A 137213-nucleotide genomic window follows, 5' to 3' on the forward strand; every position below is an offset into this window, starting at 1 on the left:
TCTAAACTGGCTGGGGGCTCCTCACTCCCCAGCTCCCAGCCCAATCCTGTGCAAGGGCTAAGAGACAGGTATGGCCTACGGAATGCCAGGCAGTGGGTCACATGACTGGGCAGCAGTACCACCTCTCCCAGAATCCCTGTGGGACTCCTGCATAGAGGGAGCTGGCGCTAAGGACATGGGGGGAGGAGACTAGCCCCCATTCCAACATCTGGATGCCCCACATTCCCTCCAACACCTGGCCCCCACTCACTGCTGCTTCTCCACCTTGTAGGAGGCCGTGAGCTCATCAAAGAGTTTCCCATTCATCTCCATGAAGGTCTTGAGCACGTTGTAGACCAGGGAGACGATTGTCCTGTGGGCATGGGGGAAGGAGGAGAGGTGAGACCCTGACTGGTTTCAGGTGCCAGCCCTATGTTGGATTCCCTGCCCCAGGGAACCCACCAACCTCTTCCCTCAACGCATCCTGGCGCTTGCCACAATGCTCACCCCCCACAGCCCTGCAAAGCATCTTGGGGTTTGCCAAGATGCCCACTTCACAGCCCCCTGCCCAGGCTCCTCACCCCAGTTCCCCAATGCCCCCCCAACCACCCTGTGCTCCTTACACAGCAGGGGAGGGGTTGTGGAGAACAGCAAGACCCTAGGAGGAGAGACTCCCCAGAGGGGAGGGATCCCCAATGCCTGGAGCCCTGCAGGGGCTAGAGGGCAGGCAGCTGAGACACGTCCCTCACACACACTCACTGGTTCCAGTGCTCCTTGGAGACCCGGTAGAGGGTGCCAAAGATGGCAGGCAGCACCGTGTGGCAATTGTCCTCAATCAGACTCAGGATATATTCGTTGTTCCAGAAGTACAGAGCCCGCTCTGCCACCTGGGGACAATGGAGACAGGGTGAGTGCTGGGGCTGCCCAGCCTTGCACCCTCCCAACCCCACTCACCTCCCCTACCACCTAGAATGAGTGCTGGGGGCTGCCCTTTTTGGGAGTCTGATCCCCACCAGCAGGGGCCTTGACTGCACCCCAAGCCTGAGGAAAGGACCTCTCAGCACCAACAACCGTGACCCCCTCAGCCCCCAAACTGGGGTGGGGGACCCAGGATTCAGGACCAGCCCAGACTCAGGGAGCCCTAGCTTGACTAAGTCTGAACCCCCTTGAAGGGAGGGGGAATGGGACCCCCTCCCCAGCCCCTAATTGGGGGCAGTGACCCTTGGTGTCCTAGAACCCTGATGGGGAAAGCCCCAGACCCATGAGGGGTCTAGGCCCCACCCTGAGCTCAGGCCCTGCCCCCCAGCCTGCACACACCTGGAAGTGGGGGCTGGAGATGCAGCGTGCGATTTGTTTGAAGAGCGGTTCCTGCACCTTGACAAACTGCGAGGGCTCAATCACATCCAGGATCTCCTCAATCTCTCCCAGGAACATCACCTGCCGGGTATGGGGAGAGGCAGATCTCCCCCTGTGAGCTACAGGGCTAGGAGAGGCACCCTCGATAACCCACCCAGCTCACACCCCACACTGTGTGCTCCCTGATCCCCACAGACCATGTCTCCCCACACCCAACAAGCGTCCCCCCAACAATGGCCACCCACTGTGCCTGCCCCCAAATCCCCCAATACCCATTCTTTACAGTGCTATCCAGTCTTTCACCCCCCGCCCCACATCCCTCTAGGCCCCTATGCAGTGCACAGATGCTCCTCACCAATGCCCTTCCCCACAACCCTACCCTCCAGGTCCCCATGTCTGCCTGTTTCCCGCTAGCAGGCCCCTAACCCAGCCCCACCTCCTTCTGAGTGCAGGTCTTCGGCCAGTATTTCAGCAGTCCCCGGATCACCTGTGGGGAGGGGGACATGGTAGGGTTAGAGAGGAGAGCCACTGGGCCCTGGATCGCATCCCCCACCATGGGGCTGCACTTACATGCTCCGTCAGGGTGGCATCTTTCTCCAGGAATTGTACCACGCAGTACGCCAGCTGCAAGGGGAAGTGGGGTGGCATCAGAAACGGAGCCCCTGCACTGGTCCCCACCCCCTAGATTCCTCCCTAGCCCATTGAGCTCAGATCCCCACCAGCAGGCAGTGGAAGCATCTGAGACAGGGCTCCCCCCACCACCTAGATACCAGAACCCAGGCGGTCTGTTCCCCATGCCCATCCCACATGCAGCACCTGACCGAGATCCCTCCCAACCTGCAGATTTCGCCCACCCCCTCCCTCGAGAGGTAAGATTCCCATCAGCAGGGTCCATGACTAAGGCCCTTCCAAATTCACAGCCATCAAAAACACATCACAGACCATGATATCTGATCTTTTACCCTGTACTACACAACCTTCCCCTCCCCCCCCCGCAATAATCTTGCAACCCCCCTACCACTCCTTTGTGTCAGGACCCCTACAATTACAACACCATTAAATTTCAGATTTAAATAGCTGAAATCATGAAATTTTTGATTTTTTAAATCGTATGACCATGAAATTGACCAAAACGGACCATGAATTTGGTAGGCCCCTATCCATGACTGACACTACCCCAGCTTTATGCCAACAGACATAAGGCAGCCACAAGGGGGCAGTAATGAGGCAACTTCCAATGCCTGGAACTGCAGGGGGGATGGGGAGGGCAGGGGAAATCAAATCTCAGAGGGGCTAAAGGCAGTGCTGACCTGGACAGAACGGCACAGGGGTCCCCCGCACAGCTGCTGCGCTAGGGCATGATCACTGAGACCACTCTTCAATCTCCCAGATGAGAGCCAGACCCTCTGACAGGGTAGAGGCCCTGTATCCCATTCTCTGCCCCCTTGAACCAGCCCATTCCCTGAGGATCACTTACTCCTTGCACAATTTCAGGAGCAGACTCCTGCAGCTCCCGCCCCTGGAGGTGACCCCTTATCTGACCTGGAGGTGAAAGGTCAGACTGCAGGGCCACTCCCAGAAGGGGGGTGGCACTTACCTGGGCATGGAAGATGGAGAGGGATTTGACCGAGTGCAGCGGGATCAGCACCCGCACCAGGAAGTGCTTGTGCTCAGTCTTCAGGGGCAGGGCGAAGCCATTGATGATGCTGCAGGTTAAAGGGAGGAGGGACAGGTGGTGACACAAACACACACACACAACTTGGGGGATGGAGATCAGGATCCAGCAGCCAACGGGGAGCTGGAGGTGTGCTGGCTCCATCTGGGTGTGGGATGGGATAAACTGTGGGGTGTGGTAGGATGGGGGAGAGGGAGGCCTAGACCCCAGCAGCCTCTGGGGGGAGGGTACAAGGTGCTCTGGTGGCTACTCTATGGTTACTGGTGGGGGATGCCCCCTGGGGAGGGCTGAATCCTTATGGGGCACCCTCTACTGACTTCCAGAAAACAGATCATGGGCCTGTAAGGCTGGGCGTCCCCCACCCCACCAATGTGCACCCCCCACCCCTGCATACCTGTCCCCATGTCCAACCATTACCTGCCCAGGATTTCCAGGAGCTCGGCCACACCATTGAAATGCTCTGTCTCGTAGATAAACCTGGGGGGGGGGGAGAAAGAGGTAAGAGATGAAAATGCCTCCAATGCCTCTTTACTAACCCCCAACTCCCCGCTGGAGCACTCACCCCTTGGACCCCCATATGTGGTAGGGGGAGGGAGCCAGCCCTGCCAGCAGCGTGGTGGGGAGGAAACAGGTGCTGTGAATTCTGGAGGGCATGGGGGTGGGGGTCTAGGGGAGGCTGCTGTGGGCAGGCTAGTGCCCCCCCATGGCTTCAGTACCAGCTTCAGCCCAGAGCAACTGGAGAACGCTCCCAGGGAGACTGTGCTTTGCAGGCAGTACACTGCTCCCTGATGGGCACCCTGAGTCACAGTAACCCTCTACTGGTCATCCCAACCCCATGGTCAAACTTAGGGGGTGATTTCCCCAGCCTCACCACACATACTGGGCATATGGGGCAAAGGGCACATCATCCCCATAGAGCAGGGGGAGACCTGGGTAACTGGTGGAATTCAGGGCCCTGTCCCCTCTGAGACCAGGGGACACAACTCAGGCACCTGCCAACCACGAGAGGATGGGGGGGGCGGGGCTTTATATGCTTTGGGGACATACTTCCAGGAAGTCCCATCCTCCTGCCCCCGAAAGAGTCATGATGCCAGGGAATCCCACCACTGGCCACAAATCACCACCCCCCAGGAAGTCCCCCTTCCCCAGGAGGGACTTCCTGGAGTGCCATGGTAGCCCATGCTCCTTGGTTAGGTCAGAGTGCCTGGCTTGAGACTGGCTGGAAGGGGACCTCTGCCCCCTAGCAGGCTCCATGCTGCCTGGGGGGCTCACCGCAGGAAGATGTTGTTGCACTGCTTGCGGATGTAGGCACGCAGTCCCAGGAACTTGCCATAGACCCGGTGCAGGATGGTCTTGAGGTACTCACGCTCCCGCGGGTCCTCACTGTCAAACAGCTCCAGCAGCTGGGGGGGCAGGGGAGAGGGTCCCACAGATGACCTTGCAACCTGCCCCACCCCCGCCAACCTTCCTCTCAACATCCAGCCTGAATATCCCCGGGGGGAGTTAGCTCTTCCCCCCCAACCCTGGTATCCCACAGATGACCCATCCTCCCCCATCGCAGACAGTAGGTGCAATGATTAGTTTGTCCCCAGCAGGTTCGGAACCGACCCAGATCCGCTCTAAGCATGCCCACCCACTCCTGCCTGCTTCCCCAGCCTAGGATCGGCTGCAATGGGTGAAGCCCCCTCACTCCACGCACCCACCACAGGGGGTACTGCTCCTAATGAACCTGTCCAGTTCTGGGGGGGGTGTCTGCTGCCAGCCAAAGTGCCCCATCATGATGAAGGTTTGGAGCGCAGTCAGGGCAAGAGTCAGCAAACTTGCAGCACCCCAGCTAGGAGCCAGGCTCCCACCACCCAGGCCAAGGGACCCCTTGAATGTAGATCCTTGGAGGGAGGGGACTCAAAGCAGTCATTACCCCCACCCCACTGACTCCTCATGCTGCAACAGACCAACAGCAGCAGCCTCTCATGATCTTCCACTCCCCCAATATTCCTCGGTCCCCCCAATCCAGCTGCTTTCCCAGGCACCACTCACCATCAGCACAAATTTCTGGTCGACGTAGCGTTTGGCCACAGAGGGCTGGAAGTCAGGGCTTTCCAGGAAGCGGAGGAAGAACTCGTAGACCAGCTGAGCAAGAGAATTTAGAACACTTGCACGGTGGCTCCCCACAACAGACAGTATTTTCATCCTTGCACCTTGCCACCTAACTCTGTGGCACAGCCCTGCTCCATTGCCCATAAGTACGCACCCTCCTTAAGAATGGCAGGGAGTCCAGCCTAGATGCAGAGCTAGAAATTGTGCCCCTCCCCCAATCCCCGCCCTGCAGCCAACTGGATGGGAGTGCTGCCAACTCTGGGTAGGAGCCCCAACTGTGACTATATTCTGCTGCCTCTCTGGGCAGCAAGATCGAATCCTGCAGCCCCCAGTGGCACCAGACCCCTGCCCTCCTGCCACACGCTCCCTGAGGGGTGTCTCACCTGGAGATGGGGCCAGGAGGGCTCCAGGTTCGGCTCATCCTCTTCAGGGTCAAACTCGGGGTTCTCAGTGGGTGGGAGTGTCCGGAAGATGTTGACTGAGATCTGGAAAGATTAGAAAGGGGGGGTCAATTGGGTCTGTAGAACCCCCCACACCACTACCCCCAACCAGCCTATTCCAACCCCCATTCTCCACTGGAGTCAGTCCCACCCAGAATGCCACTGACCTGCTCTTTGAGCAATGGAAAAAGGCACAGAACCCAGGAGTCCTGGCTCTTAGCCCCCCGCACCCACCCCCCAAACCCACTAGACCCCACTCCCCTCCCAGAGTTGGGGTTAGAACCCAGGAGTCCTGGCTCCCAGGCCCAACTCTAGCCCATCAGACCCCATTTCCCTCCTGGCACCTTGCCCTGCTCCCTCACCATCTTGATGATCTCGGGGTAAACGGGCTCAATGAGGACGCCACGGTTGGTGGCCACGCACTCCACCAGCTCGTTGAGCGCAGCCCGCTTGATCTCCTTGCCCTTGAGGTCGGCCACGCAGTCCAGGAAGTCGAAGAGCACGCAGCACTGCTGGAGCTTCTTGCACAGCAGCTCGTGCAGCTCCGCCACCGCCACGTCTGCAGAAAGGGGGCATCAGCACCAAGGACACCCCCGCCACAAAGTGATGCAAAGCCACACATGGATTGGAAGCTTAGCCCCGACAACACCCCCTGCCCATGGGAAAGTGGTACAATCCCACATGGACTTCCACTTAGCCCTGACACTGACACCCCCCCCACAAAGTGACACTATCCCATGGGGGGCGGGGCTTAGCCCTGACAACATATGCACATACCCCCACAAAGTGATACAATCCCAAATGGACTGGTGGGTTGGCCCCAACACCACACCTCCTCACCAGACAATGGTACAATCCACTGTGGGCTGGGGTTTCAGAGCCAAGCATGCACCCCTAGTGTAAAGGGCTACAATCCCACATGGACTGCACCCTCCCCAGTATAGAATGGTACATTCCCACATGGCTGGGGTGCAACACTGAGCATGCCATCAGAATGAAGTGGTACGATTCCCATTGGGGAGGGGGGTTCAGCACTCCCACATCTGGGGAAAGGGAAGTCAGCACTGCGCAAACATCAGCCCCCAGCATGAAGTGGTTCAGTCCTAGGTGGATGGGTGAGGGGGCTTAGCCCCAAGCCCTAACCCTGGGAGAACAGCCAAAGGGAAGGTAAACCCCAAGCCAATTCACTGTGCTGGGGGTTTGCTGAGAATCACCAGTCCCTGCTCTAGGGAGCTCTCCCCAGGGGTGTCTCCCTGTCTGCAAGTCCCTTTGGCATGAAAAGTCCATTCACATCAAGCTGTTCCCTTCCCATGTTACGTGACAGCAGGGACAGTCTTTGCTCTGTGTCTGTACAGCACCCAATGCAATGGGGCCACGGTCCATGACTAGGGTTCCTAGGCACTACTACAATGCAAATAATTAACAATCCAAGCCCTGTTTAACACCAATGAAGAAGTTAAACACTGGGTTTTGTGGTGACTCAGGGTCACAGATTTTAAGGTCAGAAGGGATGAACCTGAGTGCCTTGTATTGAAGGAGCATATTGATATAATAGGTATCACAGAAACTTTGTGAACTGGTGATAATCAACAGGACATGGTAGTAACCGGGACATATACAGGAGTGACAGTAGGTTGTGCTGGCGGCGGAGTGGCACTATATGTGATAGACATAGTACAAACCTTAAATTAATTAAACTGTCCCACAGAATCTCTAGGGATAGAAATCCCATGCTTGAGTAATAAGAGTATAGCAGTAGGAATATACTACCGATCCCCTGACCAGGATGGTGACCATGACTGCAAAATTCTCAGGGAGATTAAAGAGGCAACAAAAATATAAACCCCAATAATAATGGGGACGTTTTCAACTATCCCCATACTGACTGGGTACATATCACCTCAGGACAGGACGCAGACACCATTTCTAGACACCATTAATGACCTCCTTGGAGGAGCTGTGACACAGGACATCTACACAGCAGGTGAGAGGGTGCTTCCCCGCTCAGGCAGACAGAGCTTGAGCTAGCAAGATAGCAGTGCGACTGTGGTGGCAGCCTGGACTAGCCAAGAGAGTACAATACTGCCCAACAACCTGAGCATGTACTAGGGTAGCCAGCCCAAGTCGCTGCAGCCACGCTGCTATTTTTAGGCTCTTCCTCAAGCAGAGCTAGCCCATGTATGTCTACCTGAGCTGGGATTTATACCTGTGAACCAGGAATAATTACGGGTATGATGGTAGCACTGCACAGAGCCCCCAACCCCTCCAAGATCAGAGGCCTGTCATGCTGGGCACTGAACAGACACTTTCAAGAGACAGTCCCTGCCTTGAAGACCTCCGTCAAAAAAATACAGGGTGGGAGGGGGAAACTGAGGCACAGAGAGGGGAAGAGACTTGCTTATGGTCAGTGGCAGAGCCAGAAATAGAACCCCGGAGTCCTCGTGCTCTAGCCATTAGACTCCACTCAACCTACCCCTACAGCCACTCAGACCTGGTGTGCAGCAGGGAGCCCCAAGACAACCAGGGACCCTGCAACAAAACTTCCAGGCTGTCTCTGGTTTTCTTAAAGAACCCCATGGATCTCCATTTGAGGCCAACAGGGAAAGTTGCCCCAGTGCACTTCCCTCAACACACAGATTACAGCCCCCCTCAGAATAGAGTCTCCCTAAAAACAGTGGGGCAACGAATCTAGCAGAGCCCCAGTAAATTCTGTGAAGAGATGATCTCGGATTCCACACCCCTTGGTCTCCAAACGTCAGAGCCTCTCCCCAGCCCCATATCTAGGTTCCACTCTGAACTCAAGACGCTACTCAGCCCCAACAGCTCTCTGGGGAGATGGCACTGGCATCAGCTTTGATCAGCAAGAACAGGCAGCCCCCACCCCCACCAGTGGCCACCGGGCTGGGACTGGCACAGCCCCTGCCTGTGATGCCCTCAGTATTCTAGCAACATGTGGAAGCACAGCTAGAGCACATGAGGCTGGGATAACAGTGGGTAGACCCTGTGGCGGGGCGGGGGGTCCTGGTCAGGCAGGTGGGATAGTGGGAGGTTCTGCTGCAAGACTGGCCTTTTGCCTCCATGGACCTGGGTGTGAATATAGGCACTGGCCACTCCTGACAATCGCCGGGCCAGGGGAGGTGCATCTGGGGCAGGAAAGACAAACACGGCATTTGACACAGTAGAAGGTGCTGCAGGTTGAGACTGAGACGCATCAGCAGCAGAGCCAGGGCTGCCGGTGGGTCAGGACTGGAGCAGCAGTGAGTTGGTTCAGCAAGCCCACTCCTGGTTCTCTCCTCAGGGAGGCTAGTGGGTAGGAAGCCCCACAGGACCAGTCTCCACAGCAGCAGAGATTGGAGATGAAGCAGCAGCATCCAGAGCCCTGGGAAGCAGGGAGGAGGGGAGGGAACATAAGGCCAGATGTGGGGGGGGAGGAGGAGGAGGAGATGATGCCCATATTCCTCCCAGAGCTGTCTCCCAAGGCAGACAATTTCCTGCCTCCAGGTGGAGACAGCAGTTCATGAGGCAGCCCCAGCCAGAGACGAAGCTGGGACCAGGTCCCCTGAAGCCAAGAGAGAGAACCTGGCTCCCCAAGCACCATGATCTAGACCCAGCAGAAGCCCCTGCTCCCCCAGACACAAGCAAGGCACTGTCCCTGAAGTCCCCAGGATTCACTTCCCTGCCTGCCTGCCAGGCAGCTCTGGTGCCTCATGTTCCATTCTGGGCAGGGAGAGAAACAGGAGACCCAATAAAACAGACCTACAGAAATTCACCTGCACCTCCAGGCTGGACACAGATGGAGCACATCTCCCCTACCACCTTCCAATCTCCAAATTCTGCCACCAGTGCCTCCTTGCCCTTCAGCTCTGCCCCCATCCCCGGAAGATATCAGGGGCACAGCTGGCACTGGGGGGCAGGGATTGACAGGCGAGATCTTTAAGTCAGGCAGTGGGGGATGTTGAACACTGAAGCTGGGAGGTTTCTAAGGGAAGGGAGGCTGAATTCACCACCAGGGCCTCAACCACTGAAGGTGCAGACTGATGGGTGGCACAAACTCCCCTCCCAGCTTGGAATCAGGCTGAGACTTGACAAATTCACTCCAGGAAGAGGCCACCAAGCAACTCAGAGCAAAGATGGTGGCGCCTGGAGGGGAAAGGCCCCATGTCCCATTCCTCGTCCCTGAGCCAGCCAGTCCTCCCACCCTGGGGCCAGACCTGAGCCCGGGCCTCCTAGAGGAGAAGGCCATTCAGTCCCACTCCCTCCTTGGTTTCACTTAAGCCCCCAGTGACAGCTCCAGGCAGCTAGCAGCACCAGCCTCCAGGCAGCTCTGAACAGAGAAGCCTACAGGGCTGGGATTGCAGCGTGGGGGTAAAGACGTGATCTGTGGAAGGCCCAAGGGATCCCCCGACACGGGTGGCAGACGTGTGGGAAGCCAAATCCCACACTGTGTTTTTAAACCTCTGGAGCTTAAAGAGCTTCTTGCTATTGCAGAGCTGAGCTCACATATGCACAGAGCTCCGCTGGGGCTCCTCTATCCCGACCCACAGCTCCCCTGCTACCCTAGCCCAGGCCTTCTTAGCAGATGTGGAGCTTGCCAAGCCAATCTGCGGCAAAACCCTCAGCTCACCATCCAATCTGGTCGGAGGGCAGTCGCCAGCGAGTTATGACACAGGCTGACTTTGGCCACAGCATGGGGGATCCTCTCGCTAGCCCCAGGTGCGAAGGTCGGCTGCACACTGATCCCGGCCTGCTTGAAGTCGGCTCAGAAGGGCCCACGAGAATCATGGCAAATCAAACCCAGGTACATATGTGGCCAGATCAGTTATACCAGACTGGTGTCTGACATTGACTTGCAGCCCCCTTCTATTACAGCTCTGGGCTCCCACACACATAACCGCCCCCCTTCCCCCCCCCGCAGCCACTGAGAGCGCCAGTGGGTATCTGGAAAGGTTCCCAGGGAGACACTCAGCATCAATTTGGCTGCTGGCTCCAAAAGGCACTTAGAGAAACCAAGCAAACACCCAGCATTGTACTGAGGGGGGAGGAAGGTCTAGCAGGTTCGGGGGTGGGGGTTGGGAGTCAGACTTCTATTCCCAGCTCTGAGAGAGGAGTGGGGTCCAATGGTTACAGCGGGGGGGGGAGAGTGGGTTGGGAGTCAGGGCTCTAGAGTTCTATCCCCAGCTCAGGGAGTGAAGTCTAGATACTAGGCCAGACTAGATGGGCCCATGGGTCTGATGCAACATGGCAGCTTGAACACAACAAGCACTAGATGACCAGGGAACAGTTGCCACTATAAGCGGTGACCCCTATGGGACACCTCCCTGCCCAGGGGGGCCTGCCCCCCACTAAGGACTTCAATGATGGTGCGACACCCCAAAAGATCCTCCCCCCATCCCCAGATCCAGTACCAGAACTCCTCCCAGGTCCTAACCCCCCACGGGATGCTAAGGCGATGGGGACTGTCTAGCAGGCCAGGGGCTAGAGACTCCCAAAGAAGTAAGGAACGGGAAGGTTTGAACGAAGGGCATGGAGGGCTCAAGGAGCTGCCAGTGCTGTTAGGGGAGGCATCAGCAGGGCATCAGCATCACACCCCTGCCATTGCAGACTGGAAACTAACAGGATAGGGCCAGCCTAGCTCTGTGTCCCGAGTGAACTGGCTGTGCAGTGCAGCCACATGTCCTGCTTGGAGCCAGGCTGGGACCTGGCAAATTCATCTCATGCTGTGGGCAACCAAATGGTCATCAGAGGTCAGTGATGTCCTAGTAACTCGGCCTAGATGGGAACTGGTGCCCATATCCCATTCCCCATCCCCTGAGCAGCCAGTCCCCCTTCCTGTGGTTGGTTCTAAGCCAGTCCTCATGGGGCTGCCTCATTTCCCAGGGGCCTGTTGTGCCATGCAGGGTGGCTGAGTCACTGGGCCCAGATGGGCCAAAGGAAGAGGGAGGGGTGTGGTGACTAAGGGGTTCCAGCCACTTCCCTCTTTGCAGGAGCAGGCAGGGAACACACCACAGCAGAGCCAAGCTCAGACCAGCCTGGGGGTAGGGGGGAAGAAGAGAACTGCAACCAGCATTGCCAAGTAACCCCACCACACACAGCCCAACAACAAAAAACCAGGCCCAGAGCTCCCATGTGACCCACTAACAAAACCAGCGCGACCCTCCAACAAACCTGGCCTAGCTCCACTAAGGGACCTACAGCACAGTTAGCAGTAGCCCCCAGGATTCCCAAGAGACCCTGCAATAACAAAGACCAACACTCACCGGCAACCCTACAAAAGCAAAGCCAGGCTTGATGCTCCCAAAAAGACACTGCCATAACAAACCCAGTACAGACAGCACCAGGACTCCTAGAAAACCCTACATTAACAAAGCCCAAGATCACTTAGCCCCAGAGCACTCAGGTGACCCCTGTGCAGGGTGACACTGGGGATGAGGTGCTGTTTGGAATCACAAAGGGCAGGATAACAATAAGGCACTCAAAGCACAGGGCATGGGTGACAAGGGAAAATGGGGCTAAGCAGAGCAGACAGGAAATAAGGGTCTCATGCTCACACTGAGCATTCCCTTATCTGCTGTATGGGACAAGCCCTGTGCAAATATCCGTGTGTCATCCCTTGAGCAGATAGGGTAGAAATCCCCACCTCTCAGAGATGGGGAAACTGAGGCACAGGAGGCACTTGTCCAGAGCTGAAGAGAATCCAGGAAGCCTGACTCCCAACCCCCTGCTCCAACAACTAGACCCCACTCCCCTCCCAGAGCTGGGACAGAATTCAGGAGTCCCACTCCCAGCCCCACCAGCTGTGTGACACTCACCTTTCAGCAAGGGCAGGGGTGTCAGCTCCTGTTGGTTGCTCTGGTACCGGAATTGGGATGAGCTGTGAGAGCGGCGCTGACGGGAGCGGCGCAGGGAGCGCCGGGAGAAACCGTCCACTTTATCAGGCGGGGGGACAGGCGACATCCCTGGGGATGAGGGGCTGGTGGGGGTGCCAGCGGGGGGCAGCTTGGTCTCCATGTTCGCAGGCGGAGGCAGCTATCAGAGCTACTTGGCTCCTCTCCTCCAATAGACAGGGCCACTCTGGCTAAGCCAAGAGGATGCTGGGTAAAGCAGTGCCCGTTAGCACTCTGGAGAGGTGTCCAACATGGCAGGAATATAAGCTACTCGCATCCTCAGCACGCACCCCATGGCAAGAGGGCAGCACGTATCCAACACAGCTCCCCTTCGCGCCCTGGGGCAGGGTGCAGGTGATCATCCAGTTTCCGATTCCCAAGAGGATTCCAGGCCTGGAGCCTTACTTTAGGTCTACAGGTACATTCAAAGTTTCAGACCCAACAAGACACCTGCTTTGGCATGAATCACTGCAGGGGGTATTATCCCCCTCACACAAACACCTGCCCCACACTTGGCTACAATGGTAGGGGTGGGGGATCACCTATTTATTCCACGGGCAGCCCGATGCAGAGGATGAGTTCAGCTGAAATCCAGGCAGTTCCTCAAGCAAGGGTTAAGGTAAGTTCCTCGTGCATTTGGAAAGCAAAGTGTTTTTACTCTGAATCCCAAGTTTCTCTTCCCCACGTGTCTCCAAGGGGGAATGAATCAGGCAGCCCAGTTCAGACACCCCTCCCCCCAGTAGTGATCCTGATGAATCAGAAGCCAACGAGGATTTGAAACCAGCTCCCTCCAAACTTTGGTGACTGTAGGATAAATGTAGGGGGCAATTCTAGCAGCAAAACCCCTATCCCTTTTTGCAAACCCTTAAGTAATAGTGCATTCAATGCCAACCAGATTGTGCTCCCTCTGACTTAAGACTGGACTTTAAAAGACACGTTTGTAAACCATCTCTTCCAAAACTAAAGACACTTCCCTAAGTTCATTTGCTTTCAGCTTCCTCCACCCCCAAGCCAAAAAAATGATGCAACACCAACCCCTGAATTTAGCAGCAATGTAGTAAATTGCACACACCAATAAGACCTGCCACCCCCATCCAAGCAGCAAAAACTTTACAAAGGGGGGAAGTTGCTAAATGACACAGACTGCAGTTCCCCACCCTGCTGTCACTATGGGGAAGATAAATGTAAACGCTTTTTACAGCACTGTGCCCACAGCTACCCAGCTTGTTTTCCGAACTAAATGGAAGACTTTATCCTTAAAAAAAAATCAGACCCATGCACCAAATAAACAACACACACACGCACTATCTTCCATTCACTGGCAAAGCTTATGGCTTAAGGATGCTGTAAGTAGCTCAATCCCCTCTGCCCTCTACCTAGGCAGCTTCTGTCCCTTTGGAGAGAGCCAAGCCACGATATTTAAGCCAAAATGTAACAGATCTAGGATTTCACACACACACAAAAATGTAACTACTATAAAAAATTGGAAGGAGATTCCGGTCTCTCTCTGACGCGGAAAGGATCCAAGGATCGGAAAGGAAGGAGGAAATTTGTGTCCTGGGAGGGGAAAAAGGAGGGTCACCAGTCATATAATCATCTCCAACAGGGTCACCTGCTGTAGGTTTGGGGAGCACAGGGGGGAGATAGCCACTGATGCAGCAGATGGGTCATTCTGCAGAAGTTGCATCCCCCAACCTATGGCCAGATGCACTGAAAGCAAGAGATCTCTGTGCAGGGGGGGAAAGACTGGGGATCACTCTCGCACCTGCTCCCCTCCCTGCTGCCTTCCTCAGGTGGCAGGGTCACGGCTCTGGAGAGACTCTGGACTCATCTTACCATGGCTCCCTCCCCAACACGCTGCCCTGCTAGGAAGCTCGTAAACAGTCAAGCAAACTGAATAAATGACAGCCCCCGTTGCGAAGCCTGCCCTTGTTGCAATGCAGAGACCGAGGCCTCCTCCCTTCTGGTCCCGCTCCCACCCTCCCCAGAGGCAAGTGCAACCGGGGCTTGCAAAAACAACCCGAGGCCCCCTCCTCGCAACGCAGTGTGGAAGCTAAGGTGAGGCGGGCGGCTCGTCTTCTCTTCCTGGGGGCTGCCCCACCGGGGATGCCTGCAGCCTCATGGACCAGCTCCCCCGCCGCTCTGCAGCTCGGCCTGTGCGGATCCAGGGAGCAGCCGATGGCTTGGGGCCGAGGTCAGGGGCTTGGATGCAGCAGCTCCCCAGCTCGGTGCATGGGATCCCGGCCCAGGCAGCGCCAAGCCCCTGGTCCCGCAAGGCCCCCCCCTCCCCAGGCAGCAGCCTCCGCTGCCTCTCTTTGATGCTGCACCGTTCATTAGGCTGACATTAAGTAACCTCTCGGGGCCACGTGACGCCCTTCCGGCCAACCCATTGGTCCCTTAAAAATAGAACCTGCGTCATTGCTGTAGGATGATGTCACCCCCAGCGGCCATTGGCTGGGCTGAGAGCAGGACTCGGCCCCGTTTTAAAGGCACAGGGCGTTCCCGGCTGGGCTGGGAGGTGCTCCGCAGATAGCGCTCAGTTGCACTAGGGGTTGCTCCTACGGTTCACACCTTTTGCACCTTCAAGAGCTGCTCGCACGAGGAATTGCCCATCTTGGTGCACCGGGGTGTTGCTCAAGTGACATGACTGCAGCTGTCACCGGCGCCCATTTGCACAGGAGGCACCAGGAGCTGAGCAGCTGCACTGGGCACTGCTCACGCGTTTGCACTAGGGGTCGCTCAGTTATTCCAGGAGTTGCTTGCCTCGTTGCAGGAGGAATTGTTCACACATGCCGGCAGAGCTCCTCACACAATTGTAGTGTCACTTGCAGCTCTCACACGCTTGCACGGGGACATTCCCAGAACAGAGTGCCTGCAAGGTTTCTGATGGCTTCAAGCCAGGCATGGAAGGAGGTTTCGGCCTTGCAGTCGGAGAGAGCCTGTCTCCAGCCCTGGGAACATTAGCATTAATCATTTGAATCTGACATGATTACAACCTCATTTCCTCTGTATTACTCCAACGGGGCTTTCAAAACCAATGGCAAGGGAGATTGGACACCAGAGCCAGAGATGGAATAAAGGGGTCTCAGTCCTAGCTGGTGAGGCTGGACAACTGCATCTCATGGGGGGTCCACCCACCAACCCCCAGAAATCCTGCACTATCATCTTTAGAACAAACCAGGAATCATCCAGGGCAAAATTGCATCTCAAATGCAGGAAGGAGCAAGTGGGATTTTTTAGTGGGTTAGAGCAGGAGGACCTAGGGGTTCTAGTCCTGGCACTGGGAGGGGAGAGTGGTCTAGTGGGCTGGAGCAGGGAGTGAAAGTTGATTGTTATGGGAGTGGAGCAGTGTCTCAAACAGTAGGATCAGAGGCATTCTATATTCCTGGCTTTGCCACTGCCTCAGTTTCTCCCATCTGTAGAAGGGGGATAATAGCACTTGCAGGAGGCTGGCAAACCTTTACTAATGAATTTTCATTGTGTGCTTTGAGAGCAACTAACTCTGGCAGAGTGCTGTGTACTGTATTCCTTTGTAGTGGTTATGATACACCATGGGTGTTAGAACAGTTATTAGTGGAACCATGGCTAACGATGCCTCCCTTCCCAATGTTTATTTGCATAAATACTGCAACCCCAGCACTTTTGGGTTCAGACCAAATCCCCTCCAAAATAAAACACCTGATTGTCAGGGGCTGTGTTATTACTGCTTGCAGGAGCATGCCACACTACATGGTTAAATCAGCATCCTGACCCTTTGCAGCATGGGAGTTGTAGGCAGAGGGTGCATGACAGGGACGCTAGCCTATCCTGCTGCTTCTCCTTCTTACTCTGTAGCCCAGTCCTAACCTCCTGGATCTGTAATGGCTGCTTCTAGAGATGTAGTGAGTGGGCCAGGCCTGCTCTTAAAGGGGCCTAGAGAGGTTTAGAGATGGGTCCCTCTCTAGTGGGGAATAGAAAATGCAGTTCTGCAGTTCTGTTGCCATGCAGGTGGCTGCTGCCTTGCACTGGGAAGGATTGCCCTGTACTGTATTGCACACAAATGGGAGTCATGAGCTGCACCAAATTTGGAGGATGTGTTACACTGAATTACATTGCACTGATGTGCAACACACCAAAGAGAACTGCATTAAAGTTGGTGTGACAGCACAGAATTGCGTTGCATTCAGCTGAATTGTCTCAATCTGGAGTGCAGTTAATTTCATTGGAATTCACACAGGGCCAAATTCTCCTCTGTATGATCTCAATGATGTCGCTGCATCTGTTCCATGGAAGCTTTTTGTACAATGTACTGGCCTTTAAGGCCAGAGGGGATAGTTTGGGAGGCCATATACCCTGATTCCATGTGTCTGGGGACAGCAAATGAAGGCTGGAAAAATAATGGAAGCGACCATTAGGAAAGAGGAAGTTGGTCCCGGGGAGCAGATAGTTTCTGGGAGTTTGTGACAGGTTCCCCGGATGCAACCTGGATCTGGGGTACTCGGGCATACTAACCTAGGCTCCCTCTCACACTGTGATGCTGTGACAAGCTAAAACCTCCCCAGGTACTTTACTTACACAGCCATCCACAGGCAGGGACACATCCTGCTGAGTTATATGAATGCTTTTCCTAGCCACTCATCAACTAACAATCGAGAGGCTCCAGTCAATTCCCCCAGCTCCCCAGCCTAGGCACCCAGGGCTGTACTGTCTTGCCCTGGTCAGAAGCCTGATAGTGTAAGTTTATTACACAGTCTGCCCCTCTCTCAATGTGGAGAGGACATGCATCAGCTTTTGTTCACTGAGCAGATTTCCCAAGCACTTCAACCAAAACACACTGTTTAAGGTAAAATATAAACAGATTGATTTACTACAAAAAGATAGATTTTACGCGATTATAAGTAGTAAGCGTACAGATGAAAGTTGGTTACCTAAGAAATAAAAGTAAAATCGCAATTTGAGCTCTATAAACTAGACAGGATTTGAATCAAGCAGTGTCTCACCCTGATGATATAGTTCCTTAATACACAAGCTGGGGTTCTCCTTTCCAGCCTGGGACCATCTTCCCAGTTCAGTCTTTGTTCTCTGGACATGTTTCCAGGTGTTGAGTTGTAGGGGAAGTGAGGCCAAGTGATGATGTCACTTCCCCTTTTTTATAGTTTCTTCCAACTTGCTGGAAAGACCCTTTGCTATGAAGTGAGTCAAGTAGTGCCATTGTCTACATGCTCTCTTTGAGAGATCTCCATTGTATACAGTTCCTGGGATAGTCCTTGGTAGTGTGGATTCCCCTGAATAAGTCATCAACACTGTCTGGCTTCTCCACTGTTGTACCTGAAAGGCTGATTGGGGGTGTTTCCAACTTCACAACACATTTCAGTAACACACACATAGCAAAACTTAATAACTTCCCATACAATGATAACACATACAATCCAACAGAATATTAATGTTCAACAGGTCAAGACTTTTAGAATGATACCTTACAAGGCATACTTTGTATAAAACATATAATAATCATATCACCATGGTAAATATGGGGGTGCCAGGGTATTGCTTTGGGATACAGAGTGCCACAAAGGGGAAAGGTATTGGGCCATCCAAAACCCTTACTCCTTGAATGGCCTAGGACCAGGAGCTTTGAAGAGTGGGCACAGCAATGCTCCACTCTCTCCCATCCAGCACAGACATGGTTTGGAGTTTAGACCCACCTGGGAAGGATCAAGAAACTGGACAGTGACTGGCCAGATGACTCAAGAGGAAGCTCCAAGCTCAGTAAAGTGGGGAGCTGCTCAGGTGGAGAGGAAGAGCTCATCTGGGACACAGCCCCAGTGGGGAGAGCTTGTGAAACCCCTAAATCTGAGGGCAGGCCAGGCAGACCAGGACTGAAATCGCCCAGTCCCAAGAAGGAGGGCCGGGAAATCCTGAACTTAAAGAGGGTAGCTGGTTAATTTGAATTAGTTAGCCCTAAGAAAGGGGAAATATGGTTCTTAAAGACTCTGGGTATAACTGGATTATTCTCAGTACATATAGGGAAACTGAGGCAGGGTGCCTGAAGGGCTGTCCTAGGCCACAAGGGGGTGTTATGAGACAGCATCCATGCATAGCTTTGAACCTGCGAGCTACCAGGCACCCTCAACTACTCATCTCCCCAAAGGATCAAGCCCTAAATGAGAAGAGCATTTTGGCTCTGTGTTATGTTGCAATTGCATTGAAGCAGAAAGCACTCTGCTGCATTTCATTTCACTGTCTGCAATTGCATGCAGTGCGCAGCATCTCCTTGAAATGCAAGGGGCTGCACTGCACTAGAGGGACAGGGGAAGTAGTGTAGCCCCTGAATTGAGATGGAGGCTGTCACATTAAATTGCACCATGTTGCAATGCGTTGGAGTAGGTCACATGGAGTAGAATTGCATTAGGAGACTCTTAGAAGTGGGATACCTGACTGGAGGGGCCATGGGTGAAACCAGTGGCGGCAGTGAGAGGGGAATAGCTGACTGGAGGGGCCCATGGGTGTGACCGGGGTGGCAGGGATGGGGGATATCTGACTGAGGGGGCCCATGGGTGTGACCAGGGATGTCAGGGAAGTAGATATGGGGCTGGAGGGGCCCGTGGGCCTGACATAGCGCTGCCTGGGGATACACATTGAATCCCACTTTCTAGGGCTATCAGACCAGCTCCCCCTTGTCTTGGGGCCCCAGCCCTTGGCTGGGCTGTGGAGTTAGGGCAGGCCCCCACACAGAGCCAGCCCTGGCTGCCACCAAGCTGGGTCCACACCATGGCTTCATCTGTGGCTGAACTTGTCTCCAGCAGGGAGGGAGGTGCTGTGGGCTGAGCTGAGCAGGGATTTGGGGCTCCTAAAAGTGTCTTATGGCTAATGGATGAGGGAGGTGAAGGTCAGAGGATAGAGATAGCACAGGGGCTGGTGGGTGGCTGGGCCCCACAGGGCAGGGCCGTGGAGTAGTGCAGGGGGGCTGCAGGGAGGGGGGCAAGTGCTGTGTCCTCCCAAACTCACCGTCCCCTGAGCTAGAGCAGCCCCCTGCTGAGACTCTGACAGCAAGGTCACCTCTGTTCCAGACACCCCCACCTCACGCCATCCTTGCTGTCCCTCCCCCACTGTTGCTGCCGGAGCCCCCACCCCATTCCTCCAATCTCCAGCACCCACGGTGAGAGCATCGCTTTGTGAACCTAGTGACTGCTTCACATGCACACACACATACTCAGACATACATGTATACACATGTGCATATGCATATGCGTGTGCACGCACACGGGAACTCCCACATACATGCTGCTGTGCCTACCAGGGGGCAGCTGGTGCGGGTGGGAATTGTTGCCACAGTGGGGTGGTTAAATGGGCAGAGAGGGTGTCCTCTGGGATACGTGGGGACTACAGGGTGCTGGCAACCCAGCCCAGCTCTGGGCCTAGCTCAGAGGGACAGGGAGAGGGTATTGCAGGGTGCAATGCCAGGGGCAGACAGGTAAGCCCTGGGCACCTGCCATGGAGAGGCTCAGGGTTGAGGCTGGGTATGTTGGTGGAATGAGATATACCAGCCCTTGCCAGAGGATTTGTGGGCCAGTCCCGACCTAGCAGGTGATGAGTCTATGGCCGGTCTCAGCCTCTCTCGCTGGAGCTGGATTCCTGCTGGGGACCACTCCCTTCAGTGTGTGATGAGTCTGCCTGGTCTCAATCCATCTTCCCCATCTCTCTACCCGCTGTGGGGCCAGCCCTTTGGCCCCTTGCTTAGCACCATTAACATTGTGACATTCGGAGGCTGATTTTGAGGGGGACCTCCCCCCGTAGGTGAACCCCTCTCCCTCCCATTGTGAAACAAGGGGGTGTGGCCGGATGAGACGTGAGTGCATGGACCGGGCTGTGGAGGCCAAACTTCAGCAATAGGTGACTGAGTAGTGGAACTGAAGGCATCAAATTGGGGGTCAGGGGGGTGATCTTGATTCCCACAGGAAATGGGTTAGTGTGTGAATCCGGTAGGAGGGTAATGATTAACCCTAAATGTGCTGCTCTGACGTAAGAAGGGGGGATTGGGCCTCACGCCTGGGGGAGGTGGCCAGACCCAATCCCCTTGGATCAAGATGTGGGGCAGGGGATAGGAAGGAAAGTTGTTTGCTGGGTGGATGTGTCTTTAAAAGGATGATGTGAGGTGAAGGGGGTGTGGAGGAGATAGAAGAGGGTTATGGGTTTAGAAGGTTAAAGGGGCAGAGATGTAGAAAGGTAAACGAGGGCAAAGCCAGGACTCCTGGCAGGGGCTGAGACTTGACTCAGCTTGTTGCACATGCGAGGCACATTGGCAAAGGTTCCCCCACCCCACCCAGGAGAGATGGGTGTGGGGAGCAGAGATGGGCAGGTGACCCCAGAATTGTCTCACTCTGCATCATTAGTAACACTCCTGACTGGGTCTGTGACTAGTGCCAGCTTGTTGGGGGATGAGCCAGTGCCTGGGGCAGAACCAGTGCCCGGTCCCCAGTGCCAGGGCAGACGCAGTGCCTGGTCCCCAGCGGCTGTGCCCAGTCTGGCACCAGCCTTCTCTCTTCAATCCCAGCCCTGGATCCCAGTTCCCAATCTCCAGTGCCCACTTCCCCCTGCCTCCATGCCAGCTTCCTCCCTGTTAGCAGCTGCCTCTAATTGTGGGCAGAAGAGAGGAGGGCACTCTGGGTTAGCAGCATAACATGGCAGGAGTCAATCGTTAACCCCCTTCCCCACCTTCCCCTCTGCTCTGTATATAAGGCAGCCAGGAACTGGGAAAAGCTGCTCCTTAAGGGAACCTGTGCCTATCTCTCCCTGCAGGTGCCTGTGTCTGTCTCTCCGTTGAGGCGCCCGTCTCTCCCTGCAGTCACCCCAGGAGGGGCTTGTGCCCATCTCCCCCACCATCTGGTGTCCCCTGCCACCCCCCAACCATGGCCTTTGGAGACCTCCTGGAGAAGGTGGGCAGTGCAGGTCCCTTCCAGCTCCTCTGTGTCCTGCTGCTCACTGCGCCTGCCCTCCTCATTGCCAGCCACAACCTGGTGCAGAACTTCAGTGCCATCTCCCCTGAGCACCAGTGCCGCCCCCCGCCACCAGGCACCAACGCCAGCTGGGTGGGCAACAGCACGGCAGCTCCTGGGGGGCTCTCCCTGGCCCCGAGCCCAGAGCGGTGCTGTCGCTTGGCGGGCACCCATGGGCAGCGTCCAAGACGCAACGGTTCGCTGGGCAGGGAAGGCGAGACAGAGCCCTGCCGGGATGGGTGGTACTACGACTGCAGCACCTTCTCCTCCACCATCGTCACTGAGGTATGGCTCCTAGCCCCTTTTCTTCCCCACTGCCCCGAGGCAGAGCCATGGGGTGGGGGCAGGGATGGGGGGACCCACGTAGGTGGAGGGGATAGAGTGAGGATTGTGGGGAGAGAGGGGAGGGGAGGTGGGGAATGAAGAGGGACAGGAACTGGGAGGACGGTAGGGGAGAGAGAGGATGGGGAGAGCTGGGGAGGGGGCCAGAGAAGGGTGTGGGGGAAGGTTGGGTGCTGGGGGATACATGGCTATGGAGTTCCAGTCCCCCCAGGACAAACCACTGACTGGGAGGGGGCCCCCTGGGGGTGCCGCACCCTGTCCCCGTGGGCACTGACTGTCCGTCTGTCTGCCAGTGGGATCTGGTGTGTGACCTGGGCCCCCTCCCAGCGCTGGCGCAGATGCTGTTCATGGCAGGGGTGCTGCTTGGAGCCCTCCTTTTCGGAGTCTTCTCAGACAGGTGGGTGAGGTGGGGGTGTCCTCCTGAAACTAACATCCCCCACCCTGGATCAGATCCCCCTCTCCCTGCTGCCCTGGCTCAGACCAATGGGCCCATCCAGCCCATTATCCCCTCTACCCACCCACCCCTGGATCAGACCAATGGGCCCATCCAGCCCAGTGCCCCCCTGCCCACGCCGCCCTGGCTCAGATGCATGGTCCAATGCTAGGTCATTCCATGACGTATGGAAACATTCCCTGGGTTGAGAAGCACCCTACACTTGCGAGTGGTTTACCCCTCACTTGTCACTGGCTGGTTATTGATGCTCAGCTCCCCAGCACCGCCTGTTAACCATGGGTTGTGGGTGACAGCCCCGTCTGTCAGCAAAGACACGTCCGTCGCTGATCAGCGCTCAGCACTCAGCCAACAGGTTTTAGCAAAGGCTGGTTATTGACAAGGGGGTCCCACCCTTTGCTGCTTCTGTTGTCCCAGCACTTGTACACACCATGCGTCCCTCCAGCCCCTGCACAGCTCCCTCTGCTGCATCCAGCCCCCTCTAGTTCAGGGACACGCTGCAAGCCCCCTACCGCCCCCTCATGCCAGGATCACCCATTGTCCCCCAGTGCCAGGGGCTGTGGGCACACCCCTTTCCCCGCCCCCCCTCCGTGTTCCCTTACCTACCCTCCTCCATCGTTATTTGTCTGGGAGATGTCATTCCCGCCCCTTACACTCTGTTGGGAGGATGGGCAGAGCTGAGATGGAGTGTTGTCATGCTGCTAGTTCATTAATTGGTGCCCTCAATGAGCTTTTTGGTCTCGGGTGTTTGAGGCTGTGGCTCTGCTAAAGTGCTGCTGGGGCTCCGGATACCCTCCATTTCCCTCTTCCAGTTGTGCCCAAATTCCCCATAGGGTTTTAGCAATTGGTGCCTGGAACGTTCCCTGAAATTCTGGGCTGGATCAGGCGCAGCACTCAAAGGTTATTGTGTTGCAGACAGAGCGAGAAATGCCAGGGAATCGAGTGTACAGCCAAGCTCGGTTAGTTACAAGTTACCGGATATCGATGATCAGGGATCAAGTGCTGGTCACTTGTTTCGATGATCAGTTATTTACCAGTAATGATCAGTGAGCTGGGGCAGTTGCTGTTGATCAGTGATTATCAGCTGTCAGTTACTGACTCCAAACAATCACAGACGCCTGATGGAGCGCTGCAGTTTCCTGTGGCCGTGAGTACCGCAGGTGAACAGTCTGCCATGTGAGAGCTGTGTTGCTCCCTCTGGGGTCTTACCCTGGACGCTCCCCTCTGTGATGCAGGTTTGGGCGGCGGGTCATCCTGCTGTGTTCTCTGCTGTTGGTGGCTGTCATGGGAACTGGGGCTGCCTTATCCTCAGACTTCCTCACCTACTGTGCCTTCCGCCTGCTGAGCGGGGTCGGTCTGTCTGGCTTCCTCCTCAACTACATCTGCCTCAGTGAGTATCCCCAGGGCAGGGGCAATGGGACAGGGCCTTTCTCCTCTAGGGAGCACCAGCTACCATCCAGCCCCAGGGCAGCGGGACCAACAGGCATGTGGGGGACAGGATACAGAGCTTTCTGCTCCACTGGGCACTGTCTCCAATCTGGCCCTAGAGTGGGGGCACTGGCTGGCTTCAGGGGGTGGAATATGAGGGCTTTCTTCTCCAATGGGCACTGGCTCCAATCCGGCCCCAGAGCAGAGGGACTGGCTGGCCTAAGAGGGTGAGGAATGGGATATGGGGCCCTTCCTCATAGGGGGCACAAGTTCCAATCCAGGTTAATGATGCCCAGGGACCTTCCCCATCCAGTGTCCCATTGCATAGCATGCAATGAGTTCGCTGTGTCTCAGCCCAGTTCCTAGCAGGAATATCTCGGCTGGCCCTAATTGTGGGAGGCTCGAGTGGGGAGGCTGAAAGGGCTACAGAATGAGCCCCACCCCCGTCCCCACCGTTCCCAAGGCTGGCCTTGGCTGAGGCCCATGAGTGATGGGTGTGGGGAGGGGCTTGGTCTGAGAAAGGGGCCCAGGAGTCACCCCCAGCTCAGATGTTTCATCCCTCTGCCCCTGCCCAGGTCTGGAATGGGTCCCCACCAAGTCCCGCGCCCTGGTGGTGACATGGCTGAGTTACTGCAGCACGGCAGGTCAGGTGGTGCTGGCTGGCCTGGCCTACAGCATCCGGGACTGGCGCTGGCTGCAGCTGGCCATTTCTACCCCCTTCTTCATCTTCTTCCTCTGTGTCTGGTGAGTCCCCTATCCCTAGAAGGGCCTTGGAGAGGAGTGGGGTCCAGTGGCGAGAGCAGGGGGCTGGGAGCCTGGACTCCTGGGTTCTATCCCCTGCTCTGGATGGGGAGTGGGGTCCAGGTGTGAGAGCAGGGGGCTGGGAGCCAGGACTCCTGGGTCCTACTCTCTGCTTTGGGAACGGAGTGGGGCCTAGTGGTAAGAGCAGGGGAGAGGACTGCGTTCTATTCCCAGTCTTGCCACTGCTGAACTCTGTGACCTTGGTGGGGGCAAATCACATCTCCCCCATGCCTCAGTTTCCCCCTCCATAAAACGGGGCTGAAGAACTGACAGCAAAGCACTTTGAGATTCCTCCAGGGATCAGCCCTGTCTGAGTGGAATCCTGGCTCCTCCCCTCCGCAGGTGGATCCCGGAGTCCGCACGCTGGCTCATTGTCAACCACAGGCCTGCAACGGCGCTGAGCAACCTGCAACGGGTGGCCCGGATCAACCAGAAGCAGCTGGGTGGGGACAGCATCTCCCTGGAAGTGAGCTGATACCCTTTGACCCCTCGGGGTCACAGCATGTCCCAGCCCTGATACCCAGCTGGGGCTGGCCCTGGCGAGGGGGATGGGAGGCCCTTGGGGGGGCCCCAGTTGGGTTGGCACCCGGCCCATTTCTTCACCTGCATGGCACAGGGAGCTGGGAAAGCTGAAAGGGGGCAGGGTCTTGTTCAGAGAGGAACCCCCGCCCCAAACACAGTGGGGGCAGCGAAGGGGGTGGAAGTTCCTTCGTGGGCATGAAGATGGGGGGGGTAAAGGTGAGAGGGCAAGAGGTGCATGTCACACGGGGCGAGGGCCCTGATTCCATCTAGAGTTGAAAGGGCTTCATCTCTCCAACCAGCCAGTCCTGTGCACACTCATGTGTCTGTCCCTCCCTCCCTCACACGCCCGTCCTCTGTCCCTCCCCAAACATATCGTCCATCTCTCCTTACCCACACACACACCCACCCATCCCTCCCTCCCCACACACACCCGTCCTCGGTCCCTCCCCAAACATATCTGTCCATCCCCCCTTACCCACACACACCTGTCCATCCCTCCCTCCCTCACACACCCGTCCATCCCTCCCTCCCCCCTTCACCCATCCATTCCTCCCTCCCCTCACACACACATCCCCCCCTCCCTCCATCCCCACACGCACCTGTCCATCTATCCCTCCCCACACACAGCCGTCTGTCCCTCCATCCCTCAATCTGTTGCTCTGGGGCTGGCCCTCTCCCAACATTCAGGGCTTGGATTTGCCCCCTCCCTCCATTACACTCTCCTAGTGCCCAGGCTACCAGGGCAGATGCCAAGGCCAGAGGCCATGGTCGGGGTCTCGTGCTGAGCTCCTGCCTCCAGCCTCAGCCCTGCGAGGCTCCCAGCTGAGGGCAAGATGGGGGGTGGGGCTCTGGGGCTGGCTAGGTCCTGGGCTGGGTGAGTGGGGCCAAGGGAAGGGGCGATTCCGTGTCCAGCCTCCTCCTCGCCTGGGGCCTTGAATGGCCGGGGCACTGCTGAGCCACCTTCTCTCTCCTAGATGGTGGAGAAGGTTGGGGGCAGCCTCCCTGAGAAAAGCACATGCTCCTGCCTGGGCCTCTTCCACACGCCGGCCATGAGACGCATCTCCTGCTGCCTCATGAGTGTCAGGTAAGGGCCCTCTGCCCGGCCAGCCTGGGGCTCAGAGACTCCAGCACCAGGGAGTGACCCTCCTGCACCCTGGAGGGGACGGACAGAACCATATGTCTACCACGGGATAAGGGTACCTATCAGGGGACAGCTAGATGGTGCAGGGTGGAGGGGTAGTGTTGAACTGGATAGAAGGTCAGCTGTGGTGATAGACAGTTAAGGAAAAGAGGGTCCATGGGGAGAGGGAGGGATGGACGGATAGTCGAACATCTAGGATTTAGTAATGTGGATGGATGGACACAGATACATCTTCCTGGATCTAACGAGGGGATGGAGGGACAGATGGGTGGATGGATGGATGGACACAGCTAAATCTCTGAGGAGAGGTGGAGGGATGGACAGAAGGACACATCTATGAGGATGGACAGTAGAGGGATGGACACAGATGTATCTAGGAGGATGGACGGGGGAAGGGTGGACACAGATGTATCTAGGAAGATGGATGGAGAGGGATGGACACAGATTTATCTAGGAGGATGGACAGGGGAGAGATGGACACAGCTGTATCTAGTGTGGTAAACCCAGGACAAACAGCTACGGGGGGGCCTAGTAATCAGTCCCAGAAGGTTAAAAGGCCCCTGCCTATCCACTGACGAGAGGTAACCACAGGTTAATAAGGTTCAGCTGAAAAGGGATTCTTAGAGAACCAATTAGGTTCAGCTGACTCCAACTGCTTAAGACCTTTTTAAACCCTCACCTGTTAGGAAAGTGAGAGTAGCAGGGAAGCTGCTAATAGGCTGGGTGCAGCAAAACACTGAACCTTTCCAGGAAGGGAGGCTGTATTCCCTCCCCAGAAGGAAAAGGAAAGCAGGCACAAGGGACTGACTGGGGAAAGGTATAGCCTGACCTTGTGCCACCTAGACGGACTGCCTTGCCCAAACCTGTGTCTCCAAAGCTAAAAAGAACTGAGCCTGCTGAGGTGAACAAGGTACTTTGCCACACATGGTGTCAGTGGTGGGATAAGTGAGTGAGGATCTGTGGCAAGCCATCTCAGGGCAGGGTAAATCACCACAAACAAATAAATGGAGGATGTAGTGAAGGCGTTGGTACAGGCCACTGTGGCCCAACAAGAGGCTACCAGCGTACAGATGGCTGCCCAGCAGGAGTCAGTGCGAGTCCAGCAGGAAACAAACCAATTACTGATGAACCAGGCGGCCCAAGATCGAGCCACCCTGAATGAAGTGGTGAACCAGTTAAAAGCCCTGACCATGCTGACGCATGGCCCCCAGGGGGCCTGGCCGCTGCAGGCAAGCAACTATTTACAGAAGATGACCACAGACGATGACATAGAGGCATATCTCCTCGCCTTTGAGAGGATGACCCTGCGGGAGGCCTGGCCCCAAGACCAGTGGGCAGGTATCCTGGCTCTGTTTCTGTGCGGGGAGGCCCAGAAGGTCTATTTTGAAATGACAACAGAAACAGCTATGGATTACCCCCAGCTGAAGGCGGAGATCCTGGCGAGGTCAGGCGTGACACCAGCCATAAGGGCCCAGTGCTTCCACAAGTGGAAATACCGGAACAACAAGGCACCGAGGTCCCAGCTATTTGACTTAATCCACTTCGCCCAGAAGTGGCTCTGCCCCGAGACCCATGGCCCGGAGAAAACTGTGGAAATCCTAGTGTTGGACAGGTACATGAGGGGGTTGCTGCCGGACATACGAGCGTGGGTCTGCCAAAATGATCCCTCCTCCTATGATGAATTAGTTGCCCTCAGAGAGACAGCTAGCAGCCCAAGAACTTTCTTGGACCACTGGGGAAGGAAGGCACCAGAATCGGAGACAAATCTCTGCCCCGAGGCCCCAGTTTGCCCTAGAGCCAGGCCGGACTATGGAGGGGAGGAAGGAGCCTGAAGAGCAGCCAGAGGTCCCGGAGAGACTTGAGGACTGGGGGAGAAAGGCTCGGGGGGTAAAGGCCAACAGTCCTAAAAATTGGGGGCTGCCCCGAGCCGGGTACCGATGTTATGTATGTGGCGAATTGGGGCATATCACTGCCCAATGCCTGAATCTAGAAGAGCCCATGCAATGCGAACTGGGAGATATAGGAGGACCATGTGATCTAATAAATCTAGTCGGGGTTGCGATGGTCTCTCATAGATGAATTGAATTGTATAGAGACCACCACGTTAGTAGACTCGGGAAGTGTGATCACGCTGGTCTCGGGAAATCTGGTCGGGCAAGGCCAACTATCCCGGGACAAGCTCTCAGGAATATCCTGTGTGCATGGGGATGTCAATTATTACCCGACCATCCCCGTAAAAATAGAAGTTCTTGGAAACCCCACTAAGGTGACGGTGGGAGTAGTTCCTTAACTCCCCTACCCAGTCCTCATCGGACGAGACTTCCCAGGATTTGATAGCCTACTCCCTGGAGAGGAGGCGGAATGAAGTAATGAATCCAGGACCCAGGGGATGGCCCCGATAGTTAAATTCCTTCTATGAATTTGCCCAGGATTTGTTCTCTCCACCTGGAAAGCCCAGGAAGACTCGGAGGGAACGGAGGGCAGTTAAAATGAGGGGAACGAGAATCTTGGCCCAGTACCAGAAATCTACGCTTGTAGGGAAAAGAGATGGCCCAACGGACAGCGGGACTGGGCCAGAGATCGACGACTCTGTCACCAGACCTAGTTCCCCGAGGGTTTTCCCTGAGGGGGAGACAGAGGTAGATCCCCCTGAGTTTGGGCAAATGGGGCCCTCACTTGGGAATTTTGGACAGGATCAGGCCAATGATCCAATATACAACAGTAGATATACAATGGATATACAATGATCCAATATACAACAGTGCAGCAAGACACTGAACCTTTCCAGGAAGGGAGGCTGCATTCCCTCCCGAGGAGGGGAAAGGAAAACAGGCACAAGGGACTGACTGAGGAAAGGTGTAGCCTGACCTTGTGCCACCTAGACTGACTGCCTTGCCCAAACCTGTGTCTCCAAGGCGAAAAAGAACTGAGCATGCTGAGGTGAACAAGGTACTTTGCCACACTAGGAGGATCGACAGGGGAGGGGTGGACGCAGCTGTATCTAGGAGGATGGATGGGTTGTTTCTACCCCTGATGTCACAAACTGGCTGAGCTCTCCATGTTACCTATGAGTCCTGCTCAGCCCTCTGACCCATCTCCGCTCTGCTCTGCAGCTTTTCCACCAACCTGGCCTACTTCGGGCTCTCCATGGACCTGCCGGCCTTTGGCCTGGACATCTTCCTGGTGCAGACATTCTTTGGGGCCATTGACATCCTGGCCAAGATGGCCTGTACCCTGGCCCTGAGCTACTTTGGGCGCCGAGCCATCCAGGCCAGCTCCCTCATCCTGGCCGGAGTCTTTCTCCTGGGGAACATCCCTGTACCCAGAGGTAAGGAGCCCCCTGGAGCCCCAGGTTCTTAGCCCATTCAGCTTCCAGCAGCAATGGGAGCCAGGTTGGTCCCACTGAGCTGGGAAGTGGGGGAAGCCCTTGTGACATGGCTCTGCCAAGAGTCTCCTGTCCCATGACCTTCAGGAGAGATGGCTCAGGGGTTAGAGTGGGAGGGTGGGGCTGGGAGTCAGGACTCCTGGGTTCTATCCCCAGTCCTGGAAGGGAACTGGGGTCTGGTGATTGGAACGAAGTGGGCAGCTGGGAGTCAGCACTCCTGGATTCTATTCATGGCTCTGCCTTGGACAAGCCACTTCACCTGTGCAGCCCCATGCCTCAGTTTTCCCACTGTGAAATGCTGCTGTGATACTTTGCATGGCTCATGTGGCAGCTGTGACGTGGGACTGCAGTGACTAAAACCTGCACAGGGCTCTGATCTCCAGGAAGGCCAGTTCCACAACCCCATCTCTCCCCTCTCCAGAGATGCTGATGGTGCGACTGGCTCTGGTGGTGCTGGGAAAAGGATGCCTGGCTGCCTCCTCTGTCTGCTCCTGCCTGTATGGGGGAGAACTCTTCCCAACCGCTGTCAGGTAAAATCAGGACTGGGATTCCCCATCTCTGATTGTTTAAACAGCCCCTGCGCCTCTCCCCAGGGGCAGGTGCATCTCAGCACTGGGTGAGGGATCTCTGTATAAATAGCCCCTGTGACCCACCCCAGAGGTGGCTGCCTCAGTGCCAGGCAAGGGCTCCCTGTAACAACAGCCCCTGTGCTCATCCCAGAGGCACCCTCATCTCTGTGCGGGGCATGCTATTATTGTTACGAGTCTCTAACAGCATACTGTGTCTGGCAGGCAGACAGGCACTGGCTTCACCACTGTGATGGCTCGTCTGGGTGGCATGGTGGCCCCGGCAGTGCTGGTGGCTGGGCAGCAATTTCCCTTCCTGCCACTGGTGATATTCGGGGTGGCTCCCGTCGTGTCCGGCATCGCGGCCTGCTTCCTGCCAGAGATGCACAATGTCCCCCTGCTGGACACCATAGAAGAGGTGGAGGACAGGTGTGACTCACAGGCTGCTGGGGTATATCTCCTGCTGCCCTTTCCCCTGCAAACCTTTTCCTTGCCTGTCAATCCCTTCCCACCTGCCCTTTCCATCCTTTTCACACCCTCCCTCTTTTGTTCCAGAGCCAGGAGGAAAGGCGAGGAGACGCCCGCCAGGGAGACTGTGGCTCACGTTGTCCACTCAACCAGGATCTGAGCAGCCTTCCCTGCCACCCAAAGCCCCCAGTCCTGGCCCCCGCAATGCACAGGTGCAGGCTGCACCAAAAGGCCCACGTGAAGGGAGGAACCACCTGCTGTTCCCTTTGCAACTTAGGAATCAGCCCCCTTAAAGAGACAGGGCAAATGGTGGGTGGGGTATTCTGAGCTGTGTCACTGAGCTGCCCCACAGTGGGGGGCCCTACGCCTCACATGCAGGGAGCCTGTGGGGCATGGACAGAGCAGGGAGACACCTCCCCAAACAACTTTGCCAGGTGTGATGGTACCTGCTCCCCTTGCTGGTGTATATTGGCCTGACACCCACTCCTCCCTGCGGTCCAGCAGGGCTGTCACTGGCCCGGGCTGTCAGTGGCTCCCCCAGGTTTTGTGTATTGGCCTAATACTCGCTCCTTCCTTTGGCCTGGTCGGGCTGTGAACTGGCTCCTCCTGGTGATGTATCTTGGCCTGGCACCCACCCCTCTACAGCATCTGTGGCCCATTCATGAGATGCCGGTTTCTGTCCTGCTGCGAGCTGAGACCCAGCCAACAGATTTCATAGCTGCTGATGAGCCACTACCAAACTGGGCATGGATTGGATCCTGTGGCTGAACTGATGGTCTTGGGGAAAATTGAGCAGAGTGGGGAGAAGCGCCTGGGGGCTCTGAAGGTGTCGATGGCTCCCCATTAGGTGCTGGGGGCACCTAGGTAGCTCAGCTAGGCTGTACAGGAGGCGGGGCAGTTGGATCCAATCTGTAACATTCACCAATGGGGCTGGAGTTTGGAGAGACCCCTCTGGGTGGGGAACGAGCTCCCATGCAGCAGGGACAGGATGTGTGTGTGTGGGGTGCCTAGGTGAGATTTCCTGCACTCGTTCCTGTGGTCTTCTGTACATTTTTGTAAATAAACCAGCCACACTAAAAAATTCCCCTTGCTCCATGTCCCTGATCCCTGCACACCAACCACACCATAGAGTCAGGGCTGGAGCTCCTCTGGAAACAGGGGCAGGGGGCATGTTTCTCTCTCCAGAAAGTGTTGATATTTTTGGCAAAAATCTATGTATTTTGATTCTGAAATGCCACTGCAGTGCCTCGTGGAAGATATAGTTTGACAGCCTCCTGCTCCTGTCTTCTCCGTGAGATGGGTGCCCTGATAACTACATCTCCCATGATGCACCATGGTCTGCCCTCTTGTAGATGGGAAGGGAATGCATCTTGGGAATCCCTGACTGGTGCATCATGGGAAATGTAGTTTGAGTGCCTCATTCTCCTCTAGGCTGGACTCCCTGGGTAGACTGCATTTTCCCATGATTTACCATACTCTCCCCACATGGGGGTGATGGGGGTCAGAGCCAGGCAGGCTCCTGCAGGGATGCTGGGGACCATGTGCATAACAGTTTCCACACCTAAAGAAGCTATGTCACGTGATGGCTACTAGCAGAAGGGGGAGGGGTGTCTGGTGATATGAGCACCCCCATGTTACCCCTGTGCTGTGGTAGGATATCCTAGGGGGAAGACTGGAGGGGACAATCTAGCCCTGGATACCAGGTGAGTCTCCTGTTCTGATCATCCCAGACAGTAATCACCAATCTATGTGGAGTAGCAGGGCTGCCGAGAGGGGCACTCCAGTGGTGGATGGGTGTAGAGCTAGGGAAGAGTAGATTGGGGGCACGCCAGGGATGGGTGGGTGGAAGAGCAGAGAGGGGTGCCCCAGTGGCTGGGGTGGGGCAGAGAAGAGGGATGTGCAGTGATAGATCAACAGACCCACCGTTTAGGCTGCAGGGGAAGATAAGAAGTTCATGTGGGTCTTATCCAGGGTGATTTCAGATGATCTCCCAAGTTTTCTATTGGGCTGGCCCTGAACTGGAAGATCTCCTTGGGCATTCCTGGCCCAGATCCCTCCTGGGGGTATAGGAGGGGCCCCCTGCCCACAGAGATACTGCACTACCCCTCCTCCACATGCACACACACCCAGGGCTGCCATCTGGAGAAATGATGTGGCCAGGTGAGAGCTGTGGATGCAAAGCAGAGCAGAGCCCCGACAGAAGCGAAGCAGTGGTGGCCTGCCACACAGGAACAGCGCTCCAAGCTGCTCAGCAGCATGCGGGCTGGCCGATAGGGCAATGCCTTGAACAAAAGGGGCCACTGATGTGGAGTGCCCACTGTGACACCCTGGCACCCCAATATTCACCACTGTCATGTAATTAGGATATGTTTTGTACAAAGTAAGCCTTGTGAGGCATCGTTCTAAAAGTCTTGATCCATTAGACAGTAATATCTCATCAGATTGTATGTGCTATTGTCGTATGTGAAGTTCTGAAGCTTGGCTATGTATGTGTTACTGAAACATGTCGTGAGGTTGAAAACACCCACAAGCAGCCTTTCAGGTACAACAGTAAAAAGGCCAAACAATGTTAATGGCTTATTGAGGAAATACACACAAGCACAAGGATTACCCCAGGAACTGTGTACAATAGAAACTTCTCAGAGATAGCACTACACGATGGGAACGGTTTGACCCAGGTCACAGCAAAAGAGCTTTCCAGTAAGTGGGAAGAAAGTATAAAAGGGGGGAAATGACATTATGGGGGGACCTCACTCTCCCTACAACACCACACCTGGAAACACCTGAGGAACAAAGACTGAACTGTGGGAAGTGATGGTCACAGGCTAGAAGGATTTTTAGTCTGTGTATGAAATCCTGGAAAAGCCAAAACAACTTGTGCCTGAAGAATCTGCCAGCCCGTTTATCACTCAGGGTAAGAATTTGCTAATTTATATCCTTCCTATCTAGTGTGTTAAGCTCAGTTTGCGTTTTTTGTTTATTTACTAAGGTAATCTGCTTTGTTCTGTTTGTTATCCCTTATTGTCGCTTAAAATTTACCTTTTGTAGTTAAACAAGACATAAATTTATTTCAAAACCCAGTTTGTGCAATTCATATCAGGGTGGGGAAGCTGTGCATATCTCCCTCCACCTTGAGGGAGGGGGCTATTTTTATGAGCTTAAGCTGTACAGATGTCTCTATACAATGAAAGACCATATGATTTTGGGTTTACACCCCAAAGGAAGTGTGCACGTGAGTGCTGGATAAAGTCCTGACATGAATCCTCCCACACAGCTGATTTCAGTTTGTGTCTGCAGCTGGGTGTGGCCTTACCTGTGTGTGTGCTAGAGAAGACTTGAGGGCCTAGCATAGCGAGGACTGGGTGAGGAAGCCCAGGCTGGTGGAATGGGCGGGCTCAGTAGAACCCCAGCCTATCAAGTGGCATCCTGGACGGGGTGTCCAACCCATCACAGGGAAAATAATCCATTCTTTGTCTGTTTGGACTGTGAGTTCTTCCAGACTGGAACTGTCTTTCACTGTGCAGCACCTAGCACAATGGGAGCCCTGATCTCAGTCGGGGTGTGTGCAGCGTGTGGCACCATGGGGCCCTGATCTCAGTCGGGGTTGTGCTGTGCCTGGTACAGGACCTCACTCATTCTCAATCCAGTGTCTAGGCTCCACCCACCCACAAAGTTCAGTGCCAGGCAGGGGGAAGGCTGTGAAGGGGGGTCTGCTCCCATTCTGGCTAAATCCTCTCCCACCAAATGGAACACTCCTGTCTGTTGCCTGCCCAAGGGAGCCCACTGGGTTTCCGTGGCTCATTAATGCCACATGGTCTCAGAAGCGTTCGTGATGTGGGGCAACTGGAGTGGGACTAAGTGGACTCCACAGCTTCCAACCATGTGAGCCATCACCTGGGAATGACTGTTAGTCATGGGTGCGAATAGAAACACGAGCCCTAGAGGGAAATGCCCCAGGATCCCATTCCCCACCATCCCTACCAAGCCAGCACCCCACCCTGGGACTGGATTGTTGCAAGCACCCTCCAGAGGGGAAAGGGTCTGTGTCCCATTTCCCATTTTGTGACCTGGCTACTTGCCCCCCCCCTCCCCCCCGCACCTTAGTAGATGAGTAATGCTTCTGAGAAGTATGTCCTCTGCTGGACCTTGTTCCCTTCCCTACTTCCTCCATGTTCTCAGACTCCCACCTGACTCTGCCCTTGATGCTGGTCAAAGATTTACCAGGGCCAAAGGCTAGATAGATTGACTGCTATACGAACCAGGGGCTCTGGAGAAGAAGAGCAACCAGGCAGTCAGGAAGAGGTTTCCCCACAGCCTCCATGGCCCCTGGAGTCCAGCTGGAGAAGGAGCAATGCATGGGCTTCTTCCAAACCATCCTCATCGCCCTGGTCTTCCTCCCTCTCCTCATGGTAGCCTCCCATAACTTCCTGCAGAACTTCACAGCTGCTGTCCCCAGGCACTGGTGCTACATCCCGGTGGGAGACAATGACACCACAGAGGTGACAGGAGACCTGCTGAAGATCTATGTTCCTATGGATGACAACCAGGAGCCAGACAGATGCCTGCGGTTCAGCACCCCACAGTGGCAGCTCCTGGCCCCCAACGGAACCAGCACCAATACCACTGAGCCTTGCCTGGATGGGTGGGCATACGACAGGAGTGTCTTCAACTCCACCATCATCACTGAGGTACAGAGGGGAGCATGAGGGATCATTTCAGGGGAGTGGGGACCTGGAGCTGTGACAACATCATGGGCTGGTTATCTATCCTTCCACCTACCCACCTGTCCATTCACCTACCCATCTATCTATGTCCCTATCTAACCACCTATCCATCCATCGACCCCACCCCCTCGGTTTTGTGCTCTCACCCATAGTATCTGAGCCTGTCTCATGCATTAGACTGGCATAGTAAGGTGCCTACTGCACGACATGGCATCTCTGGCTCTCCTTCCTCTTGGGAGCATACAGACTGTGCTTGATGTAGGGGCTGTTGGATCAGCTTGGTGGCAAAGCGTTATCTAACAAGCAGCGGGGCTATTGGGCTGTGGCTTAGCTTTAGCGTCATGTCCTCTGGAAGTTCTCCCCTGGGTCTGAACCATGCCTTATCTCTGTGGCAGCTAGCCTGTGCTTTGTGGTCGCCCTGGCCCTTCAGGAGCTCCCTCCCTTGGCTGGCCCTACATGGAGGAGATGTCTTCGCTGTAGCTATGATCTGATCCATGAATGCCTATGTAGACCAGGACCAAGGCTGTGACCTGGCAGGGCCTGGAGCAAAGGGTGGGTGCTCACAGCCTGGTGGTGCAGGGACCCCCGTGCTGCCCTGACTCATTGGAAGGAGCCCTTGCATTGACTGCACAGTCAACACCAGCCAGGAGGTGACGCAGGGCGGGGCTTCTGAGCCAGCTGGAGGTGGGAGGAGCTAGCCTGGAGGCTGCCTGGTCAGCCAAGGTCCATGATGACTCAGTGAGACCCTGAGATGCCCCCTCGGAGGTTTCATCACCTAAGCAAGGCCCAGCTAGTTCAGTAGTTGGGAGACCTTGAAGGAGTGCCCAGCTTCTCTGGGGAGCCAGGTGGGGGGCTCACTAGGGCTGCTTTTCCCATGGAGTCTGGGCTGATTGTGCTGCTGCAGGGAGAAGGGAGGTGGCTCCCTAGGGGGTGCTCTTAGTGCTGACTCCAGCAGTAGGGGATGTCGTGTCACAGGGTGGCTCAGCAGGGGGTACTCTCCCCTCTGAACTGGAACTGTCCCCAGCGTGGCACCGAGAGGCTCTGTGCTTCAGGGAGCCGGGTGAGGGGGGACCTCAGTAGGGGGCACTGCCCCCTCGCAGGCAGTGCTGACTCCAGTACCCCAGTGCAGTGCTAGGGGATGCTGTGCTGAAGGGAATGGGGTGCTGCCCAAAGGCCTGTGTCTCTGTGCCCCTCCTGCCAGCCCACAGGGGCCTGCTGTGGCAGAAATTCAGCCTTAGCCACCCCTCTGAGAGCTGGGATAATGGATGACAGTCCTAGTGTCTTCCTTGGCGTGGATCCTGTGCCAATCCCTTCTCCTGCTCTTAGCTCATCCATGACATGTCGTGCTGCCAGCTGCCCCATGCCCAGCTGGGTTACACAGTAACCCGCTTTGAACAACCCATGATCCCCGGGTGCAGGCCCCACCCATCATTCCAGACTCCAGATTTGGGGGAGGGAGGGGGACATGGACGGGGATGCTGTACTGTCCCCCCAGCTCTTGTGCGGGGCGGTGGAAACTCAGCTCTTCCTGGCTCCATGGACAGTGCCGGGCCAAGGCGGGGATAAGGGCTTTGTTGGCAGCAATGGGTGGCACAAGGGAGTGAGTTGGAATCAGCAGGGCATAAAAGGGACAGAGGGCATTTGAAGGGCATGGGTGCTGGCAGGCTTGGGCACAATATGTGGAGGTCACAGGGCTCAGGTGGGCATGGGAGCTGCAGGTGGGCATGCACAGCAAGGGAGGTTTTGAGTGGCAGAGGTGGGCATAGACAGCAGGGGCAGCTGGGATGGCGCTGGTGGGGATGGACAGGAGGAACAGCTGGGATGGCCCAGCTGGGCTCTGACCAAGTGGGCCCAGGTGGGTGCAGGTGAGCTCAGATGGCACAGTAGCATTGGGGTGTAGGCTCTTCTCAGCCTGTTGCATTCTGGGTCGTCCTCCCCTCGCTCCCCCTAGATATGGAGGTGCTGCTGATTACCCTGACTGCTGCCAAGGTACAGATACTAGCCAGGGCTCAGGTAGCTCAGGTGGGCACTGGAGACATAGGTGTGGTTCCTGGCCCTTTGTGCCAGCTGTGTCCCTGGAGCCCATCTGACTATGCAGTCAGCCCTTTGCCCAGCAGCGCAGGGTGTCATGGGGCATCCTTGGATTCACACCCCTCTCCCCACTCCTCCCCAGTGGCACCTGGTCTGTGGCCAGCGGGCTCTCAAGGATTTTGCCCAGTCCATTTACATGGCGGGGGTGCTGGTGGGAGCACTGGTCTACGGGGGCCTGGCAGATAGGTGAGTAAAACAATATCCCCCTTCCCTGCCCTCCTGGAGCACCCCATGCATCCATCCAGCCTGGTATCCCCATCCCACATCAGCCCCACGGGCTCATCCAGCCTAGCATCCTCCCTCCCATCCCCCGTCGTCCCCCCGCCCCCCGGATCAGCCCAGACTGGTATCCCCCCTGCATCAGCCCCATGGGCCCATCCAGCCTAGTATCCCCTCCGCATTGTCCCCCTCCAGATCAGCCCCATGGGCCCATCCAGCCCATATCCCCCCTTTCTCCAATGGTATTGTCTCCCCTGCTGCAGGCTGGGGCGCCGGGCACTGCTGCTCTGGTCCCTGCTGCTGGTGGGTGTGATGGGCACCGGTGCTGCCTTCGCCCCCAACCTGGCAGCCTACTGTGCCTTCCGCTTCTTCAGCGGCACGGGTACTGCGGGCTTCATCCTCAACAGCATCAGCCTGAGTGAGTGGGGGGAGGGCTGGGGGCAGAGAGCTGGCATGGGGGGGGCTGAGTGTGAGGGTACGGGACCTGGGCGACTGAGGTGTGGGTGTGTGAAGAATGGGGGGACAGTGGGGTGTGTGTGTGCATAAGGGGAGATGTTCGTGGGGGGGCTGGAGGTGTGGCTTGTGGGGGAGTTGTGATGGGGGCTTTGTGTGGGAGTGACTGTGTGGGATTTTTGGGGGGCTGTGTGGGAGGGGGGAATGTGAGGGAGGTTGTTTGGGGAGGGGAGGGAAGTGTTTATGGAAGTCCTGGGGGCGGGTTCTATGTGTGGGTGCATAGGGGGCAGCTCTCCCCACACTGCCCCATCCTGGGCCCACCCAGTGCAGAAGGGTGCAGGGTTGAGCACCACTCCCCAAAGTTGGGCAGGCAGGTTGAGGTTGGAGGGTGCTGCACCTCACCCTACTCCTTGCCCCCAGCCATGGAGTGGATCCCATCCCAGTCCTGGGCCATGGTAGCCACCATCCTTGCCTGCAGCCTGACGCTGGGCCAGCTGGTCCTGGCTGGACTGGCATACGCCATCCGCGACTGGCGCCAGCTGCAGCTTGCATCCTCAGCACCCTTCTTTCTCTTCTTCCTCTACAGCTGGTAGGTGCCCTTGGGGCTGAGGGGCAGGGGGACCACACATTCACCGGGAGCCACGGCTCCAGGCAGGGATGGCATTATGGGCTCAGGAGCCGCAGGGCGCCGTGTCTGGGAGCCCAGAGGGGACCCACACCCTATGGCAGTGGTAGCCTTTTGCCTGGTCCAAATGAAGACCCTCAACCCTGTTTCCCTCTGGCAGGGTCTCCATTTGGCTAAACCAACTGGCAGGGAAGCACAGAATCCCAGCTCTGTTGCCCAGAGCCCAGGGGATGTGAGTGCCCAGTTGTCAGCAGGCACCATGCCCTCCCCTCCCTCTCTCTCTCTCTCTCTCTCTCTCTCTCTCTGAGCCCCAGTCCAACCCCTCCCTTCCCCAGGTGGATCCCAGAGTCCGCGCGCTGGCTCATCGTCAACCACAGGCCTGAGACGGCGCTGAGGAACCTACGACGGGTGGCCTGGATCAACGGCGAGAAGCTGGAGGGGGAGGGCATCTCCCTGGAGGTGAGGGGCACAGGGTACCTTGTGGGGTCTAGTCGCTAGAGAAGGGCGGGGCTAGAAGTCAGAACTCCTGGGTTCTATGCCTGGCTCTGGGAGGGGAGTGGGGTCTAGTGGTTAGAGTTGAGGGGGCTGGGTGTCAAGTCCCAGGGTTCTTCTTCCCTGGCTTTGCCCATCTCCCCCTCTGGAGAGGAGGTATGATTTCTCCACCCTGGTCTCAGCTCCAACCTTCTCTCCCTCCCCAGACACTGAGGCTGGAAATGCAGCAGAAGAAAGAGAGCTTGGGGCCCTCCCGGCACTCTGCCCTGGGGCTGTTCCGGACAGCGCCCATGCGTGGGGTCACCTGCTGCCTTATGCTGGCCTGGTAAGGGGCTCCCCTTGCCCCCATCTGTATCCCCCAGGCTAACAATACTAGTGCGATAAACTGACTGGGGAGGGTAGTTGCACCATTGTCTCTTGTTGAGTGGGATTCCCCTGGGCTTAGATGGCAGGAGGATCTGAGTTCTAGTCCCCACGCTGCTTAGCCCCCCAGAGGATTCCATGCTCAGGATGGAGCAGAGTGTTTATCCCCACAGCACTGATTTAAGCTAAGAGGAGGTATGGGGGAGGCTCAACTTTGCTTTGGTCCCCCAGTGGCTGGGTTTGTCATGGGGCAGAGAGTTTCTTCAGTGGGGAGAACCCCCTAGAAGTAAATGTGGGTGTCACAAAAACCCTGTCAGGATTCCCCCCATGTGAACAGGAAAGTCCCACCCCCACCCCCGAGCAGCTGGAGACAGAGACAGATAGAAATGGGGAGGGAGAACCAGACAGACCAGAGGAGGGGGAGAGACGGAGGGAGAGACAAACAGACGGGAATGGGGCTGGGAGATAGTCACACACTCTCCCCCTTTGAGCCTCCCTCACCCCAGTTCTCCCCACCCCCATCCGGCAGGTTCTCCAACAGCTTCTCTTACTACCACCTGGCCCTGGACCTGCAGCGCTTCGGGGGCATCAGCATCTTCCTGGTGCAGCTGATCTTTGGCGCTGTGGACGTGCCCTTCCGCATGCTGGTGGCCGTGGCCGCCAACCGCCTGGGGCGCCGGCTCACGCAGGCTGCCTGTCTGTTCCTGGGGGGACTTTTCATCCTGGCAAGCATCCCCGTGCCGCAGGGTGAGTCCAGCACGTTCACCCAAGTTGGCACACCGTTCCCCACTGCCCTGGGCTTCACCAGCTCGGAGCCCCGCTCAGATCAGATCCATGGGCCTGGCCAGCCCAGTAGCCCCCACTTCCTGCCGTCTCGGATCAGACCAATGGGTCCATCCAGCCTGGTATCCCGTCCTCCCTGCTGTGCAGGAAACCGAGCCAGTGATGGTGTGGTGGAAGCTGGGGCAGCTTTGGGAGTGGGAAGGAGGTTCGGCCAGTGGCCGAGATTGTAACCCTACAGGTGGCCCAGGGGACTGGCAAGTGACCAGTGCCCCTGCCCAGCTATGGTGCCATGCAGCCCCAGCGCGGCGGGTTTGGTCCTGGGCTGCCCATCACCCAATGCTGGGTCTCTGAGTTAGTGACAGGCACCTCCAGAGCAAAAATCTGCATTCTGGGTCATCCTCCCCTTGCTCCCCCTAGACATGGAGGTGCTGCTGATTGCCCTGACTGTCCTCGGAAAAGGGCTCTTCTCCTCCTCCTCCAGCTGCTCCTACCTGTTCACCACGGAGCTCTACCCTACCGTCATCAGGTGAGTGGGGCGGCGCCCTCTGCTGGACAGCATCAATGGAGGCAGCATTGCCTGAAGCACAGGGAGCAGGGCTGGGAGTCAGGCCTCCCGGGTTCTAATGACTTGGCATGTTCAATCTAATCCCCCCCACATGGTGAGGAATGATGCCATGAGGCCCAGCCTAAGGTACAAGGTACAAGACGTCCCTCCCTGGGGTTCCCCCCTCATTCAGCTAGCCGCTCCAGTCCCTCCTCAGCCGGGACATGGCTGAGCTCTGTGGGTGTCTCCCCTCGTCTGCACCCTCCGGTCCTGCTGGGGTCCTCCTGAATCCTGCTGAACCTCTCCATTTGGCTGGGACACTCCCGATTTCAGCTACCCCCACCTGGGTCTCAAGTGCTGCTTTAGTGTCCCATTGGGGGAGCCTTGGAGCTGTGCCTGGGGCAGATCTTGATGGAGGGAGGGGGCCAGTGATGTATCCAATGGGGAGGTAGAGCTGAGAACTGATGGGTCTGGAGTGGGAATGAATAGATTTGACTGCAAGGGGGTTATGCAAATAAACAGTTGCTTATTCATAAAATATGCAAATTAGACCATCTGCTCATTTGTATAAAGTATCCAGCCTTAATGGGATTGCTCAATTCTCTGTGGCTTCCCCTTCTCCCCAGGCAGACAGGGCTGGGGGTCACCAACATGATGGCTCGTCTGGGAGCGGTGGCAGCCCCCATGGTGCAGATGACCCAGGCCTTTGTCTCCTTCCTGCCCCTGCTCCTGTTCGGGGCAGTGCCCATCACAGCTGGCATCCTGGTCAATTGCTTACCAGAGACCTTGGGGGTCCCACTAGCCGACACGATGATGCAGGTGGAGGACAGGTGTGTACAATGGGCACTGTGTGAGGGCTGGGGGCTGGGCATGGGATGGATTGTGTGTGTCTGAGGATGAGTGTATGTGTGTGAACCTGAGAGTGTGTGTACATGGACACAGGTGTGTGAATGTATGATAGATGGATGCAGTGTGTGTGGATGGATAGAGGGGTGTGTATGGGGATGGCTGGATAGATAGCTGGGGTGTTTGGGATGACTAGGGTGTGTATACATGGCGATAGATGGATAGCTAGCTAGCTAGGAGGTGTGTATGGGGATGGATAGAAGGACAGATCTTAAACACTTTACACAAGCCTTGGATGAAAGGACAAAGAGTCATTAATTATTAATTGTTGTTTTTAATGATCCAGCTGTTTGGTGCTTTTGTTCTTCTCTTCTCCCTTTGTTTTCAGAGCAAGAAAGAAAAGGAGCAAGAAAGAGGAACTGAAAACCAAATTCTAAACACAGGCTCGTGTGTCAGGCACTGGACTGGGATTCTGGAGACCTGAGTTCAAATCCTGGCTCCCTGTGTGACCTAGGGCATGTCACTTCATTGCTTGGTGCTCAATTTCCTCATCTGTAAAGTGTGGCTAATGATGCTTCCCTGCCCAGTGGGGATTATGGGGATAAATCTATTAATATGTGGGAGGCTCAGATACTAGCATGATAGGCCCCACTGCAGAACTAGATAGAGATAGAACCAGACAACCAGCTTTTTATCACAGAAGCAAAATCTTGAAAGGGTCCTTTTTGTCTGGGATTCTCCAGCTTAGATTTTTAGTTTTTTTGGTGCTCATTTGCCACAGGATCAAGAGGGGAGACATTTCTTCCCACTAGGATGACTGTAAACCCTGAGAGAGCTAGCATATTTAAGTCTTTCCGACAGGTATCCAATACTACCATGGAATTGACCCGCTTGCAGTGCTTTTCACAGTTGATTTACACATGGCTCATCAGGGACTAGCAAATGCTGGGGCAGAATTGGTAGATTGGACTCTGAATCAATTTGCTTAGCACATATTAATGTGACGGTGTTTTATTCTGTATACTTAACCTTCCTCCATATCCACTAGCTGCATGGAAAATTTGCTAGGAAGGGTTTTGACATGGAAAGCCTTTTGTGTGACCTCAGTTGAAATGCACCTTTTTAATATTGCTGCCCCTTGGCCATAGCTGGTGTCAGAACCTTGTAAATTGGTTTCCTATCAGAGGAGAAGTAAATGAGACAGAATCAGTGGGTATTTTCTTAATGTAGCTTGTTTATCCCCTGTGCTATATGCACCAGTCCTGGAACAGAGGTGGACAAAAACAGCACGACAGACAATCCGTTCTTTCTGTAAACTCTGCCCAAACACCCATGCCCAGTTCCCAGGGAGCTGCTCTGTCCCCCAGAACGGATGCGATTTAAAAAGATAAAAGGAAAGAGCAGCACATCTGGAAAGAAAAGAACTGCATTACAAAACCAACAATGATACAGTGTGGCTTCAAAGACTGAACACTGGGGAAAATAAATTGTAAGGCTATGTGTGACAGCGCCATCTGGTGATACTCCCCCATAGCAATATTAGCTGACCAGAAGCCATGCTGAGGAATCAATAGGATGATCTTCTTCCTGAAGTTGTACTGACTGCAGTGGTCCAAGACTGGGGTTAGTATAGACCATATGCAGCGTGTGTTTGCTATGTTAAGTAACCAGGTGGGACAGCCACCTGCTAACACCCTGGAGTCACAAACTGGTCCAATTCTGGTTTTCAAACGGGCACTGGTTTGTTGTGATGGGCTCCAATTGCTGGATCCCCCATGCTGCTTAGCCCCCTATGTCTGGGTAGTGACTGATCCCTGTCCCTGTACTGGGTCTCCCAGGGATATACCCCAAGTCTGACACCCTTCTTGAGCAGTGGGACTTCAGCTGCCTAGACCCTGGAAACAGTGCCCCAGTCCTCCCAAGTCCCAAAGTTGCTTATATATTTCTCCCCTGGAGTCTACCTGGCTGTGGGAACCCTGGTTTTCTTAGTTACACCATTCAGGGATAACTCAGCAGTAAAGGAAGGAAGTGCACAGACTTAGCAAAGGAATTTCTTATACACGCTCTCTGAAAGCATTGGAGAATTACAGGTTTATGGAAAACAGCAAACGCCTGCACCCCATCCCCTCTCTCTAATCTCAGCCTCCTTTACAAGGCCCTGGGTTTGGTCCCAGCCCTTCGTGGAGGCAAGCGTTCCTTCTGGGCCTTGTGTCTGTGGCCATGGAAATGCCACCCTCTGACTGGGAGAAGCACAGTCTCTGCCCCTTTGGATCAAGTGCAGCCATGTGTTCAGGCTTCTGGGGAGAGCGATTCCCTTTGGCCCTGCCAGTAGCTACCTGATTGTTTCCCCAAGAGACAGCCATTCAGTGCTGATGGCCTTTGATCACTCTGTCACAGCTCACAAACTCTCACAGCAGGTGTGGGTGTTCAGAAGTTCGCACTGGTATTTGGGATTTGCATTTCAGCTGTGCCGAGGAGCCCCACTCACGGGCCAGGGCTCCGTTGTGCTAGGTGCTGTACATTATTATTTCATAGCTGGTGGAGGCCAAGCTGTACACCTGATGAGAAAGAACAGCATCATATTACTGCCTGTGATTTTCCTAAGCAGCAGTAGGTGGCTCTACAGAGCTTCCTCTGCCTGCTGCACCAAATTGGCCTTACTGAAGTGGAAACTGGGCTCTTCTGGTTTTCCGAATTTCCCCATGATCCAGAGGGTGCTGCCCACTAAGACCTAGAACAGTCCCTGAAATGTTGGAATTCATTGTTCCCTTCTGGGCACTGATTTTGTGATTGCTGAGGAGCCTGCGGAGTTGCCTGTTGGAGACAGGTGGAAAATAAGATTATGGTTAGAAAATAAGATGACTACTGTATTTGTGACATTCCCCTCTGGTGTTATCCGGACCGGTGATCTGCTAGGTCACTCCAATCCTTGACTTTGGGAGCCAGCCTTACCCTGCTCTGCTGTGAGAACCCCCTCTCCTGGGCTGTTCACGCACATCCTCTGGCATGTCAGCTGCTCCTGGGATTGTGCAATCGAATGACACTAGCCAATATCTCCGGTCCCAGACACAACCCTAGGAACCTCCGTCTTGCAGTGTCCAGTTATGCCCGCTGGACACCCCAAGCTTATATGAGTTCATCAATTTAACAAAGAAATTGATATGTACCAGGCTTGTTATCCCAAGGGGAGTCTCTGACACATTTCAAATCAAACACACTGCTTCAGGTAGAACAAACAAATTTATTAACTACAAAGATAGATTTTAAGTGGTATTAAGGCAAAAAGAGTGGTTACCAAAATAAAATAAAATATAAACATGCAGTCTAAACTCTCAACCCTATTAGATTGGGCAACATCTAGATTAAGCAGTTTTTCTCACCCTGGATATTGCAGTCCTTAAAATATAGGTTTGTTCCTTAAACCTGGGCCAATCTCCTCTGTTGGAGTCTTGTCTTCTTCTCAGTGTCTTAGTTGCTTGAAGCGAAGGGGGCGGCAGGAGAAGGGCCCAGTATGTGTCCACTCTGTCTGTTTTATACCCTCAGTCCATGTGCTTGGGGAGCACATGTCCAGGCATGTCAGGGGGACATTGCTGAGTCTCTCCAAGCAAGGTTAAGCAATTCCCCTAGTGTGGCCTCATGCAGGTGAATCAGTGCATTGTAGTTCCCTTGCTGGAGTATGGATGTTGATGGGTTGTTTGACACTCCACCTGTTGCCTCTGGGGAGCTAATATCTGGCTGATTCCCCAATTTACAGCATGTTTTAGTGACCACCGTACAACAAAATTCTCATAACTTCATATGCATTAATGATACGCATATATGGATAGAGAAATGACTTTCAGCAGATCATAACCTTTCCCCTGATACCTTACCAGGCATGCTTTATATGTAAGATCACGATTATATGAAAATGAGGAATATAGGGACTTCAGTACGCTCCCCCAAGGTATAGAATGTCACACTATTGTTATTTGTTCTCTGTACTGAAGTAGCACTAGGAGTTGCAATCACGGACCAGGCCCCAATTGTGCTAGGAGCTGTACAAACACAGAACAAGTATAGGAAAGGAATTGTCTAACCACAGCTGAAGCTGCTGCCCATCGTGGATTCTCCACAATCTTCCTGCTTTCCTTGTGGAAGATTTGGTTTGTGGGGTTTTGGCAGCTGCCAGGAGAATTTGGGGAGACCATAAGATGCCACAGCATCCCCTCCATGTGCCATGCTGCTGACTGGGTTGCCATGATGTTGTTGTGCTCGATGCTGCAGCAGTGTATGGAACCAGCTTGTACTGCTGTGCTACATTGCATGTGCTGCCAGGGTGGCATTTCTGCACCACCACCGGGAGGACATTCTAGTGCAATTGGGTGATGTTCTGACAATGCCTTACTGGCTTTTATCCATGCCAGTTGTTGACATTTTCCTGGGGTGCAATGGCATTGTAACCACACGATGCAGCACCTTGACATCACAACACAGCTAATCAGAATGTGATATCAGAATGTGACACAGTGACATCACAGAACAGCACTGTAACATCATGAGGGAGCACACTAACATCACAATACAGCTAGCATGAAGGTATCACAGTCTTACACAGTGACATAATATAGTACTAGAACATCACAAGGGCAATGCAATGACATCACAATGCTGCACTATGACATCAAAATACAGTGCTATGATATCACAATGTAACACAGTGATGTTACAATGCAGCACTGTTATAGTGGTTGTTCATCAAGTTTAGTATGGTAGTGCCTAAGGACCAGCCAAGAATGGTACCCCATTGTGCTAAGCCCTGCACAAACACAGCGTAGCAGGGAGACTCTGCCTCTGTGATCTTACAATCGCAATAGATCAGACAGACATAGCTTGGGGGAAGGGGTATCCTACACAGGCAGAGCAATCTATATGGTGGCAGCAAATAGCATGTTAGTTTAATGATTTTTGGGGGTGGGGAGGGTTTATCTCGGATCGGAGAGGCTAAATGGGAAGAAAGATGTAGAAAAGGATGATGAGGGGGACAGGGCAGGGGAGGAGAGGGTAAGAGAGACAGGTGTAGAGTTAAGCAAGATGAAGAGAGTGTGAGGGAGGTAGAGAGTTAGAGCAAACAGCCAATCAGCACATGGCAGAGAAAGTCCAACCAAAATTGTGGGCAGTTCTCTGGCTGTCCAAAGGTCCTTGTTTTGGCTGCTTTTGCTCCTTCCAGCTGGAGTTTCTGGTTGGTTTAATAGTTTCACAGTTTAAGGCTAGAAGGGACCATTAGATTATCTAGTCTGACTTCCTCTATGTCACAGGCCAGAGAATTTCACCCAGCTACCCCTATATTAAGCTCAAATATTTTAGTTAACATCACAGCTAAAGCATTTCAGTCCTGGGGAGACTGAACTGTTATGTGCTACAGGCATGGCCCTGGCTGGGCCCCATTTTATTATGGCATCATACAGAGGTGAAATGACACCACAAAGGAGCACAGTGACATCACCACACAGAATGATGGCATCACACCACTGAGAGGACAGCACAACCTTATTGCATCCTGTTAAGTCCCGGCCAATGTTTAATTCAACCTTTCCCATCCCTCACCATGTCCCCTTCCAGGCATGGTATTATCTGGGGCTCTTGGCTGATGAGCCAGTGGCTAGGCTGCATGTTTGGGACTCAAAAGACCCATGCCCAAGTCTAGTCTCTGCTATTTATTTGCATGTGACCTTGGGCAAATCACTTAGCCTCTGCCTTCCTTCCCTGTCTGTAAAATGGGGCCCTAAGGAACGATTTCACTCCACTTCCTGGTATTAGCCACTCCCCGCATGCGCGGCGGGGTCGGTGGGTGGCACCTATCTGGCACTAGGCGAGCCGCTTTCTAGCTCAGCCCACTGCGCCCATGCGTAGTAAGGAGGCTTCGGGACCTATTTAGCGGCCGGAGCGTCCATTTGTTGCTCTGGTCAGTGGGACGCATGCACGGTCCGAGCCCCTTTACAGCGGCAAACACGTGCGCACACGCAGTCCCGGTCTCTGGACTCTATTTCATACCAGCATGGGACGCTTTGTGGCGCTTCCCCGAGGAGCCAATCAGAAGAGAACGAGAGGGGCGGTCCACATTCTCCCAGCCAACCAGCGCGGGGCCTGCCCTGCCAGCGGGCCAGTGCTGGGGGAAAACAAGCCGGCCGCGGAGGCGCGGGCGGGGGGCAGAGTGAAGTTGCGGCGGGGAGGGCGCACCCCGGCCCGGGAAGAGCCGCCCCCAGGCCCCCGTCCCTCACCCAGCCATGTCCCGCTGGTTCTTCCCCTGGTCCAGCTCCATCAAGAAGCGGGCCTGCCGCTACCTGCTGCAGCACTACCTGGGCCACTACCTGGAGGAGCGGCTGAGCCTGGAGCAGCTCAGCCTGGACCTGTACCAGGGCGCCGGGGCGCTGCGGGACATTCACCTCGACATCTGGGTGAGCGGCCGGGTCGGGGGCCGGGGGCGCCGCGGGTCAGCCACCTCGCCATGGCCGGGACTAGGGGCGCCCAGGGGGCTGGATGGGTGTGGCAGGGATTGGTACCAAGGGGCTGGGGAACATCGACCTCGTTGTGTGGGTCAGGGTCTGGGCAGTTCTCTGGCTGTGGGTCCGTAGCTGGGGTCCAGGACGCTGTGGGGCCTTGGAGAAGGACAGGGTGAGCCAAAGGGGAAACAGGATGCGGGGGGGGGGGGGGGGAAGGTTGGCTGGGGTGGGGCTGGAATCTGTGCTGAGGCGCTGGAGGTGGCATGGGCTTAGATCTGTAGCTTGGAGCTGGAGGGGAAGAGGGGAGAACCAGGTGATGTTGGGAGCCCAGATGGGAGCCCTATTCCCTGATGCATAGGGTTGGGGGCCTGGGATGGGGCTCAGGGAGGAGGAGCAAGGACCTTGAGAGGCATCTGCCTGGATATACAGAATCATAGAATATCAGGGTTGGAAGGGACCTCAGGAGATCATCTAGTCCAACCCCCTGCTCAAAGCAGGACCAATCCCCAATTTTTGCCCCAGCTTTCTAAATGGCCCTCTCAAGGATGGAACTCGTAACCCTGGGTTTAGCAGGCCAATACTCAAACACAGGGCAGCATGGCTCTGTGGGTGAGAAGGGGATGGGGTAGGAACCAGGTGTATGCAGGGCCAGAGAACAGAGTGGCGAATGGGAAGAGAGAGTGGGTGCAATTAGTGACAGTGACTGATCCCACCAGGAAGAGCTAGCTTCAGGATGGGATGCTACCCCTTGTGTGTTTCACTGCCTCCCACCTACCCTAACAGTACTCCATGCTCAGGGTCATGTCTATAAAATACCCAGCATATACAGCAGTAACTGCATTGTGTGTTTGGGTGGGAGGGAGGGAGGAGGGTAAACCACTTGGGAAGTGGCCTCATGAAGGAGTTGGGAAATACCTGATTAATCCTTAAACTCCCACCCCATGTGCTAGGACAGGTCCCTAGAGTGCGGATGTCAGTATATTTCCATGACCTATTCCTTGTGGATTTCATTTGCTGGAGGTGAAGTACCATTGAGCCTATCTGGCCAGTCTCCTGGCTGATATGAGACAACCAGGATAGGGCTGGACAGACAGACACCCTCTCCTAGTCCAGTGCTCTGTCTCCTACCCCTGACTAGGCTGGTATGGAGCTAATGCTAGAAGTTTCAGCCCCACTCCTGGGGAGCCCAACTCTATAGTGTTACCCCATGTGGGGTGTGTGCTTGTATCTGAGCCATTCACCCACTTAGCCCACCCCTACATTTCTTCCCCTGGTTTATATTAGCAGGAGTACTGTGCCTCAGTTTCTCCACCTCCCTTGGAGCTGGTCTACCCTTCCTTGCCTTCTGCCTACCTTGGGTTGAGGGAGGGGCCGCTGTAGCTGCTGGGTTAATAACCTTGCTGTCACCCCAGGTGTAGAGTCTTGGGGAAGTGGGGTGTGTCCCTGAGTCATGGGTCATGTCACCAGGTCCCAAATAATAGCCCAGCATTGTGTTGTGGTGAGTGTCAGGGCCTGGCTTCCAGTGCCCCACTGTGAAGGGAATGAGGGGACAAGGAAGCTGCATGGGGCCTGGGTGTGTTGCTCTTCGGGGGGGAGGGGGGCAAAGGGGGTGGAGGGGGTTGGGAGGAAGAATCAAAGTGGAGCCACTCAGTGAGGCTGTGGGTTGGAAATGAGGGACATCAACAGAATAGCGGGGGATGGGGGGAGAGAAGAGCCTAGGGGGCTGAGGGATGAGTTTAGCTCAGCGGTTCTCAAACTTTTGTACTGGTGACCCCTTTCATGTAGCAAGCCTCTGAGTGCGACCCCCCCCATAATAAATTAAAAACACTTGTTTATATATTTAACACCATTATAAATGCTGGAGGCAAAGCGGAGTTTGGGGTGGAGGCTGACAGCTTGTGACCCTGCAGGTAATAACCTTACAGCCCCCTGAGGCGTCCCAACCCCCAGTTTGAGAACCCCTGGTTTAGCCGCTTGCAGGCATGCGGGAAGGACACCAGTGCTGTGACTCACCTTTGAGCTCTTGCAGAGGGGAAAGCACCCCCTGCTGAGTCCCCACCCCACTTGCTGAAGCACAGGAGCCCCCTAACACCACCCTGGGACTATGACATTGGGTTTAGCACTGACTGGGAGGGGCAAGTGCTGCCTCCTGAGCCCCCCACTCGCTGCAAGTGTCCCTGGTACTACGCGGTGGTGCTTTTGTGTGACACATCCCTGCTGGCTGAGGTCTGGTTCTGATCTAAACTTTGGGAATTGGACTCTGGCAGTAGATGGCTCTTGGGTGTCTGTTTCCTCTGTATGTGTGTACCTCTGCCTCTCCCCCGGGCTACTAGGAACTTTCCTGGCTGCTGCCTGTGGGGTCATTGGTCATCTTGAGCCCCCCATTATTGTATCAGGTGCTCTTAATTGAGATGGAGGTGGGACATTTTACAGATGGGTAAACAGAGGCACAGAGCAATGGCAGTGATGGCCCAAGCTTGCACGGGGGCTCTGTGGCAGAGTGAGGAACTGAACCCCACTGCTGTCTGTAGCAATTGGGGGGGAGATATTTCTGATGTCAGTATCAAAATGGGGGAGTGGGGTCTAGAGGGTCAGAGCGGGGCAAAGAGCCAGGACTCCTGGGTTCTCTCTCCAGCTCTAGGAGGGGTGGGGGGGGTGTGTCTAATAGTTTACAACAGGGGAGGGCTGGGAGCCAGAACTCCTGGCTCTGAAGTGGCGCCCTCTGTGACCTTTGCCCTTCCTCTGTGACCTTTGCCCTTCCCCTCTCTGTGCCTTGATTACCCTGCTTGTGCTCGCTGGTGCTGGGAGGCCCTTAGGTGGTGGCGCGATATTGCCGGTGGCTTGGTAATGCCGGTTACTCTCGGTAGTGCCTAGCTGGTTGCTGGGGTTAGCCTAGCGCTGCAGGTGAGGCTGCTCTGCATGTATGTGTTGATGGTATGCCATGGATACAGAAAATGCCAAGGGGGGTAGGAGGGAGTGTGGGTAGGTGAGCGATCAGACCCCAGGGCTGATGAATGCCCTGGGCTCATGCCAGCCTGGGAGCTGCTCATTAATCTGCTCTGTGACTCAGGGTTTCCTGACTGTCATGCCTGGCTTCAAAACAGGCACAGAGCTTCCCTGTGGGAGGAGGAGGAGGCGTGGAGAGGGGAGGCATTGTCTCTGATTGGGAAACTGAGGCACAGGGGCTGTACCTCCTAAGGGCACACACTGAGTTAGCGGGAAAGCTGGGATTGAACCCAGGAGTCCTGGCTCCCAGCCCCAACTGCTAGACCTGACTCCCAGCCCCCCTGCTCTAACCCACTAGATCCCCTCAGGGTTTTCTTGTTCTCTGCACTGGCCCAGCCCTGCCTTAGTTTCCTTGACAGGCCAGGGGGTGGCGGTGTGGGATGTTGACATTTTGGGCCGGCCAGCCCATAATCCTGGTGCCAGTGAGTCCCGCCCCTTGCACCGAGGCGGTTGTTGTCCTACCTGCTGGGGAACAGGGCTGCTGCCCTTCATGAGCGGGTTATAATTAGCAGCCACAGTCACTGTACACCTGTTAGACTGATGTTCCCCTGGCGTGTTGGGACTATCCTTCTGTATGTCCCCACCACCACTACTGTGTCCAACTGTTCCCCCTCTCCTCCCTGCCATGTCTCAATCACCCTCCCTATTCTTGGCTTTCCAGGAAGCTGTTCCAGCCTGGCTGCCTCTGGACTGGTTGCCTCGTTCTGCTCCTATTGAGCTGTGTGTGTGACACATGGTGGCAGTATGGTCTAGTGCAGGAGTGGGCAAACTTTTTGGCCCAAGGGCCACATCGGGGTTGTGAAACGGTATGGAGGGCTGGGTAGGGAAGGCTGTGCCCCCGAAACAGCCTAGCCCCCGGCCCTTATCCACCCCCTTCCACTTCCTGCCCCCTGACTGCACCCCTCCAACCCCCCTGACCCGTGACTACTCCAACCCCTATCCACACCCCCATCCAACCCCTCCACTCCCTGTCCCCTGACTGCCCCGACCCCTATCCACACCCACAACCCTTGACAGGCCCCCTGGGACCCCCGATCCATCCAACCCCCCTCCCACTCCTTGTCCCCTGACCGCTCCTCCCGGGACCCCCATCCCTAACTGCCCCCCCCAGGACCCCACCCCCATCCAACCCCCCCTGCTCCCTGTCTCCTGACCGCCGAACCTCCACCCCCGACTAACCCCCGGAACCGACTACCCCTTAACCCACCTCCCCCTCCCCCTGCTGCTCTGAGCGGCAGGACAGGCTTATTTGAAAGCCTGGGAGGTGGGCAGGTGCAAGCTGTGCTGCCCGCACGGCGGCATGGCTGCGGGGAAGGGGGGACAGCGAGGGGGGGGCCAGGGGCGAGCCTCCCCAGCCGGGAGCCCAGGGGCCAGGCAGGATGGTCCTATGCGCCGGCTGTGGCTCACCTCTGGTCTAGTGTCTGGGGCACTGGGCTGGGAGGCAGGACATTTGGGTTCTATTCCTAGCTCTGCCACTGATCCGTGGCAAGTCTTGTCTCTCTGTGGCTCAGTTGCGACTCCCATCCTTTGTCTGTTTTGACTGGAAGCACATCAGGTCAGGGACTGGCCATCACTGTCAGCGTGGGGACTGGTGCGATTGGGGGACCCTGGTCTTGGTCTTGGTCTGTGTGGCTTCCAGCCCAATGGGGGGGCCTCTGATTTGGGTTGGAGGGGCTGTGCAGTGCTGGGGGACCCTGATCTTGGTCTGTGTGGTGCCTGGTACGATGGGGGACCCTGATCTTGTTTTGTGCAATGTCTAGCCCCATAGGGGCCCTGATCTTAGTGGGGGGCGGGGCTGTGTAGCCTCTGGCCTGATGAGGAGGGCCTCTGATCTGAGTTGGGATTCCAAGTGTTATTGTTAGAATAATCCAATAGCCTTAATACTTAGCATTTCTATGAGGCCTACAATTAACTAGCTGGAAACCCTGTCCGGACAGCCTGCTACTTCCTCTGCTGAAATGGTTTTGCAACCAAGTCACCTGACCTCCCCAGCCCTTGTCACCAGAGTAGATTTTAGAACAACAATCCATGTCATCTGCCATCAGAGGGAGGATTCCCAGATAAGAGTGCAGCATGCAAGAATCGGCTGGTGACATGCAGCCAGTTCTGGAGTGGGGCATTACAAGGCATGTTAGCCTAGGACAGGAAGTGCAGCCTGAAGTGCCCAGGGTATTTGTAACCAGCCCTGCTGGAATGTGGACAGGCCAGTTGGATTCACACACTTAACCGCCCATCACTGAAGTTAACAATGGGTCCTGAAATGGAATCTGGCTGTTCCAGACACTGGGAAGCTGTGAGCTGCCTCTGCCTGGAAGAGTGGGGAATGCAGTGCTGAGTCGGCTCCCTGTTCCCGAAAAGTAGCAAACTGCAAGCCAGGACTCCTGGGCCCTATCCTTGGCTCTGAGAGGAGAGTCTAGTGGCTGCTGGTAGTCAGGACTCCTGGGTTTTATTCCTATCTCTGCCCTGGCTTGCTGTGTGACCCCAGGCTCCCTACCTCAGTTTACCTCTCCAGAGAATAGTAGGTAGTAAAGTTGCCTAATACTTGGTGCCATGCGTAACCCCTCAGTCCTTCACTGGGGAAGGTTTGAAGGGGCAGGAAGGGGATGGCTTAGTGTTCTTAGCAACAAGCTGGAAATCCCTTGGCTCAGAGATGCTGCCAGTTTGAATCCTGACACAATCAGTTTAGGACCTGGAGGTTAAATAGATTTGAGCTCCATGAAGCTCTCAGCTGAAAGCAGCTCTGAAAACTGACATCCACTTTCTCTGCTGTCTTTGGTCAAATAACCCTGTGTGACAGTGCAGGGAATATCTGCTGGCTTCCACACCCCACCCCAGAGGTAGCTGCGTTCCAGTGCTGGGTGAGGTATCCTGGTATAAACAGCCCCCTTGCCCCACCCCAGAGGTGGCTGCATCTCTGTCCCAGGTGAGTGGTCTCTGTCTGAATGTTCCTCTGTTCTCCCTGCAGTCGGTGAACGAGCTCCTGGAGTCAGTGAGCGCCCCACTGGAGATTGTGGATGGCTTCATCAACAGCATCGCAGTTACCATCCCCTGGTCGGCACTGGTGACGGAGAACTGCACCGTGGAGGTGACAGGGCTGCAGATCACGTGCCGGCCCAAGTACCGCAGTGGTGAGTGTGGGGCCGAGGGGTGGAGCTGCTCCCAGCCTCTCCCTAGCGTAGGGACATGGCCACAACAGCCTGCACTCTGGCTAGTCCCTGCTCCCCAAGCCCATTAGTGGTGTTGTTCCTTTAGCTCCAGCTGCGGAGCCTGAGTTCTCAGGGTGTGTGGTCCCAGGGGCAGGCCTGGCCCAGGGAGTGCTGGTAGCCGGCACTGATGGCTGGTGTCTTAATTTGCTGCTCTTCCTCCCTGCAATGAAGAGGTGCTCGGCATCTCTCATCCTGCTTCCACATTTCCCATAAGCCCTGGTGATGGTCAAAGATCTCAGCCAGCCAATCATGTGAAGTGGGGTCCCTATTAGCTAATTACTGTTTCTCCCTCCCTCCCCCCCAACATGTGTGTTTTGCCCTGCTACCTGCAGGAGAGGTGGTTTTAACAAAGTCTTGAGGATCCTGCCCCCATCCCAGCCAGGCCTCGATGGGGATCTCTGCTAGGCTCCAGGGTGGGGACTGACCTCACCAGCTGGGATTCCAGGAGCCGGTGGCTGCTTCTGGAGGGTCGTTTGGATGCTAGCAGAAAATGCTCCAGTAGGAATAAATAATTAATAGGGGCTCTTAAAATTGCTCTTACAGACATTTCTCCCCTCCCCCTGCCCAGGGTGAGAGTATGAGCCCCTCCCTCATCACTGCCAGGTGCTGTACAGACCCCTCCAGGCCTGAGACCAGGCCCACTGGTGCTGGGTACTGCACAGACCTAGTGAGAGACCGTCCTTGCTCAAGACAGAGGAAGGATTATTCCCAATATTAAGTGTGGAAACCAAGGCCTAGTGGCTAGGGTGGCCTGGGGCTTGGGTCCTGCCTCTGCCCAAGTCCCTTTCCTGTTCTGTGCCTCTGTTTTGTTCTCTGAAGTGGGTGGTGAGTGTGTGCCTGCCCTGCCTTTGGTGGATGGGGCTGGCAGTGCCTTCAGGGTTCATTGCCTCTCAGTAATGAAGTGCCCCTCCATTCCAGCAGCCGCCCCAGGAACAGAATCTCAGAGCTGGTCATCATGCATGACCACGAGCATGCAGCTGGCCCAGGAGTGTCTGAAGGACCAGCCTGAGGAGCCCCCACAGCCTCTTGAGGGCCTTGAGATGTTCGCCCAGACCATTGAGACCGGTGAGTCTCCCCTGGGATCTTGTAGGATGGGGGGCAGGGGGAATCGGATTGCAGCTGGGGAACCAAGGGCCAGGTGGAGACCCAGGAATGGAACCGAGGAGTCCTGACTCCTAGTTCTACCCCTGCTCTAACCTGCTAGAACCCAGTCCACTCCCAGAGTTGGAGATTGGGCTCTTGGGTTCTGTTTCCAAGCCTCCCTTGCTCTAACCCACACAGACCCCACTTCTGTCCAAGGGCAGGGAATAGAACCCAGGAGTCCTGGTTCCCAGTCTAACCACTAATCTCAGTGGTAAACAACTTCTCTTGTCTGGTATAAACTCAGGGTAGCATGTACATAGGGGTGGAAGATAAACAAAATGCTCCCAAAACATACCACTCCACTGCACCCCCAAGCTCCCCAAGGGGAGTGGTTGGAGAGAGATTGTGGCAGGTGTCAGTTGTGTGGCTGAAAGCCCAGATAACCCGCACTTCATAAGAACCAATATGGGACAGAGGAGAGAGGCTTAGTGCAGGGATTCCTGGGGTGGGAGATAGTGTGAGCTAGTGGATAGACCACTGGAGTAGGAATTTGGGAGACTTGGATTTTATTCCCAGGTCCGCCACTGTGCCTCCATTTCCCCATCTGTAAAATGGGGATAACAATACTGCCCTCCTCTAAAGCATATTGAGAGCTACAGATGGAAACAGAGGTAATCACTGTGAGATGGTCCCTTAACATCTCTGGTTCTCTCTGGCATCCCCTGCCCAGTGCTGCGGAGGATCAAGGTGACGTTCCTGGACACCATTGTTCGGGTAGAGCACATACCCAGCAGCTCTCAGACTGGGGTGGCCTTGGAGGTGCATATTAAAAGGTAATGGGGGTTCTGCTCCCTGCATTCCTGAGTGTGAAGGGGGGTATCCAATGAAGCATGGAGAAGGAGACTGTCCCCCTGGGGATCCTGTCAGAATTTGAGCTAAGCTGGGTCAAGCCAGGCTGGTACCTGGATGGGAGACATCCCAGCAGGAATGGGGTGGTACAGGGAGATGTGTGAGGGCTTCAGTGAGGGGTGCTCTTCCCTCTTTCCGTGCTGTCCACCACCAGGCCCCTTTACTCTCCCAGAGCTGGGGATTGAACCCAGGTGTCCAGACTCCCAGCCCCCCTGCAGTAATACGATAGACCACACTCTCCTCCCCCCACGGTCCTGGCTCCCAGGCCTTGCTCTAACCACCAGGTCCCACACTCTTCCCCCCCCCGACCCCCCCCACAGAACTGGGGATAGAACTAGAAGTCCTGACTCCCAGCCCCCCTCGCTGCTCTAAGTGCTAAGTACCCAGCTGTCTGAGGCCACCTTTGGCCCAGCTCTGGTACCCATGGGGCTGTGTCTAACCCTGTCACCTGTGACTTGCTCCCCCAGGCTGGATTACTGCGACGAGGCAGTGAAGGACCCCAGCCAGGTACTCCCAGTCGACATCCACCAACCCCCGGCCTTCGTGCACAAGATCCTGCAGCTGAGTGGCGTGCAACTGTACTATGAGGAGTTCCCCGAAAGTGCAGCTTCGCCTGTGCCTGGCCCCCAGGTACCTCTAGGCACAGCCATGGGAGGGGAGAGATGGGCCTGCTTGTGAGAGAGGAGTGGGTCTAATGTGTAGGAGTCATGGCTCCCAGCCCCCTGCTCAAACCATTCGACCCCACTCCCCTTCCAGGGCTTGGGAAGGAACCCAGGAATCCTGTTCTGAACACAAGGCATAGGATTGTAAATCAGAGCTCCTGGGTTCTCTCCCCAGCTGTGTGCGTTGGCAGCATGGTATTCCCTGGCTACCATGCGGGGAGAACCCACTGAATCCTTTTGGGATGAGAGGGGCTGCTGGTCCCAAACCAGCCGCATCCATTTGTAGCAACCAAACTCGTCTCCTTTCCATCTTCCCAGCCCCAATCCCAGATGAGCGAGTCATTGTCCTCAGTCAGTGGAGCGGTGCCCGAGTGTCCTGACCCACCCCTGCAGATTGGCAGCTGTTCCGGCTACATGGAGATGAGGATCAAACTCAAGCAGAACGAGGCCTTTCCCGGGCCCAAGGTGAGAAACATTGGCGGGGCAGGGATCCCATCCACCTCACTTCCTGAGCTGAAAGGGGGTCTCCTAGAGATGTGGCACAGTGTACCACCTACTGGTATTCACCTGTGGAACTCCCTGCCTCAAGAACATGCTGTGGCTGGGAGGGGAGCCGGCCTGGATGGGCCCATTGGTTTGATCTGGGACGGGGAGCCAGGCTGCACTTCTTCGGCCCATTAGTCTGTTCTAAGTTGAGGGGGGCATTGGGGGAAAGAAGGAGGAACCTGCCTAGTGAGTTCTGCTTGTCTTCTCTCCCCAGCTGGAGCTGGATGGGAAGCTGGGATCCCTGCACCTCTTGGTTTCCCCCCAGCAAATTTTCTACCTGCATGACCTGCTGACAGCACTGAGTGTCTCAGGTGAGCCACCGCTGGGAGGTTGTTCCACCCTGGCGAAACACAGCTCTTGGTAACATCTAAAGAGGCTCCTGGGTTTTGTCCCCAGCTCTGGAAGCAGAAGGGGGTCCAGTGGGTTAGAGCTGGAGGAGGCTGGGAGTCAGGACGTCTGGGGAGAGGAATCTGGGGATCACCACCTGGTTTGCTGTCTTGATGCTCCTTCCATTGTGGGAATCTCTGAGGAGCTGCTGCTGTGATCTGGGCTCAGCTATCCATGCCTCGTATCCCTGTGCCCCTGCTTTCGGAGCTCGGCTGTCTGTCCTGGCCCCACATGCCCCTTGCCAGCTCTCTGGATGCTCGGCCAGTGACAGGTGCTGGCTGGGCTGCAGGCCTGCCAGGGGCAGGCGCCAGAAGCTTCAGCCCTTTTACCTGAGTTTGACCCCTACGGGGGGTGGGGTTGGGAGAAGCTTCATCTGATTGGCTGCCTGACCCACTTGCCCACCTCCTGGGGCAGAGCAACCAATCAGAGCTGCTGAAGGGAGAGTTCTCTCCCCCTTGGTCAGCAACCTGAACCATTCCCTCAGTAGGGGAGGTGGAGTGGAGAAGAGCCATCCTGAGGGCCTGCGCTCGCTGTTTTCTCCCCCCACCCCCCCGCCCCAGTGAGAAAAGCTTGGGGGGAGGAGGAAGCAGCGAGAGCTCAGGATAGCTCCTCTCCCTCCTTGCAATGCCCAGCCTGGGAAAAAGGGGCGGTGGGGGGGAGAACTTCCGGAGGAGCTGAAGTGAGGCCACAGCAGATGGGGAAACAGGTTTGATTTGGACATTGGGGAGGCAGAAGTAAGTACTGGGCAAGGGAGGAGCAGGAGCTCTCACCCCCCACCCTACATCACCTTACCTAATCAAGGGGCGTAGGCAACACTCCCCCTCATGCATGGAATGGGCAGGGCAAGTCCAGAGACAGACCAAAGCTGTCGACTTTTCAAACGTCTCAGGGGACTGACTTGTGCTAACTTCCCGAGATCAGTACCGCCCTTGGGGCGGGGAGGGGAGCTCCTCACTTAGCGGGGCTCAGCTGTCTCTGCCTGGCAACCCATGTGCCGGTGGGACCCTGCCCAAGCCCCTCTTTCCCCACCAGTACCCCAGCTGGTCCCCAGGGGCTATCTCCTCTCTGCACCTCCCTAACCCCCACGGCTCCTCCTCTCCCCAACCCAAGAAGCCAATGGCCTACAGGAGAAGCTAAGCAAGAGCCGCCCACTGGACTCTGAGGACCTGAAGCTGATAGAGCAGGATCTGAGCCAACAGCTGCACGGGGGCCAGGGCTTGGGGCCGGGCCGGCTGGAGGAGGAGTTGGAGAGCTTCGTGGGCCTGGAGAACAGAGGTGACGTCTGGGCAAGGTGCGCTGCGGGAGGAGGGGTGTCAGCACTAGACTGTGCACAACATCATGGCCTGTGTGCTGCAGACAAAGCTCAGCCGTTGAACAAATACACACACACGCACACACCCTGCCTAGGGAGCCAGGATGAGGAGCCTTGGGCCCTTTGGCTCTAGAAGCAGCATTGGCCACTCCCACTTGAGCTCAGGGAGGATTTTCCTCAGTTGGCAGCAACAGCAGGTCTATTATCCTTTGTGTGGCCTTGTCGCTGCAGGGAGATTACGCACGGGTGCGCTACAAAACCGGAGCATGTACTTGTGCGGCCCGCGAGTCACCGTGAGCTCTTCTGGTGCCCCTCAGTCCCAACCCACCACCTGTGTGTTATCCCAGCCCTGCTCCCCTTTCACCCCAGCTCTGCTGGTGCCCCTTAGCCCCCTTACTGTGTGAAACCTTATGTGAGGGCAGCACTTTCTGGTGTGCCTGCCCACCTGCTGCATGGTCTCCCAGTACAACAGGCTGCCTGTCCCTCTGCTGGGGCTCCGCCTCCCTCCCGTGACCCTGCTTCTCCCCCTTTACCTTCCAGAGATGTTCTTCTCCATGGCTGCCATGACAAGTAGTGTGACCTCTGTGCGCTCAGTCAGCGATCTCTCTGACATCGAGCTCGACTCCTCTGTGCACAGCGACTACAGCACCTGCCCCCTGCAGCCGCCTTCCTTCGCACCGGGGGTGAGAACTCACTGGGGGGGTGGGGCTGAGTGGGAGGGCATAGTTGGCAGCATCTGACACTGTTACCCCTCAGCTCCCCCCTTCCCCGTGTCTAGAACCAGGCAGAGCCCTCTGGGGCTGTCTGTGCCTACTCTGCTCCCAAAGCCACGTGGTCCTGGGAGCACCTTGGTGCCGCCAAACCTCGAGTGTGTCACCCTGGTCTGGCTCCACATCCCTAATCTCCGCTTCTCTCTACAGCTGATCCTGAGCAGCCCCAGGCGCTACGGCCGCTCCCCCTTTGCTGCTACCCTCCCAGGCCTGCAGGGCCTGAGCAAACTGCCAGGTGAGTGGGGCTTGTCCCGCTGGGTTCGTGCTGCGCTTTGGTGAGGAGAGTGGGGTTCCGCTCAGTGCTGGGAGGGCAGCGGGGTTTGGTTGGGTAGAGCAGCAGGGGCTGGTAGCCCAGACTTCTGCGTTCTATCCCAGGTCTGGGATGGTAAGGGGCTCTAGTGGATTAGAGCGGGTGGGGGCCTGGGAGTCACCGCTTCTGGGTTCTGTTCCCTGCTTGGGGGGCTGCAGGCTTAGAGTCCATCCCCGAAGCTTGCTGACTGTAGAAGGCTTCCTTCACTCATGGCTGAAATCTGACTCAGCCATCTAGGGGTAAGTGTACACACCTCTGGGGTGGAGCACGGGTGCTGTTTATACAGGGATCCCTCACCTGGCTCTGACATGCAGCTGCCTTTGGGTTGGGGCATGGGGGCTTGCCACATCCAGGTGAGTTTGAGAGAGGTAGAAGGCAATAACCCCCAACTCAAATTTGACTGGGGCAGCTAGGTTAGTGCCTTATCCCTGCGGGGAAGCAAGAAGGGCCTTGGTTTCCCCCTCCACCGTGGTCCTTCCCCTTTGGAAGACTACACCTCCTATAGCCTAACCCCTCTTTCTCCCTGCGAAGTAGTGGGGCCCAGGGCTCCTGGGTTCTATTCCCAGCACTGGGCTCCCACCAGCCCCTCCCTGCACCCCACCACAGCTCTGTCATTGCCTGGTAATCCCAACCTGCAGCCCCTTCTGCTGTGGGGCATGCCCTGCTTGGAGGGAAGTGTGTTCTAGCAGGTTTCCCAGTGTCTTCTGTGGGGGTTGGTTGTAATGCATCAGCTTCACCTAGTGTGGGAGACCTGATGTGAGCCCCGCAGTTGGGAGGGCGGCCAGTTGTAGTCCTGTTGCTAGCCAGACTAGCCTAGGAGTGTTGGGACTAGCTTGGGGGGTGGGGAGCTCTCAGTGCTGGGCTGTCTGATCCGAGGTGCCTGATCTGTTTCAGGCAAGGCCCTCCAGTTGCCCTCCTTGGAGAACCTGCGGCCGGAGACGCTGCTCAGAGTTACGGTGGGCGGCCTCACCCTGACAGTCCCGCATCAGTGCCCCAGCCCGCCTGCCCCTCCCCAGCTGGCCCAGCGTTTCTTTGCCGAGTTGGCCTTCTTCAAAGACTCTGCCTTTGGTGGGCGGGACTTTGGGCATCTGCGCAAGTGCTTTGAGAAGGCCTGTCCTTGCAGTAACCTCAGGTAGGCTGGGTTCAGCTCCCTGCCCCTCGTGGGGCACACATGATACACCCTGGCTGCTCCCTACCCCAGTCTGGGCAGTGGTGCAGAGGCAGGTACCAGGGGATGTTCTAGATGTATGATCTCCAGGGACTGGAGCGTTGGGAGGTGGGGCCAGCATGGATTGGGAGGGGAGGGCACAGCACCTCTAGCGCTGTGCTGGGGTATTGGGGCCAGCACTGATCGTGAGGGGTAAGTGCCCCTCCATTCCACTTTCTGCAGCACCGTGCCCCCTAGCACACACTGGGGTTGGCACTGAGTGAAAAAGGAGAGCACCCCCTCCTTGTGGCACAGTGCCCTCTAGTGCTGTGCTGGGGCAAAAGGAGAGCACCCCGTTCCACTCTTTGCAGCACAGCGCCCCCTAGTATTGCTCCTGAGGCACTGGGGTAAGCACGGACTGTGAGGGGACAGCATCCTCCACACTTCACTCCTTGAAGTCTCCCATCCATGTGCTGACTGTCCCTGTGCCTGCTTAGCTTGTGAGGTCTGCCTGGGCCCCAGCACCGGGGCTGTCAAACCCCCCCCCCTCCACCCCCTACTGCAGGCTCTGACTCCGCCTTCCTGCCCCAGGCTGACTGGAGCAGCCCTACAGGTCACCTGCCAACAGAGAGCAGCTGGCTCCCTGCACGTGCTCAGTTCGGAGGTGAGCTTCGGCATGCTGGAGATCCTGGAGTGCCTGTGGGCCAGCGCCAGCCCGGAGCACAGGCAGCAGAAGCCGGAGTACACCGAGGTAAGGAGTGGTGAGCGGACGGCAGAGCCACACCCAGGGCTGGGCGCTGGGATCATGGCTCTCCGGCCCTCCTCGCTTCTGACCTGACCATGGCTGTTGCTTCGGGGTGTCGAGGGGGATGAGACCTCAGCCTGCAGTCATGGTGTGCTGAGCCCCAGGGTAAGAGCTGACTGTGGTGGGGAAGATCTGCTTTGCCTAAGAGTGTGGGGGAGTGCTCCTGCTATCGGTGCTCCATCGGCTCTGCCTGAGAGGGGTGGGAGAGCATGTGCAAGGATCAGAAGGGTGTGAACCCCAAGGAGGGTGGGGAATTACTGTTGGGGGGTGGGAGGAAAGCTGGACCAGCTGATGCCCAGGCAGGGCAAAGCCTGTGGGATCCTATCCAGAAGCTAAAGGGCAGAGGTGGGGTGTTAAAGCCCTGGTGGAGTCACCCCTGTGAACACCCAAGCATCAGGCTGGTGCATGGACCCAACCTTTGGATCCCACATGTTTTCAAGCTTACTGGACCTGAGCAGCGTCCAGTTGGTGCCTCGGTCCTGGCCTTGCTGACACGCTTCGGAGGTGCAGACTCCCTTTCTGGCCCTCCTCCTTGAGGGGTGGGGTGCTGCAGCCCAGCTGCCATGGGCCCCCAAACCAGTGCTGACGCTCATCCCACATTTGCCCAGTAGCTTATGCATGCTGCTCCCAGAGCTCTACCTTCGTGAGCTCTCTGGTTTATAGATAGATTAACCCTTTGGGACCATGTTGCAGTTAAAGCAAGGAACCAGGCTTCGCAAAGGAACTCCTTAAACCCCCTCTGGCCCCCCAATGCACACTCTGCTCTTGGAAAGCACAGGAGACTTCGGCTCTGTGGACGAACACACAACACCTGAATACTATCCCTCCCTCGGAGCCCTGCCCACTCCTGAAAGTCTTTTGGGTTCTGGTCAGTGTCGTTCAGGGAAGCCAGGGCCCTCCTGCTCAGCCTCCTGGTTCTGCAACGGCCTAGCCCCTTGGCTAAAGCATTTCTCTTTGGAAAGCTACTTCTGACACCTCTTCCTGCCTCTCTTCTCATGCTGGGCTTTTCCATGCTCTGGCCCCTCTCTGTGCTGCTGGGCACAGGGGCTGTTAAACATCCATGACAAAGAATGCCCCAGTGGTGAGGAAACTGAGGCAGGGAATGGTGTGTAGGCGTTGGGTCTACCAGGATCTGTAGATCTCTTGTGCTGTCTGAACAGTGATGGTTGCAAAAATCCTTCTGCAAGTCTGTGTCTGCTGCCTTCCACTGTCATGTGTCCCAAAGGGTTAAACTATAAACCAGAGTGTCCTGCCCACAGGTGGAGTTCTGGGAAAGGGCCAGTGTAAGCTATTGGGGTGTCTTGTGGGGGACACGACGACACTGGGCCTAAGGCAGCTGGGCTGCAAGGTCCCACTTCAGTGGAGGGGTATCTGACAGTCTGTGCCCCGTAAATGCACCAGAGAAGCCAAGGACAGGGGTGGTGACTGAAGCCCCTGTGCGGACAAAGGGGAACTTAAAGCCCATGGGTCTAAACACAGCAGCCTGGTGAGTGTCCAGCAGGGGGCGCACTGCCTCGCCAGGAGAGGTCTAATCAAAGAGGACCAGGCCACCTGAGCCTTCTGTCCCTGGCAGCTACTGTGCCAGCACCCAATGGGATGAAACATCTCCCCAGAGAAGGGTGGTGGGTGAGTGTGGGGCAGCTTGAATCTGTTCTTGGGGAAACTGACTGAGCATCTCCTGTTTGGACCTGCTGCACAAACCTTCATCGCACCCCTTCTCTTTTCAGCTAATGACCTTCAAGAACCCCAGTGCCTTCACCTATAACTCCTCGGCCCGGCCCTGCGCCCAGATCCACTACAAGCAGTCCGAGAAGCTGCCATCCAAGGTGAGCAGCAGCCTGAGGCTGGAGGGTGTCTTGAGAGTTAGTGCGATTGGCGTGTTGTTTTTTTTTTTTTTCCCCTCCTGCCCCACACACAGGCTTCTCCTCTGGGGAGCCACTGGGCAAAACGGAGCAGAGCCATCGCAGGCTGCCACTTGATGGCATTGCACTGGGCCCTCGCAGCAGGGAGGTGAGGGGATGCTGGCTGTCCTGGGTTATCGGTCTTGCTGTGATGGGAGCACTCTTGGGAGCACTGGTCCTGTCCCTTTGTCTGGGAGTGGAAGTGCTCCTGAGGTCAGGGCTTTGTTGGTTCTGTCTGGCTACTATTAAATTGTATTCCAGTAGCACTTGGAGTCCCCAGCTGAGATGTGGAGGCTGGGGCGGGGAATGCCCCATTGTGCCGAGCACTGCACAGTCTCAGTGAGATGGTTCCTACCCCGAAGAGCTCAGTCTGTTTAGACAAAGGAAGGGTTTATTCTCATGGGGAAACTGAGGCAGGAATCGGGGAAGTGACTGGTTCAAGGTCACACAGTGGAATAATACCAAAGTGTCCAGAGTCCAATCCAGTCCCTTAACCACATGACCACACTTCAATAATGTGCCTGAACGGGTTGGGGGAGGGGAGCTCTTCTGTGGTTGGTGCTCCGTTGGCCTGGCCTGACTGTGGCAGGAGCTCTCCTGCAGTCGGCTTGACCTGACATGTGGCTAAGTGCCAGCAGATCTCAGTTCCATGTGCTGGGACCTGCAGGGACACATGATCTTACACAGCCAGAGTGGGTGGGGCTGCATCAGCAGCAGGGGAAGCCAAGCAGGCGGAGACAGAAGGAAGCCCCAGCCTTCCTGAGTGACCCTAGAATAAGACACTGGCAATCGCAAGAGACCCTACAATAATACAACAGTCTGTATAGTCCCAGATGACCGGAGGCAGCACCTGAGCTTCCCCCTCACTCTCCAGTGTTCTGTAGAACGAACTCCCTCACCCCCACCCCCATGTAGAGCAGCCTCTCCCCTGGCTGGGGAGGCATTCCCAGGGCTCTGATGGCTCTCCTTCTCCCTGCAGAGCAATCTCAAGAAGACTGGGGCTAAGCGAAGCTCGGAGCTGTTGGTGGAGCTGGCAGAGTTCCACTCGGATGTGGACCTGGGTGTCCTAGACCGGCTTGGGTCCCTCCTCCATCTGGCAGCGTCAGCGTCCATGCAAGATCAAGCCCCCGGCCTCCATGTGGACATGCATGTGGTGAGTGTGGGGGATGGAACATCTGCCAGGAGGGGGCAGGGGAGTTGTTCCCAGTTGGCTGCAGAGGAGGAGGTGCTTACGCCTGCAATGGGCGGGGGACCCGGAGGGAGACGAGGCCCCTGTTAATTCTTTCCTCTCTCCCCCTCTTGTGGCTGGGCGCCAGGCAGAGTCTCCCCATGCCCCCGAGAGGCACACAACCGTGCGGCTGGCAGCACCCAAGGCCACCCTGCACTTGCAGTTCCCAGTGCCAGACCTGCGGCCTGAGCCAGAGCGGCGACCCTGGATGGAGAAAGCCGTGCGCAAAGAGAGCCTGCGACTGGAGCTGACTGATGTGGTGTTCCAGACGGAGCTGCAGGCAGGGCTGGGGGGTCACGGGGAGCCCACCCGGTTGGAGGTGACCTTCAGTGACCTGCATGGTGAGCATGGGAAGGGCTGAGCTGCAAGGCCTCCTGGGAAGTCTGTCCCTGCCCTGAGTGGGGCTCATGGCTCCTTATGGAGGTGAGGAGGCTGCTGTAGCCTCTGGGCTAGTAGACTTGGACAGTGTCTGCTCTGGCTCTAGGATCCATCGGTCCAGGATTGGGTCCCTGCTGCCAACGACCCTCCCAGGGGTGTCTTGTTCCCCTAAGGGGCTGGAGGGTAAACCCAGGCTGCAGGGACAAGGCATGAGGCCCACAGGGACCCACTCTGTTCAAGTTGAATTGTGGGGGGGGAACATGTGGCCCCACATCTCCTGCTGTAAAATATGAAGGGGATGTTTCTAAATGGATCCCTCTTGGTTTTGTAGATGCTACAGAAACCTGCATGCTCTTACCAGAGCCATCCTGACACTGTTCTTTATTCTAACCAGTAGGCTGTCCTCCCTCTCTGCCAGATCCAGGAGTCCTGGTTTCCACCTCCACCTCCATCTGCTCTAACCATTAGACCCCAGAACAGAATCCAGGAATCTTGATTCCTGTGCTCGTCCCCGCTCTGTTCCCAGAGCTGGGGATAGGATAGCCAGGAGCCTTGCATCTTTAATTCTCCCCCCAGCCCCCTTACAAACTCCTCCCAGGTGTAGGGTAGAAAGGCAGTATTTGGGAGGGTATGGGCGTGTGTCCGGGCACTGAGTCCAGCCACTCTCCTTGCAGGTCTGTATGAAGACGGTGAGAGGCTCTCCGTACCCTGCATCCGGGTGAGCAAAGCCCTTGATCCTGCAGCCAAAGGACTTGGCAAGAAATACTTCTTCCCAAAGTGAGTTTCCTTTGGGGGGGCTGATCTCCCTGCCCCATGTGCACCCTGGTAGGAGCAGCTCCCGCTGCCAGAGCCCCTTCCATCCCACCAGCTCCCTCCCTCATCTACATCTCAGCTGACTGTCATCCAATCATACATCCTCTGGTTGCATGGAGTGTCTCCTGCTGTGGTGCACAGGGTGGGGTGTGTGTGGGGGGATGCTCACATGTGTTGGGGGCAAAATTTCACTGCAGCATCTGAGAAGGGGGCAGGTAGCCCCGTAGGGGCCTACATTGCTCCCCCTCTGCCCTCTGACTTTCCCTCCTCCCGGCCCTGCACAGGATCACAGTGACCCTGACCCCCCAGCACAGCCTGTCCCAGTGGGACTTGGCGATGGACAAGGTGGAGGAGATGGATCTGTCAATGGTGGAGAGTCCCTGTGAATTGCGGCGGCCTGAGCCCTCCCCATTCACTTCCAAAAGGACCATGTATGAAACTGAGGAGGTAAGGGGGCGGCCCTCCTGGTACTCAGTGGGGAGGAGATAGTGGTATGGGTGGGAGCATGGAATACTGTCCTGCCTTCCAGGGGGTCTGATCCTGCCAGGAAAGGCATGAGTGGTGTCGTTGGGGCAGGTGGCTCAGTTAGCCCACCAGGATACAAGGGAAGCAGCAGGGAGAGGACCTAGGGTATGGGCTGAATGATCCTGAGGGAGGAGCCTTGGAGATGTGAGAACAGCCCAGTTGGGCTGTTCTCAACCCCCTTCCATATCAGGTCCCCTTTTTATCTAGCTTTGGCTCTCCCCTCCCATTAACCAGTAAGGAAAGGACAGGGGGAGGTTGTGACCCCTGACATGGGCGTCACAGCCTCCATCTTGATAACCCTCTGGTTTAGTAGTTGGTCAGCTAAAGTGGGTGCCTGTCCCTGTAAGTCTTTAACCCATCTATGCTGGCCTCTCCCCTAGATGGTGATCCCTGGAGACCCTGAGGAGATGGCAGATTTCCAGGCCAAGACAGTGGCTGCCTCGCAATACACCCTTGAAGTGACCCTGCCCAGTGTCCACATCTTCCTGCCTAGCAAGGAGGTCTACGAGAGCATCTATAACAGGTATCGGGGGAGCGGGGGCATCTAGCCGGGTATCCTGGCTGGCAAGGAGCAGCCACAGGGCCTGGCAGCCTCTAGGGATTAGGCCCTGAATCCTCCCTGCTTGCCCCCTGGACTCTTGACTTTCCGTCCGCAGAGCGGGGCACCGGCAGTGCCCAGCTCATGTGGACCCCGGCCCTGGCTGTGTGTGGGGTTGGAAGAGCTGTCGGTGGGGCGGGCCAGGCCTGAGCAGATGGATCCCAGGTGGCCCAAGACTACTGGGTTCTCTTCCCAGCTCGGGAAGGGCCGTGGCTTCTCGTGGTTGGAGCAGGGTGGGGCTGGCAGTCAAGGCTCTTGGGTTCCATCCCCACCTCTGCTGCCAACTTTCCGGGCGATCTTGAGCAAATCGCTTCCTGTGCAAAATCGGAGGTGGCGCCTATTGAGTGGCCCATCTTGTTCCCTGCAGCACCCTGTGAGAGTACTCTGTGGTAAGCTCTCTAAGGCCGGGGCCATCTCCTTCTGTGTCAGTACCCTGCTCAGAACCGGGCGGGCCAGGTCAATAACAAACACCGCTGGGCCTGGGGAAGGTTTGAGGGGCTCCTGGCCTAGGGGAGGCAAAGGCAGTTGTGAGCGTGAAGCATCTTTCCTTTCCTTCCCCAGGATAAATAACGACTTGCTGATGTGGGAGCCGGCCAGCCCACTTCTTTGCTCCTCCGGGTCTGCGGGAGGTGCTGCACCTGGGGCCTTCTTCCCCAGCCACCCGCCCCCTCCCAAGTATTGGCAGGACAACTTCAAGATGTGCAAGTCTGCCTTTAAACTGGGTAAGGAGCCAAGCCCCGCCCCCAAACCCAGAGAGAGGCTCCTGCCATCCGCACTGACCTGTGAAGCGTTAATGCAGGGGTTCTCTAACTTTTGTACTGGTGACCCCTTTCACACAGCAAGCCTCTGAGTGCAACCCCCCGCCCCTTATAAATTAAAAACACCTTTTAATATATTGAACACCATTATAAATGCTGGAGGCAAAGCGGGGCTTGGGGTGGAGGCTGACAGCTCGCGATGCCCCATGTAATAACCTCATGACCCCCTGAGGGGTCCCGACCCCCAGTTTGAGAACCCCTGCCTTAATGGAAATGGGGAGTGAAAGATTCTGGGAATAGCATCATGGTTGCTTGCTTTGTGATGGATGCAGGATAAGGAAAGGGGCTTGTGGGTCCAGTCCCCGGCTCTGAAGGTAGCAGAGGTCTAGTGGTTAGAGCAGGGGGGCTGGGAGTCAGGACTCCTGGGTTCTGTACCCAGCCCTGACGTGACCTTTGGCAAGATCTTCCCCTCTGTGCCTCAGTTTCCCCATGCAGCGGGAGCTGCCACTAACCCTCCTCTTCCCTGTCCCCATCAGACTCGGACTCTGAAGATGAGGCCTCTCACTTCTATTCAATGGACGAGGCGGTGGCTCAGCGGAGGAAGGGGGACCAGCTGAGCCAACACCAGCAGAGCCATTTCTCCGCCGTGGTCACTATCCTGAAGGGCAGGGTGGCGGCTCTGTGCGAGGCCAAGGTGAGGGCAACCCCCAGGGACCCACTGCCAGGCCATCTCCTCTGAGCTCCAGCTAGCCTGGCCTGGGCGCTGCCTGGATGGGAGATCTCTGGGTGCTGCAGGGAGCAAGGTAGCGGAGCCCTCCCCACTGAGCCAGTGTGCAGGGCACTAGATGGTGCTGTGCTGCAGGGCCCAGGATGGGGGGCTACTACTTTTCCGTAGAACTGAGCTGCTCCTTCTTGTGTCCAGGCCAAATGCAAACCTGGGTCATTCTCCAAATGCCCACCCGCCACCCTTCAACTCCCTCTGGAATTAGGTACTGGATCCTTCCCTTCTGTACTATGCTGCTGTATGCTGTTTAAATAAGCCTCGCACCCCTCCTCAGAGGTGGCTGCATCTGAGCCACAGGTGAGGGATCCCCATATAAATAGCCTCGCATCCAACCCCAGAGGCTGCTGCTCCTCAGTGCTGGGTGACTGTTGCCATCTGACCCTTCAGGATGGAAGGGCAATGGTCTGCACTGGGGTGTTCGACCCTCATCCTCCTTCCCCTCTGCCCCCAGGGTGAGGCGGGGAAGAAGCTGGATGACTCCCATGGAGAGATTGTGCTGGATGTGGACAACTGTACCATCTTCAGTGTGTCCCAGTACAAGGGTCAGGAGGAGCTCGGCTACCTCTGCATAGAGTCAGAGAGAGTGACCCTTTATCATAAAGGTATGGTTCAAACTGCGGGGGGGCAGGGAGTCAGGACTCCTGGATTCTGTCCTGAAGAGGATCTCATCTGTCAGAGTGGGGGTTCTGGTCCTGTGTCTGATGGGCTGAAGCAGTGGGGGCTGGGAGCCAGGACTCTCCCACTGAGCCATGGATTCAAACCTATCCCCATGTACTGGCTGGGCAGCTGGCAAGGGCCCATGGTTACAGAATAGATCCTAGGGCTGCCAAGTCACAGCCCTGCTCCCTGGCACACAGGACCCGTCTGTTTTCTTCAGAGCCCTCCAGAGATCTCATGAAGTGCTGCGGAATTGGGGTTTCACTTGGCCCATCCAGGCCAAAGGGCAGCAGGTCAGGCCTGCGCTGCCCTCTGTGCCCAACCTCGTAGTGACCTCCGGTGGGAGCAGCCAAGGGGCCAAAGAGGCATCTGGGCTGAGGTCTGCCAGGAGGCAGTTCCCTGCAGTGGGGATTGCAAAGGAGGAGGCTCTTGCACCCTGCAGTAGTTCAAAGTGGCGGGGGGACATCTAGGGTGGCGGTGGGTCTTACAGAGACAGAGCAATGCTGGAGGGGGTGGGGATGCAGCTGCAAGAGTTGTTAATACCGAGTTCATATCAGTAGCTGTCTGAGTGGGTTATGAAGGAGGTCAGGATCGTTTCCCCGTTTTACTGAGGGAGAGCGGGGCAGTGACTCTACCTGGCGTCACCCAGCAGGCCAGTGGCAGAGCTGGGAACAGAGCTCAGCTCTCCTGAGTCCCAGGCCAGTGCTCTGCCGCACAGGGCACTGGGAGGGGGTTAGTGGGAGGGATGGCTAGCTAGCCAGCCAGCCAGCCAACCAAACTCTGTGTCCCCTCAGCTGTGGTAGAGGACTACTTCCTGGCCAGTCGTTTGGAGATCCCCAGCTTCAGCCCCCCTGACAGGCTGCACCCCACAATCTACTCCTCAGAGGAGGGGGTGCTGAGTGGGCTGGCGGGGGGCAGGAAGGACAGGCCCCTCAAGATGCTCTCAGCTGCCATCCGCATCAACCTGGACTTGAAGAAGAACATCAAGGTATCTTGTCTCCACTCTCTGGGCTGAGGGGGACGGGACTCAGCTGGGCAGGCTCCCTCTGCTCTCCCTTCTCCAAACAGGCTAAGAGCCAAAGCAACCCCTCCCTGGGATCTGCATTTATTGTTTAACTTAAAACATCTCAGCGCCAGCTTTCATCTGACTTGTCTGTTCCTAGAGGCTGTTTCCCTGTAGGATCTCCTCTGTCCCTTCCCCACCTCAGAGAGCCACTGGGACAGTTCTGGCTTGAAGCAAATAGGGCTCCTCTGATCTGGCATCGTCGTGAATCAACAGAAGTGGCTCTGTCTTCCTGTGCACTGCCCCATGTGCGGGATGACTTGGCATGAACGGCCATGGGTCTGGATGGGGCCCAGCTGGGGTGGACTGGCATGTGGGGGTGCTAGAAGCCCGCTGGCTTGGTGTGTTTGGGGGAAGATGTCCTAAGGGGGTTCATAAATGGCTTCCCCCCACATCCTGCCCCTTGTAGAGCCTTTCCCCATCTGGGATGGGGTGGAAAATCTCCCTGCTTTTTAACTTTGCTTCCCCAATCTTCCCTTTTGCAACCCGAATCCAGGAGTTCCTGGTCACCTTGAGGCTCGAAGGGGCCACCATGCGACATCACATGGCGCTGACCAATCAGAGTTGGTACACACAGGTACGTCCTGGGCCGGAAATACCCATCCTGGAGTGAATAGCAGAGGGGCGTATGCAGTGTAGCAGCCATGAGGCTGAGGGAGACTTAGGCCCAGGAGCGGAAGCTGGGCCAACACCAGCATGGGGACAGGCTGGATCCTCTATAGCTTAGACTCGTGCCCTGGTGTCCAGCTAAGGGGGGTCGAACTCATTCATTGGGCAGGGCCCGAATCTCTGTTTAATTGTGGCAATTCTTGCCCCTTGCAGACGTAAGCCCCCACCCGGTTCCTTCTGCTGTCGTGATCAACAGTGGAATAGCTGATCTGGATGAGAATGGGGATTGTCCAGTGGTTGGGGTGTTTGCCAGGGACTTGAGACCTGGGCTCAATTCCTGGCTCTGCCATAGGCTCCCTGTGTGACTTTGGACCTCTTTTTCCCTACTTATAAAGTGGTGATGGAGTGAGGCAGGGTGTCCTAGTGGCTAGAGCACTGGCCTGGGACTCAGGAGACCTGGATTCTATTCCCAGCTCTGCCACTGGCCTGCTGTGACCGTGGGCAAGTCATTTTGCCCCTCTGTGCCTCAGTTTCCCAATCTGCAGTGGGAATAAGAACCCTGCCCTGCCTCCAAGGGGTGTTTGTGAGGATAAATCTGTTACATAGCGGGGCCAGATGAGTATGTCAGATGGAAAGGTCAGCTCTGAGACTAGCAGCTCGCTGTGTCATTCTCACTCAGTGCAGCTCCCGCATCTCTCAGCCATTGGCTCAGGCTTTTGGCAGACTCAGGCAGGTGCCATGAAATTGGTTATACACTAGGCACATGGAGGAGTCTGTGAGGCCTAAAAACTGGCTCCTTTTTTCATGAAAGCTGAGATTCCGGGCCACACAAATGCATTGTCCAGGCTGAATCTGTATGTCCGACACCCCTGGTCTAAAGAGAATCCTCCTAGTTCAACCACAGGGCACTGGGGCTGGATGCAGGGATCTGGGGCGGGTGGGGGTGGGGAGAATCCTCCACTTGGGGGGATCGGCACAGGTCTTTCTGCCCCCATTAAAACCTGCTGTCTGGGGCGTGCACGCTCATGCTCTCTCGCCCTTTCTTTCAGCTGATTGACTTCCTGGACGTACTGGATGATCCAATTCTTGGCTTTGTCCCCCCAACGGTCATTACGGTGCTGCACACCCACCTCTTCTGCTGCGCAGTTGATTACAGGTACTGAGGGGAGCAGAGGCAAATGGGCTGCACGGGGAAAAGGGTGGCTGTAAAATAAGAGAGGCCCTTGGCTGTTTGTACAGGAGGAACAGAGGTGAGACGAAGTTAGAATAGCAGATCTGGTCTGAGGAAATCCAGACTCCCAGGTTCTGTCCCAGCTCAGAGAGGCGAGTGGAGTCTAGTGGGTTAGAGCAGGGGGGTTTGGGAGCCAGGACTCCGGGGTTCTATCCCCAGCTCTGGGAGGGGCGTGGGGTCTTTGTTTAAGCAAAACCTCCCAGCCTGGTCTCTGCTGTCTGCTCTCTTTCTTATCTTGGCATCCTGGAGACTGGATGCGATGGTGGGAGCCTCTGTCACCTTGAAATAGTCTCAGCTGGGACAGGAACACTGGCCCGGCCAGACAGGATCAGAACCGAGGGCCATCTGGTTCAGTATCCTGTCTCCGGCTGTGGCCAGTACCGTATGCTTCAGAGCAAGGAGAAACGACCTAGGAGAGGGCAGCTGTGGATCATCTGTCCTCTGTGAAGGCTGCAATCCCATCTTGGCTGGGGCGGGGCGCGTGTGGGATAACCCTGCCGTGCGGGTACTCTCCTTGTCTCCTTTAGCCCTCTCACCACACCCTGTCCCGGCACTGGTTCTGTCACTACCATCTCACCCCTCAGGCCCTTGTACCTCCCTGTCCGTGTGCTCATCATGGCTGAGACCTTCACCTTGTCCAGCAACATAATTGTGGATACTTCAATCTTCCTGCTCAGGTAGGCGTCCTCCAGCTGGGGACATCCCAAGAGAGCTGCCCACTCCAGGGAGGGCCTGTCCCGCCCCGGGCTGGTGAGATCAGGGGGTTTGAGACCTGTTCCCTCTGGACTGAGCCTGGGCTGCTCACAATACCAAGTGCTGGCTTGTGTGGAAGAAGTTGGGGTCAGCAGCTTTGGAGCCACCATCTTACGGTGCCTGGACGCCATGGTGGTGGGCGTGGTAGAAGGAGCGCAGTACGATGGAATCCTGAGTGATTTCTTTGCCTGTGTCTACTCCAGTTACCTGGGGTGTAGCTGTGAACTGGTGGGCCAGGTGCTCTTATTGGAGGAGTCTCACCCCAGCATGCACAGTCTCTTCACACCCAGCTGGCATCCTGTATCCCATTCCCCACCTCTCTGAGCCAGCCAATCTCCCCACCCTGGGGCCAGGACAGAGCTGGCACCCCTAGAAGGCCCCATATCCCGTTCTACATCCTCACGAGCCAGCCAGTCCCACGGTTCTGGGGCCAGATCAGAGCCAGCGCCCCTAGAGGGGAAAGGCCTGTGTGCCGTTCCCTGTCTTCCCACCCGGGGCTGGATTGGCACCAATGCCCTCTAGAGTGGCATCCTATTCCTTGAGCCAGCCACTACCCAGCGCTTACTCCCTTGGTCCAGGGTGGGAGTCGGGGTCTGTGTCACAGGGCCAGATACCTATTGCACTGTATGGGGGCCCTTGTGTTCATGGTTACTGTACAGTGATGGACAAGATCTTGATTGTACTCGATCTGGCTGGTATGTGCCTGCTGCTGGGGGGGCAGCAGAGTTTAAGTCATTCCCTTCCCCCCAGGTTTATTCTGGATGACTCTGCCATCTACTTGTCTGACAAATGCGACGTGGAGACAGTGGATCTGCGGAAGGGTAAGAGTTGGACGGGCCGCGTGTCCATCCTTCTGCTGTGCTCTGGGTACTGAAAACAGCAGCTATTTGAAAGGCTGCTGGGGAGCAGCAGGTGTCCCTCAAGCATCATGCCCCCGTAGCCCCTCAGACTGGGCTCTCGGCAGGTCTTTCAAGCTAAGCAAGCTTGCGCCTGGTCAGTAGTTGTTTGTGGGTGCTGGCACTCGTAGCCCAGCATGGCGGCAGGCGGCTCTGTAGAAGACACCCCATATTGCTTAATAATCTTCCATCTGTGGATTTCAAGGGGTGTCCCAAATGTTTGAATGGATTTAACTGTCCCCCGTCCTGGGTGTGTTGTTGCTGCAGGAAACCTAATGCACAAAGAGAAGTGTGGAGGAAGTGCCCAAATTAAAATGAACGTGGAGCAGAACCCAGGAGTCCTGACTCCCAGCCCTCCCTGCTCCAACCCACCAGGCCCCACTCCCTTCCCAGAGCCCAGGATAGACCCAGGGATCCAGTCGGGCTGAATCTCTGTTCTCCCTTGGCCTCAGATTACGTGTGTGTACTGGACGTGGATCTGCTCGAGCTGGTCATCACCACGTGGAAAGGGAGCGCTGATGGGAAGCTGGTGAGGCCCAGCCCAGCCAGAAAGGGCAGGGTGGGGGCGGGCCTGGTAACTGCAATGGAAATCCCAGGAGAGAACCCCCCCCTTAAAAGGTGACTGCGCAGAGTGGGGAGGACACTTCATGTGGCTGAATGCAGGAGGCGGGTGACTTCTCAGCCCTCCTTGTCCCTCGCTGTAGCCTTGCGGGGTGTGAGCCTTCTCCAGTGCAGCTTCTGGTGTTTTCGAAGCAGCCTTGCTGTGTTTTGAGCCTGCGGGACCTAAGCAGCCCCACCTCCCCTCAGGAGCCCTGTGCTGTCTGTGCCGACCTCTCCCAAGGACCCGGGATCCCATTGCTCTAGCTCCCCACCCCAGTATGACACAGGCTGTCTCCCACTCGCTTTGTTCCACTCCAGACCCAGCCACTGTTCGAGCTGCGCTGCTCCAACAACGTGGTGCATCTCCATACCTGTGCTGACTCCTGCGCCATGCTGGCCAACCTTATCCAGTACGTGGTCAACCACGGGGACCTCCACCCGCCACCCCGGCAGGACAGCCCCACGGAGATTGCTGGCCAGAAGGTGCAGGTAGGGAGAGGAAGTCTGGACTGGTGTCATCCCTAGCTGAGTAGGTCAGGCTGGCTTGGTGCCTGGATGGGGGACCTACATGGGGATCTTCCAATGCTCTAGTTAAGCAGGGTCAGGCCAGTTCAGTACCTGAATGGGGGGCATGCTCAGGGATCTTTTGTAGTTTAGTTAGGTGGGGTTGAGTCACTTTGGAGCATGGCTGGAGGACCTACCCCAGTGAGATCCAATACCTGAAACTGCACCAATCGGAGGAGAAATAAGGCACACTTTTTCTTCTTTTTTTAGCGGGGAGAGATTCACCATTGCAGCAACTTTCGCAGGGATGCGGGGTGGTCTCCAGCCCTTGAGGGTCTTTAAATCAAGACTTTGTGTTTGTCTCCGAGCTGCACTCTAGCTCAACCATCAGATCTGGGATGGATGCAGGGATCTCATGGGGAAGTTCTCTGGCTTACGTTTTGCAGGAGTTTGGACAGGATGATCTGATGGTCTGGCCTTAACAGCTGTGAAGGAAAGGCATATGCTGGAGGGACATGGGGGAGTTCAGTAGGTGGTGCTCTGCCCTAGCAATCGGAGCAGACTCCAGTGCTGCTGTGTGGCACTAGGAGGCACTGTTCTGCAGAGCGCGAGGGCCCAGTATCCGTCTTCCCTCTAACTTTTTATACGTCCATGTGCCAAGTGAATTTTATGTGCACCAATATGGAGGAGACGTGTGACATCACCTCCATATTGGTGCACGTAACAAAATTCATATGATGGGCGTGGGGCTGAGGGGTTCAGTGTGGGAGGGGGCAGAGGGTTAGGATGAGGGGTGGGGCTGGGGATGTGGGGTTTGGGGTACAGGAGGGGGCTCAGGGCTGGGGCAGAGGGTTGGAGTGCAGGCTCAGGGGTGGGGCCAGAGATGGAGGGTTTGGGGTTCTGACTGCCCCAGGGCTGCGGTGGGGAGACAGGACTCCCCTCCAGCTCTCTCCCTGGCTGCAGCAGCTCAGGTGAAGCTGGGCTGGGCCGAGGGAGGGGCTCCTCTCCCCCAGCCGAGGCAGGTCTGTGCTGGGGCCGGTGGGGCTTAATAGGCGGCCACGAATCTTAGAGGGAACTTAGCTCAATAGAGGGTGTCTCCCCTGGCCGTCAGCACTGACCCAAGTGCCCCCGCACTGCGCTAGTGGGTGCTGTGCCCCAGGGAGCAGGGTGGGGCTCAGCTGGGGGCGCTCTCCCCTGGCAGTGCTGATCCATGGGTACCCATCACTCGGTACATAACACCCCCTGGTTTTCGTTGGCCCCCAGCTGTCAGAGAGCCCGGCCTCGCTGCCCTCCTGCCTGCCCGCTGAGACGGCCACCATTAACCAGCGGGACCTGACTGACGCCCTCATCGACACCGACCGCAGCCTGAGGGACCTGGCGTTAGAATCTGGTAGGGGGTGCCAGTGGGAGCCTGGGGAGCCGAGGGGACCACGCTGTCCCCTTGCTGCCTCTACAACTCCTTGGGGGTCAAGAGGAAGAGTTGGGGGCTGGGTGGCATGTGGCTGCATCCCTCCTGCAGGGCTAGAGAAATTAGTGTCACCCCCACACCCCAAATCGTCAGCTGGCTGAATGGGCTAATCCGGGGCTGGAGGGGCCCATTGTCCTGATCCGGGGAGGGGCCGTTGGCTCGATCCAGGGGCAGGGGGGATGTCGGGCAGGCGGGGCCTGTTGGACCAATCCAGGGCAGGGTGGACGTCGGGCGGGATGGCAGGGTATTTCATTGGGGCCAATCTCATCAGTGTCCATCTCTCCTCCCAGGAGAGGCCGGGCGGTTGCACCAAACCTCCCCCGTTTCAGTGTATCTCTTCCCGGGGGAGAACAGTGCTGGGGGCAAGCCCTGCCCCCCACCCGCTGCTGCCCTGCCCCCGGCGCCCGTGGAAGTGGGGCTAGATTTCTGCTCCTCGGAGGGCAGCGAGGAGGAGAGCGAGGCCACTGATAATGACGACTTCTGCATCCTGGACGCGCCTGGCATGGGCATCCCAGTAAGGGGAGGCAGGGGCTGTGGGGCACACGGGGATGGGGGACTGAGGGGAAGCTGTGAGGCCCGGGGGGCTATGACTGATCAGGGGTAGGGCTTTGGGGTCCATGGGGAGCTGGGAGGGATAGGGAGAGGTTGGGGGTGGAGCAGGGCTGGATCCAAATGCCTGGATTTTTTAGGAAGGATGAGATAGTGGGATATCGGGAGTGGGGTTTGGACATCTGGGCCCACTGATTTGCTCTGAGGCCTGCCTCTGTGTGTGTCTCTTCTCCCCCCTCACACCCCTCCCCCAGCCCAAGGACGGAGAGCCAGTGGTGACAAAGCTGCTGGAGGGGCCGGTGCCCATTAAGGATGGCTACTTCTCGCGCCCGCTGGGCAGCACAGACCTGCTGAAGGCCCCGGCACACTTCCCATTGCCTGAGAGCCGGGTCATGCTGCGTGAGATCTCAGTGGTCTGGCACCTTTATGGAGGGCGGGACTTTGGGGTCGGGCGTGCCACCCCAGGACACGCCCACTCACCCAGGTGAGACCTCGATTCCTGGCAGGCACGGCCTGCCCTGGGGCTGGACTGGACAGCTGTGACCCTGTCTCTCCCCCACTCCGCAGGATGAGGCCCAGCTTGTCAAGCGCCCGCAGCTCCCCTTCCCGCTCCTCCATGGCCAACCGGCCCCAGAACACCTGGCGCACACAGGGTGGGACCGGGCGCCTCCATGACCTGCTCATGGAGATACAACTCACCAAGGTGAGAGCGGGGGTATGTGTTAGTGGGTGGGGCTTAACATCCGTCCCACAAAGGATCTTCTGGGGAATTCCCTTGCCACAGGATAGTGGGCTGGGTAGGCCCATTGGTCTGACCTTGTCATAGACATGATGTTCAACTCCCCTGATGCTACAGAACCACGTTCTGCTCCCAGCCCTTCTGCGGGGTGGGTCTGGCCTGTCAGGGACCCCCCTCCCATTATTATCAAGCCTTAGCTTCTCCCCAGGTGAGCTTCCAGCATGAGACCTACCCCAGTGGGGCAGAGAAGCTGTCCACGGAGCTGGAGGAGCAGCCAGTGTCGCGGCAGGTGTTCATCGTGCAGGAGCTGGAGATTCGTGACCGGCTGGCCTCCTCCCAGATCAACAAGTTCCTCTACTTGTACACCAGCGAGAAGATGCCACGCCGGGCCCACTCCAACATGGTACTGCCAGGGGGCTAACAGAGGCATGGGTAAGGGGCAGGGGGCTAGGCTGGGATAGGGGCAGATACTAGGGAGTTGACATGAGGTGAGTGCTGGGGCTTAAGGAGAGGCTGGGGGGGTAGGATCCAGGCCTGGGGTAGGGGTGAGTTCTGAGGACTGTTGGTGTGGGGCAGCCACTGCAGTTGGGGGATGGGGAAGGTATCTGGGGTGGGCATGAAGGGCGGGGGTTGCTGTGGGTTGGGCATTGCGGTGGGGGGGCAGCTCTGTATAGGGGTGGGCTCTGGGGGGAGGGGTGGGATCTGAGCAGGGGGAGGGCTCTGGGGGGTGGGGTTTGGTGTGGGGTGGGTGCAGGATCTGAACTGCGGGAGGGGTGGGGTGCTTGCTCCATCCCTGCTGAGGGAGGGCAGTGGACCGTACCCTCCCTTTCCTCTCCCCATGAGTGACGGCCACCTTTCCCCATAGCTCACCATCAAGGCCCTGCATGTCTGCCCTGAGGCCGGGCTGGGCGGCCCCGAGTGCTGCTTGCGCGTCTCCCTCTTGCCGCTGCGCCTCAACATCGACCAGGTGAGGGGGGCTACAGATAGCTCCATGGGCCCTGCCTAGAGACTCCCTGCCCTCGCCCCACACCCCGGGGGAGCCCTGATCCAGATACATTTTCCCCCTCCCCAGTCCCTAATGACCTGGCTCTGGATTCAGACCAGCACCCCCTCAAGGAGAAAGGCCTTGTAAGCCAGTTCCCTGCTGTGGGGCTGGATCAGAGCTGGTGCCCCCTAGAGCAGAAAGGCCTGTGACTCCAAGTATGAATGGAAGCAACTCTTTGTCTCCTGGAGCTCCAACTTCCTGGGGTTCAGCACTGTCCCTCCCCAGCCCCCATTCAAGGATTCCCCCACCTCCCACCCCCTCCTTTGCGAATGATGGGCTCAGACTCTGCCTGGTGCTCCCTTGCATCTGCCAGCATCTGGCGTTTTGCCAAGTGATTGCTCCCAAGGGGAGGAGAAATTGATGATGCGGGGGGGCAAGTTCTCCGGTGCCATCCTGTCTGCTTGCAACGAATGTCCCCACAGCCAGGGGTGAAAGAAATATTAAATTCTTACCAGTATGGGGGCCAGCTCTGGCCCCTGGAAGGGGCGGGGCCTCAGGCAGAAGTGGGGGCTGGGGGATCAGGGGCTCAGCAGCGATTTTAGAGGGTCTAGGGCTCCAGCCACTGCTGCGGTAGGGGCGGCCGGGAATCCTGGGCCCTTTTAAATCGCTGGCCCTGGGGCAGCGGCCCCTTTTGCCTCCCCCGTCGGCGGCCCTGCTGGTGGTATCCCTACTGGCAAGGCCGCCGACGGGGAAGGGCAGCACTTTAACATGGTCTGCATATGGGACGGTACCGGCTTCTTACCGGTACGCCATACCGGCCCACTTTCACCCCTGCCCACGGTCCTATGTCCCTGATCACAGCTGGTTCCTTGCTCACAATTTCCAAGCTAGCCCAGTGTCCAAGGAGCTCTGTCTCCCAGGGCCATACTCACCTCTGCTTCTCTTGCTGTGTGCTGGCTCTCTGCCTCGCGCGCACACCCAGCTTGCCAGGCAATCCCCCAGCCCCTGCATTTGCAACCGGTCTGGAAACCCCACAGCCCACATGGCTCATGCCTGTGGCCTTGGGCAATGGCTTCTATTGTTTCCAGCTCTTTCCCTCATAAAGGGGTTTAACTGCTCCTTCCATTTAGTCTAAAAGAATGGTAATTAGCACAGCCAGGTCTGTGACTGAGGGCTGCCCACCTTCCAGTATAACACTGCCTGTTGCTGTCTCTCCCCCCACCACCAGGATGCCTTGTTTTTCCTCAAGGATTTCTTCACCAGCCTGGCTGCCAGCATTAACCCTGTGTTGCCCATGGAGGCTGGGACAGAAGGTGAGTTGAAGGGCAGCCCAGAGGTGCGGGCTGGCTGGCTGGGGAGGGATAAAGCTTCCTCCTCCTCTGAGGGTCTTCTGGCTCTTTGTAGCCCTGGCATAAACCTTCCTAATGCTGGGGAAACTGAGGCAGGAGGACAGACTCTCGGGCCACGTGAGCGTCTGGCCACACCAAGAGTTACAGTGACTGTAACCTGGGCTCCTGACTGTGCATTTCATGGGCTCTGCCAGCTACACTATCACCTGTCACCACAAGATGGGGGTGTTGCTAAGGCCTGAGCTGCCAAGAGCATGTACAGTAGAGGAGGGCAAACTACGGCTCGCAGGCCACATCTGGCCCGCGGGACCGTCCTGCCTGGCCCCTGAGCTCCTGGCAGGGAGGCTAGCCCCCTGGCCCCTCCCCTGCAGCCTCAGCTCACTGCGCTGCTGGCGCAATGCTCTGGGCGACAGGGCTGCGAGCTCTTGCCGGGCAGAGCAGCTGCAGAGCCCAGCCTGACCCAGTGCTCTGTGCTGCGCGGTGGCATGGCTGCCTGTCCTGGTGCTCTGGGCGGCGTGGCTGCAGCGCTGCCAGCCACCGGCGCTCCAGGCAGCGCAGCAAGGGGGCCGGGAGCGGAGGGGGTTGGATAGAGGGCAGGGGAGTTCGGGGTGGTGGTCAAGGGGCGGGGGTGTGGATAGGGGTTGGGGTGGTGAGAGGGCAGGGAACAGGGGGGTTGAATGGGGGCAGGGGTGTCGGGGGCAGTCAGGAAGCGGGGGGGTTGGATGGGGTGGCGGGGGCAGTCGGGGGACAGGGAGGGATGGATGGGGCAAGGGTCCGGGGCGGGGGGGCAGTCAGAAAGGAGAGGGAGGGTTGGATGAGGGTGGGGGCCAGGCCGGACCTGGCTGTTTGGGGAGGCACAGCTTCCCCTAACCAGCCCTTCATACAATTTTGGAAACCCGATGTGGCTCTCAGGCCAAAAAGTTTGCCCGCCCCGATGTACAGCCTGTCGAGTTAGAGAGGGGGAAACTGAGGTGCTGAGCAGGGGGAGGCATGTGAAGCCCCTGCTCCTTGACCACCTTTTTTTTTTTCTCTCCGCCCACTAGCCCGCCCAGATCCAGGGGTGCGAGCCAGCCCAGCCACCGAGTCAGAATCTCTGGGGAAGGAGCAGGAAGGGAGCCGGGGCCCAGGGTTGGTGGCGGTGGGGGTAGAGATGACAGCTTCTGTGGAGACCACACTGAGCGAAAACAGCTCCTCCTCCAATGCCTCGTCCTCTACGGACCAACCCATCTACTTTAGGTACGAGATGCTGCTGCCTCTGGGGTAGGGCGAAGGGGCTGCTGCATAGTGATCAGCGAAGGGGGATCTTATTTCAAATTGAAGCGGTGGGTGGGGGTACATGGGGGGTGAATGAGGCAGAACAGAAATGATGGAAGCTAGAATGCAGCCCGGCTCATGGGGTTCCTCACAGCTTGATCTGTACCGGGGGGACCATCAGTGACCACACAGCAGCAGGATCTTAGTTACACATTTTGTCTGGCAGAGTGCTTCATACTGATCTCTGCTCCCTGCAGCACAATGCCCCCTAGCACTGCACTGGGTCAGCACTCAGTGTGTGTGTGTGGGGGGGATGCGCCCCTTGCTGAGTCCCCACCCCCCGCTGCCTGCAGTTCCAAGATTTTGGTGGTCTCCATCCAGGCTCGGGCTCTGCTTAGCGTAAGATCTGTGCCCATGAGGTGGCCCGGCTGTAAGTCCTGCCCCCTCGTCTGCCAGTCTCTCTAGCTCTCTGTCCCGATTGGTTGATCCCCAGGGAGTTCCGGTTCACGTCAGAAGTGCCCATCTGGCTGGACTATCATGGGAAGCATATGACCATGGACCAGGTGGTAAGTGAGGCTGGGGTGTGGAGATGCCAGTGAACCTCTGGGTGGGGCAGAGGTGGTGGGGAATCTCAGACCCCCTTTCCCTCCCCAACTAGCCAGAGCCTCTTGCCTCCTGCTGGAAGGACTGGGGATGGAGGGGGATAGTGTTGGATGAGCTCTGTGGCTTTTGGGCAGGATCTGGCCCTGGATGGGAGTGGGAGTGGGGGTAGGTATTGGGGTGGCATCTGGCCCAGGGTGGTGTGTGGGTGTGGGGGGTGGGCTCTGGTACTGGTGGACGTTGGAGTGGGGCAGACTGTAGAGTTGTGGGGTGGGGATGCTGCTCCCTCTCTGCTGGGTCTGGGGGTGCAGTGCTGAGCAGCCTCTCCAGGGGGTGAGAATCCACTCCTTTGGCTGTTGTTGTCTGGTGGGCCTTAATGTAGCCCCTGGAGCTGGCACTAGAGGGGGCAGTGGGACCATCTGTGACACCTTTGACCCTGAGGTCACTGGTTTGAATCCTGCTGGGGTCAGGGTAGAGTTTACTGGTGTGGAACAAGTTCAGGTGGTGTCAGTTGAGATCAGACTGGCTTGGGGAGACCCCATCAAAACTGACCCTGGTTGCCTGGGCAGTAGGGACAGAACTAACCTCTTTTGCCAGCGGGGGGCGGGGTACCTGGAGGGTGGGAGTGGAGACATGCCTGCATTTAGAGGGGAGGTTGCTGTTCATAGGAGGCGTAATCCCCATTCTAGAACTGGGGAAACTGAGGCAAGGAAGGCTGAGTGTGGGAACCAGGTTTAGAACAGAGGAGTGCCTGGCTGCTATTGGGAGGGGGTGGGGTTGTGGCTGTGTGCATTGCACTGTGGGGTAGGGCAGTGCCGGGGGGTGGGAGCTGTGCATAGATAGGAGCAGGGGAATGCAGGGTACACATGGTACGAGGGGAGTGGCTGTGCATATATGGAGGAGCTGGGTGGGGGATGGGTGTGGGATAGGGAGTGTTGCGGGGGGCTGTGGGGGAGGGGTGTGGGCTGTGCATCAGCAGTGCTTTAATCCTTTCTCTCTCCCCCTCTTCAGGGCACCTTTGCCGGGATCCTCATTGGCTTGGCCCAGCTCAACTGCTCTGAGCTCAAGCTCAAGCGCCTCTGCTGCAGACATGGGTGAACTGGGGGGCCTGGGACGTGCCCAATCCTGGGGGGAGGCGGGGTCAGTGCAGGCAGTGGGTGTGGGCTGTGCCCATGCAGGGCTCAGACTCGGGGATGGAGCTCCCTGTTTCTGCCCCACTCTTACTCTGACGGGCACCGCTGGGGCCCTGCTAGTTGCTGGGGAGGGGGTGGGGCACAGTCTGTAGTGTGGCTCCAGGGCTTAGTCATCTCTAAGAGGGCACGGTTGGGGCTGGTCATTCTTTCCCACAATGCCCTCTGTCTGTTCCCCCCCCCCCTCCCCCAGGCTCCTGGGTGTGGACAAAGTGATCAGCTACGCCCTCACTGAGTGGCTGACGGACATCCGCAAGAACCAGCTGCCAGGCATCCTGGGTGGTGTGGGGCCCATGCACTCTGTCGTCCAGCTCTGTGAGTTCCTGGCACAGCCCTCACCCCTTCCTTGCACAGGGCTCCCCCCAGCTTTGTGCCAAGCCCCTGTGTGGGGAGAACCACCTCGCTCTAGATCAGGGGGAGGGGAGAGGGCATGGGGCAGGACATAAGGGGTGGGTGATGGAGGAAGGGTGATGCGGGGGTGGGGGGCTGGTGTGAGTGTGGAGAGGTGGGAGGTAAGGGGGATGGAGGCTTGGAGCAAGTGTGGAGTGGGTGATGGGGGCCAAGCATGGTGGGGGCGATGGCGGCGGGTAGGACGCGATGGTGTTCCTCCACGTCCGGCTAAGCTGGCCTTTTTTTTCCCTCCCCTAGTCCATGGTCTGCGTGACCTGTTCTGGCTGCCCATCGAACAGTACCGCAAGGATGGGCGCATCATCCGGGGGCTGCAGCGCGGGGCTGCCTCCTTTGGGACCTCCACAGCCTCCGCTGCCCTGGAGCTCAGCAACCGCCTGGTGCAGGCCATACAGGTGAGAACCCTCCCTCCCATCCATCCATCCACAGCCTGGGACAGGCCACCCCCCACCCCAGCGCTTTGGGGCGGGGGCTGTAGCCAGCATGGAAGGCAGGGTGGGGAAAGGAGCCAAGGGTCTGCAATAGCATCGGAAAAGGCTTTTCAGGTACTAAGCCCCCCATCCCTTTGTCATGAGGGAAATTGGTTCAGAGAGGGGAAGGCACTTGCCCAAAGTTAGTGGTAAAGCTGGGAACAGAACCCAGGAGTCCTGGTTCCCAGTCCCTCACCCCTGTCCTCTAACCGACTAGTCCCTACTCCCCTTCTAGGGATGCTTCCTTTTTGTCTTGAGTCAGTTCTGGCCTGTAGGCCAGGTCAGTTATCGAGGGTGGACTTGGAGAGTGTGTCTGTGTGTGGTGGAGTGAGGGGACTAAGGGTGAATCTGGGGGGAAGGGGTCTGTGTGTATAGGGTGTTGGGGAGGAAGCTGGGATGTGCGGTGCTCTCACTAGGGGGTGCTATTGGGGTCTCATCTCTTAATGTACCCCTGCCCCTGCCAGGCCACAGCTGAGACAGTCTATGACATCCTGTCTCCAACCTCCCCTGTGACACGGACCCTGCTGCATAAGAAGCACGCCCGGAAACTGCGCCGGGGCCAGCAGCCAGCTGACCTCCGTGAGGGCGTGGCCAAGGCTTATGATACCTTCCGAGAGGTATGGTTCCTTCCTGCTAAGGCCAGTCCCCTTCCATGCAGGGGGCCAAGGCTGCTCCCACTACTGGAAATTCCCTCCTGACCCTCCCAGGTGACGGGCCTAGAAGCATTAAGGTTGGGAGTCTTATCGTTTTTAAATTCCAGTTAGATCTGGTGTCAGGTACTTCCACGGGCTAACCGTGACACACACACCCCCCACTAACCGCTCCTCTTTGCTCCCTTGCAGGGCGTGATTGACACCGCCCAGACCATCTGCGACGTGGCTGCCCGGGGCCATGAGCAGAAGGGCATCACAGGGGCGGTGGGCGGAGTCCTGCGCCAGATCCCTCCAACCGTGGTCAAGCCCCTTATCGTGGCCTCAGAGGCCACCTCGAACCTGCTGGGGGGGATGCGCAACCAGATCAAGCCAGACGCCCGCAAGGAGGAGTCTCTCAAGTGGCGGTTGGAGGAGAGCCAGGACTGATGGGGTACAGACTGTGTCCCAGAGCCCAGCCCCCCAGACACTGTGACGGCCAGCCATCCCCTCCTCCTCTGGGAGGGTGCCAAATCCCACGCTGACCCCTCCAACCAGCCCGTGCCAAGGACACAGTGCGGCAGGGGCTGCAATTCGAACCAAGGAACCGCAGTGCGAAGGGGGCATGTTGTCAACTTGAGATAAGCGAGGGCTCCTAATTTAACCCCCCGCCTCGTGGTCACTTGGGACTTGCTTTTATACTGATCAGCCCCTTGAGTCCTCCCCTGCATGATCCCTGCAGCCCCCTTCCCACAAAACCAAATGAGGAGACTGAGTATTAAAGGAAGTGAGTGGTTTTCACTTGGTCCTTTGGCCTGGCTTTTTCCAGCCCCATGTCCCAGGCAGCCTTTGCGGGGGCCTGGGGCATCAGATCGCAGGGAATAAGGACCTTTGGTCCCCCTCTGTCCCCAGCTGCTGGCATTGGAGGGGATTGTGGGGTAACGATCCTTGGCTGAAACCGTCCGCCTCACCTGGCCTGGGGTGGGGGGATGGTGGCCCTGTTCAGGAGTAGGGGGCCCAGATGCCTGTCCCCCTGCTGGCAGTGCCCACATGAGGAGCTACGTTCTCCCTCCACCCATCTTTAGCAATGCCCTGCTTGCTCCTACCCTTGCCATCCCAGTTGCCGGTTTGTTGTGTTGTGGTACTGGCTGGTGGCACTGAGCTGCTTTGAAAGAGTCACCCGCTTCCCCTTTTCTTGCTGATACCGAATAGCCGGAGCTACTTTAGTCTGTCACTATAAGGCAGGTGTTCTGGGCTTCAAACTGTCCTTGCACCCCCTCTCCCATTTGTATCCCTCCTTGGAGCACTGCAGAAAGGTCCCTACAGACCTGCCAGCCAGTGGAAACCAGTGCACCTGGCTTATTTTATCCCTAAGGGGGTGCAAGCACAAAACAAATCTGGCACCCCCAGCCTCCTGGAACAGGCTTGTACTAATTGAGTGAAAGGAGCTTCTCTGTCAGCTGGCAGTGGTCGTAGGCTATTATCCCCTAAAGGCCACATTTGCATCTTGCCCAGGCTGAACTGCTCCAGCTCTGCCTCCTGGGTCCCATCTTGACTTTGTCTCAGGCACTGGGGAGCTCTGAATTGAGGGGCAGGGCCCATGCTTTGGGACAGAGTCAGCTTCCTGGGGAAGCCAGGGGCAAATGGAAGGGGAGTGCCCCATGGTTCTGTCAGTGCATGAAGGTGACTGAGGGCTTGCAAGTATGGTGTGGAGGGGAGATCAGGGGGGCCCTGCACCTTCCCCTTCACCCAGCTGAACAAAGGGGAGTCCAACACTAGAACCCCTCTTCCCCCTGTCTGTGTAATACTGAGCTTCAGCCACCAGGGGGAGCAGCAGTGTTCTATGCTGTGGGCCTTGGCTGGATGGTGGCTTTGGGGCTGGCTATCCCCCGCTGCTCCCCCACTCTCAGCAGATGGCAGGCTGGCACGGTGGAGGTGGCTGCTGCTCTGGGTTGGTGCCAGGGGGGCATTGGACATGGTGGGAGTAGGTAAGGGGGCCATGCACCTTCTATTATCTTTCCTGTCTCTACTGTGCTGTCAGCAGCAAGAATCTTACAAGCTGAGGCCCCAGTTCAGCACACGGGAGTGGAGAAACCAACACCCCCACTTTAGAAATCCAGGTCTGCCCTGTGTGGGTGCTTCAGCTCCCAGAGCCCCCCTCCTGCTCCCTACAGTGGTGGTAAGAAACTGCAGCAGTGTGTCATAGCCTCTATCCTCCCTTGATTAAGGGTGATTCCCCTCTCCTGGTCTATGGCTTTCAGGGTGTAACACGCACTCCCATGCCATGGGTGTGGACGTACCAAGTGTCCTGTTGAATGAATCAAGGGTGGGAGGGGTCAGTCCTGCGTCGTGATCAGTTTAGGGAAGAGAGGGGCAAGGGGTAACTGCATCATGGTCAATAACGTACCAGAGGCTGGGAGGCTTGGGAAGTGCCTTCTGGTCTCCGTGCCTGTAATGCCCACCAGCACTGCCAGAGGGCTGAGGCTAAATCCTGGAAAGATGGCGAGGGGCCCGGATACCCCAGTGAGTGGAGGGAGGGTGGATAGGGTCTCTGGTCGGTGTTAGGCAGGAGATCAGACACGGTGCCCAGCAGGGTCCTTTCTGGTCCCAGAAATCCTTGTGCTCCTTTCGCTGTGGCCTTTGTCTCAGTGGAAGCGACTTCCCTTTCCAGGTAGGGACCTTTAAACCGGGAGGCAGCCTGAGGAAAATGGCCCCCGGGGCTGGGAAAAGCAGGCTTGAGCCTGAAGGGGGCAAGAAGTTTTAGCGCTGGGAGCTCGGATGGTTTAGGTAGACAAGGCAGGTGGAGCTCACGCTGTGCCCGGGGGAAGCTGTCTCCCCCTGGCCTGTGCCAGCCGTGCAGGGGCGGGTCGATGGCCGCGGGGGGTCGCCTGTGTGCACAGCTCTGGAATGAGCTGGTTTCCCTGGGGTTTTTTTCTCTCCCCAGGCTGTAACCCTCAGCACCAACAACAGTCTCCATGGCGACACAGCCTGTGATTGCCACCCGCCCCCCTGCAGCTCTAAAGGTGAGGGGGAGCAGGAGCGGCAGGGGTGTCTGGCTCTGGGGTGTTGTCTCCAGCAGGGGACGGCAGGAGAACAGCCAAGGCTGAGAGCTGGGCTCCACTCCAGCCCAGGGCAGAGGACAGCACTTGATTAAGGAAGCAGAGGTGGGGCTAGAAGCCAGGAATCCCAGCTCTGTTGCTCTAACCCCTGGACCCCTGCCCCTGGCAGGCATAGAACCCAGGAGTCCTGGCTCCCCAGCCCAAGGAAGCAGAGGTGGGGCTAGAAGCCAGGAATCCCGGCTCCCAGCTCTGTTGCTCTAACCCCTGGACCCCTGCCCCTGGCAGGCATAGAACCCAGGAGTCCTGGCTCCCCAGCCCTTGCAGGAAGGGAGCCCTTGGCTGCTCCCCACCCCTTCCTGGCTGCCCTTGGGCAGCTGCTGGCACAGGGTTTGTTTGTGCCTTGGTAGCCATGGTGATGGGGTGGGGAACCCTCTGGCATGTTAGCTAGCCCTGACCACATCCCATGCCTGTGGGGAACCCCACATGCAAACACTGAGCAGCACTTAGGGGGAATCCTCACACACTGCTCCACAAAGGGCCCGAACTCCCATCCTCCCACAATGACCTTCCTGCTGCACTGTGCTGGGGGCCCCCCAGCACCCACCCCCTGCATGGGATGGGCTAGTGGTGCGTGCAGATCTGCGCCCCTTCAATCTCTGAGGGTGCGTCCTGGGCGGTGAAATATGATAGACACTGGCTGGGTGAGGAGATTGGCTGAGGGACAGCACATGGGGTTGAGATAAGATTGAGAGATGTGGCTGCGGTGGGGAGCTGGGTGGCTGACAAGGGCTAGAAAGTGGAGTTGAGTCTGTTGACGTGCAATTTGTGGTGTGCGCACAAGCATGCCTCTGCAAACGAGAGGGTAGGGAAAGTGTGTATCCACCAGCTCTGTGCCCACCGCTGTTGCCAAGGTTCGAACCTAGGAGTCCTGACTCCCAACCCCTTGCGTGCTAACCACTGGACCCTGCACATGAGTGTACATATACACACATATACACCCCTCCCCCAGAACAGCTGGGCTCAGATTTACCACCTGTTCATTAAATGGCCCTCCACAATTCCCCCTCAGGCGCTTCTACGCGGGGAGGGGAAAGCAGGGGCTGAAAGGCTGCTGCTGGGTTAAGATGCACTACGGTTTTATTAAGGAGATGATGCGGCGAGCTGGGCTTGAGGTATGTAACCTCCACAGAAGGGGCCACCTGCCCCTATGCCACCATCTCCTCCCTGGTCCTTATGATCCTGCATCACAGCACCTCAGGGGTGTGGGGATGTGCCACTCCTCCTCCCAAGGGCTCCTGGCACTTTCTGTTTAGGTGCCAACTCTAGCCCCTGGGGTAAGGTGATCGGCACCTGCTTGGCTGGACTGACACCACATTAATTTCCCTCCATGGGGTGTGACTCCTCCTGTTGTGGCTGAAAAAGCAACATAGGGAAAACTAGCATCCTTCTTTCCTGTTCTACAATCACAGAACTCGCTCGGGCTTCAATTTAAACCCTGCCCTAATTTCTGATCCCCTGAAACTGGAGCAGCACCGGATCCTCCCAGCTACCAGGCTGGGGCTTTAATTGATCCAGTTTTTCTTGGCCAAATTCCACCTCCACCCCACCCCTTTTTGTTTGTCCAACTCCCCTCTCCCCCTCCCAGCATGAGATGCAGCCACCTGTGGTGGGGCATGCAGACTGTTTGTACAGGGACCCCTTGCTTGGTGCTGAGAAGCAGCCACCTCTGGGGTGGGGCACAGGAGTGGTTTATCTGCACACTGCATAACATGGTTTTTTGAATCCAGTTCAAGCTTCAGCACAGGGGCCTAGTAAAGGCTGCTCAGAGCGGCGTAGCCTGGGGCACTGGGGCGCGGTCATCTTGATTTTACAGCAGAGAATCTCCTTCTCATTCCAAGTGCCCAAGGGGGTTTTAGACTCCCCTCTTCCCCTCCCTCAATTTGGACAACCAGATCCACGGCCAACACTACCTGGTGCTTGTTGGCAACTGCTACTAAAGGCAACCCGGCCTGTGGCTGCTGGTGGAAGCAGGGCCAATCTGGGCCCTGACCCCACCGCCCGTCATCTCCTGGTGCTGACTGTTAGGAGCATGAGGTGGGCTGTGGAACCCATGGCCCTTCTGCCTGAAAGCCGGGGCCCAGATTTCAGAGGCTGGGTTGATGGCTACACTGCACCCTAAGTGTGGTGGTGTCTCCTGGGGTGTCCTATGGAGGAAAGACCCACTGAGCCCCTGCCTCACGGGGCAAGGCTCTATCTATGCCAGCAGAGATGCACTGGGGTCCTGGGGAGCACCACACAGCTCCCCCACAATGGCCCTAGAGAGGAGGCGGGTGAGTCACATCCAGATGAGGTGTCTCAGGGTCCCACAACTTAAGGCTCAGGGTAAGAGCAGCTCTGGGGATTTCACGGAGGAGGTGGCTGCCCAGTCCAGTGGGCTCTGTGGCATTCCAGCCTCAGGGCTCGCTGGGGGCTGGCATCTCCTCTGGCCCCAGCCTCTGCTGCGCAGCCTGCAGGGTGTGGGTGAGGTGGTGCAGGCCGATCAGGTAGCCATCCTCGTGGTTGCCCCGGCTCCATGGCACATCATGGCACAGGGCCAGCTGGGGTGGCGCTGGCAGTGTCTTGCCGAAGTCAATCATCCACACCTTGGCCCGGCCCTGGCGGTCGTGGACGAAGAGCAGCGAGCTCCCAATGACCTGGGGGGAGAGATCAGGGGCATTTGTAGCGAGGGGGCACCAGCTCTGTGGGGAATGGGAAACGGCCTTTCTCTCTAGGGAGCGTCAGCTTCAATCCAGCCCCAGGCCATGGCGCTGGCTGACTTGGGCGGTGGGGAATGGGACACTGCTGTGGGGGATCCCTTTTCCCCTCTTGGAGGTTCAGGCTCATAGCTCGTGGGGGGGGTTGTCACCTTATTAGGGGGGTAGGTTTCGGCCCACACCCCTCTGCTCTACGGGGGGGTGCTTTTCCCTCCTCCCTCTCTTTGCCAAACCTGTTCCTTTGCCCTGCACCTGGTGCTGTGGGCCTCCTCAGACTGTGCTGGGGGAGGGGAAATTCCTGGATGCCTGGGTTCCCCTTGACTCACTTCATGGGTGCGGAAGAAGACTGATTCCTGCAGTGCGCTCCGCATGCTCTCCAGGCGGCTCTGGTAGGCACTCTGCAAGTTAAAGAGGGGGGGAGGCGGTCAGAGGGTACCCAAGAGAGGGAGGGGGGGTCTCTGCTCTTTGGGGCAGAGGGGTATGGAGCGGGGCAGACAACCAAGCTGCCTCTCTCTGCCTGAGGGCAAGTCCAGCATATACCCTATGTCCCCTGGGCTTTAGTCCAAGCCCATGGTGAGCCAACCCCAAGACTCAGCCGAAATTCCCCTATTGCTCTCCAAACACCACCAGCCAGCCTTGTATCACCCACCGCCCCTCCCTGGCCTCCCCACTCCCACAGTGCCATGCAGTGGGCGACAGGGGCCCGGGCAGTGACCCCGGGGGATCTGGTGCCCATCTCTTACCAAGATACTCCCCTGTCTCTTGGTGAAAATCAGGAAGGTGTCAATGATCTGCTCCTGGGTCCGGGTCTGTTTGAAATCCTTCTGCACAGCTCCCCCCTCTATCTGTGAGACACACGGCAGGGTTCAGGCAGATAGGCAGCCCAGGGGAGACTTCCCCATACAGGAGCCATCCAGTGCGAATATGCAATTGCCTCGGGAGTTGATACAGGGCCCCCTGGCCTGGTGTTGAGATGCAGCACCTCCAGGGTGGGGCAAAGGGGCTGTTTACGCAGGGCTCCCTCGCCTGGTGCTGAAATGTAGCCACCTCTGAGCTGGGGCACAAGGATTATTGATACATGGATCTCTTTCCCAATGCTGAGATGCAGCTTCCTCTGGGGTGGGGCACAGGGGCTGTTTATACAGGGATTCCTCGCCTGGCGCTGGGGTGGAACATGGGGGCTGTTTATACAGGGAGCTGCAGCCTGGAGCTGAGCCCCTGTAGGGCTGGGAGCCCCTATTTTCCTCTCACTCACTGTCACGCCCTCAATGCGGAAGCCCAGGGAGGCGGTGGAGCTGATGTGCTCACGCCATTGCATGTAGCGGGGCTTGGTGACCGCCCTCTGGCTGTGCTCCTCGGCCGTAGCAGCGCTTGGATCCACCTTCACCATCTTCTGGTACATGTCCTTGCGGGGGGTCGGCTTCAGCAGGGCCTGGGTCAGCTCTTCCTCCAGGTATGTCCTATGGGCAAAGGCAGAGGGGTGGGGAATGGGACGTGGGGGCCTTTTGCTTCTAGAAGGTGCCAGCTTCAATTTGGCCCCAAGGCAGGGGGACTGGCTAGCTCGGGGGGGGGGGAGGGCAGGAAAGGAACATGGGGCATGTTGCCTCTAGGGGGAGCCACCTCCAATGTGGCTCCAGAGTGGAGTTCCAGCTGGCTTGGGTGGGGAATGGCACAGAGGCCCTTTCTCCTCTAGGGGGCATCGGTTCCACTCTCCAGTGGCAGGGGGTTCCACAGGCATATGTCCCCCCATCCACTGCACTGACCTCACCCCCATCTTGCAGTCCATGATGCTGGGTGCGTCGAGGCCACGCAGCAGATCGTCCATCTGGATGTAGTGCTCGCCGTCCTTCACCACCACACCGTGGTAGGCAGGCACATAGGGCCGCAGTGCATCACTCATCAGTGCCTCCAGGCAGGTGTTCTCCACAGTGCTGAACTTCTTCAGGATCTGGCCCCCCTCACTGGGCTTGAAGTTACCTAAGAAAAGGGGTGATGTAATGAGGGGCAGGCAGGAACCCTGACATCCTGGGGCTAGTTGGGAACAAATGGGTGTTGGGCAATACCTGGTGGCAGAGAATTCCCCTGGCCACTGATGCTGCCACACTGAGAGCCAGGGGCAAGGAGTTCCCCAGGCCACCACCGTCCCCAGGCACCTGGACATCCACACCACCTTAAAATGACCTGAGAACCCAGCAATTCTCATTCTGCAGTAGGGAGCTGGCCTGGAGTGCCCCCCGAAACCCCTTCTCACCTTCATGCCCTGCCAGCTGCACCCAGGAGCTATGACGCCGCAGAGACCAGTGCACCATGGTGAAAAATGTCTTCCATGACTTGGTCTAAAGGGAAACAAGGCAATTGTCAGCCTGGCAAGGGGCTGTCCCTCCCCCCCCGTCTATTATCCCTTCCCCCTCTGAAAGTAAGACTCTCATCCTAGCACTGGCCAAAGCCTCCTAACACATAAACAGCCCCTGAGCCACACCCCAGAGGTAGCCGCATCTCAGCACTGGGTGAAAGATCCTTATTTTAACAGCCCCCGTGCCCCATCCCAGAGATGGCTACAGCTCAGTGCCAGAGGAAGGATCACTGTGTAAGGGCTGGTCTACAGCGGCAGGGCTTTAACGTGGTTTGTGTGGTCACGCGCTGGGAGAGAGCTCCACCTCCACGAGGGGTGTAGCTCCCAGCGCTGGTGCACGGTCTACACTGGTACTTCGCTGAAACTTGCTGCGCTTTGCGGGGGGGGGGGATTTCACACCCCTGAGCGAGAAAGTTGCAGTGCTGTAAACTGCCAGTGTAGACACGCCCTAAGTCCCTGCGCCCCACCTCAGAGGTGGCTGCCTCTCAGCAATGGGAGAGGGAGCCCTGTTTAAACAGCCCGTGTGTGCCATCCGAAAGGCGGCCGCATCTCCAGCTTGTGGTGTCCCCAAGCGAGGCAGTCCCTGCCTCAGCCTCATTGTTGTGTGAGCTGCCTGGCGCTGAGTCACTCCGGTGCTGGGGCTCAGCCGTCCTTCCTGCCACCAGAGCTGGCTGCAGCCGCCTTGCTAAAACACGCCTGGGGGTCAGGGACGGGGTGGTGCTTGCATGAGGGATGGGAACACACCTGCTCCCCCAAGCGTGCACCCTCCGGCCTGGGCTGGGCAGTCTCCCGTAGTGCTAGGGGGGCTGGGGCAGCTCTGCCGAGGAGGTGGAGGGGCTGTTTCTTGGATGTGTGTGTGTTCACAGACACGCTTGAGCAACTCCAATCTCAGTTCAGCAACCTTGGCAGCCCTAGGCCCACAGGAAGGGAGCTCCCAGCTGCCATGCACGCACACTACACACACTGCAGGCAGAGTGAGTCTGGTGTGCTCACACATTGCACAGCCTGGTGTGATGCACTGCTACACACACACAAACTGCAGGGGGGCTGAGCTGGGCATCATGCCCTGTTGCTCACACTGGCATGCTGTGCACACACTGCAGAGCCCTGGAGCCAAGACCCCTGCAGTGATGTAAACATGCACCCTGGAGGCCAACGAACCCCTAGGTATGGAGCAATGCTGCATATGCATACTTTGCAGAGACACGGAGCCAGCTGCAATGCATTGCTGCGCTCTCTCTCTCTCTCTCTCACACACACACACTCTTTGCATGTGCCATGCACTGATCCCAGCCTTGAAGCTTGGCTGCAATGCCCTGCGGGAAGAGCTTGCACTAGGCACACTTATGCAATCATGTGGGTGCCCTGTGCGCTCCAGGCAGGGCGCTGGCCCCTCTCCAAGCAGCGCCCGCGCCCAGCCGGTTTGCAGGCTGCAGAGGAAACCCAAAGCCTGGCACCCACCCAAAAGAGCTCACTTTTTCCACAACAGTCGGCTCCAGCCAGGCCCTGGTTCTGCCAGGAGTCATATTAACCCTTCGGGGGGTGGGGGAAGCTGGGAAGGACTCGGGGGGTAGACTCTGGAAGCAGAGGAGGCAGGTGTCCTGGGGAGCACAGGCCAGGCGGAGAGCAGGAAAGGTTCCTGCGGGCAGGGGAGGTGGGAGACATGGGGAGCACAGGCAGAGGGAGGGAATTCTGGCGGGGGGGGGGAACCTTTCCAAGCCAGTCCTCCCCAAGCAGATCCCTGGGGAATCCATCTGTCCAAATCTGAGTGTCCAGAGTGGGTGGGGCTGAGCTGGGTGCTGGTGGGGGAGGGGGCATGGGTCCCCCTCTACACCTTCCCCGCCCCCCACTTCCTTCCCTGACACACTAAGAGAAAGGCTGGAGCCAGGATGTGCCCTCATATCCCTCCTACCCCAACCGGGGGTGGGGAGGTGGGGAATGGAGTCTCGAGGCCCCTGCTCTTCCCCATTCCCCTCCCTGCCCAGACCAGGGCAATGGAGGGTTGGGGTAGCAGATGCAAGGGCGGTATTGACTTTCCAGGTGCTTGCTCAGGATGGGAAGGGAGCAGAAGGCTGGGGAGGGAGGTTCCCTGCCCCTCCCCCCAGCAGGCAGCTGGCACCGATGCTCCAAGACAGGGACTGGCATGAGTCCAGGGGGATGGGCAGGGAACAAAGCCCTTGGCCCTGGTGCTGGCTACAGGGGACCGTGGGGGCCTTTAAGGGCAGCCAGCACTCCCCCTTATTAATCACTGCTTGGCCCCCACCTCCATGGCACCAGGAAGCAGGACCCGGCACTGATCCAGCTACCAGGGGGATGCCCTATTTGCAGCTGCCAAGCCAGCCAACCCTCCCCCCAACCGTTTCCTACTCTCTTGACTCGCCCGCCCGAGGGGGGGCTATTTGCTCAGCCAGTGCTGAGGAAACCACATTGGGGAAGGGAAGTGATGTCAGAGCCCAGAGGGGAATCCTCCTGCAGATACTGAGAGACTGAGCAGGGAGAGACAGGCAAACCCCGAGTAACACAATGAACTCAATAAAGCCCTACACCACGCCCCTCTCCTGCAACACAACACAAGACAACGCAACCTGCGTGCACAGCACAACCCCTACCCAACACAGCCCCTCTGTGCAGGATGCACAACACAACCCCAACACAATACAACACAACCCCTCTGCTCTGTGCAGTGCAATCACAACACCACACAACCCCTACCCAACACCGCCTCTACGCAATAACTCCTCTGTGCAGCATGCACAACACAGCACCACACCACATCTCTGCAGTAACCTGCACAGACCCATCCCCATGGGAATGGCTCTGTGTGTGTGTGTGTGTGTGTAGGGGAGTGTCACTGCACGGGCAGGGTGAAGCTAATGCGCCCAGGGACCTCCTCCCACCCACGCCTGCAGCAAGGCCAACCTCATGGCTGTGGGCAGGAAGGCGTGGGAGGCAGCAGAGTTGCGGGGGGAACGGAAAGGGCCACTCTTCCCACCCGCCTCTCCAGCTCCAGCCAGGGCTGAGGTGCTGGGGGGGGAGGGGTCTGAGAGTCACCTAAGGGTGCTACAAAAGCTGGTACCCCTCAATCATGACCTGCAGCCCCCTGCTATCCCAGCCCTGGGCTCCCCCACCAGCTTTGCCAATGCCCCTCAATCCCAATCTGTAGCCCCGTATTATCCCAGCCCTGGTTCCCTGGTCAGACCCCCACACACCAAAGGCAGCATTTAGCTCCACCCCCTGCCCTCTTTGTCTCACCTTCCTCAGCATCTTCCTCCGCCCAGGCTTCCCCTTCTCCTCTTCCTCACTGAAGACATCGTCGGACTCCTGCGAGGACTCGAAGGAGGAGCAGGTGGAGGAGCTGGAGACAGAGCGGTCGTGGCCACTGCTAAGGCCCTTCATGGCCATGTGCTGGAGCTTGGGGGCTTCTGGGGGACCTGCATTCCCCTTGGTCCCATGAGGAGATGGGGCCTGGACTCCTTTTGGAGAGTCATCCTCAGGAGATGCCTTTGCCCCATCCAGGGCCGGCCCCTCTCCCCCCACATCCATGGAGAGCCCTGGGCTCTGGACCAGCTCCTCTCTCCACTCCGGATCCCCCGAGGCACCCTCCTTTGCCAAACAGGGAGCAGGACAGTCCTGCCCTCCCTGAGCCAGGGCCTGAGAGATGCCTTTTGGAAAGGCCTTGATGCCATTGAGCCCCTCCATGGCTGATCCCGTTCCTATATTGTCTCCCCAGGGCACTCCAATTCGGGGTTCAGCTCAGACCAACTGCAGGTGGCATCTCCTTGCCCCGGGGAGCCCGACAGGGAGCGGGTTGGGGCGCTGCATTGCTGGAAAAGAGTGGGGCCCGTTCTGTGGGGAAAATAGCACAGAGAGGGAAGGGTTAATCTGATATTCTGCGGCGGGGGGGATGCTTGGTGACAGCCCATAGGAGCACCTTCCCCCTACATTCCCCTAGCCAGCCCAGCTCCAGGCCTGTGGTCTCTGCCTGGCATGCACCCCAGGACCCGGAGAGCAGTGATTTCACAACCAGCCTGAAAGGGGAAGAGAGAACAGAAAAGAGCTGTGAGGGAATTTTCCTAACCAGCTCCGCATCCCCACAGGCCCAGCCCATCTTGGGTGGGGTGACCAGACGTCCCGACGTTATCAGCACCGTCCCGATATCAGGGGCTTTTGTCTATTACCTCCCCACCCCCCGCACAGGGCCCTAACCCAACCCATCCCAATTTTTCACATTTGTTATTTGGTCACCCTAATCTTGGGGATGCCAGGATCCCCCTTCTCCAGGAGATGCAGCATCACAGACCAAGTCATGTTTCCCCATTTGGTCAGGAGAGAAACTGAGGCACAAAGCATAGTGAGGGGTCTGTCTCCACGATCCAGAACTCAGGAGTCCTGCTCCCAGCCTCCCCTCCAGTTTAACCCACTAGACTCCACTCTCCTCCCAGAGCTGGGGAAAGAACCCAGGAGTCCTGACTCCTAACTGCAGGTGGTCACTTTTGATTCACTATGATCTAGTGTGACTGCTTGTGACCTATGTCAGTCAACGTTCAACCAGTGTGTGATCTACTCCAGGGTCTAGCATGATCTCTCAGGCTGTACTGTGATCTGCTGTGGTCTGGTCAGCTCTATGGGGATGGATTGTCATCTACTATTGTGTTCTCTTAGGACCTGTGGGAACCAATTTTGAGAGGCTGAGAGCCACTGAGATTTCCTGTGATCCATGCAGCTCTGCTGTGAAGCACTATGATGTGGTGTGGACCTTGTGAACTGCTGAGAGCCAATGAGGTTGTGATCTACTTAAATGTGCTGTGAGTTCACTGACATCTGTTGAGATGTGTTGTTATGTATTGTGATTTGCTGGTATCTATTGAGAATTACTGTCATATACTATGGCCTGCTAAAATGTCCCCATAGATCAGCTGAGATGGGTTGTGTTCTGCTCTGGGGTTTACGGAGATCTGTGGGATCTGTTTTTATCTGTTGTAATCTCATTGTGGTCTTCTATGATCTAGTGAGATTCGCTGAGATGTGTTGCAATCTCATCTTCAGGGCTTCAGCCAGTTACCTGCTGGGGTCAGGAAGGAATTTTCCCCCCACAATCCACAACCGAACAGAGGGATTCAGGGTGGGGGCAAGGGGGGATCACCTTCCTCTGGAGCATCAGAGATCAGCCACAGATGGAGAGGGGACACTGTATGGGGTGGACAGTTGGTCTGAGATGATCCAGAGACTCCTCTGTCTTCGCTGCTTGGCTGGCACGTCTTGCTCCCATGCTCAGGGTGTAACTGATGGCCAGATTTGGGGTTGGGAAGCAATTTCCCCAGAGATCAGATTGGCAGGGGTGTCTTTGGGGTGTCTGCTGGGATTATCTGGCTATGTCTCACCTCACCAATTCCCTGCCACCACAGGGGCCTTAGACACTGATGACATCTGGCTCTGTCCTGTTCTCTGCCTGGGGCTCAACAGTTTGGTCTTGTGAGGACTGAAATGCTTCAGTCTGTCATTGAGCTCGACAGAGAGGTACCTGGGAGAAGTTTAATGGCCTATGATACAGAGGAGGACAGACTGGATGATCTAGTGATATTTTACACCCTTGTGGGAACTATTATGATCTGATCTTCTGATGTGACCCATTTTGATCTGCTGGATCTATGGAGACCTGCTCATATGTGTTGGGATCTGCTGCGATCTATGGAGCTCTACCAATTTGGGCTGGGATATAACGAGATCTGTTGTGGCACACTGAGATCTACTGGGACGTTCTACCCGCGGGAAGGCCTGCGATCCTTAGCTCTTCGTAAATTGAAAACTAGATCCGCACAGATCCCTGGGGAATGGACCACAGGGACCAACACTGTCCTGGGCCCAAGATGGGGGACGAGTAGCTGGGACCCCCCATGGGACTTTCCCACTCACCCATCCCATGCTGGAGAGTGGGGAAGTCAGGGAAAAGTGGGTTAAACACCACCACCACCCCACCCCATCCCCTGCCTCTCAACAGGGTTGTCCAGCCTGGCTCCAGGCCCAGCACTCTCCCTGGCAAGGAGCCCCCGGCCCAGCGCCATGGAGCCTCCTGGGGCTTTTCAGAAGGGAGTTGGGAATGAGATGAACAAACTGAATCCCAGCCCAGGGCTGCGGGCACAGGGGGAAGGGAGCCTGCTGGCCCGTAGCCATAGGACAACATCTGGGAGGGAGGAAGGGATGCACAAGAGGGGGTGAAGGAGGCGGGGATCGCTCACTCTGCATGCCCTGCTCTACCCACTAGACTCCATTGTGGGGCAGAGAATGGCATATTGTTAGGGGATGCTGTGGGTGTGCGGAGTGTGTGTAAAGGGGGCTGGGGGGAGCTCTCCCTGCCCCGGAGATGCACAAAGGGATGAGGAGAGGGGGTGTCCTGCTGCCCTTCCATAATGATTTGTGTGCATGGAAAATCCCATGGGCAGCTGCAGCCATCAGTGGGTTCATTGTCCCAAGGGGGCTCTATGGGTTTGGGGGAGAGGAGGAGGATGATCGGATGTGGGGACCAGAACCCAGGAGTCCTGGCTCCCAGCTCTCCCCCCGGTCTAATCGATTAGACCCCACTCCCCTCCCGATCCCGGGGTAGGGGGTGGAGTCCTCACCGCCATGTGGACCAGGAAGTGCTGCAGTGACCCTTACCCCCAGGGCATTCCCGCGGGTCGGGGGTGGGGGGGCAGCGTCCATGCCCCATCCCGGCTCCAAGAGGAAGCGTCCTGCGGCAGAGCAAAGGGGCACCTCCCCTCCCCCGATTTCAGCTGCCCCCACGCCGCGGACCCTCCCAGCCGCGCTGCGCGATGTCCCCCTACCTTCCGAGCCGAGGTCCGGGCTAGTGTGGCACAGACATCCCGGCGCTGCGAGCCTGGTCGCGGCAGGGAGAGGGCGGGGATGGCGGGGGCGGGGGAGGGAGAATGGCTGACAAATTGCCCCCCGAAAATTAATCCTGCGCTGCCCTCTGCTGCTCAGCCGAGGGACTGACTCCCTCCAGGCCCGGGGGAGCTGCGGGGGTGGGGGACGCTGCGCCTGGAGGGGGCGCTGGAGGGCGGCTGTGATTGGGTGTGGGGGGTGCTGAGTGTATGGGGGCGGGGCCGGACGCGGGAGGGAACCACAACTAGGCATGGATCGGAGCTGAGCAAGTCCAGAACCAGCTTCAGGTGTAACACAGTGCACAGTCAACCTGTGGAACTCCTTGCCAGAGGATGTTGCGAAGGCGAAGACCATAACAGGGTTCAAAAAATAACTAGATAAGTTCATGGAGGATAGGTCCATCAATAGCTATTAGCCAGGATGGGCAGGGATGATGTCCCCAGCCTCTGTTTGCCAGAAGCTGGGAATGGGCAACGGGATGGATCACTTGATGATTACCTGCTCTGTTCATTCCCTCTGGGGCACCTGGCACTGGCCACTGTCAGAACACAGGCTACTGGGCTAGATGGACCTTTGATCTGACCAACTAGGGCCATTCTTATGTTCTTAATTCCCCTATAGCTGAACACCAAACCCTAGGCATAGATCCATCCACCCACCCCCAGAACCACCCCATCAACACACACCCCCATCAATCCATCTGTCCACCCATCCATCTGCATATACACCCATCCATCGACCCAGCCCCAAATACACCCAGCCATCCATTCCCATATCCATCTGTCCATCCACCCATCCCATGTACCCCCACCCATCCATTCCCATATCCATCTGTCCATCCACCTAGCCCCATATACACCTACGCATCCATTCCCATATCCATCTGTCCATCCACCCATCCCATATACACCCACTCATCTATCTATCTCCATATACTCCCATCCATCCGGCCATACCCCCATCCTCATATACACTCATTCATCCATTCCCATACCCATCCACCCATCTCCACACATACACATCCATCCACCTAGCCCCACAGAGAGCAACACACACATTCATCCATCCCCATAGCCACTCATCCATCTACCCATCCCCATTCACCCCTCATCAATCCCCATATCCATCTTTCCACCCATCCAGCCATCCGCATGCAAGCCCCTGCATCCACCCATCCACCTCCATATCCATCCTGCTGTCCCTATATACACCCACACCCACATCCATCCTGATCTATCTATCTATCTATACCCATACACCCCTTCTATCTATCTATCTATCTATCTATCTATCTAATTCATTCTACTTTTATTCATTAATTCTCTCTCTCTCTCTCTCTGGATTTATAAACTTCAGCCCCCTCCATGCGCCCCCCTTCCCCGGTCTCAGTTTTTCTCTATCCCTCTTTACATAATTTCTTCTCCAAGTATCTCAAAGCTTAGATTCCTTCATACAGTCTTCCCTCCACCTTCCCCATCCACCCCTCAGTGATTCCCCACCCCAGTCCCCCTCCACCCTCTTCCCCCATCCCTGCATCATTGATCCTCCATCCCAATCCCCCACCACTTGCCCCCTGCCTCCCCCCACTGATTCCCCCACTATCCTCTAGACCCCTGTGTCTCCCACAGTCCCACATCCCATTCCCCAGCCACCCCCCCTCAATGCAACAGCACCAGACAGACCAGGCTTTCCAGTCCTTTATTACCCCTTTAGTCAGAGTCCTCTGAGATCTCATAGACAGTGACACGCAGCTTGTCCAGGTCCCACTCTGGAGGGCAAATCTCCTCTCCCTGCACCCCCCAACTCCCCTGCAGACCCTGAGTTTCCAGCGCCTCCCTGCGCCTTCGCAGCTCATTCAGGAAGCCCTGCAGCTCCCTCTCCATCTGGCTCAGCCTTCGTAGGTGTCTCTCCTTGGCCTTCCTCGGCGTGCATGCAGGGCGCGAGGGCACAGCCACTGCCTTGCTGCCCACCTCACTGTCTACTGTGCTGCAGCCCTCGCTAGCCTGGCCGTGGGGAGAGAGCTGGGGTCAGGGCCAGGGCAGTTCCAACTTCATCTCCCCTGGGGGAGTCCCCACCACCAGGGATGGACGGATGGATGGATGGATATGAGGATGGTTTGACAGATGGATAAATACATAGATTAGTAGGTATAGGGCTAGACACAGGGATGGGAGGGGAACATGGGCATGGGGGGGAAAGGTGAAAGAATGGTTATGGGAGATGGAGGGATGTGGGGGGATGGATAGATGGAGGGCTGTGTATGGAGATGGATGGATAGAAGTACATAGTGACCCCGCACATCCCGCCATCCTCCCTCACCCTGCCGTGTATAACTGTCTCCCCAGCTCCTCCAAGGACCTGTCTCCAAGCTCCTCCATGGCAAACCCTCACTGGCAGCCCAAGGGCAGTGTGGCTGTCTCATGTCATGTGCCCCCCCCCCCATCCCCGTCTGTCTCCAGCTGTGATGACCCTAGGGATGGTTTCTCTGCATGCCTGGCCAGCAGACAGTGTATCTCAGAGCCGGATGGCAAGGGCCTGGGCCTGGGATGTCCAAAGCAGCCCATCCCCCTGTGTCAGCAGGATCCCAGCCCAGGACACAGGGACCATGGGAGGGTGTGTGATGTGATGCACTGGCCTGGAGCCACATGGCAAAAGCTGTCAGCCGAGGGACATGTGCTCCAGGCTTTAGCCCTGTCCTCTTTGGCAGACTGATGTAGGCTCTCACCCCCTTTGCTGGACTGGTGGTCCTGGCCCCCTCTTTGCCAGACCAGTTGCCCCGCCCCCACCCCGTGCCAGGCCAGGGGCTCCACCTCCTTTACCAAACTGGTGTGCCTGCCCCTATTCCTGGCTAGGGCTCTGCCCTCTTTGTCAGATTGGTGTCCCCACCTCCTTTGCCAGGCTGGCGTCCCTGCACCCTCACCTCACTCTGTGCTTCCTCGGCCTCCTCCTCTTCCTCGCACTCGGGATCCGATGCCACGGCCTTGATGAGGCTGTACAGCACAGCCACAGCCACCCCACACACCATCACCACCTGCACTGGGCTCCCTGCCCGGCCCTCGGCCCCAGGCCCCTCCTGCCTGATGCGGAATTGCTTCTCACAGGGCCCCTCAGCCCAGCCAAGGGTCAGGGTCCTGCTCAGGACAGCCCAGTGCAGCAGGAAGGGCAGAGACCAGACCTGGGCAGCCATGGCCCGATCCCCAAGGAGCTAGCACAGCCCAGCAAGTGGGCTGCTCCGGAACCTGCCACGACCTCACAGCCATATCCCATTGTGTCCTCACCACTTCGGGACCGTCTCACCTAGGGTGGCCTTGGGGAAAGGCACCAGACTGGGACTCAGGGGGTCTGGATTCTGCCACAAGCACCCCTGTCCTAGGGCAAGCAATTGAATCCCTCTGCTCCTCAGTTTCCCCATCCGTCAAACAGGGAGAATAATCCCTCCTTTGTCCATCTAGACTGGGAGGTCTTCAGGGCAGGGGCTGCCTCTCACTGTGCATCTGTGCCCCACCTGGCACAATGGGGGCCCTGATCTGCTTTGGGGTCTGTGCAGCATCTGGCACAATGGAGGCCTGATCTCAGTTCCGTCCTCTAAAGTACTGTCACAATACTAATAGGTAAAGCAATTTTGCTACCCAGAGACAGGAATAGAACACAGGAATCCTGGCTCCTAATCTTCTTGTCTAATCAATATTCTCTTGTTTAATGTCACCTGGAATTTGACATTCCAGACAGCAGGAGGTAGTGTGTGTGTGAACACTCCGTATGTGTGTGTGTATGCGTGCGTGCATGCGTGTGTGTGTGTGTACACACTCTCACAAACACAGAGGCCTGATCTATATTAAAGAGTTTAAACAATGAGGAGTCCTTGTGGCACCTTAGAGACTAACAAATTTATTTGAGCATAAGCTTTTTGGGCTCCACTTCATCAGATGCATGGAGTGAAAAATACAGTAAGCAGAATATATATTCTAGCACATGAAAAGATGGGAGTTGCCTTACCAAGTTGGGGGGTTAGTGCTAACGAGCCAATTCCATTAAGGTGGAAGTGGCCTATTCTCAATAGTTGACAAGAAGGGGTGAATACCAAGGGAGGGAAAATTACTTTTGCAGTGCTAATGAGGCCAATGCAATCAAGGTGCCCATTTCAAACAGTTGACAAGAAGATGTGAGTATCAGCAGAGGGGAAATTACTTATATATTCTGCTTACTGTATTTTTCACTTCATGCATCTGATGAAGTGGGTTTTAGCCCACAAAATCTTATGCCCAAATCAATTTGTTCGTCTCTAAGGTGCCACAAGGACTCCTCGTTGTTTTTGCTGATAAAGACTAACATGGCTACCACTCTGAAAACTAAAGAGTTCGGTCAACATAAGACAGTTTACGTTGACCTAACTCTGTAAGCGTCTACACTCAAATGTCGTTCCAGTTGACATCACTTGCCCGCTCCTCTGCGTTAATAACCCCAGTTCATCAAGAGGTATAGAGTCAATGTCCATGTAGTTAGATCAACGCAGTGTCTGTGTAGACACTGCGGTGCTCACATCGGCTGTTGCTGCCTTTCAGAAGCCATCCCACAATGCTCCACACTGAGAGTTCAATTGGTGCAAGTGCTCCTGGCGAGGACACATCACAAGGAGCAAAGTGTGGACATGCACAAATGGTGTAATTATTGCAGTGGCTGTATGCCGACATAAATTAGCTTGACAATTTTGTGGTGTAGACATGCCCTTGATCTCTGACTGTATATCACACATACACAGTCTTGCACAAGCATTCAATCTCTTTCACACACATATGCTCTCTCCATCTCACACAGAGTGGCTAACTCACACATACTCTCTTTGTTTTTCTCACACAGTCTGTTTCACACACACACACATGCACTCACCTCTCGAACACAGTCCCATACACGGTGTCTCTTAGACATAGTCTGTCTAATACACACACACACACAATCTCACACACACGTTCCGTCATGCACATACTTGTGCACACACACCATCTTTTAACACATGTACCGTCTGTCACACATGCACACAAAACCTCTTTCGCTCACACATACTTTGTGGCATGGACACACACCCAAAGTATGCCTCTCTCTCTCACACACACAAACAATCTGTATTCCACACACACAATCTTCATCCCTCTTTAAAACTCTCCTTTGCCATGATGCCTACGAAAACCTTAACGGCTCGGCTGCTGGTGTGTGGAGACCACTGTCTATCATGCTGATCAGTAATGACTTATTGTTTCCTTGGGCTTCCTCCACTGTCCCTGTCTGGCTGTTGTCTCTTGTCTTATTCTTAGACTGGAAACTCTCAGAGGCGGGGACCATCTTTTGTTCTGTACAGCGCTTAGCACGATGGGGCCGTGAGTGAGGCTCCTAGCCGCTACCACAATACCCATAATAAAAAGGAAGCACGTCTTGTGTTTCGATTCAATTTTTGATGTTTTTTATTTCTCTTGCTAGGAACTTCTCCACTCCCCATGCACCCTGCAGATCCAGCAGCCGCACCCAGACCCACCCACCCCGCACCATGGAGGCCAGCTGGGCACCCTGGGGGACATTTAACCTAATGTCCCCCTGGACAGCCCACTGCAGGCTCCCGTCTGGCTCAGGAGCCGGAGAGTCCCTTACAAGGAGCTTGTTGCCACCTTGTGTCACAGGTTGCCCATCCAGCCTGCCGGCCCCTCCTTGTGAGCAATGAGCCTTTGGGTGACCCTGTTATTTTCCCCCACCCCCAAAAATAATTGGCCACTAAGTGGCAGCCTCGGCAGAGCAGTGGAGGGTGGATGATGGGCAACGAGTGGCTGGCTTCAGGGCGCCCTGTGGGCACCATGCCAGCCCAGTGTCACAGGGCAAGTCGCCGGTATGCAAGGGGGGGGCGGGGGGGGAGGTAAGGGACACGCCCATTAGCTCCCATTGGCCAGGATCTACGGGGACGTCATGGCACTGGCTTAGGGAGCGATGGGGGCGGCAGAGGCAGCGGGGCCACTTGCTAGGCTGGGAACAAAAGCGCTCGGGGAGCAGCAGCCTGGCCAGACTTCGGGACAGCGGGTCCAGCTCCCCCCTCCCCGGGATCCGACAGACTGAGACCTCCCCTGCCTCTCTGGGGACCGCGGACGCAGAGAAGCAACCTCTGGGTGCGGACAAGGGCGGGGCTGGAGGAGCGGGGCTGGAGCGGGGATGCCCCGGCAGGGACGGGGGAGCGGGGCTTGCGGGGGGCTGGTGGGGGGATGCCCGGGCGGGGCAGGGGGGAGCAGGGCTGGAGGGGGGATGCCTGGGCAGGGATGGGAGGGAGCGGGTCTGGTGCGGGGCTGCCTGGGAGAGATGGGGGAAGCGGGGCTCGCAGGAGGTGGAGGTGTAGGGGGATGCGCAGGCTAGGTGGGGGGGAGCGAGTCAGGCGGGAGGGGGGGGGGCTGTTCCGGCTGGGGTGAAAAGATCGGGGCTGGAGTGGGGATGCCCGGGCGGGGGTGTGGGGAGGAGGGTTCACGGAGTTTAGAGCGGGGTGCCCGGCTGGGATCAGAGGATCAGGTCTGTCAGGAGGCTGGAGGGGGGATGCTCGAGCGGGGTTGGGGGGAGCACGGCTCTCGGGGGATTGGAGGGGGGTGCCCAGGCTAGGTTGCGGGGAGCGGGTCTGGCGGGGTGTGTGTGCTCCGGCTGGGCTGAGAGGATCGGGGCTGGAGGGAGGATGGGGGAGCGAGGCTGGAGGGGGGATGCTCGGGTGGGGGTGGGAGAGCGGGGCCGGGGTTGCCCCGGCTGGGATAAGAGGATGGGGGCTGGCAGGGGGCGCCCGGGTTGAGATGGGGGCGTGGTTTGCAGGGGATGCTCCTAAGGCATGAGCCACGCCCCCCCCCTCCTCCCTCTGGTGGGGCTGGCGCTGGGTGCCAGGGGACGTGGTGGATGCCTATGCGAACCTACGTGCATTCCTGCACACAAGCCCCGGGCTTGGGCTGTTGCAACGCCTGGGCTGGGCTGGGCTAGTAGGAGCGAGCGGGGCTCGTTGCTGCAGCACTGGGAAGGGGGGAGCGCGCTGTGATGCACAGGGCATGGGGGGGTGGGGGAGGAGACAGGGCTACAGACAGAGGGGAGGGAATCTGAGCCAGTTATAGCCCTAGGATCCAGCCCAGTGCCCAAATTCTGCGCTGCATCCAAATTAAGCTACATCCCTGGGCCTAGACTAAAGTGCCCTAATCCCATGTCCATAGCCTGGTCAGTTTCTTAACCCCGTGGCTAGGGAGTGAGGGGCAGCAGCAATGACCCCTGATTGCTGGCTAGGAGGGGGTCGGTTTGGGCTTGTTATAAACTGCAAGGGAAATAAGCGATACGATATATTAATGACATGGGAATGATTGGGATGCAGGGCCTTTCCCCTGCAGGGGACACCAGCAAATCCAGCCTCTGACTGGGCCTTTGCCCTCTAAGCTAGTGGTTCTTAAATTTTTTTCACCTGAGGACCCCTAACAAATTTCAAATGGAGGTGCGGACCCCTTTGGAAATCTCAGACATAGTCCGTGGATCCCTGGGACCACGCTTGGAAACCACTGATCTAGGCCACCAGTTCAAATGCCCAGACTAATGAGGCCAGCCATCAACAAATATCTCAGAACAGCAAGATCTCAACACTGTAACTAGCCTCACAAAGATGTTTATTTGTGGTAGCCCCTAGGAGCCCCAGTCATGGACCAGAGCCCCACTGTAAGAACATAAGAGCTGCTATATACTAGGTGAGACCATGCTCTGTCTTGCTCAGTATCCTGTCTGTAGCAGTGGTCCGTACCAGAGCTTTGGAGGTGGGGGTGTAGAGAACAGGCCAATTATAGTGTGATTCACCCCTGTCTTCCACTCCAGGCTTCTGTTAGTCAGAGGTTTAGGGTCTCCCCAAGCATGGGGCTACATCCCTCACCATCTTGGCTAATCCATTGATGGACCATGAATGTATCCAGTTCTTTTTTGAACCCCATTATAATTTTGCCATACCATGGCACTGAATTCCACAGATTAGTTGTGTTGTCTGAAAAAATACTTCCTCTTGCTTGCATTAAACCTGCTGCCTATTAATTTAATCAGGTGACCCCTGCTTTTTTGTATTGTGTGAAAGTGTCAATAACACTTCACTAGTCACTTTTTCCACACCATTCATTATTTTATAGACCTTAGTCATCTCTTTTCTAAGGTGAACAGCCCTAATCTTTTTAATCTCTCCTTGTTTGAAGCTGTTCAGTACCCTTGATCATCTTTGTTGCCCTTCTCTGAACCTTTTCCAGTTCCACAATATCCTTTCTGAGATGAGGCAACCAGAACTGGACATGGTATTCAAGGTGCGGGTGCACCATGGATTTATAGAAGGCATTATAATATTTTCTTTCTTATTTCCTACCCCTTTTCTAATAGTTCCTAGTAGACTGTTAGTCTTTTCGACTGCTGCTGCACATTGAGCAGAAGTTTTCAGACAACTATCCACGGTGGCTCCAAGATCTCTTTCTTGGGTGGTCAGCTAGGTAAGCTTTCTTGAGCTAGACACTATACAAACAAAAAGATGTCCCTGCCCCAGAGAGCTTCCAATCTAGCCGTGGAGCCCCAGTGTTGGTGTATTAAAGATTTCTGGGGTGGGGTGAGGTGGAAAATAGACTGTATGAACCTGCCCCCACCCCAATTTCCTTTGATAACCTAAAAAATTGTTTAAATAGAAAGAATTTTACAAATCAAATTTACATGGAGCTCTGTGTGGTTTCCATAGATTGATAGATTTTAAGGCAAGGTGGCACCTTTCATTCCTCTCAGCGCAGACACTGAAAAGCTATCTGTCAATTTCCACTTCTGATTATAGAATCAATTTCTAGTCCATTTCACCCTCGGGGTCTCATGTCCCAGCTCAGTGCTGCAGTGTCTGATTGCAAATTGCTCAAGGCCAGAAACAGATTTTGCTTTGTTTTGGTTTGAAATAAAAATGATCCCCACTGGAATTTTTAAAACTCCCAACCCCTTTCAGTGGGTCTCAGGTTTTGTAAACCTGGGAAAATCTCAACGTTTAGAGCCAAATTTGACTTTACAGCAAACTCTCTAAAATCAGAATGGACAAAATCCTAAACTGTTTTGTACAGTATTGCTGTGCATTGTTAAACTCATGCCATGTTCCACCCCAGAGGTGGCTGCATTTCAGCACTGGGTGGGGGATCCCTATATAAATAGCTGATGCGATCCCAGCCTGCAACTGTGCACTGGGTGAAAGATCCCTGTTTAAATAGCCCCTGTGCCCCACCCCAGAGGTGGCCGCATTTCAGTGCAGAGTGAGCAATCCCTGTGCAACATCGCAGTTAATAATACCTAGCTCTTATATAGCACTTTTCATCTTTAGTTCTCAAAGCACTTTACAAAGGAGGTCAGTATCATTAGTTGTGTTTTGCAGATGGGGAAACTGAGGTACGGGGAGGTAAATGACTTGCCCAAAGTTACACAGCAGGCCAGGGACTGAGCTGGGAATGGATGAACTCAAGAGTCTTGGCTCCCAGCCACTCCTTCTCGATCCATGAGACCCCACACCCTTCCCAGATCTAGGAATAGAACGCAGGAGTCCTGACTGATCAGTAGTTACCTGCCTCCTGCCTATATGTCCTGGAGAAAAATTCAATAGCAGGCTTGTGTGACTTTTCCAAAACTGGATTTGGGGGCAGTGGGGAATTGGAACTCCGGATGCCCTGTACTTTGCATCTGGATTGTATTCCTGACTCTGGGAGGAGAGTCAGTTCTAATGATTAGAGCAGTGGGGGAAGCTAGGAATCCGTACTCCTGGGTTCATCCATTGCCAGTTCCTCCTCTCTGCTCCATGCCTCGTGCTCTGTGAGTGACCCCAAGCTGAGGGAACAAGTGAGTGGAGGGTCACAGGATGAGGTGGGGTGTGCATGTGCATCTCAAATTCTCTGGCCCCCAGCACGTTTCAAACGTGCTCCTGCCGGATGGGACTAGGTGACTCAGAGGAGTGGCACCGCCTTTTGTCTGACCACAGCTGCGTCTCCCAGTGCGGAGGAAAGGTGCTGACTCAGCAGCTTCTGGGAACATGCTCTGTCTGGGGGTGCTCCGAGTCGGGGGGCTGCAGTAGAGAGAACCGCCCCTCTCCACAAAGCCACCATGCTACCCGTAGCAGTGGGTCTCTGGTGTAACCCCTCTGGTGGTAGAAGGGAACTCAGTCTCTGGCCTGTTAGTCCTTAGCCTCTGTTGAAGAGAGATGGTGAAGACATGGGAGACTGGGAGTCAGGACTCCTGGGTTCTACTCCTGGCTCTAGAAGAAAGATAGTGGGGACTGGGAGGCAGAACTTCTGGGTTCTGTTCCCATTCTCTGGAAGGGGAGTGGGGACTAGTGGTTAGAGCTGGGAGTTAAGATTCTGGATTCTAGTGCAAATCTGGGAGGGAAATGGGGTCTAGTGGTTAGAACACAGGGAAACTGGGAGTCAGGACTCCTGGGTTTTATCCCCAGCTGTGGCAGAGGATCTAGTAGCTTAGAATAGGGGGAGCTGGAAGCCCGGAGTCTTGGGTTCTGGCCCTGGAAGGGGGTGTTGTCTAGTGGTTAGAGCAGGGGGAGGGTCTGGGAGTAGGACTCATGGTTCTCTCCTGAGCTATAGGAGGAGAGTGGTCTCTTGTGATCAGAGCTGGGTGTCAGGATTCCTGAGTTTTGTCCCTGGCTCCGGGAGGGCAGTGTGAGTGCTTCACATGGAGGGGTTGATCAACGAGGGGAATCAGTGAGCTAAGGGTTAACAAGGCTTGCTTCCAGGGCAGTGGCCAGCCAACCAGGGGCACCCAGATGGGCTACACTGGCCGCTCTGCACGTAGCCTCATGCTCACAGATTAGCAGTGTCTGTAGCCTGGGGCACAACGGCTAAGAGCAGCTGGCAGCTGTCCATACTGCCGCCTCTGCAGGTCCCCAGGGGGTCAGCCCCAGAGCTCTCCGGGGGAGGAGGGCTATAGGGCAGTGTGGAGCGGAATGGGGTATCTGAGTTTAGAAGGTGCTGGAGGCAGGATGCCAGCCTCACTGTCCAGCCTTTTAAGGGCTACACAAAATCCATTGGTTAGGGGGCTCTCCTGCACCCATGCTACTTCAGAAGGCCTGTAGTGATTAGAGTGGGGGAGCTGGGAGTCAGGACTCCTGGGTTCAATCCCCAGTTCTGGGCAGGGAGTGGGAGTCAGGACTCCTTGATTTTTTTGCTGGCTCTGGAGCAAAGTTTATTAGGCTGGTGACCCAGTGAGGATTTGTAAATAATCCTGGATAATTTAATATTATAGTTTGTGATATTTATTAACAGAACCCAGGAATCCTGACTCCCCGCCCCCTGTTCTAACCACTAGCCCACCCTCCTGTACATTCGGGGACCACTCCAGGTCATTCCTTCACATGCTGGGTGTCTATGTCCCATTGGTGGGTTCAGGACATGGCCCCGGGCAGGGCTTTATGTGTCTCTGTGCTGCAAGCTCCCTGCCTTGAGCTCTTAGTGGTTCCCTCTCTGCAGAGCCCTCCATGGCTGAGATCGTGATGAAGAAAGGGCTCCCCCTGGCTGGCCGGACCCTGGGGGAGTTCCCAGTATCCCCTCTTCGCTTTGCGTCAGCATCAGGGGGCCGCCAGAGGAACCTGGACCGCATCAGGAGTGGAGCCAAGGTACAAATGGGTCTGGCCAGAAGATTAGAATCATAGCAATGTAGGGCTGGAAGGAGTTTTGAAGGGTCATTAAGTCCAGCCCCCTGTGCTGAGGCAGGGCCAGGTAAACCCAGAGCATCTCTGACAGGAGTTTGTCCAACCCGTTCTCAAAACTCTCCCATGACGAGGATTCCACAGCCTCCCCCCGGTAGCCTGTTCCAGAGCTCAACTACCCTTAGAAAGTTTTTCCTAATATCTAATCTAAATCTCCCTTGCTGCAGATTAAGCCCATTACTTCGTGTCCTGCCTCCTGTGGGCACAGAGAACAATTGATGCCCGTGCTCTTTATAACAGCCCTTTACATATTTAAAGTCTGTTATCATGCCTGATTCTCTGACGGGAGTGTGGGTATTGCGAATGGGATACAGGGCCTTTCCCCTCTAGGGGGGGCCAGCTCCAGTCTGGCCCCAGGATGGGAGGACTCGATGACCCAAGGGGGTTAGGAATGAGGCCTGGGGCCTTTCCTCTCTAGGGGACACTGTCGATCTGGTTTAGGGTGGGAGGACAGGCTGGCTTGTGGGGGGAGGAGACTGGGACACGAGGTACCAGACAGTATCCCAGCCTCCACCCATAGAGGGGTGATGTTTCTCCCCTTTTCCAGACTTGCAGCTCTGACTGGACCATTATGCCTGGTGTTATCCCAAAATCCTTTGCCAGTCCCAGACCTGCTCACCCAGGGTGCTGGTCTCCTGTGCTGGGGCAAGGCACTGGCTCTCTGCTGTGGACATCACAGCTGGACCATGTCCTGTCCCTCTTCCTGGTCCGCTCCATGGGCCCCTGCCGCTTGTACCATCAGAACTCTCCTGCAGTGGGCAGGCTGACAGCTGAAGACATGCAAAAGGCCAGAGACGCCAAGGTGCCACCCATCCGGCCCTTCAGGCATATGGTAAGGGGGTGGGGTCTAGTGGTTAGGGCAGGGGTCTGGGAATCAGGGTGCCTGGGCTCTATTCTCAATTCAGGGAGGTGAGGAGTGTAGTGGTTAGAACAGGGAGTCAGGACTCTTGGGTTCTATCCTCAGCTGCTGGAGGAGAGTGGGGTCTAGTGAGTTAGAGCAGGGGGGCTGGGAGACAGGACTCCTGGGTTTTATTTCTGTCTGTGACCAGGCAGTGTGTAGGAGTACACAGGGCTTTCTGCTCCCATACTGCCATGGGGTGAGACAGGCGCTGTCTGGGAGAGTCACCCCCGCTCTGTTTTGCAGCTCAGTGACAAATCCTGTGAGCGGAAGGTCCCCGCGACTCGGCTCGGCAGGCTGGCCAACTTTGGGGGTAAGAAGCATCCAGCGCATGCCCTGATAAGGGAAGGTCTTCCCTGCACAAGGGCCCCAGCTGACCCAGGGGACGGGACACGGGGCATTTCCCCTCTAGGGGGTCCCAGCTTCAATCTTCATTGTCAGAGGGGCCCAACATTGAATAGGTCATGGCAGCTGAGTTGGCGGGGGATGGGTCCCTGTGGGGTCAGGAGAGGCAGGTCAGCAGGGGGCACTGTGCTGTGTATAGCATTAGTCCTACTGCATCCGGTCTGGACACACACACACAGAGACTAGTGGTCTAGCCTCCAGGGCAGCAGGAGACAGTAGGTCAGGAAGAAAAGTGTTCCCAGGAGCCGTGTCAGCATCTCCATGGGGCTTAAGGGGTGACTTGTTGGATGCTTTGTCGGGTGGGTGGCTCTGGAGGTCTGTGTGGGGGCGGCTTGCAGAGCAGTGAAGTAGGGCTGGTTAGCCTGGTGTGTTATTCCTCCACTCTGTCCCCTAGGCTTAGCCGTGAGCGTCGGGATCGGGGTCCTGGTGGAAGCTGCCAAGAAATCCTTCCGGACAGAAACGGTTGTGAAAGGTGAGTGAAGGACACTGGTGGCAGCCCACTCACTCACACACTTGGACAGGCACAATCAGAATCTCCCTCGCACTCTCAGACACACTGGTGGTCGGGTATGGACACAATCAGAATCCTTCTCTCACATTCAGACATGGTCCCAGTCAGGTACAGACATAACTGAAATCCCTCTTGCACACTCAGACACTCCTGTGGTCAGGTACAGACACAATTGGAATCCTCCTGCACTCTCATTCACATGTACACATGTGGACACACATGCTCTTGTGATACACCTGGGGCCCTTTTACACTAACGCACCCCCAACAGTAGCAGTGTTGGAAGCTGCCCTGGGGGCAGGGGCTCAATGCACAAGTAATCACGCTTGGGCATATGCATACGTAGAATCTCACACTCCCTGGCTCACATGCACACTTAAAATCTTACACTATTGGACACCCATTTCCATGGTGCACTGAGGCTGCCTGGAGACCCCTGCCCTGTGTGTGCGCAATGGGAGTGGGGTGCATCTTTCCTGTGACCTCATTGTCTCCTGTGGGGATTGGGGAAAGAAAAGCATGTCACAACCAAAGGCTTGAACCTGTGGCTTGGGCTGGAGGGCAGGGTGCCAGCTGGGCCAATGGCCGGTGTGATTCTAGTGTCAAGGCTGGGATCAGATGGCAGGGGATTTGGACGTGACAGCCAGGCAGGGCGGGGCCCCTTGCCAGCAGGGCTTTTCCGGTGATGTGTGGGGCAGGGGGAGTACTAGCGCTGGGTGGGTCATTGGCAGGTTGGAAAGGATTCGTGGTGGCGGGGTGGGGGGGTGAACAAATCATTTTGTTTGGGCTTCAGAGCCTCTGGAAATGATTTGTCACTGTTAATGAAAGGACGTGTTAGATCAAAAAGTTGTTTCAAGGTGCAAAATCGCAACATTTTGTTTCAGAGCTGGCCCAGCCAGCCCCTGCGATTTCTCCCAAATTGTGCTGCAAGATTGAAAAATGTCTAAATGAAAAAAGTGGCAAAATCCACAAGCCTTTGGGAGAGGTTTGGGAGTCATGGAATTGCTGTTTGTCAGTGAAGTAACGGGTGGGGTGAAAAGGGTCACCCAGCTCCAGTGAGCAACACCCCCTTTTCCCCCCCAGAAGGGGGTCCTTGGCTGCCAGATCTGTGATGCTATGGTTGACAGGCAGGGATCTGTGCTGTTGTGGGGGGTCTCCCCAGAGGATATGGGGGGGTTAGCTCTGACCTGACCACTACTTTGTTCTCCCCCCACCCCCAGGTGAGCCATCACGCTCGAGCTCAGGTGCCCTCCTGTCTGAAGCCAATGCAGAACGGATCGTCCGGACCCTGTGCAAGGTGCGGGGCGCGGCCCTGAAACTTGGCCAGATGCTGAGCATCCAAGGTGAGGAGGCGGGAGGATTGGGGGGTGGGGGCTGCCAACACCCCCAAATCCAGGGCGGGATTGTTCCCTACAGTCTATTTGCAAGGGCTCCCTAGCACTGAACTCCATTGCCTCCCCCAGGTGTGGGGCTTGCTGCGGGGACAGTTCCCCAGCCAGACCCCCCTTCGCTCTGCCCAGTGTCACCCCACTGCTCCTTCTCTGCAGCCTGGTATCCCCAATGTCACATCCCCCCCAACACAGCCTCTGATGCTCTCCTCTGCTTTGTACCCCCAGACGACGCCCTTATTAACCCTGCGCTCCAGAAGATCTTTGAGAGGGTCAGGCACAGCGCTGACTTCATGCCCACTAAGCAAATGATGGTGAGTGGGCTGTGGGAGGGGACAGACTCGGAAGGGGGAGGACTGGGGGGTCATGGGAAGGTGGGGGGCCCAAACCTGAGGTGTGGGGGTGCAAGGGGTGGGGATGGTTGGCACTGACCCTGCTGTTCTTCCTTCTCCATGCAGGGGGTGCTGAACAGCGAGCTGGGCCCAGACTGGCGCAGGCGGCTGGCCTGGTTTGAGGAGCGCCCCTTCGCTGCTGCTTCCATTGGGCAGGTGCATCTGGCGCAGCTGCTGGATGGGCGCAATGTGGCCATGAAGATCCAGGTATCAGCAGGACGGAGGCGAGCCCAGATCCCCCTGCAGGCAGCCTCTATCTTGGCAAGCAAACCCAAACTCCCAGCAAGCAGAGCAGTGGCCATGTGGAGGCTGGTCTTCCTGGGGCACTGGTGGCAGCCATGTTAGAGGCCTCTTCCCCCGGAGCACTGGATGAAGGTGGCCATGTTGGAGGCCAGTCCCCCGGGGCACTGGTAGCCATGTTAGAAGCTGGTTTCCCGGGGCACTGGGTGGCGGTGATTTCACCCCATTCAACTGGCCACCATGTTCCAGTCTGGCCCTCTGTGGCTGGTGCCTGTTTGCCCAAGAGGCTGATGGGAAAGGTCTTGGCATCTGTGTGATTGGACTGAAGGAGCTTCCTGTACCTGCCTGCCAGTGGTTGCATTTAACCTCCTCCTTTGAGCACCTTGAGTCCCCCCCCCCATGCCCGTCCCCCCGCCCCCCGTGCCCTCTTTGGTTCGTGACATCTGTGCCATGGGCAGGCCCCATGGCTGCTGGGTCTGACGCCATTTCCGTTTCCCCCAGTACCCAGGCATCGCCCAGAGCATCAACAGTGACGTCCGGAACCTCATCTCCCTACTGAGTCTGAGCAACGCGCTGCCTGAAGGTACCAGGTCCCAGGCCCAAGGGCCCACATTCCCCCCCGGTGCTATCACGCCTTGCTCCCTCCTGGTCCCAAGAGTGCCCAAGCCCTCCTAGGCCTTCCCCCAAGAATCGGGCTCCTGGTCTCCTGGCCAAATCCCAACTCTTCTAATGACATTCTGCGAGCGTGGTGTGTGTGGGGAGGGGCCTGGGAGCCAGGACTCCTGGGTTCCATCCCCAGCTCTGGGAGGGGAGTGGGATCTAGTGGGTTAGAGCAACAGGGGCTGGGAGTCAGGACTCCTGGGTTTCAAGCTTGACCATATTTGGCTTTGGGCAAGTCCCCTCCCTGCTGGGTGCCTCAGTTTCCCTGTCTCTGGAAGGTGACAGAGGGTGTGACTCACTCTAGGCTCCCAAATGCTGGGCTGAGCTGGGCACTGGCACTGACATCCCTTCCTTGTCCACTTCCCCGCAGGGCTTTTCCCTGAACATGCCATCGAGGTGATGAGCCGTGAGCTGGCCTTGGAGTGCGACTACAAGCGGGAGGCTGCCTGTGCCATGAGATTTCAGTAAGTGCCCATGTCAGTGTCAGATCCACCCTGGCACAGTCGCCCAGAAGATGGTACAGTCAGCCATTCTGGAACACTTGCCTTGGGGCTGGTGTTGTCAGCCACTCTGGCACAGTCACCTGGAGGAGTGGTACAGTTGGCCACTCTGGCACAGTCACCTGGTAGGTATGGTACAGTCGGGCACTCTGGCACAGTTGCCTGGGAGATGGTACACATTGGTCCAACTGCCTGGTAAAGGGATGGTACAACAGGTGGCCGCTCTGGCACAGTCACCGTGGGGATGGTGCAGGCGACCACTCAGGCAGAGTCCCCCACTGTGTGTGTGTGTGTTTTGGGGGGGGCGGGGTTAGGCTGGAACAGAGCCTACACCGACACAGCCCCTCTTGTTACATTCCCTCCACAGGCAGCTGTTGCAGGGCGACCCGGTGTTCTATGTGCCGTCGGTGATTAGCGAGCTGAGCACCCAGCGGGTGCTGACCACGGAGTTGGTGCCCGGCTTCCCCCTCGACCAGGCCCAGGGGCTGGACCAGGAGACACGCAACAGGGTGAGGGGGGGAAGACACTCGCACGCACACGGGATCCCATGCGCTGGGACGCATTCCTAGTCTCTCTCATGCCCCCTTGGGACCTCCCATTGGATGCCCTCTGCTCACGTCTGCCTCAGGATCCTGCGCCCGCAGACCCCACTCCATGCCTGACCCTTTTCACCTTAACTCTGGGATGTGGAGCCAGGGCGCGGCAGTTCCCAGCCTGATCCTAGTGGGGGAGGGAACCTGTCATGGGAGGGGGCATAGCAGGACTGGGGGCCATTGTGTTCAGGCTGGGCTCTCTCTCACCCCCACAGATCTGCTCCAGTATCCTTGATCTGTGCGTGCGGGAGCTCTTCCACTATCGCTACATGCAGACTGACCCCAACTGGTCCAACTTCTTCTATGATCCACATAGCGGCAAGGTATAGACACCTCCAGTTGCCCTCCATATCAGAGCCAGCCAGCACCGACCCCTTTCCCTGAATGGGGAAACCCCCTACTGCCCCCCCCATGTCAGAGCCAGCCAGCCAGCCGGGGTGGTTTGTGGGGGAGGGTTTGAGGGGCTGATCCCTCCCCTGCCCCCACATCCCATCCCAGACCTGGGCTTCCCAGCTGATTCTGACCCGCTCTTCCCTCTGTTGGACACCAGGTGGCGCTGCTGGATTTTGGAGCCACCCGCAGCTTTGACAAGGCCTTTACGGATCAGTACATTGAGGTGAGACTACTACTACTGCTGCGGGCTTTGTCCAGCAGGGGGTGCTGCAGGGAGGAAGGCAGGAGCTCTGGCAGTGGGGGGAGTTCCTGGCTATTCCAGCCCTGGCCTCTCCCAGCAGAGGGCACTGTAGAGAGTGGGGCAGGAGTGTTTTGAGCCCTGTGCCCATCTCACATGGCCTCTGGGCTGCTCTGCTAATGATTCCAGATCATTAAGGCTGCGGCTGAGGGCGACCGGGCTGGGGTGCTGCAGGGATCCATCGTTCTTCGGTTCCTCACAGGCTATGAGACTCAGGTGAGACTCTTGGGCCCCTCCCTGGCCACAGCATGGGCCCAAGTGCCCAGATGTTTGGGGGCAGAACCCTGCTCCCCCAGCCATCTCCATGCCTCCAACCTCTGCCCAACTTCCCTGGCTCTCCTAGCCAGTTCTCTGCACCCACCCATCTGCCTGTGTGCTCCCCTCGGTCACCTCTGTGCCCCTGGGTCCTGCCTCCTCCCTATACCTCTGCATCCTCTGTCCCCCGCTGCTACCTGACCCCAGGCCCTGCTCACTTCCTCAGTCCCCTCTATGCCCCCTGCCCTGTACTCTAACCCACCCCCATGCCTGCCTCGGTCCCCTCCACCATGTTTCCCTCCAGTCCCTGCCCACCCCCTCAGCTCTCTCAGTGCCCCTCAGGTGCTCTCACACCACCCTGGCCCCCCATGTCCCCAGACTACCCCCCATGCCGCTCCTGCCTGCTGCCCTGGGCCTGTCCTATGCTCCTCTCCCCCAGGCAATGAAGGATGCCCACGTAGACGCCGTGATGATCCTGGGCGAGGCCTTTGCTGCCGACAGCCCCTTCGACTTCGGGGCCCAGAACACGACGCACCGGATACACACCCTCCTGCCCATCATGCTGCAACACCGCCTGATACCGCCCCCCGAAGAGACCTACTCCCTCCATCGCAAGATGGCCGGCTCCTTCCTCATCTGTGCCCGGCTTGGTGCCCGCATCCCCTGCCGGCCCATCTTCCGCCAGGCCTACGCCCGCTACTGGGGCCGGGAGGGCTGAGACTGCAGAGTGCGGGTGGCGTCCTGGTAGGGTGGGGGGCCCAGCAGACATTTCGGTGTGTGGCACCCACAGGGTGGTTCTGGGGGTTTAGGGATGCCATCGTGGAGAGTACATTGGGAGCCCCTGCGCCATTGAATGATCGGAGTTGCAAGGGACCTTTCTGAGCTGGACTCAAGGGATTTTTGAGGGAGACTTCATGGAATGATGGGAATTTCAAGGGAGCCCTCAGGTTCGTGACAGTTTCAGGGGGGCTCTCAGGGACTGGAGAATTTCAAAGGGGCCCTCATAGAAGGGTGGGACTGGGAATTTCAAGGGCCCCTTATGGGTAGGTCTCAGGTGAGTTTTGAGGGACCCTTCATGGAATGAGAGGAGTTTCAAGGGATCCTTACTGGGAAGTCTTATATGAGTTTTGAGGGAGCCCTTACAGGATGATGAGATTTTTGAGGAAACCCTTAAGAAAGGGAACACCAAGCAGAGGGAGCTGGGGAGGAGGTGATTGGGTAATTGTCATAGACTTTAGGAAAGCTGGGGGGGTTCCCTTTTCCCACCATGGTCATGCTGATGAATTCTATACAAGCCTGTCCCCCACTGTAAACGCCATGGGCCTGCCCTCCCTCCATCTCTGCACCCAGCTGGGATCCCCCACCCAGAAACTGAACCAGGCCCTGTGGCTCTGTGGGGAACCCTCCACTTCATGCTGGCATCAAAGGAGGAGCAAAGGAGTTGATGTCATGACCCTCCCACAGCAGGGGAGCAACCCCATCTGTCTCCCAGTCTGCATGTATCTCCCCAGCCAATGTAGCCCATGTACATTGTGGTGTGTGCCTGTCTTCCCCTAGGGGCAGCACCAGGCATTACAGCCCATGCTCACTACAGCGTGCACATGCGTGTCCTCGCCTAGGGCCTGAGCCAGGCATTGTAGCCCATGCACTTTACTGTATGGATATCTTCCTCGAGGGGCAGCACCAGGCTGTGTGTTTGTGATGTGTGCATTTCCAAGTAAGGGCTGAGACAGGCTTTGCAGCCCCTGCACATTGCTGTACGGATATCTCCCCCTAGGGGGAGAGCCAAGCACTGCAGCCCATGTGCATTGCAGTATGTGTATGTCTCCCCCTAGGGGCAGAGCCAGGCATTGTAGCTCTGGCACATTGCAGTGTGTGTCTCCCCCTAGGTGGAACTCTAGGTAATGCAGCACATGTGCATTGCAGTCAGGGTGTCTTCCCAAAGAGGCAACTCTGAGGATTGTAGTCCAAATGCAGCAATCACCATATCCCCAATAAAAAGAATGAAATGCTGAACTGGTGTGTGTGTGTGTGTGTGGCAAAGCCATTGGGGGAAGGGGGGAAATGAATGGGACATTACAATGGTATCAAGAAAAGCTCTTGCCCAACAGCCAGTGTGAGTGGCTCCGTGATCTAGTTAAAAGCATGTCTCCCCCTGACAAACGGGGAGGGAACATTAGAGCCTTGGGTTCAAGGATGCACTTTGGCTATTACAGGGCCTTTTCTAATAGCCAAGTCTGGGAGATATAGGTTGGGCAGGCTCTTCTGCTCTGCTACCAATTGCCGCATGGGCTGAGCTGTAGGTGGAGCGACCCCTGCTGGCCAAAGATGAATAGCAGAAGGTAGTCCATTCCAAGCATAGGGGAGAGGAATCAGACTTGTGCCCCAAAGGTGGGCAGTGGATCTATCCTGAGGGCAAGATGGTTTAGGCAACAGCGATTCCCAAATGATGGGTCAGGACCCCAAAGACGACTGCAAACCCATTTTAATGGGGTCACCAGGGCCGGGACAGCATTAGAGTTGCTGGGACGAAGCTGAAGCCCAAGCTCTACCCCCACCCGGGGTTGTGAGGCTCTGGCTCTGCCCCCTCCCCCAGGGTCATGCAGTAATTGTGTTGCCAGAACTGCTGGGCTAGGGTATGGAGCTGAAGGGCTATGTCTGTACGTTGCACTACTTGCGGTTGGCCGGGGGGGGAGTGTCTCCTTCCATTCATGCACCTTTGTTCCTGGTGGCAGGAGAAGGGGATGGAGCACGGGGGTGCAAGGAATAAGTTCCCAATCCCTCCCCTCAGCCACATGGGGAAGATGAAGGACAGGGCTCCAAGGGGGAGAAGATTAAGAATCTGCACTTCTGCCATTTGACCACTAAGTGGCACCCTCATCCCTCTGGCTGATTCACCCAGTGCTGAGATGCAGCCGCCTCTGGGGTGGGGTGCAGGGGCTGTTTATACCAGGATCTCTCATCTGGTGCTGAGATGCAGCCACCTCTGGGGTGGGGTGGGGAATTGTTTAACAATGCTGCCCAATAGCTTAGAGCAGAAGAATCCTGTATCTCACGGGAATGGCCGGGAGCATTTAGGGAGGCAGCATGGAGTGTCCCTGAATTAGCATTTGCCCCAGACACATGACATACAAGATCATTGATGATAAGAGGTGGCCAGGAGCTGAATTTCACTTTGAGGCAGGGCCCTGGAGGGTTAAAGGACTGTATAGCTCCCAGTACAGCCGAGGGCTCTGACCCCCAGGGCTCTGGCTGCGAGGATCTCCTCTTCTAGAAAGTCCTGTGGGAGGCATTGGGAAGAAACCCTTTGTCTAGCAGAGACACCCCTCTCTTAGGCCGAGCCGCGCCCACTCCAGTGACCTGCATTTAAGAGCAAAGTGCTGAGCGATAGACGTGACTGACCATTTGGAAAGGAGGACTCATGGAAAGCCAGGGCATCTATTCATCCACACATCCGTTGCTGTCCACTTCCGCTCTCCATCCATCCCCCCACTCATCTACCTATTGGTCTGTATCCAAACCAGCTGGCCAGACACATACCCCCAGCCAGCCATTCCCCCCCCACACCCACCTCTCTCTCTCTCACTCTGACTGGGACAAGGTTCTTTCCAACACGCCCTGACTCTCAGTACAGGGCTGAGGTTTGTGGCATAGGCCAGGATTCCTGGAAACCAATTCCCTTTGGGATGGGCTCATCACGCACTTCCCCTGCCCCGCCCCATTGTATCTCCAGGAAGTGGGGAGCTCACACGTACACACACATGCACACACCCTCCGCGCTGCCCTTGGCCCTGACACGCCACCAAAACTGAAAGTTCTCTCCCCTGCACCTCTGGGACCCGCCCTGCAGGCCAGTGAACTGCCTGGCTGCTTTCTGGAGATAAGGTGTGGGAAGGATCCCCAGCCTGGGCCTCCCCACTAACTGGGGCACATCCCAGAGACATGGGGGGGAGGGGGGCAACCTCCCCTGTGCAGGGTCAGAGCTGCAGGTGCCAGGGCAGGGGAGCCAAAAGTCACTACCTGCTTAGTGCCCACGGCAGGCTGGTGTACAACAGGGGTGTGTGAGCCCCTCTATGGGGGGAAGGTTTGCACACATCCTGGGCTTGGGGAGGGGCTCTTCAATCATGAATCAGGGTGGTGGGATTTCGGTCCAGATGTTATTCTCAGAATGACTCCCAGCCCCCATTCACCTGTCCTAACCACTAGACCCCACTCCCCTCCCAGAGCTGAGGCTAGAACTTAGGAGTCCCCTTTACTCAGCAGGCCCCACGCCCCTCCCAGCACTGGGGATAGAACCCAGGAGTCCTGACACTCAGCCTGCCTGCTTTAACCCAGCAGACCCCACTCCTCCCCCAGCGCTGGGGATAGAACCCAGGAGTCCTAGTTCCTTCTGGGGTGTGTCCCTTCTCCCCTCAGCACAGTAGTGTTTATCTTTAACCATTGTGAAGCACTATCTCTGAGCTTAATTGCCCCCTCTAAACATGGGAGGGGGCAGAGCTTGCTTCCTTTGCCCGGGTCTCTGACCCCACCCCCAGATAAGGGGAAGGGACTGCGAGAAGAGGGTTGATGGGAATGGGGTTAATCCTGGAGTTCTTGCAGGGGTCAAAGCCAATGCAGGAGGGTGGGGCAGGATGGGAGTGGGGGCTGCTGGGTTAGAGATGGGGGTGCTGGGAGCCAGGACTCCTGGGCTCTATCCCCAGTTCTGGGAGGGAAGGGGGGTCTAGTGGATGAAAGTGAGGGGGGGCTGGGAATCAGGACCCCTGGATTCTTGCCCCAGCTCTGAGAGGGGAGTGGGAACTGGGGGGTTAGAACCAGGAGGCAATGGACTGAGCTAATCTATTGACATTTAGCCCCTAGATGGGGTCCTTCCAGGGCAGGCCAAATTTGGCCTTTGACTCCTCCAGAGCGGGCTGTTGGGGCAGCCCCTCCTTGCTGTGGGGGTGGAGGGCTGGGTTGTGGCTGGCTGTACTTTGAATCCCGAGGTGCTTATCAAATATTTACAGCCAGGCTAATCATTAATCTGCTTATGCTTTATGGGCCTGGCCTCCTGGTGAAAAGATAGCCCAGCCCCGCCCGGCCCATCAGTCCCTCCAGCTCTGGCAGGGTCCAGGCTGGCAAGGGTACAGAGAAGGGGAGAGAGACAGACAGACAGAGAGACCAACCCTAGGGAGATGCCAAGGTAAGACCCTTTCCAAGTTTTGTTTCAATCTATCTAGTACCCCACTCCATTTCTCTGAACCCTGCCATTGATCTTTTAACCCCTTTGTCTCCAGAAAGAAAAGGAGGACTTGTGGCACCTTAGAGACTAACCAATTTATTTGAGCATAAGCTTTCGTGAGCTACAGCTCACTTCATCGGATGCATACTGTGGAAAATACAGAAGATGTTTTTAGTCTCTAAGGTGCCACAAGTACTCCTTTTCTTTTTGCGAATACGGACTAACACGGCTGTTACTCTGAAATTTGTCTCCAGACAGGCTGATGTACCTGCGGGGCAGGCCCATGTCTTTTCCCCGACCCCCTTGGAGGGACTCAGGGGCCACCTCCATGGCACCCTGCAAGGTGTCCCTGAATGCTTTACCTGGCATGGAGATGCAGGCACCTATGGGGTTGGGCGCAGGGGCTGTTTACTACAGGGGGCCCCTTACCCAGCCGTGAGATGCAGCTGCCTCTGCGGTAGGGTGCGGGGGCTGCTCATACAAAGATCCCTTGCCTGGTGCTGAGATGCAGCCACCTCTAGGGTGGGACATGGCTGCTGTTTAACAGCACACAGCAACACACAACTGCATAACAGTTTGGGATCGGCAGTGAAGGGGAATCTGGTCTCTCATTGACATGGCATGGGGGATAGAGGAAGGCCAGATGGAATCAGCCCAGCTGGGATGTGTCCATCAGGAAGTCCTAGTGCAAAGTAGCTTGGGATCTCGACAAGCCCCACAGGCTTCAGAACACTTGGCCTTGTGATGTCGTTGCAACCCCCAGTGGCACAGCAATAGGGAGGGACAGAGCCCCAAGCTGGAGTCAGGACTCTCCTAGGTGTCTGAACAGGAAGTAGATATGGCTTTTCAGTCTGTCATTCTGGGAGTCAAGACTCCTGGGTTCTGCCTTGAATTTGAGAGAAGGGGGGTTTAGGGGCTGTTGGGAATCAAGACTCCTTGGTTCTGGCCCTAGCTCTGGGAGGGGAGTGGGGTCTAGTGGTTAGAGCAGGCAGGCTGGGAGTCTAGTGGTTAGAGCAGGCAGGCTGGGAGTCAGGACTCCTGGGTTCTGCCTTGAATTTGAGAGAAGGGGGGTCTAGGGGCTGTTGGGAATCAAGACTCTTTGGTTCTGGCCCTAGCTCTGGGAGGGGAGTGGAGTCTAGTGGTTAGAGCAGGCAGGCTGGGAGTCAGGACTCCTGGGCTCTATCCCCAGCTCTTGGAGGGGAATCTAGTGAGGGGCTGCTGAATGTCAAAATTCCTGGGTTCTGCTGCCCCCATGTGAATTAATTTGCCTTTCCAGAATCTCTGTGTTTCTTCCTCTATTTCCCTACCCAGCCTGGCCCATGTTCCTATTTGCCTCTGTGTCCCCTCCCTGGTGCTGGGTCCTGTCCCGTCCATCTCCCCAGGGTGCCGGATCCAGGCATAGTTTATGAAGGAGAAAGGTCTGGTTTATTTCTTTGCTCCTTTCCACACTTCTGGCCTGGGAGTTATTGGTTCATGGGGGAATAGGGCTCAACCACTCACCCACTAGGAGCTCCTCCCTAAAGATTAACTGGGCATGGAAGCCCCCCACACCTCTCCCTACAGCACAGCGCCCCCTAGTGCCACACTGGGGCACTGACTGTGAGGGCAAGCGCCCCCACTCAGCTGCCTGCAGCACCAGGAGCTTTTACTATCTTGATCCCTGCTGAGATCCAGTGAGGTCATTTGGGGTCTGTCTGGTCCAAGGAATGAAATCCTTAATACTTTTTTAGAGCCCCCCCCCCCAGTACATTTCCTTGAAACTCTGGACCTTTAGGCATCCAGGCCACAATCTGTCAGAGACCTTGGGTCCCACCGGATCAGAGTCCTTTTATTATGGCTCCTTATCAAGGAGCCTTCTTTAACTGCACTTGGCACCCTGGATGCCAAGGGGTGAAGTTCAGCTCCCAGCCCGGGGGCTGCATGCAGTGCAGCTCGTAAAGCAAGCAGGCTTCATTGCTTTATTGCCCCTCATGCCTTATCGCTGCAGCTTCCTTATTGCCGGGGAGCTGGGCTAACGATCCCATGGATGGTGAACTTGTGACTCTGTGCCAGTTTCCGGGTGGCTCAGTCGGGGGATCTCTCCTCTCCCTGCCAATGCCCGAGTTCAGCACTAGGGGGCGCTTTGCGGCAGTGAATGTGGGCGGGGGGGGAGGCTCAGAGGGGGCGTTCTCCCCTTGCAGCCAGTGCTGCCCTCAATATCCCAATGCCATGCTAGGGGTGGCTGTACTGCAGTGAATGGGTTGGAGGGCCATTAGGGGGCGCTCTCCCCTCACAGCCAGGACTGATTGTCATTTGGGTAGCTCCAGTCTGCATCCTTTATTCATTTTTCAGCAAACCTGCTTCTCTTCCTGTCCTAAACGTTTGTGTAGCATTGTTAAACAGGCCCTGCACTCCACTCTAGCGATGGCTGCATCTCAGCGCCGGGTGAGGGATCCCAGTATAATCAGCCTTTGCATCCCACTGCAGAAGCGGCTATATCTCAGCACCGTACAAGGGCTCCCTGAATAAACAATTTCCATTTAGCTGGTGTTACAACTTTCATATTTCTGACCAGAAGTTTGAAACCACCAAAGAAAAGACTGCCCTACTGTGAACCAGTCCCTGGGTTTGTTCTGAGTCCAGTGCTTGCTGGGACAGGATTCTGGAGTACTGTGTAGGTACATATGTAGTGCAGACATGATCAAGGGTTGTGGCTGTGTGTCTCACTAGCAAGTCACAATGTCTTGATTTAAATTACTCCTAGTAATTTAGCCCAGAGATGGCTGCATCTCAGTGCTGAGGAGCACTCTCTGGCATGCTTTGGGATGCTCTAGAAATATTAGTATGATTTATTATTAGGCTAATATCAGAATGAGGGAGAAACAACCCAAGAAAGGAGAAAAGACAAAGCCGTATCTGCTCCTGTGTTTGGCACCTCACACATTAGGGGCAATTCCTGGCTGGTCCAAATGCACTTCCATGATAAACATGAAGATAAATCAATAAATAATGCTAATAATTGGTACTGGGTTCCTTATTCCTTCAGGTGCCCAATTCAGGATCCCCTGTCCCCGGCAGGTGAATACCTCTATCCCAACCTGAGTCCCGCACACAGCTCTCATCTCGCACCAGCGATGGACTGTCCAAGCATCACCTGGAGAAACGCTTTCCCTTGAACTCGGATCCCGGCATGCAGGAAGCCCCCATTGCACATGATCCCCTGGGGCTGGAAGTGACGACAGACACCGCCTCCTGCCTAGTGGGAAACTGCCCCCTGCTAGAAAGTGATGCCTAATGGATGTAACAGCAACTCCATGTGGAAGGTTTCATCCTGTTTCCAGTGGGGATGCTGTTATTTTTGATAGGCTGTCAGGAGCGTCTCATGGAGCAGGGGGCAGGAGGGGAGGAACATCAGCTAGAGAGTGTTTGTGGGGCGGGGAGGGGGTAGGAGATGCTGGGTTGAGCCCCACCCCCAGAGGGTGTATACCGGCTATGGCCTCTAGGTATTACTGTAATACTCAGAATAATGTACACACCATAATGGGGACTGTAGCTGGGCAGTCACTGACTCCTGCCCTGAAGGGTTTGAAATCAGCCCTGGGAGAGGGCTGAGGCTGCGAGAGGGCTGCTGCTAGGGAAAGCAGCAAGCCTCGGCTAATTGGGGAAACAGCCACAGCTGTGGCCACACCCCAATCAGGGTCCAGCTGGCCTTTATAAGAGGACAGTGGGCCAGGAGGACCTAGCCTCTCTCTAGACGTTGAGAGGGAGGGAGGGGCCGGCCTGATTGCTAGGAGCTGAGCAAGGTACCTAAAGTGGAGCAGGGCTGGGGAAAGGCCAGAGGAGCTAGGGAGCTCCGGCCTGAGAAACCCCCAGGCTGAAGATCTAGGAAAAGGGTACTGGGGTTGCAGAGGGTAGCCCAAGGGTAGGCAGAAGCAGTAGGTCCAGACCCTCCTTGCTGGTGATGAGTGGCAATTGTACTGCAGTCTGCCCCGGGGGCCAGATGGTGACTGGCAGTAGCCAAAGACTGAGGCGAGGTGGGGATAGAGTGTGGAGGTTCCCCATGTTCCTATGGGGGGGGGAGACCCAGATTTGTGTGGGTACTGCCAGGGGGCAGCATCCTGATGTGAAAGGGGTACCGGGGTCTAGGAGGGACTTGGGGGGGGGGGGGCAGCAGCAAGTGGAACACTGGCCTGCAGAGGGTGCTCTGGAGGCTGGAAATGCTAATTCCCTGGATGACCAGCAGGAGGCACTGCAGGAGTGAGTCCCGCTCTGCCACAGGGACCCTGAGCTCAGTTGCAGCCTCCAGGTGGTACCATAATACTATTAATAATGCACACATAATAGAGCCCAATCTCAGTCTGGGCCTCTAGATGCTACCATTCTGGCACTAATAATGTGCACTCTAGAAAGAGACCCTGATCTGCGTTAGGACCTCCTGCTGTTACTGTAATACTGTTAATAATGTGCACCTTACAATGGCTTCTAGATACAACTTTTATACGACTACTAATGGGGCCCCGATTGCAGTTGGGGCCTCTAGGAGCTACCATAATATCACTAATAGTGAGCGTGACATAATTTTGTTCCCCCTCCACATGGTACTGTAATACTGCTAATAATGCACAAGCTATAATTATATATATATATAATAATGAGGCCCAATCTCAGTAATACACCTAACACAGGATGACAATAGCCAGTCCCATGCTGGGAGTCAAGCTGCTGGAGATTCAGAGGAGGCTCTGGCCAGCTCTCCCTTGTGTGTTGGTAGCCACTGGGGCAGTGGGTGAGCAAAGACAGGGGGGGAGCTAGGGAGCCGGTTTCCCACCTGCAGCAGGGCTGGAAGGCAGCTCTGGGACACAGGGGCTTTAAGAGCGGATGAGGGCAGGGCAGATAAGGAGCAGCCCCCCAAGACCCAGTGCACAGGCCTATGACCTATGAATTGACAGCCAGTCCTTCTGCCGCGCCCTGGCTGTCAGTTCTGTAGGGCACAGGTATGTTCACCTCCATGACCTCGGCATGGCGACCGGCGGGTGTGCCAGGGAGCGAGGGGTTACCTGGGGCTGGGGTGGGAGGGACGGGCGATGATTGGGTGGACAGGGAAGACCTGAGGAGGGGAAATAAACTGGATTCCCAGCAAAGAAGTGTGAGGCTCCTTATTGGCTCTACAATCTGTGGGGGGGGGTTGGAGGGAGCTTTTCACCAGCATCTTCCAGGCACCACAGGGTTAATGATATAGCAGGAGTCCTTGATACCAGACCCCTACCTCATTAGCTGCACACTCTGGATGATGGGCAAGGGGAGGCAGGCTCTGAGACCCTGAGGGAGCTCATATGGGAACACTAGCATCAACCCACATCCCAGGACCACGACTACCCTCCTCAGACTGGAACCCCTCCATCCTGAGGGCTGGTGCCAGGCTGAGGGGTGTGCCAGGAGCTATGGATCAGGCCAGGCTGGGGGAGTGTGTGCCAGGAAGTACAGGCAAAGCTAGGCCTGGGAGGGGTGTGTGCCAGAAGGTCTAGGTCAGGCCGGGCCTGGGATGGGGTGTGGGCCAGGAGGTCTGGGTCAAGCAAGGCTGGTGGGTGGGTGTGTGCGCCGGGAGGTCTGGGTCATGCCAGGCTGTGGGTGGTGGTGCCAGGAGGTACAGGTCAGGCTAGGCCTGGGGCGGGGGGTGCCAGGAGTCTGGATCAGGCTGGGTGGGGGTGTGTGCCAGGAGGTCTGGGTCAGGCCAGGTGGGGGTGGGGGGTGCCAGGAGGTCTGGGTTGGGTCAGGCCAGGCGAGGGGGGAGATGTCAGGAGGTCTGGGTCAGGCCAGGCTGGGAGGGGGTGCGTGCCAGGAGGCCTGGGTCGGGCCATGCAGTCTGGGTCAGGCCAGGCGGCAGGGGGTGTTGTGTGCCAGGAGGTCTGGGTCAGGCCAGGTACGGGTCAGGCCAGGCTGCTGCATGGGGGTTTCCAGTCATGATAATCCTGTTCCCCCCTGCTTGTGAATAGAGTACAGTACACCGAGCCCTCCCTGCAGTAACCAACTGTATCCACCAGGAGGCGCGATAAACCCGCTTTTGTCCAAGGTCTCACAAGATGTTATCAGCAGAACTGAGGTTAGAACCCAGGAGTCCTGACTCTCAGGTGCCCCTTCTCCTGCTCTGACTCACTAGACCCCACTCCCCTCCCAGAGCTGGGAATAGAACCCAGGAGTCCTGCTATAAGCAGTGGGGAAGGCTCCCTCCCAGATGACACAAAGGGGACATGTGGCCCCTGCCCAGGCTGGAGTTTAGCTGCTCCCCCAAACCTGGCTGGTGGTCCCTGGGATAACAGGGTTCCCTGGCCAGCACCCCTCCCCATGGTCAGTGGAGGCTGTCTGGGCTAGGCCTGGGGAGGAGGCTATGAGCTCATGGGGTGTTGGCTGCTCTCTTCTGCCAGCTGCTCTGCAGTGAGCTCAGCGCTGGGCTATGACAGGCCATGGCCTCGGGGGTGGGGGTGGGGGTGGGGAGGGGTTTCATATGATGAGAAGAAGGGGCTGGGGCTGCAGCTGCTCAGACGAATACACGTGGCTTCCTCCTTTGGACTCCAGCCATGCTTGGGAGTGGGGCCTAGTGGGATAGAGCAGTGGCTCTCAATATTTCCAGACTACTGTACCTCTTTCGGGAGTCTGATTTCTCTTGCGTACCCCAAGTTTCACCTGACTTCAAAACTATTTGCTTACAAACTCAGACGAAATACAAAAGTGTCCCAGCACGCTATTACTGAGAAATTGCTCACTCTCTCGTTTGTACCATATCATTCTACAATAAATCCACTGGAATATAAATATTGTACTTACATTTCAGTGTGTAGTATATAGAGCAGTATAAACAAGCCATCATCTGTATGAAATTTTAGTTTGCACTGACTTCGCTAGTGCTTTTTGTGTAGCCTGTTGTAAAACTAGGCAAATATCTAGGAGAGCTGATGTACTCCCTGGAAGACCTTTGTGTACCCCCCATGTACCCCTGGTTGAGAATCACTGGGTTAGAACAGGGGGCTAGTAGTCAGGACACTTGGGTTCTATTGCCAGCTCTGGAAGAGGAGTGTGGTCTAATGGTTAGAGCAGGGGGGCTGAGAGTCAGAGCTCCTGGGTTCTAGCCTCAGCTCTGGTGGAGGAGTGCAGTCTAATAGTTTGGGGAGGAGGCTGTGAGTTAGAAACTAGGATTGCCAACTCTCCAGGAATTAACAATTATGTCATGTGATGAAACCTCCAGGAATACGTCCAACCAAAATTGGCAACTCTAGTCTGGACTCTGGGGTTCTCTTGCTAGGCTCATATGAGCATGACCATGAAATGAACTGGGTGAGTAAAGATATTTGTGTAAGTGTTTGCAGGACCAGAGAGGATTTGATCTAGAAGAACATATGGTAGTATCTAGAGACCTTGACCAAGATCAGGGCCCCCATCAGGCCAGGCACCCCACAGCCAAGATTGGGGCCCCATCGCGCCAGGCACTGTCCAAAAACACAATCTCTGCCATGAAGAGCTCATGGTCTAAGCAGACAAAGGCAGGATTATTCCACCCCATTTTACCTCTGGGGAAATGGAGGCACAGCGTCTGAACCAAGGTCACAAAGGCAGTTTTTGGCAGAAGTGAGACTAGAACCCATCTTGTCTAGCTCTCAGTTGAACACCATAACCACAAGCTCACCCTTTAATAGTCTGGGCATAGAGCTAATTTTTCCCACCCACTATCCTCTGCTGGCACTGACCATGGGATGAAAGCTGTCCTGAGAGATTATCTGGAGCCAGGATTTTATGGAGGAGTCAGCCATTCTGCTGGGCAAACATCCCAGCCTTGTTTACAAGGTGGTGACCAGCCAGATGGGCTATTTCAACAGCTGGGGAGAGGTGGCGGTAGAAGCAGGAGCAGAACCAGTGAAACAGCTGAGAAGGGGGTGGGTGCTGCAAGGGAGAAGGCTCTTGCACCATGCTCAGTGCTAATACCCCCCTCAGACCTCTGTGCATTCACTGTAGTGTTCCTGCGCCCCGGGGCCCTTGATCTCCTTCTGCTCACATAACAATGCTCTCCACTTTCTCCATCCACTGTGGCACAAGAGCCCCCTTCTCTGGAGCTACAGCACTCCATGCTGGGGGAGGAGGGCATGCAAGAGCTTCTTTCTCTGCAGCCCCCACCCTCACTTTCTCTGGGGTCTGGATTATTTAACCCCAAGAGCGAGGAGCTGTGAGTTTGGGGCTCTGCCAGCCTCATGATAAGGGTTAGGGCTGGGTTAGGTTCCCGGAGAGGAAGCACATTAGCATGTTACATGAGTAGGGGAACATTCGCTGTTCAAGCAGGGAAGTTTCCCAGTTTTCAGAGCTCATGAGGGAGTCTAGACTCCTGGGTTCTGCCCCCAGCTCTGAAAGGGGAGGAGTCAGGACTCCTGAGTTCTATTCCCAGGTCAGGGAGAACACTGCTCACCCGCTGCTGAGTGCACACGGCCTGCAGGAGCCTAGCTTCTGAGCAGATGTTGTAGGGGTCTGCCTAAGACTCTATTGTCTGAATCTCACTCCTTAGCCATTTTCTAATTAGATGGAGTCTTCCGTCTCCCCCCTGAGCTGGTACTTTGCCCCACAAGTGGGGACGTTAACTCCAAAGTCAAAGCCAAATCCTAACACATTCAGTTCCGTGCTGCCCCCCTTCAATTGGACACAAGGTCATCCTTCACTTCCTGTCTCAAACTGATGCTGCACGCAGCAGCCCACTATCCTGAGGTGGCTGAATCTCAGCACCGGAAAAGAGATCCCTGTATAAATCACTCCCGTGCTCTACCACGGAGGCTGCTATGTCTCAGCATTAGGTGGGGGCCCCTACGTAAACAGCCCCCCACATCCCACCCCAAAGGTGGCCGCATCTCCTCACTGGGGGAGGGAATCCCGGGATAGCCACAGTGCCCCACCCCCGCAGCTGGGATCCCTTTATAAAAGCCCCACCCCCGAGGTGGGTGTATCTCAGCCTCGGCAAAAGTCAGCTGGACCCTTGAGGGGGCGGCTGAGGGGAATGACAGGGCATGAGAACTGCAAACGTTTTTTGCAATCCCCGAGGGGTCAGTGAGAAGCACAAGCAGGGAGTGGAACAACTGGAGCGCTCTGAACTCAGGGTCAAGCCTGAATTCTTTGGCTGGTTGGAATGTGAGCCCCCCATGCCCAGGACAGGAGGGTGCATGGCTGGGCAGGGTTTGAGGAATCGCTGCCATGATCCTCTCCCTGCGAGTCCTTGCTTTTTGTTGCCTGCTTCCCCAGCTCTGCCATAAATTACAGTTTTCCTTTGCTTGGAAGCCCAGACAGCAAACTTTTAATAGAGGAAAAAATGAGGAACTGGCCCCTTAAGGGGAATCCGCAGACTCTCCTCCTGTTCTCCCTTATTTGGGAGGACAACTGGGCTGATTTTGTTCTGGTTTCTTGGCTTGGGTTCTCAGAGGCATTTTTAGCCATCGGTATTTAATCCCCAAGCAGACCAATGGCATCCCCCATTCCCACAGTCAGCTGGAGGGGCCCACCAGGACAAAGGCTGGTGCAATGAGATCTCTTTGCAGTAGGGCTTTGCAAAGAGCATTGCTTGCAAAGCTAGCCCTTTAGTGTGGTTAGAGACATGGATATGGGTGGGCTGGATCAGACCCATGGGCCCACCCAGCCCAGTATCCTGTCTCCAAAATTAGCCATCATCAGATGCTTTGAGGGAAGGTGCAAGAAAACTCTCTAATGCACAAGCATGGAGCAGCTGGCATGGGCCAGCAGTCAGGTCAATTCTCTTTCCATTCCAAGGGACAGTAATAAACGTAATCCCAGGGTGGGCAGTGGAGTGGGGAGCCCCAGCACAGGATTGTTCTATAAATCTAGCCCTCACGCCTCCCGAGAAGGGCAGCGTGGTCTAGGGGGTAGGGCTGAGGTTTGGGACACCTGGTTTCTATTCCTGGCTCTGCTATGTGACTTTCAGCAAAGTTCCTTCTCCCTTTTGTATCCCCTCCTGCCGTTATTGTAAATTCTTTGGGGCAGGGATGGTCTCTCACTGTGTTTGAGTGTGCAGTGCCTGGCACAGTGGGGGCCCTGATCTCAGTCAGGGTCTGTGCAGTGCCCAGCACAATGGAGGCCCCAGTCTCCGTCAGGGTCTGTGCAGCACATGGCCTGACATCACTCCAGTCTCAACTGAGACTTCTAATTACTACTGTGATAGAAACAATAATATAGTAATGTAATTACCAGGGACCAGCTTTCTAGCACCAGGCCAGAGAATTTCCAAAAGGCTTGACCATCTTAGGCTCATATCATCAAGCATTCAAGAGTTACAGATCTTTGTATAATAACAGTCTGCTCCTGTGATCCGAGTCTGATTTCACCCTGTCTGTGAGTATGAGGTCTGGTCACCATTTCAGGTAAGGCAGAGTCCCTCCTGCCTTCTCTTCTCTCCAACCTGTTCTGATTCCTGGCAGTCATTGGCGGTGGTAGGCATAAGCAGACTAAGCAATTGCTCAGGGACCCAAGCAGCTCAAAGGGACCCGCATTCACATTTTCAGTGTGTGTTGGGGGTGGGGGGGATATTCCTGCTTAGGGCCCCCAGTGGGCTAGCGCTGCCTCTACTGGTAGTGGATGGTCCTTTGAGGGTATCCCTGCTTAAATACAGGCTCTGACCCTGTGCCCAAAGTGGGAAATTCCAAACCCCAGCCATGCCCTTTTTGTCCTACACAATTAGCCAAAATTCAGGTTGTTTTGGTTAGGAGGAGAAATTGATGCTGGAGTCAGGTATCTTTGATGCAATCCTGTTTATTTACAAAGAAAGTACAAAGTCCTGTTTCCCTGAATCAAACAGCAGGATGCAGTTTCTTTGCTCATAGTTCCAAGCCTTTTTCCAGCCAGTCAGCCCAAAAATCTCTCTTCTCTCTGTAGGCTTTTACTCGGGGCCAATTGTACTATTTTTAGTACAAGTCAGGGACAGGTCATGGGCAATAAACAAAAATTCATGAAAGTCCACGACCTGTCCCTGACTTTTACTAAAAATAACTGTGACACAATGAGGGTGATGGGGGGATGAGAGACTGAGTCCTGTTGGTGAGGGGGTGGGGGAACGGTCCAGCACTGTGGCTGACAGCTCTGGGGTCCCCCCGATGCCCATGGCAGCTCACAGCTGTGGGTCCCCCCACTGTCCACGGTGGCTGGGAACTGTGGGGGCCCCCACTGCCCATGGTGACTGATAGCTGTGGGGCCTCCTGTCATCCGCAGAGCTCCAGGGCCCTGCCAGCTTGCAGCTGCATCTCTGCCGCCCTGGGGCTGAAGCAGAATATGTCACAGAGGTCTCTGGAAGTCAGGAAATCTGTGACCTCTGTGACGTAATCTTAGCCTTATTGATAGGTCTCCTCAAGAGGTTCCATATCTCTCCATATGGAATAGACTGGCCTTGTCAAGGTTTCTTTGGCTTTTCAACCCAGAACAACAAAATGGCTGTTAGGATGTATATCGGGAGCCAGGCTACAAAAATGGAAGTCATTTCACAAAGCAGACTTCACAATGTGATCCCCCTTGTCAGTCAGGATGCCTGGGTTCAGTTCCTGGCTGTACCCCAGATATCTATTTTGGGCCAGGGTTTCAAGGGCTTGGGACCCCTCGGCCCTGATCTTTATGGAAAATCTGGCCAATTCTTTTGGTGCCTAAAGGGGAGCCCATAATTGCTCAGTGCCTCAGTTTTTTCTCTCTGCAAAATGGGGATAATGGTACATCCCTATTTCACAGTGGGGAGTGCAAGGATAAATACACTAACAAGAGCAAGGTGGTTAGATGCTACAGTCACGGGGCCATGTAAGTACATAAGAATGGCCATACCGGGTCAGACTAATGGTCCATCTAGCCCCGTATCCTGTCTGGGACAGTGGCCAGTACCAGATGCTTCAGAGGGAATGAAAAGAACAGGGCAATTATGGAGTGATCCATCCCCAGTCATTCAGTCCCAGTTTCTTGCAGTCAGAGACTTGGGAAATGGGGTTGCATCCCTGACCATCTTGGCTAAATAGCCATTGAGGGACCTATCCTCCATGAAATTATCAAGTTCTTTTTTGAACCTAGTTATAATTTTGATCTTCATAACCTCCCCTGGCAACACGTTCCTCAGGTTGACTGTGCGATGTGTGAAGAAGTACTTCCTCTTGTTTGTTTTAAACCTGCTGCCCATTAATTTCATTGGGTGACCCAAGTTCATGTGTTATGCGAAGGAGTAGATAACACTTCCTTATTCACTTTCTCCACACCAGTCATGATTTTACAGATCTCTATAATATCCCCCTTAGGGCTTGTCAACTTTCTCGCTCAGGGGTGTGAAAAAACACCCCCCTGAGTGCAGCAAGGTTCAGCGCTGTAACGTGCCAGTGTAGACAGTAGCTATGCCCCTTGTGGAGGTGGTTTTTCAGAGCGCTGGGAGACCTCTCTCCCAGCGCTGTGCCGTGACTACACAAGCAGCGCTTTAACGTTGCCAGTGTAGACTAGCCCTTAGTTGCCTCTTTTCCAAGCTGAAAAGTCCCAGTCTTTTTAATCTCCCCTCATACAGAAGCTGGTCCATCCCCCTAATCATTTTTGTTGCCCTTCTCTGTACCTTTTCCAATTCTCATATCTTTTTTTTGGGATGGGGTGATCAGAACTACATGCAGTATTCAAGGTGTGGACATATCGTGGATTTATATAGTGACATTATGATATTTTCTGCCTTATTACGGTTCCTAACATTCCCTTAGCTTTTTTGACTGCTGTACATTGAACAGTTCTTTTCCCAGAACTATCCAGAATGACTCCAAGATCTCTTTCTTAAGTGGTAACAGCTAATTTAGATCCCATCATTTTGTATGTACAGTTGGGATTATGTTTTCCAATGTGCATTACTTTGCATTTATCAACATTGAATTTCATCTGCCATTTTGTTGCCCTGTCACCCAGTTTTGTGAGATCCCTTTGTAGTTCTTTGGAGTCTGCCTGTGACTTAACTATCTTGAGTAGTTTTGTATCATCTGCAAATTTTGCAATCTTACTGTTTACCCCTTTCCCAGATCATTTATGAATATGCTGAATAGCACTGGTCCTAGTACAGACCCTTAGGTGACATAACTATTTACTGCTCTCCATTCTGAAAACTGACCATTTATTCCTAACCTTTGTTTCCTATCTTTTAACCAGTTACTAATCCATGAGAGGACCTTCTCTCTTATCCCATGACTGCTTACTTTGCTTAAGAGCCTTTGGAGAAGGACCTTGTTAAAAGCTTTCTGAAAGTCTGAGTACACTATATGCATTGGATCACCCTTGTCCACATGTTGTTGACCCCTCAAAGCATGCTAATAGATTGGTGAAGCACGATTTCCTTTTAGAAAAGCCATGCTGATTCTTCCCCAACAAACAAATCATGTTCATCTCTATGTCTGATAATTCTGTTGTTTACTATAGTTTCAACCAGTTTGCCTGGTACTGAAGTTAGGCTTAC

The 137213-nt window shown here is 56.3% G+C and overlaps 6 protein-coding genes across 9 annotated transcripts in view; 4 read left to right on the forward strand and 2 right to left on the reverse strand.

Moving 5' to 3' along the window:
* PPP2R5B (protein phosphatase 2 regulatory subunit B'beta) overlaps positions 1 to 14757 on the reverse strand; it is an 18259-nt gene extending 3502 nt beyond the window's left edge. Inside the window, exons 1-13 of one of the 2 annotated variants that reach the window (XM_077821159.1) lie at positions 13906 to 14757; positions 12357 to 13235; positions 5910 to 6106; positions 5491 to 5592; positions 5048 to 5140; positions 4283 to 4413; positions 3428 to 3487; positions 2933 to 3041; positions 1906 to 1959; positions 1772 to 1822; positions 1297 to 1416; positions 739 to 866; positions 251 to 352 (exon numbers count right to left, since the gene is read on the reverse strand). In XM_077821159.1, the coding sequence (XP_077677285.1) occupies positions 251 to 352; positions 739 to 866; positions 1297 to 1416; positions 1772 to 1822; positions 1906 to 1959; positions 2933 to 3041; positions 3428 to 3487; positions 4283 to 4413; positions 5048 to 5140; positions 5491 to 5592; positions 5910 to 6106; positions 12357 to 12555 (1346 nt within the window). In that variant the 5' untranslated portion in view covers positions 12556 to 13235; positions 13906 to 14757. Of the gene's footprint in view, positions 1 to 250; positions 353 to 738; positions 867 to 1296; positions 1417 to 1771; positions 1823 to 1905; positions 1960 to 2932; positions 3042 to 3427; positions 3488 to 4282; positions 4414 to 5047; positions 5141 to 5490; positions 5593 to 5909; positions 6107 to 12356 lie in introns of both variants that reach the window. The other variant, XM_077821158.1, reaches the window with a different exon arrangement.
* Positions 14758 to 21319: 6562 nt separating this feature from the next.
* LOC144267502 (solute carrier family 22 member 6-like) lies at positions 21320 to 30707 on the forward strand. The gene is made up of 10 exons (XM_077821516.1): positions 21320 to 21691; positions 22042 to 22145; positions 23435 to 23589; positions 24203 to 24371; positions 24771 to 24894; positions 25925 to 26034; positions 29205 to 29419; positions 29898 to 30006; positions 30268 to 30471; positions 30598 to 30707. Exons 1-10 carry the CDS (start codon positions 21320 to 21322, stop codon positions 30668 to 30670), a joined length of 1635 nt encoding a protein of 544 aa, XP_077677642.1. The 3' UTR covers positions 30671 to 30707.
* A 4122-nt stretch (positions 30708 to 34829) lies between these two features.
* On the forward strand, positions 34830 to 42087 carry LOC144267561 (solute carrier family 22 member 6-B-like). The gene is made up of 10 exons (XM_077821624.1): positions 34830 to 35198; positions 37408 to 37511; positions 37808 to 37962; positions 38418 to 38586; positions 38958 to 39081; positions 39321 to 39439; positions 40007 to 40224; positions 40678 to 40786; positions 41431 to 41634; positions 42039 to 42087. The coding sequence occupies exons 1-10, from the start codon at positions 34830 to 34832 to the stop codon at positions 42085 to 42087; spliced, it is 1620 nt and encodes a 539-aa protein (XP_077677750.1).
* Positions 42088 to 47808: 5721 nt separating this feature from the next.
* ATG2A (autophagy related 2A) lies at positions 47809 to 86015 on the forward strand. Of its 3 annotated transcripts, none has more exons than XM_077821580.1 (42): positions 47809 to 48087; positions 54104 to 54266; positions 55263 to 55409; positions 56158 to 56260; positions 56804 to 56966; positions 57317 to 57463; positions 57759 to 57855; positions 59042 to 59206; positions 59784 to 59926; positions 60164 to 60248; positions 61218 to 61455; positions 62062 to 62221; positions 64003 to 64101; positions 65156 to 65329; positions 65493 to 65745; positions 66457 to 66559; positions 66880 to 67042; positions 67501 to 67643; positions 68280 to 68440; positions 69013 to 69170; positions 69712 to 69862; positions 70712 to 70905; positions 71477 to 71557; positions 72639 to 72745; positions 73405 to 73497; positions 74324 to 74394; positions 74922 to 74998; positions 75388 to 75558; positions 76837 to 76963; positions 77332 to 77555; positions 77845 to 78074; positions 78158 to 78293; positions 78538 to 78732; positions 79195 to 79296; positions 80543 to 80627; positions 81707 to 81899; positions 82411 to 82483; positions 83529 to 83611; positions 83901 to 84022; positions 84356 to 84510; positions 85050 to 85202; positions 85428 to 86015. In XM_077821580.1, the coding sequence occupies exons 1-42, from the start codon at positions 47917 to 47919 to the stop codon at positions 85662 to 85664; spliced, it is 6096 nt and encodes a 2031-aa protein (XP_077677706.1). In that variant the 5' UTR covers positions 47809 to 47916; the 3' UTR covers positions 85665 to 86015. The 3 variants fall into 3 exon arrangements, with proteins under 3 accessions (XP_077677706.1, XP_077677707.1, XP_077677708.1); XM_077821581.1 differs by having other exon boundaries at positions 55266 to 55409; XM_077821582.1 differs by lacking the exons at positions 84356 to 84510; positions 85050 to 85202; positions 85428 to 86015 and having other exon boundaries at positions 82374 to 82483.
* A 3389-nt stretch (positions 86016 to 89404) lies between these two features.
* On the reverse strand, positions 89405 to 100262 carry LOC144267549 (inositol-trisphosphate 3-kinase B-like). Its single transcript, XM_077821605.1, has 8 exons — positions 100201 to 100262; positions 96632 to 97225; positions 93278 to 93362; positions 92790 to 93003; positions 92282 to 92486; positions 91770 to 91871; positions 91353 to 91424; positions 89405 to 90966 (listed from the first exon to the last, which is right to left on the reverse strand). Exons 2-8 carry the CDS (start codon positions 97076 to 97078, stop codon positions 90727 to 90729), a joined length of 1365 nt encoding a protein of 454 aa, XP_077677731.1. The 5' UTR covers positions 97079 to 97225; positions 100201 to 100262; the 3' UTR covers positions 89405 to 90726.
* Positions 100263 to 111770: 11508 nt separating this feature from the next.
* Positions 111771 to 119251, forward strand: LOC144267820 (atypical kinase COQ8A, mitochondrial-like). The gene is made up of 14 exons (XM_077822152.1): positions 111771 to 111908; positions 112549 to 112833; positions 113146 to 113212; positions 113699 to 113776; positions 115035 to 115157; positions 115431 to 115516; positions 115661 to 115801; positions 116336 to 116417; positions 116865 to 116958; positions 117362 to 117503; positions 117803 to 117910; positions 118138 to 118203; positions 118408 to 118494; positions 118973 to 119251. Exons 1-14 carry the CDS (start codon positions 111771 to 111773, stop codon positions 119249 to 119251), a joined length of 1776 nt encoding a protein of 591 aa, XP_077678278.1.
* Positions 119252 to 137213: the final 17962 nt, after the last annotated feature.

This window comes from Eretmochelys imbricata, chromosome 7 (assembly GCF_965152235.1).
Source record: "Eretmochelys imbricata isolate rEreImb1 chromosome 7, rEreImb1.hap1, whole genome shotgun sequence".
In the NCBI taxonomy this organism is placed as follows: Eukaryota; Metazoa; Chordata; order Testudines; family Cheloniidae; genus Eretmochelys; species Eretmochelys imbricata.

What these genes read in the sequence shown, in the direction of transcription:
- LOC144267502 (XM_077821516.1), top strand. Translation starts at nt 21,320, where the DNA reads ATGGCCTTTGGAGACCTCCTGGAGAAGGTGGGCAGTGCAGGTCCCTTC. An exon ending in CCTCCACCATCGTCACTGAG is followed by an intron (nt 21,692 to 22,041) that starts GTATGGCTCCTA and finishes TCTGTCTGCCAG; the next exon opens with TGGGATCTGGTGTGTGACCT. An exon ending in GAACATCCCTGTACCCAGAG is followed by an intron (nt 29,420 to 29,897) that starts GTAAGGAGCCCC and finishes TCCCCTCTCCAG; the next exon opens with AGATGCTGATGGTGCGACTG.
- LOC144267561 (XM_077821624.1), top strand. Translation starts at nt 34,830, where the DNA reads ATGGCCCCTGGAGTCCAGCTGGAGAAGGAGCAATGCATGGGCTTCTTC. An exon ending in TGCTGCCTTATGCTGGCCTG is followed by an intron (nt 39,440 to 40,006) that starts GTAAGGGGCTCC and finishes CCCATCCGGCAG; the next exon opens with GTTCTCCAACAGCTTCTCTT. An exon ending in CTCTACCCTACCGTCATCAG is followed by an intron (nt 40,787 to 41,430) that starts GTGAGTGGGGCG and finishes CCTTCTCCCCAG; the next exon opens with GCAGACAGGGCTGGGGGTCA.
- ATG2A (XM_077821580.1), top strand. Translation starts at nt 47,917, where the DNA reads ATGTCCCGCTGGTTCTTCCCCTGGTCCAGCTCCATCAAGAAGCGGGCC. An exon ending in CGCCTTCCTTCGCACCGGGG is followed by an intron (nt 59,927 to 60,163) that starts GTGAGAACTCAC and finishes TTCTCTCTACAG; the next exon opens with CTGATCCTGAGCAGCCCCAG. An exon ending in CCGAGAAGCTGCCATCCAAG is followed by an intron (nt 64,102 to 65,155) that starts GTGAGCAGCAGC and finishes TTCTCCCTGCAG; the next exon opens with AGCAATCTCAAGAAGACTGG.
- LOC144267549 (XM_077821605.1), bottom strand. Translation starts at nt 97,078, where the DNA reads ATGGAGGGGCTCAATGGCATCAAGGCCTTTCCAAAAGGCATCTCTCAG. An exon ending in GGAGGAAGATGCTGAGGAAG is followed by an intron (nt 93,363 to 96,631) that starts GTGAGACAAAGA and finishes GTTTCCCTTTAG; the next exon opens with ACCAAGTCATGGAAGACATT. An exon ending in GCAGCTGGCAGGGCATGAAG is followed by an intron (nt 93,004 to 93,277) that starts GTGAGAAGGGGT and finishes CCCTTTTCTTAG; the next exon opens with GTAACTTCAAGCCCAGTGAG.
- LOC144267820 (XM_077822152.1), top strand. Translation starts at nt 111,771, where the DNA reads ATGGCTGAGATCGTGATGAAGAAAGGGCTCCCCCTGGCTGGCCGGACC. An exon ending in GCATCAGGAGTGGAGCCAAG is followed by an intron (nt 111,909 to 112,548) that starts GTACAAATGGGT and finishes CCCCTTTTCCAG; the next exon opens with ACTTGCAGCTCTGACTGGAC. An exon ending in ATGATCCACATAGCGGCAAG is followed by an intron (nt 117,911 to 118,137) that starts GTATAGACACCT and finishes GTTGGACACCAG; the next exon opens with GTGGCGCTGCTGGATTTTGG.